The following is a 136,981-nucleotide window of genomic DNA, read 5'->3' as shown; positions in this document are numbered from 1 at the left end:
TTTGAGTGGGAGTTCTGTTGGAGGAGAAGGTATTTGTGTGTGTTTGGATTTGTATTGTCAGTATCTGTATGTGCAGGGGCTTTGTGAGGGAGAGAAGCTGAGCCCTGATTAGGGGGCGGGGCTTCACTGACTAGGGGTCCTATAAAGGTAGCAGCCAGTCAGGCAGCGGCACAGGAGCTAGCAAACAGAGCTGTAAACAGGGGAGTTTGAGTGAGAGTTCTGTTGGAGGAGAAGGTATTTGTGTGTGTTTGGTTTTGTATTGGTAGTATCTGTATGTGCAGAGGCTTGGAGGGGCTTTGTGCTGGGAGAGAAGCTGAGCCCTGATTAGGGGGCGGGGCTTCACTGACTAGGGGTCCTATAAAGGTAGCAGACAGTCAGGCAGCGGCACAGGAGCTAGCAAACAGAGCTGTAAACAGGGGAGTTTGAGTGAGAGTTCTGTTGGAGGAGAAGGTATTTGTGTGTGTTTGGTTTTGTATTGGTAGTATCTGTATGTGTAGAGGCTTGGAGGGGCTTTGTGCTGGGAGGGAAGCTGAGCCCTGATTAGGGGGCGGGGCTTCACTGACTAGGGGTCCTATAAAGGTAGCAGCCAGTCAGGCATCGGCACAGACAGCTGCAGCGGCACAGGAGCTAGCAAACAGAGCTGTAAACAGGGGAGTTTGAGTGGGAGTTCTGTTGGAGGAGAAGGTATTTGTGTGTGTTTGGTTTTGTATTGGTAATATCTGTATGTGTAGGGGCTTTGTGCTGGGAGAGAAGCTGAGCCCTGATTTGGGGGCGTGGCTTCACTGACTAGGGGTCCTATAAAGATAGCAGCCAGTCAGGCAGCGGAACAGACAGCTGCAGTGGCACAGGAGCTAGCAGACAGAGCTGTAAACAGGGGAGTTTGAGTGGGAGTTCTGTTGGAGGAGAAGGGATTTGTGTGTGTTTGGTTTTGTATTGGTAGTATCTGTATGTGCAGAGGTTTGGAGGGGCTTTGTGCTGGGAGAGAAGCTGAGCCCTGATTAGGGGGCGGGGCTTCACTGACTAGGGGTCCTATAAAGGTAGCAGCCAGTCAGGCAGCAGCACAGACAGCTGCAGCGGCACAGGAGCTAGCAAACAGAGCTGTAAACAGGGGAGTTTGAGTGGGATTTCTGTTGGAGGAGAAGGTATTTGTGTGTGTTTTTGTATTGGTAGTATCTGTATGTGTAGAGGTTTGAAGGGGCTTTGTGCTGGGAGAGAAGCTGAGCCCTGATTAGGGGGCGGGGCTTCACTGACTAGGGGTCCTATAAAGGTAGCAGCCAGTCAGGCAGCGGCACAGGAGCTAGCAAACAGAGCTGTAAACAGGGGAGTTTGAGTGGGATTTCTGTTGGAGGAGGAGGTATTTGTCTGTGTTTGGTTTTGTATTGGTCGTATCTGTATGTGTAGAGGCTTGGAGGGGCTTTGTGCTGGGAGAGAAGCTGAGCCCTGATTAGGGGGCGGGGCTTCACTGACTTGGGGTCCTATAAAGGTAGCAGCCAGTCAGGCAGCGGAACAGACAGCTGCAGTGGCACAGGAGCTATCAAACAGAGCTGTAAACAGGGGAATTTGAGTGGGAGTTCTGTTGGAGGAGAAGGTATTTGTGTGTGTTTGGATTTGTATTGTCAGTATCTGTATGTGCAGGGGCTTTGTGCTGGGAGAGAAGCTGAGCCCTGATTAGGGGGCGGGGCTTCCCTGACTAGGGGTCCTATAAAGGTAGCAGCCAGTCAGGCAGCGGCACAGGAGCTAGCAAAAAGAGCTGTAAACAGGGGAGTTTGAGTGGGAGTTCTGTTGGAGGAGAAGGTATCTGTGTGTGTTTGGTTTTGTATTGTCAGTATCTGTATGTGCAGGGGCTTTGTGCTGGGAGAGAAGCTGAGCCCTGATTAGGGGGCGGGGCTTCCCTGACTAGGGGTCCTATAAAGGTAGCAGCCAGTCAGGCAGCGGCACAGGAGCTAGCAAACAGAGCTGTAAACAGGGGAGTTTGAGTGGGAGTTCTGTTGGAGGAGAAGGTATTTGTGTGTGTGTGTTTTTGTATTGGTAGTATCTGTATGTGTAGAGGCTTGGAGGGGCTTTGTGCTGGGAGAGAAGCTGAGCCCTGATTAGGGGGCGGGGCTTCACTGTCTAGCGGTCCTATAAAGGTGGCAGCCAGTCAGGCAGTGGCACAGACAGCTGCAGCGGCACAGGAGCTTGCAAACAGAGCTCTAAACAGGGGAGTTTGAGTGGGAGTTCTGTTGGAGGAGAAGGTATTTGTGTGTGTTTGGTTTTGCATTGGTAGTATCTGTATGTGTAGAGGCTTGGAGGGGCTTTGTGCTGGGAGAGAAGCTGAGCCCTGATTAGGGGGCGGGGCTTCACTGACTAGGGGTCCTATAAAGGTAGCAGCCAGTCAGGCGGCGGCACAGACAGCTGCAGCGGCACAGGAGCTAGCAAACAGAGCTCTAAACAGGGGAGTTTGAGTGGGAGTTCTCTTGGAGGAGAAGGTATTTGTGTGTGTTTGGTTTTGTATTGGAAGTGTCTGTACGTGTAGAGGCTTGGAGGGGCTTTGTGCTGGGAGAGAAGCTGAGCCCTGATTAGGGGGCGGGGCTTCACTGAATAGGGGTCCTATAAAGGTACCAGCCAGTCAGGCAGCGGCACAGGAGCTAGCAAACAGAGCTGTAAACAGGGCAGTTTGAGTGGGAGTTCTGTTGGAGGAGAAGGTATTTGTGTGTGTTTTTGTATTGGTATTATCTGTATGTGTATAGGCTTGGAGGGGCTAGGTGCTGCGAGAGAAGCTGAGCCCTGATTAGGGGGCGGGGCTTCACTGACTAGGGGTCCTATAAAGGTAGCAGCCAGTCAGGCAGCGGCACAGACAGCTGCAGCGGCACAGGAGCTAGCAAACAGAGCTGTAAACAGGGGAGTTTGAGTGGGAGTTCTGTTGGAGGAGAAGGTATTTGTGTGTGTTTGGTTTTGTATTGGCAGTATCTGTATGTGTAGAGGCTTGGAGGGGCTAGGTGCTGCGAGAGAAGCTGAGCCCTGATTAGGGGGCGGGGCTTCCCTGACTAGGGGTCCTATAAAGGTAGCAGCCAGTCAGGCAGCGGCACAGGAGCTAGCAAACAGAGCTGTAAACAGGGGAGTTTGAGTGGGAGTTCTGTTGGAGGAGAAGGTATTTGTGTGTGTGTGTTTTTGTATTGGTAGTATCTGTATGTGTAGAGGCTTTGAGGGGCTTTGTGCTGGGAGAGAAGCTGAGCCCTGATTAGGGGGCGGGGCTTCACTGACTAGCAGTCCTATAAAGGTGGCAGCCAGTCAGGCAGCGGCACAGACAGCTGCAGCGGCACAGGAGCTAGCAAACAGAGCTCTAAACAGGGAGTTTGAGTGGGAGTTCTGTTTGAGGAGAAGGTATTTGTGTGTGTTTGGTTTTGTATTGGTAGTATCTGTATGTGTAGAGGCTTTGAGGGGCTTTGTGCTGGGAGAGAAGCTGAGCCCTGATTAGGGGGCGGGGCTTCCCTGACTAGGGGTCCTATAAAGGTGGCAGCCAGTCAGGCAGCGGCACAGACAGCTGCAGCGGCACAGGAGCTAGCAAACAGAGCTGTAAACAGGGGAGTTTGAGTGGGAGTTATGTTGGAGTAGAAGGTATTTGTGTGTGTTTGGTTTTGTATTAGTAGTATCTGTGTGTGTAGGGGCTTTGTGCTGGGAGAGAAGCTGAGCCCTGATTAGGGGGCGGGGCTTCACTGACTAGGGGTCCTATAAAGGTAGCAGCCAGTCAGGCAGCGGAACAGACAGCTGCAGTGGCACAGGAGCTATCAAACAGAGCTGTAAACAGGGGAATTTGAGTGGGAGTTCTGTTGGAGGAGAAGGTATTTGTGTGTGTTTGGATTTGTATTGGTAGTATCTGTATGTGCAGAGGCTTGGAGGGGCTTTGTGCTGGGAGAGAAGCTGAGCCCTGATTAGGGGGCGGGGCTTCACTGACTACGGGTCCTATAAATGTAGCAGCCAGTCAGGCAGCGGAACAGACAGCTGCAGTGGCACAGGAGCTATCAAACAGAGCTGTAAACAGGGGAATTTGAGTGGGAGTTCTGTTGGAGGAGAAGGTATTTGTGTGTGTTTGGATTTGTATTGGTAGTATCTGTATGTGCAGAGGCTTGGAGGGGCTTTGTGCTGGGAGAGAAGCTGAGCCCTGATTAGGGGGCGGGGCTTCACTGACTAGGGGTCCTATAAAGGTAGCAGCCAGTCAGGCAGCGGCACAGGAGCTAGCAAACAGAGCTGTGAACGGGGGAGTTTGAGTGGGAGTTCTGTTGGAGGAGAAGGTATTTGTCTGTGTTTTTGTATTGGTATTGTCCGTATGTGTAGAGGCTTGGAGGGGCTTTGTGCTGGGAGAGAAGCTGGGACCTGATCAGGGGGCGGGGCTTCACTGACTAGGGGTCCTATAAAGGTAGCAGCCAGTCAGGCAGCGGAACAGACAGCTGCAGCGGCAGACGAGCTAGGAAACAGAGCTGTAAACAGGGGAGTTTGAGTGGGAGTTCTGTTGGAGGAGAAGGTATTTGTCTGTGTTTGGTTTTGCTTTGGTAGTATCTGTATGTGTATTGGTTTGAAGGGGCTTTGTGCTTGGAGAGAAGCTGAGCCCTGATTAGGGGGCGGGGCTGCACTGACTAGGGTTCCTGTAAAGGTAGAAGCCAGTCAGGCAGCGGAACAGACAGCTGCAGTGGCACAGGAGCTAGCAAACAGAGCTGTAAACAGGGGAGTTTGAGTGAGAGTTCTGTTGGAGGAGAAGGTATTTGTGTGTGTTTGGTTTTGTATTGGTAGTATCTGTATGTGTAGAGGCTTGGAGGAGCTTTGTGCTGGGAGGGAAGCTGAGCCCTGATTAGGGGGCGGGGCTTCACTGACTAGGGGTCCTATAAAGGTAGCAGCCAGTCAGGCAGCAGCACAGACAGCTGCAGCGGCACAGGAGCTAGCAAACAGAGCTGTAAACAGGGGAGTTTGAGTGGGATTTCTGTTGGAGGAGAAGGTATTTGTGTGTGTTTTTGTATTGGTAGTATCTGTATGTGTAGAGGTTTGAAGGGGCTTTGTGCTGGGAGAGAAGCTGAGCCCTGATTAGGGGGCGGGGCTTCACTGACTAGGGGTCCTATAAAGGTAGCAGCCAGTCAGGCAGCGGCACAGGAGCTAGCAAACAGAGCTGTAAACAGGGGAGTTTGAGTGGGATTTCTGTTGGAGGAGGAGGTATTTGTCTGTGTTTGGTTTTGTATTGGTCGTATCTGTATGTGTAGAGGCTTGGAGGGGCTTTGTGCTGGGAGAGAAGCTGAGCCCTGATTAGGGGGCGGGGCTTCACTGACTAGGGGTCCTATAAAGGTAGCAGCCAGTCAGGCAGCGGCACAGGAGCTAGCAAACAGAGCTGTGAACGGGGGAGTTTGAGTGGGAGTTCTGTTGGAGGAGAAGGTATTTGTCTGTGTTTTTGTATTGGTATTGTCCGTATGTGTAGAGGCTTGGAGGGGCTTTGTGCTGGGAGAGAAGCTGGGACCTGATCAGGGGGCGGGGCTTCACTGACTAGGGGTCCTATAAAGGTAGCAGCCAGTCAGGCAGCGGAACAGACAGCTGCAGCGGCAGACGAGCTAGGAAACAGAGCTGTAAACAGGGGAGTTTGAGTGGGAGTTCTGTTGGAGGAGAAGGTATTTGTCTGTGTTTGGTTTTGCTTTGGTAGTATCTGTATGTGTATTGGTTTGAAGGGGCTTTGTGCTTGGAGAGAAGCTGAGCCCTGATTAGGGGGCGGGGCTGCACTGACTAGGGTTCCTGTAAAGGTAGAAGCCAGTCAGGCAGCGGAACAGACAGCTGCAGTGGCACAGGAGCTAGCAAACAGAGCTGTAAACAGGGGAGTTTGAGTGAGAGTTCTGTTGGAGGAGAAGGTATTTGTGTGTGTTTGGTTTTGTATTGGTAGTATCTGTATGTGTAGAGGCTTGGAGGAGCTTTGTGCTGGGAGGGAAGCTGAGCCCTGATTAGGGGGCGGGGCTTCACTGACTAGGGGTCCTATAAAGGTAGCAGCCAGTCAGGCAGCAGCACAGACAGCTGCAGCGGCACAGGAGCTAGCAAACAGAGCTGTAAACAGGGGAGTTTGAGTGGGATTTCTGTTGGAGGAGAAGGTATTTGTGTGTGTTTTTGTATTGGTAGTATCTGTATGTGTAGAGGTTTGAAGGGGCTTTGTGCTGGGAGAGAAGCTGAGCCCTGATTAGGGGGCGGGGCTTCACTGACTAGGGGTCCTATAAAGGTAGCAGCCAGTCAGGCAGCGGCACAGGAGCTAGCAAACAGAGCTGTAAACAGGGGAGTTTGAGTGGGATTTCTGTTGGAGGAGGAGGTATTTGTCTGTGTTTGGTTTTGTATTGGTCGTATCTGTATGTGTAGAGGCTTGGAGGGGCTTTGTGCTGGGAGAGAAGCTGAGCCCTGATTAGGGGGCGGGGCTTCACTGACTAGGGGTCCTATAAAGGTAGCAGCCAGTCAGGCAGCGGAACAGACAGCTGCAGTGGCACAGGAGCTATCAAACAGAGCTGTAAACAGGGGAATTTGAGTGGGAGTTCTGTTGGAGGAGAAGGTATTTGTGTGTGTTTGGATTTGTATTGTCAGTATCTGTATGTGCAGGGGCTTTGTGCTGGGAGAGAAGCTGAGCCCTGATTAGGGGGCGGGGCTTCCCTGACTAGGGGTCCTATAAAGGTAGCAGCCAGTCAGGCAGCGGCACAGGAGCTAGCAAAAAGAGCTGTAAACAGGGGAGTTTGAGTGGGAGTTCTGTTGGAGGAGAAGGTATCTGTGTGTGTTTGGTTTTGTATTGTCAGTATCTGTATGTGCAGGGGCTTTGTGCTGGGAGAGAAGCTGAGCCCTGATTAGGGGGCGGGGCTTCCCTGACTAGGGGTCCTATAAAGGTAGCAGCCAGTCAGGCAGCGGCACAGGAGCTAGCAAACAGAGCTGTAAACAGGGGAGTTTGAGTGGGAGTTCTCTTGGAGGAGAAGGTATTTGTGTGTGTGTGTTTTTGTATTGGTAGTATCTGTATGTGTAGAGGCTTGGAGGGGCTTTGTGTTGGGAGAGAAGCTGAGCCCTGATTAGGGGGCGGGGCTTCACTGTCTAGCGGTCCTATAAAGGTGGCAGCCAGTCAGGCAGTGGCACAGACAGCTGCAGCGGCACAGGAGCTTGCAAACAGAGCTCTAAACAGGGGAGTTTGAGTGGGAGTTCTGTTGGAGGAGAAGGTATTTGTGTGTGTTTGGTTTTGCATTGGTAGTATCTGTATGTGTAGAGGCTTGGAGGGGCTTTGTGCTGGGAGAGAAGCTGAGCCCTGATTAGGGGGCGGGGCTTCACTGACTAGGGGTCCTATAAAGGTAGCAGCCAGTCAGGCGGCGGCACAGACAGCTGCAGCGGCACAGGAGCTAGCAAACAGAGCTCTAAACAGGGGAGTTTGAGTGGGAGTTCTCTTGGAGGAGAAGGTATTTGTGTGTGTTTGGTTTTGTATTGGAAGTGTCTGTACGTGTAGAGGCTTGGAGGGGCTTTGTGCTGGGAGAGAAGCTGAGCCCTGATTAGGGGGCGGGGCTTCACTGAATAGGGGTCCTATAAAGGTACCAGCCAGTCAGGCAGCGGCACAGGAGCTAGCAAACAGAGCTGTAAACAGGGCAGTTTGAGTGGGAGTTCTGTTGGAGGAGAAGGTATTTGTGTGTGTTTTTGTATTGGTATTATCTGTATGTGTATAGGCTTGGAGGGGCTAGGTGCTGCGAGAGAAGCTGAGCCCTGATTAGGGGGCGGGGCTTCACTGACTAGGGGTCCTATAAAGGTAGCAGCCAGTCAGGCAGCGGCACAGACAGCTGCAGCGGCACAGGAGCTAGCAAACAGAGCTGTAAACAGGGGAGTTTGAGTGGGAGTTCTGTTGGAGGAGAAGGTATTTGTGTGTGTTTGGTTTTGTATTGGTAGTATCTGTATGTGTAGAGGCTTGGAGGGGCTAGGTGCTGCGAGAGAAGCTGAGCCCTGATTAGGGGGCGGGGCTTCCCTGACTAGGGGTCCTATAAAGGTAGCAGCCAGTCAGGCAGCGGCACAGGAGCTAGCAAACAGAGCTGTAAACAGGGGAGTTTGAGTGGGAGTTCTGTTGGAGGAGAAGGTATTTGTGTGTGTGTGTTTTTGTATTGGTAGTATCTGTATGTGTAGAGGCTTTGAGGGGCTTTGTGCTGGGAGAGAAGCTGAGCCCTGATTAGGGGGCGGGGCTTCACTGACTAGCAGTCCTATAAAGGTGGCAGCCAGTCAGGCAGCGGCACAGACAGCTGCAGCGGCACAGGAGCTAGCAAACAGAGCTCTAAACAGGGAGTTTGAGTGGGAGTTCTGTTTGAGGAGAAGGTATTTGTGTGTGTTTGGTTTTGTATTGGTAGTATCTGTATGTGTAGAGGCTTGGAGGGGCTTTGTGCTGGGAGAGAAGCTGAGCCCTGATTAGGGGGCGGGGCTTCCCTGACTAGGGGTCCTATAAAGGTGGCAGCCAGTCAGGCAGCGGCACAGACAGCTGCAGCGGCACAGGAGCTAGCAAACAGAGCTGTAAACAGGGGAATTTGAGTGGGAGTTCTGTTGGAGGAGAAGGTATTTGTGTGTGTTTGGATTTGTATTGGTAGTATCTGTATGTGCAGAGGCTTGGAGGGGCTTTGTGCTGGGAGAGAAGCTGAGCCCTGATTAGGGGGCGGGGCTTCACTGACTACGGGTCCTATAAATGTAGCAGCCAGTCAGGCAGCGGCACAGACAGCTGCAGCGGCACAGGAGCTAGCAAACAGAGCTGTAAACAGGGGAGTTTGTGTGGGAGTTCTGTTGGAGGAGAAGGTATTTGTGTGTGTTTGGTTTTGCATTGGTAGTATTTGTATGTGTAGAGGCTTGGAGGGGCTTTGTGCTGGGAGAGAAGCTGAGCCCTGATTAGGGGGCGGGGCTTCACTGACTAGGGGTCCTATAAAGGTAGCAGCCAGTCAGGCAGCGGCACAGGAGCTAGCAAACAGAGCTGTGAACGGGGGAGTTTGAGTGGGAGTTCTGTTGGAGGAGAAGGTATTTGTCTGTGTTTTTGTATTGGTATTGTCCGTATGTGTAGAGGCTTGGAGGGGCTTTGTGCTGGGAGAGAAGCTGGGACCTGATCAGGGGGCGGGGCTTCACTGACTAGGGGTCCTATAAAGGTAGCAGCCAGTCAGGCAGCGGAACAGACAGCTGCAGCGGCAGACGAGCTAGGAAACAGAGCTGTAAACAGGGGAGTTTGAGTGGGAGTTCTGTTGGAGGAGAAGGTATTTGTCTGTGTTTGGTTTTGCTTTGGTAGTATCTGTATGTGTATTGGTTTGAAGGGGCTTTGTGCTTGGAGAGAAGCTGAGCCCTGATTAGGGGGCGGGGCTGCACTGACTAGGGTTCCTGTAAAGGTAGAAGCCAGTCAGGCAGCGGAACAGACAGCTGCAGTGGCACAGGAGCTAGCAAACAGAGCTGTAAACAGGGGAGTTTGAGTGAGAGTTCTGTTGGAGGAGAAGGTATTTGTGTGTGTTTGGTTTTGTATTGGTAGTATCTGTATGTGTAGAGGCTTGGAGGAGCTTTGTGCTGGGAGGGAAGCTGAGCCCTGATTAGGGGGCGGGGCTTCACTGACTAGGGGTCCTATAAAGGTAGCAGCCAGTCAGGCATCGGCACAGACAGCTGCAGCGGCACAGGAGCTAGCAAACAGAGCTGTAAACAGGGGAGTTTGAGTGGGAGTTCAGTTGGAGGAGAAGGTATTTGTGTGTGTTTGGTTTTGTATTGGTAATATCTGTATTTGTAGGGGCTTTGTGCTGGGAGAGAAGCTGAGCCCTGATTTGGGGGCGGGGCTTCACTGACTAGGGGTCCTATAAAGGTAGCAGCCACTCAGACAGCGGCACAGGAGCTAGCAGACAGAGCTGTAAGCAGGGGAGTTTGAGTGGGAGTTCTGTTGGAGGAGGAGGTATTTGTCTGTGTTTGGTTTTGTATTGGTAGTATCTGTATGTGTAGAGGCTTGGAGGGGCTTTGTGCTGGGAGAGAAGCTGAGCCCTGATTAGGGGGCGGGGCTTCACTGACTTGGGGTCCTATAAAGGTAGCAGCCAGTCAGGCAGCGGCACAGGAGCGAGCAAACAGAGCTGTAAACAGGGGAGTTTGAGTGGGAGTTCTGTTGGAGGAGAAGGTATTTGTGTGTGTTTGGTTTTGTATTGGTAGTATCTGTATGTGTAGGGGCTTTGTGCTGGGAGAGAAGCTGAGCCCTGATTAGGGGTCGGGGCTTCACTGACTAGGGGTCCTATAAAGGTAGCAGCCAGTCAGGCATCGGCACAGACAGCAGCAGCGGCACAGGAGCTAGCAAACAGAGCTGTAAACAGGGGAGTTTGAGTGGGAGTTCAGTTGGAGGAGAAGGTATTTGTGTGTGTTTGGTTTTGTATTGGTAATATCTGTATTTGTAGGGGCTTTGTGCTTGGAGAGAAGCTGAGCCGTGATTAGGGGGCGGGGCTTCACTGACTAGGGTTCCTGTAAAGGTAGCAGCCAGTCAGGCAGCGGAACAGACAGCTGCAGTGGCACAGGAGCTATCAAACAGAGCTGTAAACAGGGGAATTTGAGTGGGAGTTCTGTTGGAGGAGGAGGTATTTGTGTTTGTTTGGTTTTGTATTGGTAGTATCCGTGTGTGTAGAGGCTTGGAGGGGCTAGGTGCTGCGAGAGAAGCTGAGCCCTGATTAGGGGGCGGGGCTTCACTGACTAGGGGTCCTATAAAGGTAGCAGCCAGTCAGGCAGTGGCACAGGAGCGAGCAAATAGAGCTGTAAACAGGGGACTTTGAGTGGGAGTTCTGTTGGAGGAGAAGGTATTTGTGTGTGTTTGTTTTTGTATTGGTAGTATCTGTATGTGTAGGGGCTTTGTGCTGGGAGAGAAGCTGAGCCCTGATTAGGGGGCGGGGCTTCACTGACTTGGTGTCCTATAAAGGTAGGAGCCAGTCAGACAGCGCCACAGGAGCTAGCAAACAGAGCTGTAAACAGGGGAGTTTGAGTGGGAGTTCTGTTGGAGGAGAAGGTATTTGTGTGTTTTTTTGTATTGGTAGTATCTGTATGTGTAGAGGCTTGCAGGGGCTTTGTGCTGGGAGAGAAGCTGAGCCCTGATTAGGGGGCGGGGCTTCACTGACTAGCGGTCCTATAAAGGTAGCAGCCAGTCAGGGAGCGGCACAGGAGCTAGCAAACAGAGCTGTAAACAGGGGAGTTTGAGTGGGAGTTCTGTTGGAGGAGAAGGTATTTGTGTGTTTTTTTGTATTGGTAGTATCTGTATGTGTAGAGGCTTGGAGGGGCTTTGTGCTGGAGAGAAGCTGAGCCCTGATTAGGGGGCGGGGCTTCACTGACTAGCGGTCCTATAAAGGTAGCAGCCAGTCAGGCAGCGGCACAGGAGCTAGCAAACAGAGCTGTGAACAGGGGAGTTTGAGTGGGAGTTCTGTTGGAGGAGAAGGTATTTGTGTGTGTTTGGTTTTGTATTGGTAGTATCTGTATGTGTAGAGGCTTGGAGGGGCTTTGTGCTGGGAGAGAAGCTGAGCCCTGATTAGGGGGCGGGGCTTCACTGACTAGGGGTCCTATAAAGGTAGCAGCCAGTCAGGCATCGGCACAGACAGCTGCAGTGGCACAGGAGCTAGCAAACAGAGCTGTAAACAGGGGAGTTTGAGTGGGAGTTCTGTTGGAGGAGAAGGTATTTGTGTGTGTTTGGTTTTGTATTGGTAGTATCTGTATGTGTAGGGGCTTTGTGCTGGGAGAGAAGCTGAGCCCTGATTAGGGGGCGGGGCTTCACTGACTAGGGGTCCTATAAAGGTAGCAGCCAGTCAGACAGCGGCACAGGAGCTAGCAAACAGAGCTGTCAGCAGGGGAGTTTGAGTGGGAGTTCTGTTGGAGGAGGAGGTATTTGTCTGTGTTTGGTTTTGTATTGGTAGTATCTGTATGTGTATTGGTTTGAAGGGGCTTTGTGCTTGGAGAGAAGCTGAGCCCTGATTAGGGGGCGGGGCTTCACTGACTAGGGTTCCTGTAAAGGTAGCAGCCAGTCAGGCAGCGGAACAGACAGCTGCAGCGGCAGACGAGCTAGGAAACAGAGCTGTAAACAGGGGAGTTTGAGTGGGAGTTCTGTTGGAGGAGAAGGTATTTGTCTGTGTTTGGTTTTGCTTTGGTAGTATCTGTATGTGTATTGGTTTGAAGGGGCTTTGTGCTTGGAGAGAAGCTGAGCCCTGATTAGGGGGCGGGGCTTCACTGACTAGGGTTCCTGTAAAGGTAGAAGCCAGTCAGGCAGCGGAACAGACAGCTGCAGTGGCACAGGAGCTAGCAAACAGAGCTGTAAACAGGGGAGTTTGAGTGAGAGTTCTGTTGGAGGAGAAGGTATTTGTGTGTGTTTGGTTTTGTATTGGTAGTATCTGTATGTGTAGAGGCTTGGAGGGGCTTTGTGCTGGGAGGGAAGCTGAGCCCTGATTAGGGGGCGGGGCTTCACTGACTAGGGGTCCTATAAAGGTAGCAGCCAGTCAGGCATCGGCACAGACAGCTGCAGCGGCACAGGAGCTAGCAAACAGAGCTGTAAACAGGGGAGTTTGAGTGGGAGTTCAGTTGGAGGAGAAGGTATTTGTGTGTGTTTGGTTTTGTATTGGTAATATCTGTATTTGTAGGGGCTTTGTGCTGGGAGAGAAGCTGAGCCCTGATTTGGGGGCGGGGCTTCACTGACTAGGGGTCCTATAAAGGTAGCAGCCAGTCAGACAGCGGCACAGGAGCTAGCAGACAGAGTTGTAAGCAGGGGAGTTTGAGTGGGAGTTCTGTTGGAGGAGGAGGTATTTGTCTGTGTTTGGTTTTGTATTGGTAGTATCTGTATGTGTAGAGGCTTGGAGGGGCTTTGTGCTGGGAGAGAAGGTGAGCCCTGATTAGGGGTCGGGGCTTCACTGACTAGGGGTCCTATAAAGGTAGCAGCCAGTCAGGCATCGGCACAGACAGCTGCAGCGGCACAGGAGCTAGCAAACAGAGCTGTAAACAGGGGAGTTTGAGTGGGAGTTCAGTTGGAGGAGAAGGTATTTGTGTGTGTTCGGTTTTGTATTGGTAATATCTGTATTTGTAGGGGCTTTGTGCTTGGAGAGAAGCTGAGCCGTGATTAGGGGGCGGGGCTTCACTGACTAGGGTTCCTGTAAAGGTAGCAGCCAGTCAGGCAGCGGAACAGACAGCTGCAGTGGCACAGGAGCTATCAAACAGAGCTGTAAACAGGGGAATTTGAGTGGGAGTTCTGTTGGAGGAGAAGGTATTTGTGTGTGTTTGGATTTGTATTGTCAGTATCTGTATGTGCAGGGGCTTTGTGCTGGGAGAGAAGCTGAGCCCTGATTAGGGGGCGGGGCTTCACTGACTAGGGGTCCTATAAAGGTTGCAGACAGTCAGGCAGCGGCACAGGAGCTAGCAAACAGAGCTGTAAAGAGGAAGGTTTGAGTGGGAGTTCTGTTGGAGGAGAAGGTATTTGTGTGTGTTTTTGTATTGGTATTATCTGTATGTGGAGAGGCTTGGAGGGGCTTTGTGATGGGAGGGAAGCTGAGCCCTGATTAGGGGGCGGGGCTTCACTGACTAGGGGTCCTATAAAGGGAGCAGCCAATCAGGCAGCGGCACAGACAGCTGCAGTGGCACAGGAGCTAGCAAACAGAGCTGTAAACAGGGGAGTTTGAGTGGGAGTTCTGTTGGAGGAGGAGGTATTTGTGTTTGTTTGGTTTTGTATTGGTAGTATCCGTGTGTGTAGAGGCTTGGAGGGGCTAGGTGCTGCGAGAGAAGCTGAGCCCTGATTAGGGGGCGGGGCTTCACTGACTTGGTGTCCTATAAAGGTAGGAGCCAGTCAGACAGCGCCACAGGAGCTAGCAAACAGAGCTGTAAACAGGGGAGTTTGAGTGGGAGTTCTGTTGGAGGAGAAGGTATTTGTGTGTTTTTTTGTATTGGTAGTATCTGTATGTGTAGAGGCTTGCAGGGGCTTTGTGCTGGGAGAGAAGCTGAGCCCTGATTAGGGGGCGGGGCTTCACTGACTAGCGGTCCTATAAAGGTAGCAGCCAGTCAGGGAGCGGCACAGGAGCTAGCAAACAGAGCTGTAAACAGGGGAGTTTGAGTGGGAGTTCTGTTGGAGGAGAAGGTATTTGTGTGTTTTTTTGTATTGGTAGTATCTGTATGTGTAGAGGCTTGGAGGGGCTTTGTGCTGGAGAGAAGCTGAGCCCTGATTAGGGGGCGGGGCTTCACTGACTAGCGGTCCTATAAAGGTAGCAGCCAGTCAGGGAGCGGCACAGGAGCTAGCAAACAGAGCTGTAAACAGGGGAGTTTGAGTAGGAGTTCTGTTGGAGGAGAAGGTATTTGTCTGTGTTTGGTTTTGCTTTGGTAGTACCTGTATGTGTAGAGGCTTGGAGGGGCTTTGTGCTGGGAGAGAAGTTGAGCCCTGATTAGGGGGCGGGGCTTCACTGACTAGGGGTCCTATAAAGGTAGCAGCCAGTCAGGCAGCGGCACAGGAGCTAGCAAACAGAGCTGTAAACAGGGGAGTTTGAGTGGGAGTTCTGTTGGAGGAGAAGGTATTTGTGTGTGTTTTTGTTTTGGTAGTATCTGTATGTGTAGAGGCTTGGAGGGGCTTTGTGCTGGGAGAGAAGCTGAGCCCTGATTAGGAGGCGGGGCTTCACTGACTAGGGGTCCTATAAAGGGAGCAGCCAGTCAGGCAATGGCACAGACAGCTGCAGTGGCACAGGAGCTAGCAAACAGAGCTGTAAACAGGGGAGTTTGAGTGGGAGTTCTGTTGGAGGAGAAGGTATTTGTGTGTGTTTTTGTATTGGTAGTATCTGTATGTGTAGAGGTTTGAAGGGGCTTTGTGCTGGGAGAGAAGCTGAGCCCTGATTAGGGGGCGGGGCTTCACTGACTAGGGGTCCTATAAAGGTAGCAGCCAGTCAGGCATCGGCACAGACAGCTGCAGTGGCACAGGAGCTAGCAAACAGAGCTGTAAACAGGGGAGTTTGAGTGGGAGTTCTGTTGGAGGAGAAGGTATTTGTGTGTGTTTGGTTTTGTATTGGTAGTATCTGTATGTGTAGGGGCTTTGTGCTGGGAGAGAAGCTGAGCCCTGATTTGGGGGCGGGGCTTCACTGACTAGGGGTCCTATAAAGGTAGCAGCCAGTCAGACAGCGGCACAGGAGCTAGCAAACAGAGCTGTCAGCAGGGGAGTTTGAGTGGGAGTTCTGTTGGAGGAGAAGGTATTTGTGTGTGTTTTTGTTTTGGTAGTATCTGTATGTGTAGAGGCTTGGAGGGGCTATGTGCTGCGAGAGAAGCTGAGCCCTGATTAGGGGGCGGGGCTTCCCTGACTAGGGGTCCTATAAAGGTAGCAGACAGTCAGGCAGCGGCAAAGGAGCTAGCAAACAGAGCTGTAAACAGGGGAGTTTGAGTAGGAGTTCTGTTGGAGGAGAAGGTATTTGTCTGTGTTTGGTTTTGCTTTGGTAGTACCTGTATGTGTAGAGGCTTGGAGGGGCTTTGTGCTGGGAGAGAAGTTGAGCCCTGATTAGGGGGCGGGGCTTCACTGACTAGGGGTCCTATAAAGGTAGCAGCCAGTCAGGCAGCGGCACAGGAGCTAGCAAACAGAGCTGTAAACAGGGGAGTTTGAGTGGGAGTTCTGTTGGAGGAGAAGGTATTTGTGTGTGTTTTTGTTTTGGTAGTATCTGTATGTGTAGAGGCTTGGAGGGGCTTTGTGCTGGGAGAGAAGCTGAGCCCTGATTAGGAGGCGGGGCTTCACTGACTAGGGGTCCTATAAAGGGAGCAGCCAGTCAGGCAATGGCACAGACAGCTGCAGTGGCACAGGAGCTAGCAAACAGAGCTGTAAACAGGGGAGTTTGAGTGGGAGTTCTGTTGGAGGAGAAGGTATTTGTGTGTGTTTTTGTATTGGTAGTATCTGTATGTGTAGAGGTTTGAAGGGGCTTTGTGCTGGGAGAGAAGCTGAGCCCTGATTAGGGGGCGGGGCTTCACTGACTAGGGGTCCTATAAAGGTAGCAGCCAGTCAGGCATCGGCACAGACAGCTGCAGTGGCACAGGAGCTAGCAAACAGAGCTGTAAACAGGGGAGTTTGAGTGGGAGTTCTGTTGGAGGAGAAGGTATTTGTGTGTGTTTTTGTTTTGGTAGTATCTGTATGTGTAGAGGCTTGGAGGGGCTTTGTGCTGGGAGAGAAGCTGAGCCCTGATTAGGAGGCGGGGCTTCACTGACTAGGGGTCCTATAAAGGGAGCAGCCAGTCAGGCAATGGCACAGACAGCTGCAGTGGCACAGGAGCTAGCAAACAGAGCTGTAAACAGGGGAGTTTGAGTGGGAGTTCTGTTGGAGGAGAAGGTATTTGTGTGTGTTTGGTTTTGTATTGGTAGTATCTGTATGTGTAGAGGCTTGCAGGGGCTTTGTGCTGGGAGGGAAGCTGAGCCCTGATTAGGGGGCGGGGCTTCACTGACTAGGGGTCCTATAAAGGTAGCAGCCAGTCAGGCATCGGCACAGACAGCTGCAGTGGCACAGGAGCTAGCAAACAGAGCTGTAAACAGGGGAGTTTGAGTGGGAGTTCTGTTGGAGGAGAAGGTATTTGTGTGTGTTTGGTTTTGTATTGGTAGTATCTGTATGTGTAGGGGCTTTGTGCTGGGAGAGAAGCTGAGCCCTGATTTGGGGGCGGGGCTTCACTGACTAGGGGTCCTATAAAGGTAGCAGCCAGTCAGACAGCGGCACAGGAGCTAGCAAACAGAGCTGTCAGCAGGGGAGTTTGAGTGGGAGTTCTGTTGGAGGAGAAGGTATTTGTGTGTGTTTTTGTTTTGGTAGTATCTGTATGTGTAGAGGCTTGGAGGGGCTTTGTGCTGGGAGAGAAGCTGAGCCCTGATTAGGAGGCGGGGCTTCACTGACTAGGGGTCCTATAAAGGGAGCAGCCAGTCAGGCAATGGCACAGACAGCTGCAGTGGCACAGGAGCTAGCAAACAGAGCTGTAAACAGGGGAGTTTGAGTGGGAGTTCTGTTGGAGGAGAAGGTATTTGTGTGTGTTTGGTTTTGTATTGGTAGTATCTGTATGTGTAGAGGCTTGCAGGGGCTTTGTGCTGGGAGGGAAGCTGAGCCCTGATTAGGGGGCGGGGCTTCACTGACTAGGGGTCCTATAAAGGTAGCAGCCAGTCAGGCATCGGCACAGACAGCTGCAGTGGCACAGGAGCTAGCAAACAGAGCTGTAAACAGGGGAGTTTGAGTGGGAGTTCTGTTGGAGGAAGAGGTATTTGTCTGTGTTTGGTTTTGTATTGGTAGTATCTGTATGTGTATTGGTTTGAAGGGGCTTTGTGCTTGGAGAGAAGCTGAGCCCTGATTAGGAGGCGGGGCTTCACTGACTAGGGTTCCTGTAAAGGTAGCAGCCAGTCAGGCAGCGGAACAGACAGCTGCAGCGGCAGACGAGCTAGGAAACAGAGCTGTAAACAGGGGAGTTTGAGTGGGAGTTCTGTTGGAGGAGAAGGTATTTGTCTGTGTTTGGTTTTGCTTTGGTAGTATCTGTATGTGTATTGGTTTGAAGGGGCTTTGTGCTTGGAGAGAAGCTGAGCCCTGATTAGGGGGCGGGGCTTCACTGACTAGGGTTCCTGTAAAGGTAGAAGCCAGTCAGGCAGCGGAACAGACAGCTGCAGTGGCACAGGAGCTAGCAAACAGAGCTGTAAACAGGGGAGTTTGAGTGGGAGTTCAGTTGGAGTAGAAGGTATTTGTGTGTGTTTGGTTTTGTATTGGTAATATCTGTATTTGTAGGGGCTTTGTGCTGGGAGAGAAGCTGAGCCCTGATTTGGGGGCGGGGCTTCACTGACTAGGGGTCCTATAAAGGTAGCAGCCAGTCAGACAGCGGCACAGGAGCTAGCAAACAGAGCTGTAAACAGGGGAGTTAGAGTGGGAGTTCTGTTGGAGGAGAAGGTATTTGTGTGTTTTTTTGTATTGGTAGTATCTGTATGTGTAGAGGCTTGCAGGGGCTTTGTGCTGGGAGAGAAGCTGAGCCCTGATTAGGGGGCGGGGCTTCACTGACTAGCGGTCCTATAAAGGTAGCAGACAGTCAGGGAGCGGCACAGGAGCTAGCAAACAGAGCTGTAAACAGGGGAGTTTGAGTGGGAGTTCTGTTGGAGCAGAAGGTATTTGTGTGTTTTTTTGTATTGGTAGTATCTGTATGTGTAGAGGCTTGGAGGGGCTTTGTGCTGGAGAGAAGCTGAGCCCTGATTAGGGGGCGGGGCTTCACTGACTAGCGGTCCTATAAAGGTAGCAGCCAGTCAGGCAGCGGCACAGGAGCTAGCAAACAGAGCTGTGAACAGGGGAGTTTGAGTGGGAGTTCTGTTGGAGGAGAAGGTATTTCTGTGTGTTTTTGTACTGGTAGTATCTGTATGTGTAGAGGCTTGGAGGGGCTAGGTGCTGCGAGAGAAGCTGAGCCCTGATTAGGGGGCGGGGCTTCACTGACTAGGGGTCCTATAAAGGTAGCAGCCAGTCAGGCAGTGGCACAGACAGCTGCAGTGGCACATGAGCTAGCAAACAGAGCTGTAAACAGGGGAGTTTGAGTAGGAGTTCTGTTGGAGGAGAAGGTATTTGTCTGTGTTTGGTTTTGCTTTGGTAGTATCTGTATGTGTAGAGGCTTGGGGGGCTTTGTGCTGGGAGAGAAGTTGAGCCCTGATTAGGGGGCGGGGCTTCACTGACTAGGGGTCCTATAAAGGTAGCAGCCAGTCAGGCAGCGGCACAGGAGCTAGCAAACAGAGCTGTAAACAGGGGAGTTTGAGTGGGAGTTCTGTTGGAGGAGAAGGTATTTGTGTGTGTTTTTGTTTTGGTAGTATCTGTATGTGTAGAGGCTTGGAGGGGCTTTGTGCTGGGAGAGAAGCTGAGCCCTGATTAGGAGGCGGGGCTTCACTGACTAGGGGTCCTATAAAGGGAGCAGCCAGTCAGGCAATGGCACAGACAGCTGCAGTGGCACAGGAGCTAGCAAACAGAGCTGTAAACAGGGGAGTTTGAGTGGGAGTTCTGTTGGAGGAGAAGGTATTTGTGTGTGTTTTTGTATTGGTAGTATCTGTATGTGTAGAGGTTTGAAGGGGCTTTGTGCTGGGAGAGAAGCTGAGCCCTGATTAGGGGGCGGGGCTTCACTGACGAGGGGTCCTATAAAGGTAGCAGCCAGTCAGGCAGCAGCACAGACAGCTGCAGCGGCACAGGAGCTAGCAAACAGAGCTGTAAACAGGGGAGTTTGAGTGGGAGTTCTGTTGGAGGAGAAGGTATTTGTGTGTGTTTGGTTTTGTATTGGTAGTATCTGTATGTGTAGAGGCTTGCAGGGGCTTTGTGCTGGGAGGGAAGCTGAGCCCTGATTAGGGGGCGGGGCTTCACTGACTAGGGGTCCTATAAAGGTAGCAGCCAGTCAGGCATCGGCACAGACAGCTGCAGTGGCACAGGAGCTAGCAAACAGAGCTGTAAACAGGGGAGTTCGAGTGGGAGTTCTGCTGGAGGAGAAGGTATTTGTGTGTGTTTGGTTTTGTATTGGTAGTAACTGTATGTGTAGGGGCTTTGTGCTGGGAGAGAAGCTGAGCCCTGATTTGGGGGCGGGGCTTCACTGACTAGGGGTCCTATAAAGGTAGCAGCCAGTCAGACAGCGGCACAGGAGCTAGCAAACAGAGCTGTCAGCAGGGGAGTTTGAGTGGGAGTTCTGTTGGAGGAGGAGGTATTTGTCTGTGTTTGGTTTTGTATTGGTAGTATCTGTATGTGTAGAGGCTTGGAGGGGCTTTGTGCTGGGAGAGAAGCTGAGCCCTGATTAGGGGGCGGGGCTTCACTGACTAGGGGTCCTATAAAGGTAGCAGCCAGTCAGGCAGCGGCACAGGAGCTAGCAAACAGAGCTGTAAACAGGGGAGTTTTGTGGGAGTTCTGTTGGAGGAGATGGTATTTGTGTGTGTTTGGTTTTGTATTGGTAGTATCTGTATGTGTATTGGTTTGAAGGGGCTTTGTGCTTGGAGAGAAGCTGAGCCCTGATTAGGGGGCGGGGCTTCACTGACTAGGGTTCCTGTAAAGGTAGCAGCCAGTCAGGCAGCGGAACAGACAGCTGCAGTGGCACAGGAGCTATCAAACAGAGCTGTAAACAGGGGAATTTGAGTCGGAGTTCTGTTGGAGAAGGTATTTGTGTGTGTTTGGTTTTGTATTGGTAGTATCTGTATGTGTAGGGGCTTTGTGCTGGGAGAGAAGCTGAGCCCTGATTAGGGGGCGGGGCTTCACTGACTAGGTGTCCTATAAAGGTAGGAGCCAGTCAGACAGCGCCACAGGAGCTAGCAAACAGAGCTGTAAGCAGGGGAGTTTGAGTGGGAGTTATGTTGGAGGAGAAGGTATTTGTGTGTGTTTGGATTTGTATTGTCAGTATCTGTATGTGCAGGGGCTTTGTGCTGGGAGAGAAGCTGAGCCCTGATTAGGGGGCGGGGCTTCACTGACTAGGGGTCCTATAAAGGTAGCAGCCAGTCAGACAGCGGCACAGGAGCCAGCAAACAGAGCTGTAAACAGGGGAGTTTGAGTGGGAGTTCTGTTGGAGGAGATGGTATTTGTGTGTCTTTGGTTTTGTATTGGTAGTATCTGTATGTGTATTGGTTTGAAATGGCTTTGTGCTTGGAGAGAAGCTGAGCCCTGATTAGGGGGCGGGGCTTCACCGACTAGGGTTCCTGTAAAGGTAGCAGCGAGTCAGGCAGCGGAACAGACAGCTGCAGTGGCACAGGAGCTATCAAACAGAGCTGTAAACAGGGGAATTTGAGTGGGAGTTCTGTTGGAGGAGAAGGTATTTGTGTGTGTTTGGATTTGTATTGTCAGTATCTGTATGTGCAGGGGCTTTGTGCTGGGAGAGAAGCTGAGCCCTGATTAGGGGGCGGGGCGTCACTGACTAGGGGTCCTATAAAGGTAGCAGCCAGTCAGACAGCGGCTCAGGAGCTAGCAAACAGAGCTGTGAACAGGGGAGTTTGAGTGGGAGTTCTGTTGGAGGAGAAGGTATTTGCGTGTGTTTTTGTTTTGGTATTATCTGTAAGTGTAGAGGCTTGGAGGGGCTAGGTGCTGCGAGAGAAGCTGAGCCCTGATTAGGGGGCGGGGCTTCACTGACTAGGGGTCCTATAAAGGGAGCAGCCAGTCAGGCAGCGGCACAGACAGCTGCAGTGGCACAGGAGCTAGCAAACAGAGCTGGAAACAGGGGAGTTTGAGTGGGAGTTCTGTTGGAGGAGATGGTATTTGTGTGTGTTTGGTTTTGTATTGGTAGTATCTGTATGTGTAGGGGTTTGGCGGGGCTTTGTGCTTGGAGAGAAGCTGAGCCCTGATTAGGGGTCGGGGCTTCACTGACTAGGGGTCCTATAAAGGTAGCAGACAGTCAGGCAGCGGAACAGACAGCTGCAGTGGCACGGGAGCTAGCAAACAGAGCTGTGAACAGGGGAGTTTGAGTGGGAGTTCTGTTGGAGGATTAGGTATTTGTGTGTGTGTTTTTGTATTGGTAGTATATGTATGTGTCGAGGCTTTGAGGGGCTTTGTGCTGGGAGAGAAGCTGAGCCCTGATTAGGGGGCGGGGCTTCACTGACTAGGGGTCCTATAAAGGTAGCAGCCAGTCAGGCATCGGCACAGACAGCTGCAGCGGCACAGGAGCTAGCAAACAGAGCTGTAAACAGGGGAGTTTGAGTGGGAGTTCTGTTGGAGGAGAAGGTATTTGTGTGTGTTTGGTTTTGTATTGGTAATATCTGTATGTGTAGGGGCTTTGTGCTGGGAGAGAAGCTGAGCCCTGATTTGGGGCGGGGCTTCACTGACTAGGGGTCCTATAAAGGTAGCAGTCAGTCAGACAGCGGCACAGGAGCTAGCAGACAGAGCTGTAAGCAGGGGAGTTTGAGTGGGAGTTCTGTTGGAGGAGGAGGTATTTGTCTGTTTGGTTTTGTATTTGTAGTATCTGTATGTGTAGAGGCTTGGAGGGGCTTTGTGCTGGGAGAGAAGCTGAGCCCTGATTAGGGGGCGGGGCTTCACTGACTTGGGGTCCTATAAAGGTAGCAGCCAGTCAGGCAGCGGCACAGGAGCTAGCAAACAGAGCTGTAAACAGGGGAGTTTGAGTGGGAGTTCTGTTGGAGGAGAAGGTATTTGTGTGTGTTTGGTTTTGTATTGGTAGTATCTGTATGTGTAGGGGCTTTGTGCTGGGAGAGAAGCTGAGCCCTGATTAGGGGGCGGGGCTTCACTGACTAGGGGTCCTATAAAGGTAGCAGCCAGTCAGGCAGCGGCACAGACAGCTGCAGCGGCACAGGAGCTAGCAAACAGAGCTGTGAACAGGGGAGTTGGAGTGGGAGTTCTGTTGGAGGAGAAGGTATTTGTGTGTGTGTGTTTTTGTATTGGTAGTATCTGTATGTGTAGAGGCTTTGAGGGGCTTTGCGCTGGGAGAGAAGCTGAGCCCTGATTAGGGGGCGGGGCTTCACTGACTAGGGGTCCTATAAAGGTAGCAGACAGTCAGGCAGCGGCACAGGAGCTAGCAAACAGAGCTGTAAAGAGGAGAGTTTGAGTGGGAGTTCTGTTGGAGGAGAAGGTATTTGTGTGTGTTTTTGTATTGGTATTATCTGTATGTGTAGAGGCTTGGAGGGGCTAGGTGCTGCGAGAGAAGCTGAGCCCTGATTAGGGGGCGGGGCTTGACTGACTAGGGGTCCTATAAAGGTAGCAGCCAGTCAGGCAGCGACTAAGACAGCTGCAGCGGCACAGGAGCTAGCAAACAGAGCTGTAAACAGGGGAGTTGGAGTTCTGTTGGAGGAGAAGGTATATGTGTGTGTTTGGATTTGTATTGTCAGTATCTGTATGTGTAGGGGCTTTGTGCTGGGAGAGAAGCTGAGCCCTGATTAGGGGGCGGGGCTTCTCTGACTAGGGGTCCTATAAAGGTAGCAGCCAGTCAGGCAGCGGCACAGGAGCTAGCAAACAGAGCTGTGAACAGGGGAGTTTGAGTGGGAGTTTTGTTGGAGGAGAAGGTATTTGTGTGTGTTTGGTTTTGTATTGGTAGTATCTGTATGTGTAGGGGCTTTGTGCTGGGAGAGAAGATGAGCCCTGATTAGGGGGCGGGGCTTCACTGACTAGGGGTCCTATAAAGGTAGCAGCCAGTCAGGCAGTGGCAGACAGCTGCAGCAGCACAGGAGCTAGCAAACAGAGCTGTAAACAGGGGAGTTTGTGTGGGAGTTCTGTTGGAGGAGAAGGTATTTGTGTGTGTTTGGTTTTGCATTGGTAGTATTTGTATGTGTAGAGGCTTGGAGGGGCTTTGTGCTGGGAGAGAAGCTGAGCCCTGATTAGGGGGCGGGGCTTCACTGACTAGGGGTCCTATAAAGGTAGCAGCCAGTCAGGCAGCGGCACAGGAGCTATCAAACAGAGCTGTGAACGGGGGAGTTTGAGTGAGAGTTCTGTTGGAGGAGAAGGTATTTGTCTGTGTTTTTGTATTGGTATTATCTGTATGTGTAGAGGCTTGGAGGGGCTTTGTGCTGGGAGAGAAGCAAAGCCCTGATTAGGGGGCGGGGCTTCACTGACTAGGGGTCCTATAAAGGTAGCAGCCAGTCAGGCAGCGGCACAGTAGCTAGCAAACAGAGCTGTGAACAGGGGAGTTTGAGTGGGAGTTCTGTTGGAGGAGAAGGTATTTGTGTGTGTTTGGTTTTGTATTGGTAGTATCTGTATGTGTAGGGGCTTTGTGTTGGGAGAGAAGCTGAGCCCTGATTTGGGGGCGGGGCTTCACTGACTAGGGGTCCTATAAAGGTAGCAGCCAGTCAGACAGCGGCACAGGAGCTAGCAAACAGAGCTGTCAGCAGGGGAGTTTGAGTGGGAGTTCTGTTGGAGGAGGAGGTATTTGTCTGTGTTTGGTTTTGTATTGGTAGTATCTGTATGTGTAGAGGCTTGGAGGGGCTTTGTGCTGGGAGAGAAGCTGAGCCCTGATTAGGGGGCGGGGCTTCACTGACTAGGGGTCCTATAAAGGTAGCAGCCAGTCAGGCAGCGGCACAGGAGCTAGCAAACAGAGCTGTAAACAGGGGAGTTTTGTGGGAGTTCTGTTGGAGGAGATGGTATTTGTGTGTGTTTGGTTTTGTATTGGTAGTATCTGTATGTGTATTGGTTTGAAGGGGCTTTGTGCTTGGAGAGAAGCTGAGCCCTGATTAGGGGGCGGGGCTTCACTGACTAGGGTTCCTGTAAAGGTAGCAGCCAGTCAGGCAGCGGAACAGACAGCTGCAGTGGCACAGGAGCTATCAAACAGAGCTGTAAACAGGGGAATTTGAGTCGGAGTTCTGTTGGAGAAGGTATTTGTGTGTGTTTGGTTTTGTATTGGTAGTATCTGTATGTGTAGGGGCTTTGTGCTGGGAGAGAAGCTGAGCCCTGATTAGGGGGCGGGGCTTCACTGACTAGGTGTCCTATAAAGGTAGGAGCCAGTCAGACAGCGCCACAGGAGCTAGCAAACAGAGCTGTAAGCAGGGGAGTTTGAGTGGGAGTTATGTTGGAGGAGAAGGTATTTGTGTGTGTTTGGATTTGTATTGTCAGTATCTGTATGTGCAGGGGCTTTGTGCTGGGAGAGAAGCTGAGCCCTGATTAGGGGGCGGGGCTTCACTGACTAGGGGTCCTATAAAGGTAGCAGCCAGTCAGACAGCGGCACAGGAGCCAGCAAACAGAGCTGTAAACAGGGGAGTTTGAGTGGGAGTTCTGTTGGAGGAGATGGTATTTGTGTGTCTTTGGTTTTGTATTGGTAGTATCTGTATGTGTATTGGTTTGAAATGGCTTTGTGCTTGGAGAGAAGCTGAGCCCTGATTAGGGGGCGGGGCTTCACCGACTAGGGTTCCTGTAAAGGTAGCAGCGAGTCAGGCAGCGGAACAGACAGCTGCAGTGGCACAGGAGCTATCAAACAGAGCTGTAAACAGGGGAATTTGAGTGGGAGTTCTGTTGGAGGAGAAGGTATTTGTGTGTGTTTGGATTTGTATTGTCAGTATCTGTATGTGCAGGGGCTTTGTGCTGGGAGAGAAGCTGAGCCCTGATTAGGGGGCGGGGCGTCACTGACTAGGGGTCCTATAAAGGTAGCAGCCAGTCAGACAGCGGCTCAGGAGCTAGCAAACAGAGCTGTGAACAGGGGAGTTTGAGTGGGAGTTCTGTTGGAGGAGAAGGTATTTGCGTGTGTTTTTGTTTTGGTATTATCTGTAAGTGTAGAGGCTTGGAGGGGCTAGGTGCTGCGAGAGAAGCTGAGCCCTGATTAGGGGGCGGGGCTTCACTGACTAGGGGTCCTATAAAGGGAGCAGCCAGTCAGGCAGCGGCACAGACAGCTGCAGTGGCACAGGAGCTAGCAAACAGAGCTGGAAACAGGGGAGTTTGAGTGGGAGTTCTGTTGGAGGAGATGGTATTTGTGTGTGTTTGGTTTTGTATTGGTAGTATCTGTATGTGTAGGGGTTTGGCGGGGCTTTGTGCTTGGAGAGAAGCTGAGCCCTGATTAGGGGGCGGGGCTTCACTGACTAGGGGTCCTATAAAGGTAGCAGACAGTCAGGCAGCGGAACAGACAGCTGCAGTGGCACAGGAGCTAGCAAACAGAGCTGTGAACAGGGGAGTTTGAGTGGGAGTTCTGTTGGAGGATTAGGTATTTGTGTGTGTGTTTTTGTATTGGTAGTATATGTATGTGTCGAGGCTTTGAGGGGCTTTGTGCTGGGAGAGAAGCTGAGCCCTGATTAGGGGGCGGGGCTTCACTGACTAGGGGTCCTATAAAGGTAGCAGCCAGTCAGGCATCGGCACAGACAGCTGCAGCGGCACAGGAGCTAGCAAACAGAGCTGTAAACAGGGGAGTTTGAGTGGGAGTTCTGTTGGAGGAGAAGGTATTTGTGTGTGTTTGGTTTTGTATTGGTAATATCTGTATGTGTAGGGGCTTTGTGCTGGGAGAGAAGCTGAGCCCTGATTTGGGGCGGGGCTTCACTGACTAGGGGTCCTATAAAGGTAGCAGTCAGTCAGACAGCGGCACAGGAGCTAGCAGACAGAGCTGTAAGCAGGGGAGTTTGAGTGGGAGTTCTGTTGGAGGAGGAGGTATTTGTCTGTGTTTGGTTTTGTATTTGTAGTATCTGTATGTGTAGAGGCTTGGAGGGGCTTTGTGCTGGGAGAGAAGCTGAGCCCTGATTAGGGGGCGGGGCTTCACTGACTTGGGGTCCTATAAAGGTAGCAGCCAGTCAGGCAGCGGCACAGGAGCTAGCAAACAGAGCTGTAAACAGGGGAGTTTGAGTGGGAGTTCTGTTGGAGGAGAAGGTATTTGTGTGTGTTTGGTTTTGTATTGGTAGTATCTGTATGTGTAGGGGCTTTGTGCTGGGAGAGAAGCTGAGCCCTGATTAGGGGGCGGGGCTTCACTGACTAGGGGTCCTATAAAGGTAGCAGCCAGTCAGGCAGCGGCACAGACAGCTGCAGCGGCACAGGAGCTAGCAAACAGAGCTGTGAACAGGGGAGTTGGAGTGGGAGTTCTGTTGGAGGAGAAGGTATTTGTGTGTGTGTGTTTTTGTATTGGTAGTATCTGTATGTGTAGAGGCTTTGAGGGGCTTTGTGCTGGGAGAGAAGCTGAGCCCTGATTAGGGGGCGGGGCTTCACTGACTAGGGGTCCTATAAAGGTAGCAGACAGTCAGGCAGCGGCACAGGAGCTAGCAAACAGAGCTGTAAAGAGGAGAGTTTGAGTGGGAGTTCTGTTGGAGGAGAAGGTATTTGTGTGTGTTTTTGTATTGGTATTATCTGTATGTGTAGAGGCTTGGAGGGGCTAGGTGCTGCGAGAGAAGCTGAGCCCTGATTAGGGGGCGGGGCTTGACTGACTAGGGGTCCTATAAAGGTAGCAGCCAGTCAGGCAGCGACTAAGACAGCTGCAGCGGCACAGGAGCTAGCAAACAGAGCTGTAAACAGGGGAGTTGGAGTTCTGTTGGAGGAGAAGGTATATGTGTGTGTTTGGATTTGTATTGTCAGTATCTGTATGTGTAGGGGCTTTGTGCTGGGAGAGAAGCTGAGCCCTGATTAGGGGGCGGGGCTTCTCTGACTAGGGGTCCTATAAAGGTAGCAGCCAGTCAGGCAGCGGCACAGGAGCTAGCAAACAGAGCTGTGAACAGGGGAGTTTGAGTGGGAGTTTTGTTGGAGGAGAAGGTATTTGTGTGTGTTTGGTTTTGTATTGGTAGTATCTGTATGTGTAGGGGCTTTGTGCTGGGAGAGAAGATGAGCCCTGATTAGGGGGCGGGGCTTCACTGACTAGGTGTCCTATAAAGGTTGGAGCCAGTCAGACAGCGGCACAGGAGCTATCAAACAGAGCTGTGAACGGGGGAGTTTGAGTGAGAGTTCTGTTGGAGGAGAAGGTATTTGTCTGTGTTTTTGTATTGGTATTATCTGTATGTGTAGAGGCTTGGAGGGGCTTTGTGCTGGGAGAGAAGCAAAGCCCTGATTAGGGGGCGGGGCTTCACTGACTAGGGGTCCTATAAAGGTAGCAGCCAGTCAGGCAGCGGCACAGGAGCTAGCAAACAGAGCTGTGAACAGGGGAGTTTGAGTGGGAGTTCTGTTGGAGGAGAAGGTATTTGTGTGTGTTTGGTTTTGTATTGGTAGTATCTGTATGTGTAGGGGCTTTGTGCTGGGAGAGAAGCTGAGCCCTGATTAGGGGGCGGGGCTTCACTGACTTGGGGTCTTTTAAAGGTAGCAGCCAGTCAGGCAGCGGCACAGGAGCTAGCAAACAGAGCTGTAACAGGGGAGTTTGAGTGGGAGTTCTGTTGGAGGAGATGGTATTTGTGTGTGTTTGGTTTTGTATTGGTAGTATCTGTATGTGTAGGGGCTTTGTGCTTGGAGAGAAGCTGAGCCCTGATTAGGGGGCGGGGCTTCACTGACTAGGTGTCCTATAAAGGTTGGAGCCAGTCAGACAGCGGCACAGGAGCTAGCAAAAAGAGCTGTAAGCAGGGGAGTTTGAGTGGGAGTTCTGTTGGAGGAGATGGTATTTGTGTGTGTTTGGTTTTGTATTGGTAGTATCTGTATGTGTAGGGGTTTGGCGGGGCTTTGTGCTTGGAGAGAAGCTGAGCCCTGATTAGGGGGCGGGGCTTCACTGACTAGGGGTCCTATAAAGGTAGCAGACAGTCAGGCAGCGGAACAGACAGCTGCAGTGGCACAGGAGCTAGCAAACAGAGCTGTAAACAGGGGAGTTTGAGTGAGAGTTCTGTTGGAGGAGAAGGTATTTGTGTGTGTTTGGTTTTGTATTGGTAATATCTGTATGTGTAGGGGCTTTGTGCTGGGAGAGAAGCTGAGCCCTGATTTGGGGGCGGGGCTTCACTGACTAGGGGTCCTATAAAGGTAGCAGCCAGTCAGACAGCGGTACAGAGCTAGCAGACAGAGCTGTAAGCAGGGGAGTTTGAGTGGGAGTTCTGTTGGAGGAGGAGGTATTTGTCTGTTTGGTTTTGTATTTGTAGTATCAGTATGTGTAGAGGCTTGGAGGGGCTTTGTGCTGGGAGAGAAGCTGAGCCCTGATTAGGGGGCGGGGCTTCACTGACTAGGGGTCCTATAAAGGTAGCAGCCAGTCAGGCAGCGGCACAGGAGCTAGCAAACAGAGCTGTAAACAGGGGAGTTTGAGTGGGAGTTCTGTTGGAGGAGAAGGTATTTGTGTGTGTTTGGTTTTGTATTGGTAGTATCTGTATGTGTAGGGGCTTTGTGCTGGGAGAGAAGCTGAGCCCTGATTAGGGGGCGGGGCTTCACTGACTAGGGGTCCTAGAAAGGTAGCAGACAGTCAGGCAGCGGCACAGGAGCTAGCAAACAGAGCTGTAAAGAGGAGAGTTTGAGTGGGAGTTCTGTTGGAGGAGAAGGTATTTGTGTGTGTTTTTGTATTGGTATTATCTGTATGTGTAGAGGCTTGGAGGGGCTAGGTGCTGCGAGAGAAGCTGAGCCCTGATTAGGGGGCGGGGCTTCACTGACTAGGGGTCCTAGAAAGGTAGCAGCCAGGCAGACAGCGGCACAGACAGCTGCAGCGGCACAGGAGCTAGCAAACAGAGCTGTAAACAGGGGAGTTGGAGTTCTGTTGGAGGAGAAGGTATTTGTGAGTGTTTGGTTTTGCATTGGTAGTATCTGTATGTGTAGAGGCTTGGAGGGGCTTTGTGCTGGGAGAGAAGCTGAGCCCTGATTAGGGGGCGGGGCTTGACTGACTAGGGGTCCTATAAAGGTAGCAGCCAGTCAGGCAGCGACTAAGACAGCTGCAGCGGCACAGGAGCTAGCAAACAGAGCTGTAAACAGGGGAGTTGGAGTTCTGTTGGAGGAGAAGGTATATGTGTGTGTTTGGATTTGTATTGTCAGTATCTGTATGTGTAGGGGCTTTGTGCTGGGAGAGAAGCTGAGCCCTGATTAGGGGGCGGGGCTTCTCTGACTAGGGGTCCTATAAAGGTAGCAGCCAGTCAGGCAGCGGCACAGGAGCTAGCAAACAGAGCTGTGAACAGGGGAGTTTGAGTGGGAGTTATGTTGGAGGAGAAGGTATTTGTGTGTGTTTTTGTATTGGTAGTATCTGTATGTGTAGAGGCATGGAGGGGCTTTGTGATGGGAGAGAAGCTGAGCCCTGATTAGGGGGCGGGGCTTCACTGACTAGGGGTCCTATAAAGGGAGCAGCCAGTCAGGCAGCGGCACAGACAGCTGCAGTGGCACAGGAGCTAGCAAACAGAGCTGTAAACAGGGGAGTTTGAGTGGGAGTTCTGTTGGAGGAGAAGGTATTTGTGTGTGTTTGGTTTTGTATTGGTAGTATCTGTATGTGTAGGGGCTTTGTGCTGGGAGAGAAGATGAGCCCTGATTAGGGGGCGGGGCTTCACTGACTAGGGGTCCTATAAAGGTAGCAGCCAGTCAGGCAGTGGCAGACAGCTGCAGCAGCACAGGAGCTAGCAAACAGAGCTGTAAACAGGGGAGTTTGTGTGGGAGTTCTGTTGGAGGAGAAGGTATTTGTGTGTGTTTGGTTTTACATTGGTAGTATTTGTATGTGTAGAGGCTTGGAGGGGCTTTGTGCTGGGAGAGAAGCTGAGCCCTGATTAGGGGGCGGGGCTTCACTGACTAGGGGTCCTATAAAGGTAGCAGCCAGTCAGGCAGCGGCACAGGAGCTATCAAACAGAGCTGTGAACGGGGGAGTTTGAGTGGGAGTTCTGTTGGAGGAGAAGGTATTTGTCTGTGTTTTTGTATTGGTATTATCTGTATGTGTAGAGGCTTGGAGGGGCTTTGTGCTGGGAGAGAAGCTGGGCCCTGATCAGGGGGCGGGGCTTCAGTGACTAGGGGTCCTATAAAGGTAGCAGCCAGTCAGGCATCGGCACAGACAGCTGCAGCGGCACAGGAGCTAGCAAACAGAGCTGTAAACAGGGGAGTTTGAGTGGGAGTTCTGTTGGAGGAGAAGGTATTTGTGTGTGTTTGGTTTTGTATTGGTAGTATCTGTATGTGTAGGGGCTTTGTGCTGGGAGAGAAGCAAAGCCCTGATTAGGGGGCGGGGCTTCACTGACTAGGGGTCCTATAAAGGTAGCAGCCAGTCAGACAGCGGCTCAGGAGCTAGCAAACAGAGCTGTAAGCAGGGGAGTTTGAGTGGGAGTTCTGTTGGAGGAGAAGGTATTTGTGTGTGTTTGGTTTTGTATTTGGTAGTATCTGTATGTGTAGAGGCTTGGAGGGGCTTTGTGCTGGGAGAGAAGCTGAGCCCTGATTAGGGGGCGGGGCTTCACTGACTAGGGGTCCTATAAAGGTAGCAGCCAGTCAGGCAGCGGCACAGGAGCTAGCAAACAGAGCTGTGAACAGGGGAGTTTGAGTGGGAGTTCTGTTGGAGGAGAAGGTATTTGTGTGTGTTTTTATTTTGGTAGTATCTGTATGTGTAGAGGCTTGGAGGGGCTAGGTGCTGCGAGAGAAGCTGAGCCCTGATTAGGGGGCGGGGCTTCACTGACTAGGGGTCCTATAAAGGTAGCAGCCAGTCAGGCATCGGCACAGACAGCTGCAGCGTCACAGGAGCTAGCAAACAGAGCTGTAAACAGGGGAGTTTGAGTGGGAGTTCTGTTGGAGGAGAAGGTATTTGTGTGTGTTTGGTTTTGTATTGGTAGTATCTGTATGTGTAGGGGCTTTGTGCTGGGAGAGAAGCTGAGCCCTGATTAGGGGGCGGGGCTTCACTGACTTGGGGTCTTATAAAGGTAGCAGCCAGTCAGGCAGCGGCACAGGAGCTAGCAAACAGAGCTGTAACAGGGGAGTTTGAGTGGGAGTTCTGTTGGAGGAGATGGTATTTGTGTGTGTTTGGTTTTGTATTGGTAGTATCTGTATGTGTAGGGGCTTTGTGCTTGGAGAGAAGCTGAGCCCTGATTAGGGGGCGGGGCTTCACTGACTAGGTGTCCTATAAAGTTTGGAGCCAGTCAGACAGCGGCACAGGAGCTAGCAAAAAGAGCTGTAAGCAGGGGAGCTTGAGTGGGAGTTATGTTGGAGGAGAAGGTATTTGTGTGTGTTTGGTTTTGTATTGGTAGTATCTGTATGTGTAGAGGCTTGGAGGGGCTTTGTGCTGGGAGAGAAGCTGAGCCCTGATTAGGGGGCGGGGCTTCACTGACTAGGGGTCCTATAAAGGGAGCAGCCAGTCAGGCAGCGGCACAGACAGCTGCAGCGGCACAGGAGCTAGCAAACAGAGCTGTAAACAGGGGAGTTTGAGTGGGAGTTCTGTTGGAGGAGATGGTATTTGTGTGTGTTTGGTTTTGTATTGGTAGTATCTGTATGTGTATTGGTTTGAAGGGGCTTTGTGCTTGGAGAGAAGCTGAGCCCTGATTAGGGGGCGGGGCTTCACTGACTAGGGTTCCTGTAAAGGTAGCAGCCAGTCAGGCAGCGGAACAGACAGCTGCAGTGGCACAGGAGCTATCAAACAGAGCTGTAAACAGGGGAATTTGAGTGGGAGTTCTGTTGGATTAGAAGGTATTTGTGTGTGTTTGGATTTGTATTGTCAGTATCTGTATGTGCAGGGGCTTTGTGAGGGAGAGAAGTTGAGCCCTGATTAGGGGGCGGGGCTTCACTGACTAGGGGTCCTATAAAGGTAGCAGCCAGTCAGACAGCGGCTCAGGAGCTAGCAAACAGAGCTGTGAACAGGGGAGTTTGAGTGGGAGTTCTGTTGGAGGAGATGGTATTTGTGTGTGTTTGGTTTTGTATTGGTAGTATCTGTATGTGTAGGGGTTGGGCGGGGCTTTGTGCTTGGAGAGAAGCTGAGCCCTGATTAGGGGGCGGGGCTTCACTGACTAGGTGTCCTATAAAGGTTGGAGCCAGTCAGACAGCGGCACAGGAGCTAGCAAACAGAGCTGTAAGCAGGGGAGTTTGAGTGGGAGTTATGTTGGAGGAGAAGGTATTTGTGTGTTTGGTTTTGTATTGGTAGTATCTGTATGTGTAGGGGCTTTGTGCTGGGAGAGAAGCTGAGCCCTGATTAGGGGGCGGGGCTTCACAGACTAGGGGTCCTATAAAGGTAGCAGCCAGTCAGGCAGCGGCACAGACAGCTGCAGTGGCACAGGAGCTAGCAAACAGAGCTGGAAACAGGGGAGTTTGAGTGGGAGTTCTGTTGGAGGAGATGGTATTTGTGTGTTTGGTTTTGTATTGGTAGTATCTGTATGTGTAGGGGTTTGGCGGGGCTTTGTGCTTGGAGAGAAGCTGAGCCCTGATTAGGGGGCGGGGCTTCACTGACTAGGGGTCCTATAAATGTAGCAGACAGTCAGGCAGCGGAACAGACAGCTGCAGTGGCACAGGAGCTAGCAAACAGAGCTGTGAACAGGGGAGTTTGAGTGGGAGTTCTGTTGGAGGATTAGGTATTTGTGTGTGTGTGTTTTTGTATTGGTAGTATCTGTATGTGTCGAGGCTTTGAGGGGCTTTGTGCTGGGAGAGAAGCTGAGCCCTGATTAGGGGGCGGGGCTTCACTGACTAGGGGTCCTATAAAGGTAGCAGCCAGTCAGGCATCGGCACAGGAGCTAGCAGACAGAGCTGTAAGCAGGGGAGTTTGAGTGGGAGTTCTGTTGGAGGAGGAGGTATTTGTCTGTGTTTGGTTTTGTATTTTTAGTATCTGTATGTGTAGAGGCTTGGAGGGGCTTTGTGCTGGGAGAGAAGCTGAGCCCTGATTAGGGGGCGGGGCTTCACTGACTTGGGGTCCTATAAAGGTAGCAGCCAGTCAGGCAGCGGCACAGGAGCTAGCAAACAGAGCTGTAAACAGGGGAGTTTGAGTGGGAGTTATGTTGGAGGAGAAGGTATTTGTGTGTGTTTGGTTTTGTATTGGTAGTATCTGTATGTGTAGGGGCTTTGTGCTGGGAGAGAAGGTGAGCCCTGATTAGGGGGCGGGGCTTCACTGACTAGGGGTCCTATAAAGGTAGCAGCCAGTCAGGCAGCGGCACAGACAGCTGCAGCGGCACAGGAGCTAGCAAACAGAGCTGTAAACAGGGGAATTTGAGTGGGAGTTCTGTTGGAGGAGAAGGTATTTGTGTGTGTTTGGATTTGTATTGTCAGTATCTGTATGTGCAGGGGCTTTGTGCTGGGAGAGAAGCTGAGCCCTGATTAGGGGGCGGGGCTTCACTGACTAGGGGTCCTATAAAGGTAGCAGCCAGTCAGGCAGCGGCACAGGAGCTAGCAAACAGAGCTGTAAACAGGGGAGTTTGAGTGGGAGTTCTGTTGGAGGAGAAGGTATTTGTGTGTGTGTGTTTTTGTATTGGTAGTATCTGTATGTGTAGAGGCTTTGAGGGGCTTTGTGCTGGGAGAGAGACTGAGCCCTGATTAGGGGGCGGGGCTTCACTGGCTAGGGGTCCTATAAAGGTAGCAGCCAGTCAGGCAGCGGCACAGGAGCTAGCAAACAGAGCTGTAAACAGCGGAGTTTGAGTGGGAGTTCTGTTGGAGGAGAAGGTATTTGTGTGTGTTTTTGTATTGGTATTATCTGTATGTGTAGAGGCTTGGAGGGGCTAGGTGCTGCGAGAGAAGCTGAGCCCTGATTAGGGGGCGGGGCTTCACTGACTAGGGGTCCTATAAAGGTAGCAGCCAGGCAGACAGCGGCACAGACAGCTGCAGCGGCACAGGAGCTAGCAAACAGAGCTGTAAACAGGGGAGTTTGAGTGGAGTCCTGTTGGAGGAGAAGGTATTTGTGAGTGTTTGGTTTTGCATTGGTAGTATCTGTATGTGTAGAGGCTTGGAGGGGCTTTGTGCTGGGAGAGAAGCTGAGCCCTGATTAGGGGGCGGGGCTTGACTGACTAGGGGTCCTATAAAGGTAGCAGCCAGTCAGGCAGCGACTAAGACAGCTGCAGCGGCACAGGAGCTAGCAAACAGAGCTGTAAACAGGGGAGTTGGAGTTCTGTTGGAGGAGAAGGTATATGTGTGTGTTTGGATTTGTATTGTCAGTATCTGTATGTGTAGGGGCTTTGTGCTGGGAGAGAAGCTGAGCCCTGATTAGGGGGCGGGGCTTCACTGACTAGGGGTCCTATAAAGGTAGCAGCCAGTCAGGCAGCGGCACAGGAGCTAGCAAACAGAGCTGTGAACAGGGGAGTTTGAGTGGGAGTTCTGTTGGAGGAGAAGGTATTTGTGTGTGTTTGGTTTTGTATTGGTAGTATCTGTATGTGTAGGGGCTTTGTGCTGGGAGAGAAGCTGAGCCCTGATTAGGGGGCGGGGCTTCACTGACTAGGGGTACAATAAAGGTAGCAGCCAGTCAGGCAGCGGCACAGGAGCTAGCAAACAGAGCTGTAAACAGGGGAGTTTGAGTGGGAGTTCTGTTGCAGGAGAAGGTATTTGTGTGTTTTTTTGTATTGGTAGTATCTGTATGTGTAGAGGCTTGGAGGGGCTTTGTGCTGGGAGAGAAGCTGAGCCCTGATTAGGGGGCGGGGCTTCACTGACTAGGGGTCCTATAAAGGTAGCAGCCAGTCAGGCAGCGGCACAGGAGCTATCAAACAGAGCTGTGAACGGGGGAGTTTGAGTGGGAGTTCTGTTGGAGGAGAAGGTATTTGTCTGTGTTTTTGTATTGGTATTATCTGTATGTGTAGAGGCTTGGAGGGGCTTTGTGCTGGGAGAGAAGCAAAGCCCTGATTAGGGGGCGGGGCTTCACTGACTAGGGGTCCTATAAAGGTAGCAGCCAGTCAGACAGCGGCTCAGGAGCTAGCAAAAAGAGCTGTAAGCAGGGGAGTTTGAGTGGGAGTTCTGTTGGAGGAGAAGGTATTTGTGTGTGTTTGGATTTGTATTGTCAGTATCTGTATGTGCAGGGGCTTTGTGAGGGAGAGAAGCTGAGCCCTGATTAGGGGGCGGGGCTTCACTGACTAGGGGTCCTATAAAGGGAGCAGCCAGTCAGGCAGCGGCACAGACAGCTGCAGCGGCACAGGAGCTAGCAAACAGAGCTGTAAACAGGGGAGTTTGAGTGGGAGTTCTGTTGGAGGAGATGGTATTTGTGTGTGTTTGGTTTTGTATTGGTAGTATCTGTATGTGTATTGGTTTGAAGGGGCTTTGTGCTTGGAGAGAAGCTGAGCCCTGATTAGGGGGCGGGGCTTCACTGACTAGGGTTCCTGTAAAGGTAGCAGCCAGTCAGGCAGCGGAACAGACAGCTGCAGTGGCACAGGAGCAATCAAACAGAGCTGTAAACAGGGGAATTTGAGTGGGAGTTCTGTTGGAGGAGAAGGTATTTGTGTGTGTTTGGATTTGTATTGTCAGTATCTGTATGTGCAGGGGCTTTGTGAGGGAGAGAAGCTGAGCCCTGATTAGGGGGCGGGGCTTCACTGACTAGGGGTCCTATAAAGGTAGCAGCCAGTCAGGCAGCGGCACAGGAGCTAGCAAACAGAGCTGTAAACAGGGGAGTTTGAGTGAGAGTTCTGTTGGAGGAGAAGGTATTTGTGTGTGTTTGGTTTTGTATTGGTAGTATCTGTATGTGCAGAGGCTTGGAGGGGCTTTGTGCTGGGAGAGAAGCTGAGCCCTGATTAGGGGGCGGGGCTTCACTGACTAGGGGTCCTATAAAGGTAGCAGACAGTCAGGCAGCGGCACAGGAGCTAGCAAACAGAGCTGTAAACAGGGGAGTTTGAGTGAGAGTTCTGTTGGAGGAGAAGGTATTTGTGTGTGTTTGGTTTTGTATTGGTAGTATCTGTATGTGTAGAGGCTTGGAGGGGCTTTGTGCTGGGAGGGAAGCTGAGCCCTGATTAGGGGGCGGGGCTTCACTGACTAGGGGTCCTATAAAGGTAGCAGCCAGTCAGGCATCGGCACAGACAGCTGCAGCGGCACAGGAGCTAGCAAACAGAGCTGTAAACAGGGGAGTTTGAGTGGGAGTTCTGTTGGAGGAGAAGGTATTTGTGTGTGTTTGGTTTTGTATTGGTAATATCTGTATGTGTAGGGGCTTTGTGCTGGGAGAGAAGCTGAGCCCTGATTTGGGGGCGTGGCTTCACTGACTAGGGGTCCTATAAAGATAGCAGCCAGTCAGGCAGCGGAACAGACAGCTGCAGTGGCACAGGAGCTAGCAGACAGAGCTGTAAACAGGGGAGTTTGAGTGGGAGTTCTGTTGGAGGAGAAGGTATTTGTGTGTGTTTGGTTTTGTATTGGTAGTATCTGTATGTGCAGAGGCTTGGAGGGGCTTTGTGCTGGGAGAGAAGCTGAGCCCTGATTAGGGGGCGGGGCTTCACTGACTAGGGGTCCTATAAAGGTAGCAGCCAGTCAGGCAGCGGAACAGACAGCTGCAGCGGCACAGGAGCTAGCAAACAGAGCTGTGAACAGGGGAGTTTGAGTGGGAGTTCTGTTGGAGGATTAGGTATTTGTGTGTGTGTGTTTTTGTATTGGTAGTATCTGTATGTGTAGAGGCTTTGAGGGGCTTTGTGCTGGGAGAGAAGCTGAGCCCTGATTAGGGGGCGGGGCTTCACTGACTAGGGGTCCTATAAAGGTAGCAGACAGTCAGGCAGCGGCACAGGAGCTAGCAAACAGAGCTGTAAACAGGGGAGTTTGAGTGGGAGTTCTGTTGGAGGAGAAGGTATTTGTGTGTGTTTGGTTTTGTATTGGTAGTATCTGTATGTGTCGGGGCTTTGTGCTGGGAGAGAAGCTGAGCCCTGATTAGGGGGCGGGGCTTCACTGACTAGGGGTCCTATAAAGGTAGCAGACAGTCAGGCAGCGGCACAGGAGCTAGCAAACAGAGCTATAAAGAGGGGAGTTTGAGTGGGAGTTATGTTGGAGGAGAAGGTATTTGTGTGTGTTTTTGTATTGGTATTATCTGTATGTGAAGAGGCTTGGAGGGGCTTTGTGATGGGAGGGAAGCTGAGCCCTGATTAGGGGGCGGGGCTTCACTGACTAGGGGTCCTATAAAGGGAGCAGCCAATCAGGCAGCGGCACAGACAGCTGCAGTGGCACAGGAGCTAGCAAACAGAGCTGTAAACAGGGGAGTTTGAGTGGGAGTTCTGTTGGAGGAGAAGGTATTTGTGTTTGTTTGGTTTTGTATTGGTAGTATCCGTATGTGTAGAGGCTTGGTGGGGCTAGGTGCTGCGAGAGAAGCTGAGCCCTGATTAGGGGGCGGGGCTTCACTGACTAGGGGTCCTATAAAGGTAGCAGCCAGTCAGGCAGCGGCACAGGAGCTAGCAAACAGAGCTGTGAACAGGCGAGTTTGAGTGGGAGTTCTGTTGGAGGAGAAGGTATTTGTGTGTGTGTGTTTTTGTATTGGTAGTATCTGTATGTGTGGAGGCTTTGAGGGGCTTTGTGCTGGGAGAGAAGCTGAGCCCTGATTAGGGGGCGGGGCTTCACTGACTAGGGGTCCTATAAAGGTAGCAGCCAGTCAGGCAGCGGCACAGGAGCTAGCAAACAGAGCTGTAACCAGGGGAGTTTGAGTGGGAGTTCTGTTGGAGGAGAAGGTATTTGTGTGTGTGTGTGTTTGTATTGGTAGTATCTGTATGTGTAGAGGCTTGGAGGGGCTTTGTGCTGGGAGAGAAGCTGAGCCCTGATTAGGGGGCGGGGCTTCACTGACTAGGGGTCCTATAAAGGTAGCAGCCAGTCAGGCATCGGCACAGACAGCTGCAGCGGCACAGGAGCTAGCAAACAGAGCTGTAAACAGGGGAGTTTGAGTGGGAGTTCTGTTGGAGGAGAAGGTATTTGTGTGTGTTTGGTTTTGTATTGGTAGTATCTGTATGTGTAGGGGCTTTGTGCTGGGAGAGAAGCAAAGCCCTGATTAGGGGGCGGGGCTTCACTGACTAGGGGTCCTATAAAGGTAGCAGCCAGTCAGACAGCGGCTCAGGAGCTAGCAAAAAGAGCTGTAAGCAGGGGAGTTTGAGTGGGAGTTCTGTTGGAGGAGAAGGTATTTGTGTGTGTTTGGATTTGTATTGTCAGTATCTGTATGTGCAGGGGCTTTGTGAGGGAGAGAAGCTGAGCCCTGATTAGGGGGCGGGGCTTCACTGACTAGGGGTCCTATAAAGGGAGCAGCCAGTCAGGCAGCGGCACAGACAGCTGCAGCGGCACAGGAGCTAGCAAACAGAGCTGTAAACAGGGGAGTTTGAGTGGGAGTTCTGTTGGAGGAGATGGTATTTGTGTGTGTTTGGTTTTGTATTGGTAGTATCTGTATGTGTATTGGTTTGAAGGGGCTTTGTGCTTGGAGAGAAGCTGAGCCCTGATTAGGGGGCGGGGCTTCACTGACTAGGGTTCCTGTAAAGGTAGCAGCCAGTCAGGCAGCGGAACAGACAGCTGCAGTGGCACAGGAGCAATCAAACAGAGCTGTAAACAGGGGAATTTGAGTGGGAGTTCTGTTGGAGGAGAAGGTATTTGTGTGTGTTTGGATTTGTATTGTCAGTATCTGTATGTGCAGGGGCTTTGTGAGGGAGAGAAGCTGAGCCCTGATTAGGGGGCGGGGCTTCACTGACTAGGGGTCCTATAAAGGTAGCAGCCAGTCAGGCAGCGGCACAGGAGCTAGCAAACAGAGCTGTAAACAGGGGAGTTTGAGTGAGAGTTCTGTTGGAGGAGAAGGTATTTGTGTGTGTTTGGTTTTGTATTGGTAGTATCTGTATGTGCAGAGGCTTGGAGGGGCTTTGTGCTGGGAGAGAAGCTGAGCCCTGATTAGGGGGCGGGGCTTCACTGACTAGGGGTCCTATAAAGGTAGCAGACAGTCAGGCAGCGGCACAGGAGCTAGCAAACAGAGCTGTAAACAGGGGAGTTTGAGTGAGAGTTCTGTTGGAGGAGAAGGTATTTGTGTGTGTTTGGTTTTGTATTGGTAGTATCTGTATGTGTAGAGGCTTGGAGGGGCTTTGTGCTGGGAGGGAAGCTGAGCCCTGATTAGGGGGCGGGGCTTCACTGACTAGGGGTCCTATAAAGGTAGCAGCCAGTCAGGCATCGGCACAGACAGCTGCAGCGGCACAGGAGCTAGCAAACAGAGCTGTAAACAGGGGAGTTTGAGTGGGAGTTCTGTTGGAGGAGAAGGTATTTGTGTGTGTTTGGTTTTGTATTGGTAATATCTGTATGTGTAGGGGCTTTGTGCTGGGAGAGAAGCTGAGCCCTGATTTGGGGGCGTGGCTTCACTGACTAGGGGTCCTATAAAGATAGCAGCCAGTCAGGCAGCGGAACAGACAGCTGCAGTGGCACAGGAGCTAGCAGACAGAGCTGTAAACAGGGGAGTTTGAGTGGGAGTTCTGTTGGAGGAGAAGGTATTTGTGTGTGTTTGGTTTTGTATTGGTAGTATCTGTATGTGCAGAGGCTTGGAGGGGCTTTGTGCTGGGAGAGAAGCTGAGCCCTGATTAGGGGGCGGGGCTTCACTGACTAGGGGTCCTATAAAGGTAGCAGCCAGTCAGGCAGCGGAACAGACAGCTGCAGCGGCACAGGAGCTAGCAAACAGAGCTGTGAACAGGGGAGTTTGAGTGGGAGTTCTGTTGGAGGATTAGGTATTTGTGTGTGTGTGTTTTTGTATTGGTAGTATCTGTATGTGTAGAGGCTTTGAGGGGCTTTGTGCTGGGAGAGAAGCTGAGCCCTGATTAGGGGGCGGGGCTTCACTGACTAGGGGTCCTATAAAGGTAGCAGACAGTCAGGCAGCGGCACAGGAGCTAGCAAACAGAGCTGTAAACAGGGGAGTTTGAGTGGGAGTTCTGTTGGAGGAGAAGGTATTTGTGTGTGTTTGGTTTTGTATTGGTAGTATCTGTATGTGTCGGGGCTTTGTGCTGGGAGAGAAGCTGAGCCCTGATTAGGGGGCGGGGCTTCACTGACTAGGGGTCCTATAAAGGTAGCAGACAGTCAGGCAGCGGCACAGGAGCTAGCAAACAGAGCTATAAAGAGGGGAGTTTGAGTGGGAGTTATGTTGGAGGAGAAGGTATTTGTGTGTGTTTTTGTATTGGTATTATCTGTATGTGCAGAGGCTTGGAGGGGCTTTGTGATGGGAGGGAAGCTGAGCCCTGATTAGGGGGCGGGGCTTCACTGACTAGGGGTCCTATAAAGGGAGCAGCCAATCAGGCAGCGGCACAGACAGCTGCAGTGGCACAGGAGCTAGCAAACAGAGCTGTAAACAGGGGAGTTTGAGTGGGAGTTCTGTTGGAGGAGAAGGTATTTGTGTTTGTTTGGTTTTGTATTGGTAGTATCCGTATGTGTAGAGGCTTGGTGGGGCTAGGTGCTGCGAGAGAAGCTGAGCCCTGATTAGGGGGCGGGGCTTCACTGACTAGGGGTCCTATAAAGGTAGCAGCCAGTCAGGCAGCGGCACAGGAGCTAGCAAACAGAGCTGTGAACAGGCGAGTTTGAGTGGGAGTTCTGTTGGAGGAGAAGGTATTTGTGTGTGTGTGTTTTTGTATTGGTAGTATCTGTATGTGTGGAGGCTTTGAGGGGCTTTGTGCTGGGAGAGAAGCTGAGCCCTGATTAGGGGGCGGGGCTTCACTGACTAGGGGTCCTATAAAGGTAGCAGCCAGTCAGGCAGCGGCACAGGAGCTAGCAAACAGAGCTGTAACCAGGGGAGTTTGAGTGGGAGTTCTGTTGGAGGAGAAGGTATTTGTGTGTGTGTGTGTTTGTATTGGTAGTATCTGTATGTGTAGAGGCTTGGAGGGGCTTTGTGCTGGGAGAGAAGCTGAGCCCTGATTAGGGGGCGGGGCTTCACTGACTAGGGGTCCTATAAAGGTAGCAGCCAGTCAGGCAGCGGCACAGACAGCTGCAGCGGCACAGGAGCTAGCAAACAGAGCTCTAAACAGGGGAGTTTGAGTGGGAGTTCTGTTGGAGGAGAAGGTATTTGTGTGTGTTTGCTTTTGTATTGGTAGTATCTGTATGTGCAGAGGCTTGGAGGGGCTTTGTGCTGGGAGAGAAGCTGAGCCCTGATTAGGGGGCGGGGCTTCACTGACTAGGGGTCCTATAAAGGTAGCAGCCAGTCAGGCAGCGGCACAGACAGCTGCAGCGGCACAGGAGCTAGCAAACAGAGCTGTGAACAGGGGAGTTTGAGTGGGAGTTCTGTTGGAGGAGAAGGTATTTGTGTGTGTTTGGTTTTGTATTGGTAGTATCTGTATGTGTCGGGGCTTTGTGCTGGGAGAGAAGCTGAGCCCTGATTAGGGGGCGGGGCTTCACTGACTAGGGGTCCTATAAAGGTAGCAGCCAGTCAGGTAGCGGCACAGACAGCTGCAGTGGCACAGGAGCTATCAAACAGAGCTGTAAACAGGGGAATTTGAGTGGGAGTTCTGTTGGAGGAGAAGGTATTTGTGTGTGTTTGGATTTGTATTGTCAGTGTCTGTATGTGCAGGGGCTTTGTGCTGGGAGAGAAGCTGAGCCCTGATTAGGGGGCGGGGCTTCCCTGACTAGGGGTCCTATAAAGGTAGCAGCCAGTCAGACAGCGGCTCAGGAGCTAGCAAACAGAGCTGTGAACAGGGGAGTTTGAGTGGGAGTTCTGTTGGAGGAGAAGGTATTTGTGTGTGGTTTTGTATTGGTAGTATCCGTATGTGTAGAGGCTTGGAGGGGCTAGGTGCTGCGAGAGAAGCTGAGCCCTGATTAGGGGGCGGGGCTTCACTGACTAGGGGTCCTATAAAGGTAGCAGCCAGTCAGGCAGCGGCACAGGAGCTAGCAAACAGAGCTGTGAACAGGCGAGTTTCAGTGGGAGTTCTGTTGGAGGAGAAGGTATTTGTGTGTGTTTGGTTTTGTATTGGTAGTATCTGTATGTGCAGAGGCTTAGAGGGGCTTTGTGCTGGGAGAGAAGCTGAGCCCTGATTAGGGGGCGGGGCTTCACTGACTAGGGGTCCTATAAAGGTAGCAGCCAGTCAGGTAGCGGCACAGACAGCTGCAGTGGCACAGGAGCTATCAAACAGAGCTGTAAACAGGGGAATTTGAGTGGGAGTTCTGTTGGAGGAGAAGGTATTTGTGTGTGTTTGGATTTGTATTGTCAGTGTCTGTATGTGCAGGGGCTTTGTGCTGGGAGAGAAGCTGAGCCCTGATTAGGGGGCGGGGCTTCCCTGACTAGGGGTCCTATAAAGGTAGCAGCCAGTCAGACAGCGGCTCAGGAGCTAGCAAACAGAGCTGTGAACAGGGGAGTTTGAGTGGGAGTTCTGTTGGAGGAGAAGGTATTTGTGTGTGTTTGGTTTTGTATTGGTAGTATCCGTATGTGTAGAGGCTTGGAGGGGCTAGGTGCTGCGAGAGAAGCTGAGCCCTGATTAGGGGGCGGGGCTTCACTGACTAGGGGTCCTATAAAGGTAGCAGCCAGTCAGGCAGCGGCACAGGAGCTAGCAAACAGAGCTGTGAACAGGCGAGTTTCAGTGGGAGTTCTGTTGGAGGAGAAGGTATTTGTGTGTGTTTGGTTTTGTATTGGTAGTATCTGTATGTGCAGAGGCTTGGAGGGGCTTTGTGCTGGGAGAGAAGCTGAGCCCTGATTAGGGGGCGGGGCTTCACTGACTAGGGGTCCTATAAAGGTAGCAGCCAGTCAGGCAGCGGCACAGACAGCTGCAGCGGCACAGGAGCTAGCAAACAGAGCTGTGAACAGGGGAGTTTGAGTGGGAGTTCTGTTGGAGGATTAGGTATTTGTGTGTGTGTGTTTTTGTATTGGTAGTATCTGTATGTGTAGAGGCTTTGAGGGGCTTTGTGCTGGGAGAGAAGCTGAGCCCTGATTAGGGGGCGGGGCTTCACTGACTAGGGGTCCTATAAAGGTAGCAGCCAGTCAGGCAGCGGCACAGGAGCTAGCAAACAGAGCTGTAAACAGGGGAGTTTGAGTGGGAGTTCTGTTGGAGGAGAAGGTATTTGTGTGTGTTTGGTTTTGTATTGGTAGTATCTGTATGTGTCGGGGCTTTGTGCTGGGAGAGAAGCTGAGCCCTGATTAGGGGGCGGGGCTTCACTGACTAGGGGTCCTATAAAGGTAGCAGACAGTCAGGCAGCGGCACAGGAGCTAGCAAACAGAGCTATAAAGAGGGGAGTTTGAGTGGGAGTTCTGTTGGAGGAGAAGGTATTTGTGTGTGTTTGGTTTTGTATTGGTAGTATCTGTATGTGTCGGGGCTTTGTGCTGGGAGAGAAGCTGAGCCCTGATTAGGGGGCGGGGCTTCACTGACTAGGGGTCCTATAAAGGTAGCAGACAGTCAGGCAGCGGCACAGGAGCTAGCAAACAGAGCTATAAAGAGGGGAGTTTGAGTGGGAGTTCTGTTGGAGGAGAAGGTATTTGTGTGTGTTTTTGTATTGGTATTATCTGCATGTGTAGAGGCTTGGAGGGGCTTTGTGATGGGAGGGAAGCTGAGCCCTGATTAGGGGGCGGGGCTTCACTGACTAGGGGTCCTATAAAGGGAGCAGCCAATCAGGCAGCGGCACAGACAGCTGCAGTGGCACAGGAGCTAGCAAACAGAGCTGTAAACAGGGGAGTTTGAGTGGGAGTTCTGTTGGAGGAGAAGGTATTTGTGTTTGTTTGGTTTTGTATTGGTAGTATCCGTATGTGTAGAGGCTTGGAGGGGCTAGGTGCTGCGAGAGAAGCTGAGCCCTGATTAGGGGGCGGGGCTTCACTGACTAGGGGTCCTATAAAGGTAGCAGCCAGTCAGGCAGCGGCACAGGAGCTAGCAAACAGAGCTGTGAACAGGCGAGTTTGAGTGGGAGTTCTGTTGGAGGAGAAGGTATTTGTGTGTGTTTGGTTTTGTATTGGTAGTATCTGTATGTGCAGAGGCTTAGAGGGGCTTTGTGCTGGGAGAGAAGCTGAGCCCTGATTAGGGGGCGGGGCTTCACTGACTAGGGGTCCTATAAAGGTAGCAGCCAGTCAGGTAGCGGCACAGACAGCTGCAGTGGCACAGGAGCTATCAAACAGAGCTGTAAACAGGGGAATTTGAGTGGGAGTTCTGTTGGAGGAGAAGGTATTTGTGTGTGTTTGGATTTGTATTGTCAGTATCTGTATGTGCAGGGGCTTTGTGCTGGGAGAGAAGCTGAGCCCTGATTAGGGGGCGAGGCTTCCCTGACTAGGGGTCCTATAAAGGTAGCAGCCAGTCAGACAGCGGCTCAGGAGCTAGCAAACAGAGCTGTGAACAGGGGAGTTTGAGTGGGAGTTCTGTTGGAGGAGAAGGTATTTGTGTGTGTTTGGTTTTGTATTGGTAGTATCTGTATGTGCAGAGGCTTGGAGGGGCTTTGTGCTGGGAGAGAAGCTGAGCCCTGATTAGGGGGCGGGGCTTCACTGACTAGGGGTCCTATAAAGGTAGCAGACAGTCAGGCAGCGGCACAGGAGCTAGCAAACAGAGCTATAAAGAGGGGAGTTTGAGTGGGAGTTATGTTGGAGGAGAAGGTATTTGTGTGTGTTTTTGTATTGGTATTATCTGTATGTGCAGAGGCTTGGAGGGGCTTTGTGATGGGAGGGAAGCTGAGCCCTGATTAGGGGGCGGGGCTTCACTGACTAGGGGTCCTATAAAGGTAGCAGCCAGTCAGGCAGCGGCACAGACAGCTGCAGTGGCACAGGAGCTAGCAAACAGAGCTGTAAACAGGGGAGTTTGAGTGGGAGTTCTGTTGGAGGAGAAGGTATTTGTGTTTGTTTGGTTTTGTATTGGTAGTATCCGTATGTGTAGAGGCTTGGTGGGGCTCGGTGCTGCGAGAGAAGCTGAGCCCTGATTAGGGGGCGGGGCTTCACTGACTAGGGGTCCTATAAAGGTAGCAGCCAGTCAGGCAGCGGCACAGGAGCTAGCAAACAGAGCTGTGAACAGGCGAGTTTGAGTGGGAGTTCTGTTGGAGGAGAAGGTATTTGTGTGTGTGTGTTTTTGTATTGGTAGTATCTGTATGTGTGGAGGCTTTGAGGGGCTTTGTGCTGGGAGAGAAGCTGAGCCCTGATTAGGGGGCGGGGCTTCACTGACTAGGGGTCCTATAAAGGTAGCAGCCAGTCAGGCAGCGGCACAGGAGCTAGCAAACAGAGCTGTAACCAGGGGAGTTTGAGTGGGAGTTCTGTTGGAGGAGAAGGTATTTGTGTGTGTGTGTGTTTGTATTGGTAGTATCTGTATGTGTAGAGGCTTGGAGGGGCTTTGTGCTGGGAGAGAAGCTGAGCCCTGATTAGGGGGCGGGGCTTCACTGACTAGGGGTCCTATAAAGGTAGCAGCCAGTCAGGCAGCGGCACAGACAGCTGCAGCGGCACAGGAGCTAGCAAACAGAGCTCTAAACAGGGGAGTTTGAGTGGGAGTTCTGTTGGAGGAGAAGGTATTTGTGTGTGTTTGCTTTTGTATTGGTAGTATCTGTATGTGCAGAGGCTTGGAGGGGCTTTGTGCTGGGAGAGAAGCTGAGCCCTGATTAGGGGGCGGGGCTTCACTGACTAGGGGTCCTATAAAGGTAGCAGCCAGTCAGGCAGCGGCACAGACAGCTGCAGCGGCACAGGAGCTAGCAAACAGAGCTGTGAACAGGGGAGTTTGAGTGGGAGTTCTGTTGGAGGATTAGGTATTTGTGTGTGTGTGTTTTTGTATTGGTAGTATCTGTATGTGTAGAGGCTTTGAGGGGCTTTGTGCTGGGAGAGAAGCTGAGCCCTGATTAGGGGGCGGGGCTTCACTGACTAGGGGTCCTATAAAGGTAGCAGCCAGTCAGGCAGCGGCACAGGAGCTAGCAAACAGAGCTGTAAACAGGGGAGTTTGAGTGGGAGTTCTGTTGGAGGAGAAGGTATTTGTGTGTGTTTGGTTTTGTATTGGTAGTATCTGTATGTGTCGGGGCTTTGTGCTGGGAGAGAAGCTGAGCCCTGATTAGGGGGCGGGGCTTCACTGACTAGGGGTCCTATAAAGGTAGCAGCCAGTCAGGCAGCGGCACAGGAGCTAGCAAACAGAGCTGTGAACAGGTGAGTTTCAGTGGGAGTTCTGTTGGAGGAGAAGGTATTTGTGTGAGTTTGGTTTTGTATTGGTAGTATCTGTATGTGCAGAGGCTTAGAGGGGCTTTGTGCTGGGAGAGAAGCTGAGCCCTGATTAGGGGGCGGGGCTTCACTGACTAGGGGTCCTATAAAGGTAGCAGCCAGTCAGGTAGCGGCACAGACAGCTGCAGTGGCACAGGAGCTATCAAACAGAGCTGTAAACAGGGGAATTTGAGTGGGAGTTCTGTTGGAGGAGAAGGTATTTGTGTGTGTTTGGATTTGTATTGTCAGTATCTGTATGTGCAGGGGCTTTGTGCTGGGAGAGAAGCTGAGCCCTGATTAGGGGGCGGGGCTTCCCTGACTAGGGGTCCTATAAAGGTAGCAGCCAGTCAGGCAGCGGCACAGGAGCTAGCAAACAGAGCTGTAACCAGGGGAGTTTGAGTGGGAGTTCTGTTGGAGGAGAAGGTATTTGTGTGTGTGTGTTTTTGTATTGGTAGTATCTGTATGTGTAGAGGCTTTGAGGGGCTTTGTGCTGGGAGAGAAGCTGAGCCCTGATTAGGGGGCGGGGCTTCACTGACTAGGGGTCCTATAAAGGTAGCAGCCAGTCAGGCAGCGGCACAGACAGCTGCAGCGGCACAGGAGCTAGCAAACAGAGCTCTAAACAGGGGAGTTTGAGTGGGAGTTCTGTTGGAGGAGAAGGTATTTGTGTGTGTTTGCTTTTGTATTGGTAGTATCTGTATGTGCAGAGGCTTGGAGGGGCTTTGTGCTGGGAGAGAAGCTGAGCCCTGATTAGGGGGCGGGGCTTCACTGACTAGGGGTCCTATAAAGGTAGCAGCCAGTCAGGCAGCGGCACAGACAGCTGCAGCGGCACAGGAGCTAGCAAACAGAGCTGTGAACAGGGGAGTTTGAGTGGGAGTTCTGTTGGAGTAGAAGGTATTTGTGTGTGTGTGTTTTTGTATTGGTAGTATCTGTATGTGTAGAGGCTTTGAGGGGCTTTGTGCTGGGAGAGAAGCTGAGCCCTGATTAGGGGGCGGGGCTTCACTGACTAGGGGTCCTATAAAGGTAGCAGCCAGTCAGGCAGCGGCACAGGAGCTAGCAAACAGAGCTGTAAACAGGGGAGTTTGAGTGGGAGTTCTGTTGGAGGAGAAGGTATTTGTGTGTGTTTGGTTTTGTATTGGTAGTATCTGTATGTGTCGGGGCTTTGTGCTGGGAGAGAAGCTGAGCCCTGATTAGGGGGCGGGGCTTCACTGACTAGGGGTCCTATAAAGGTAGCAGACAGTCAGGCAGCGGCACAGGAGCTAGCAAACAGAGCTATAAAGAGGGGAGTTTGAGTGGGAGTTCTGTTGGAGGAGAAGGTATTTGTGTGTGTTTTTGTATTGGTATTATCTGTATGTGTAGAGGCTTGGAGGGGCTTTGTGATGGGAGGGAAGCTGAGCCCTGATTAGGGGGCGGGGCTTCACTGACTAGGGGTCCTATAAAGGGAGCAGCCAATCAGGCAGCGGCACAGACAGCTGCAGTGGCACAGGAGCTAGCAAACAGAGCTGTAAACAGGGGAGTTTGAGTGGGAGTTCTGTTGGAGGAGAAGGTATTTGTGTTTGTTTGGTTTTGTATTGGTAGTATCCGTATGTGTAGAGGCTTGGAGGGGCTAGGTGCTGCGAGAGAAGCTGAGCCCTGATTAGGGGGCGGGGCTTCACTGACTAGGGGTCCTATAAAGGTAGCAGCCAGTCAGGCAGCGGCACAGGAGCTAGCAAACAGAGCTGTGAACAGGTGAGTTTCAGTGGGAGTTCTGTTGGAGGAGAAGGTATTTGTGTGAGTTTGGTTTTGTATTGGTAGTATCTGTATGTGCAGAGGCTTAGAGGGGCTTTGTGCTGGGAGAGAAGCTGAGCCCTGATTAGGGGGCGGGGCTTCACTGACTAGGGGTCCTATAAAGGTAGCAGCCAGTCAGGTAGCGGCACAGACAGCTGCAGTGGCACAGGAGCTATCAAACAGAGCTGTAAACAGGGGAATTTGAGTGGGAGTTCTGTTGGAGGAGAAGGTATTTGTGTGTGTTTGGATTTGTATTGTCAGTATCTGTATGTGCAGGGGCTTTGTGCTGGGAGAGAAGCTGAGCCCTGATTAGGGGGCGGGGCTTCCCTGACTAGGGGTCCTATAAAGGTAGCAGCCAGTCAGGCAGCGGCACAGGAGCTAGCAAACAGAGCTGTAACCAGGGGAGTTTGAGTGGGAGTTCTGTTGGAGGAGAAGGTATTTGTGTGTGTGTGTGTTTTTGTATTGGTAGTATCTGTATGTGTAGAGGCTTTGAGGGGCTTTGTGCTGGGAGAGAAGCTGAGCCCTGATTAGGGGGCGGGGCTTCACTGACTAGTGGTCCTATAAAGGTAGCAGCCAGTCAGGCAGCGGCACAGACAGCTGCAGTGGCACAGGAGCTAGCAAACAGAGCTGTAAACAGGGGAGTTTGAGTGGGAGTTCTGTTGGAGGAGATGGTATTTGTGTGTGTTTGGTTTTGTATTGGTAGTATCTGTATGTATATTGGTTTGAAGGGGCTTTGTGCTTGGAGAGAAGCTGAGCCATGATTAGGGGGCGGGGCTTCACTGACTAGGGGTCCTATAAAGGTAGCAGACAGTCAGGCAGCGGCACAGGAGCTAGCAAACAGAGCTGTAAACAGGGGAGTTTGAGTGGGAGTTCTGTTGGAGGAGAAGGTATTTGTGTGTGTTTGGTTTTGTATTGGTAATATCTGTATGTGTAGGGGCTTTGTGCTGGGAGAGAAGCTGAGCCCTGATTTGGGGGCGGGGCTTCACTGACTAGGGGTCCTATAAAGGTAGCAGCCAGTCAGACAGCGGCACAGGAGCTAGCAAACAGAGCTGTAAGCAGGGGAGTTTGAGTTGGAGTTCTGTTGGAGGAGAAGGTATTTGTGTGTGTTTGGATTTGTATTGGTAGTATCTGTATGTGCAGGGGCTTTGTGCTGGGAGAGAAGCTGAGCCCTGATTTGGGGGCGGGGCTTCACTGACTAGGGGTCCTATAAAGGTAGCAGCCAGTCAGACAGCGGCACAGGAGCTAGCAAACAGAGCTGTAAGCAGGGGAGTTTGAGTGGGATTTCTGTTGGAGGAGGAGGTATTTGTCTGTGTTTGGTTTTGTATTGGCAGTATCTGTATGTGTAGAGGCTTGGAGGGGCTTTGTGCTGGGAGAGAAGCTGAGCCCTGATTAGGGGGCGGGGCTTCACTGACTTGGGGTCCTATAAAGGTAGCAGCCAGTCAGGCAGCGGCACAGGAGCTAGCAAACAGAGCTGTAAACAGGGGAGTTTGAGTGGGAGTTCTGTTGGAGGAGATGGTATTTGTGTGTGTTTGGTTTTGTATTGGTAGTATCTGTATGTGTAGGGGCTTTGTGCTTGGAGAGAAGCTGAGCCCTGATTAGGGGGCGGGGCTTCACTGACTAGGTGTCCTATAAAGGTTGGAGCCAGTCAGACAGCGGCACAGGAGCTAGCAAAAAGAGCTGTAAGCAGGGGAGTTTGAGTGGGAGTTATGTTGGAGGAGAAGGTATTTGTGTGTGTTCGGTTTTGTATTGGTAGTATCTGTATGTGCAGAGGCTTGGAGGGGCTTTGTGCTGGGGGAGAAGCTGAGCCCTGATTAGGGGGCGGGGCTTCACTGACTAGGGGTCCTATAAAGGTAGCAGCCAGTCAGGCATCGGCACAGACAGCTGCAGCGGCACAGGAGCTAGCAAACAGAGCTGTGAACAGGGGAGTTTGAGTGGGAGTTCTGTTGGAGGATTAGGTATTTGTGTGTGTGTGTTTTTGTATTGGTAGTATCTGTATGTGTAGAGGCTTTGAGGGGCTTTGTGCTGGGAGAGAAGCTGAGCCCTGATTAGGGGGCGGGGCTTCACTGACTAGGGGTCCTATAAAGGTAGCAGACAGTCAGGCAGCGGCACAGGAGCTAGCAAACAGAGCTGTAAGCAGGGGAGTTTGAGTGGGAGTTCTGTTGGAGGAGGAGGTATTTGTCTGTGTTTGGTTTTGTATTGGTAGTATCTGTGTGTGTAGAGGCTTGGAGGGGCTTTGTGCTGGGAGAGAAGCTGAGCCCTGATTAGGGGGCGGGGCTTCACTGACTTGGGGTCCTATAAAGGTAGCAGCCAGTCAGGCAGCGGCACAGGAGCTAGCAAACAGAGCTGTAAACAGGGGAGTTTGAGTGGGAGTTCTGTTGGAGGAGAAGGTATTTGTGTGTGTTTGGTTTTGTATTGGTAGTATCTGTATGTGTCGGGGCTTTGTGCTGGGAGAGAAGCTGAGCCCTGATTAGGGGGCGGGGCTTCCCTGACTAGGGGTCCTATAAAGGTAGCAGCCAGTCAGACAGCGGCTCAGGAGCTAGCAAACAGAGCTGTGAACAGGGGAGTTTGAGTGGGAGTTCTGTTGGAGGAGAAGGTATTTGTGTGTGTGTGTTTTTGTATTGGTAGTATCTGTATGTGTAGAGGCTTTGAGGGGCTTTGTGCTGGGAGAGAAGCTGAGCCCTGATTAGGGGGCGGGGCTTCACTGACTAGGGGTCCTATAAAGGTAGCAGCCAGTCAGACAGCGGCTCAGGAGCGAGCAAACAGAGCTGTAAGCAGGGGAGTTTGAGTGGGAGTTCTGTTGGAGGAGAAGGTATTTGTGTGTGTTTGGTTTTGTATTTGGTAGTATCTGTATGTGTCGAGGCTTGGAGGGGCTTTGTGCTGGGAGAGAAGCTGAGCCCTGATTAGGGGGCGGGGCTTCACTGACTAGCGGTCCTATAAAGGTAGCAGCCAGTCAGGCAGCGGCACAGGGGCTAGCAAACAGAGCTGTAAACAGGGGAGTTTGAGTGGGAGTTCTGTTGGAGGAGAAGGTATTTGTGTGTTTTTTTTGTATTGGTAGTATCTGTATGTGTAGAGGCTTGGAGGGGCTTTGTGCTGGGAGAGAAGCTGAGCCCTGATTAGGGGGCGGGGCTTCACTGACTAGCGGTCCTATAAAGGTAGCAGCCAGTCAGGCAGTGGCAGACAGCTGCAGCAGCACAGGAGCTAGCAAACAGAGCTGTAAACAGGGGAGTTTGTGTGGGAGTTCTGTTGGAGGAGAAGGTATTTGTCTGTGTTTTTGAATTGGTATTATCTGTATGTGTAGAGGCTTGGAGGGGCTTTGTGCTGGGAGAGAAGCTGGGCCCTGATCAGGGGGCGGGACTTCACTGACTAGGGGTCCTATAAAGGTAGCAGCCAGTCAGGCATCAGCACAGACAGCTGCAGCGGCACAGGAGCTTGCAAACAGCTGTAAACAGGGGAGTTTGAGTGGGAGTTCTGTTGGAGGAAAAGGTATTTGTGTGTGTTTGGTTTTGTATTGGTAGTATCTGTATGTGTAGGGGCTTTGTGCTGGGAGAGAAGCAAAGCCCTGATTAGGGGGCGGGGCTTCACTGACTAGGGGTCCTATAAAGGTAGCAGCCAGTCAGACAGCGGCTCAGGAGCGAGCAAACAGAGCTGTAAGCAGGGGAGTTTGAGTGGGAGTTCTGTTGGAGGAGAAGGTATTTGTGTGTGTTTGGTTTTGTAATTGGTAGTATCTGTATGTGTCGAGGCTTGGAGGGGCTTTGTGCTGGGAGAGAAGCTGAGCCCTGATTAGGGGGCGGGGCTTCACTGACTAGGGGTCCTATAAAGGTAGCAGCCAGTCAGGCAGTGGCACAGGAGCTAGCAAACAGAGCTGTGAACATGGGAGTTTGAGTGGGAGTTCTGTTGGAGGAGAAGGTATGTGTGTGTGTTTTTATTTTGGTAATATCTGTATGTGTAGAGGCTTGGAGGGGCTAGGTGCTGCGAGAGAAGCTGAGCCCTGATTAGGGTGCGGGGCTTCACTGACTAGGGGTCCTATAAAGGTAGCAGCCAGTGAGGCAGTGGCACAGACAGCTGCAGTGGCACACGAGCTAGCAAACAGAGCTGTAAACAGGGGAGTTTGAGTAGGAGTTCTGTTGGAGGAGAAGATATTTGTCTGTGTTTGGTTTTGCTTTGGTAGTATCTGTATGTGTAGAGGCTTGGAGGGGCTTTGTGCTGGGAGAGAAGTTGAGCCCTGATTAGGGGGCGGGGCTTCACTGACTAGGGGTCCTATAAGGGTAGCAGCCAGTCAGGCAGCGGCACAGGAGCTAGCAAACAGAGCTGTGAACATGGGAGTTTGAGTGGGAGTTCTGTTGGAGGAGAAGGTATTTGTGTGTGTTTTTGTTTTGGTAGTATCTGTATGTGTAGAGGCTTGGAGGGGCTTTGTGCTGGGAGAGAAGCTGAGCCCTGATTAGGAGGCGGGGCTTCACTGACTAGGGGTCCTATAAAGGGAGCAGCCAGTCAGGCAACGGCACAGACAGCTGCAGTGGCACAGGAGCTAGCAAACAGAGCTGTAAACAGGGGAGTTTGAGTGGGAGTTCTGTTGGAGGAGAAGGTATTTGTGTGTGTTTTTGTATTGGTAGTATCTGTATGTGTAGAGGCTTGGAGGGGCTTTGTGCTGGGAGGGAAGCTGAGCCCTGATTAGGGGGCGGGGCTTCACTGACTAGGGGTCCTATAAAGGTAGCAGCCAGTCAGGCATCGGCACAGACAGCTGCAGCGGCACAGGAGCTAGCAAACAGAGCTGTAAACAGGGGAGTTTGAGTGGGAGTTCTGTTGGAGGAGAAGGTATTTGTGTGTGTTTGGTTTTGTATTGGTAGTATCTGTATGTGTAGGGGCTTTGTGCTGGGAGAGAAGCTGAGCCCTGATTTGGGGGCGGGGCTTCACTGACTAGGGGTCCTATAAAGGTAGCAGCCAGTCAGACAGCGGCGCAGGAGCTAGCAAACAGAGCTGTAAGCAGGGGAGTTTGAGTGGGAGTTCTGTTGGAGGAGGAGGTATTTGTCTGTGTTTGGTTTTGTATTGGTAGTATCTGTATGTGTAGAGGCTTGGAGGGGCTTTGTGCTGGGAGAGAAGCTGAGCCCTGATTAGGGGGCGGGGCTTCACTGACTTGGGGTCCTATAAAGGTAGCAGCCAGTCAGGCAGCGGCACAGGAGCTAGCAAACAGAGCTGTAAACAGGGGAGTTTGAGTGGGAGTTCTGTTGGAGGAGAAGGTATTTGTGTGTGTTTGGTTTTGTATTGGTAGTATCTGTATGTGTAGGGGCTTTGTGCTGGGAGAGAAGCTGAGCCCTGATTAGGGAGCGGGGCTTCACTGACTTGGGGTCCTATAAAGGTAGCAGCCAGTGAGGCAGCGGCACAGGAGCTAGCAAACAGAGCTGTAAACAGGGGAGTTTTGTGGGAGTTCTGTTGGAGGAGATGGTATTTGTGTGTGTTTGGTTTTGTATTGGTAGTATCTGTATGTGTATTGGTTTGAAGGGGCTTTGTGCTTGGAGAGAAGCTGAGCCCTGATTAGGGGGCGGGGCTTCACTGACTAGGGTTCCTGTAAAGGTAGCAGCCAGTCAGGCAGCGGAACAGACAGCTGCAGTGGCACAGGAGCTATCAAACAGAGCTGTAAACAGGGGAATTTGAGTGGGAGTTCTGTTGGAGAAGGTATTTGTGTGTGTTTGGTTTTGCATTGGTAGTATCTGTATGTGTAGGGGTTTGGCGGGGCTTTGTGCTTGGAGAGAAGCTGAGCCCTGATTAGTGGGCGGGGCTTCACTGACTAGGTGTCCTATAAAGGTTGGAGCCAGTCAGACAGCGGCACAGGAGCTAGCAAACAGAGCTGTAAGCAGGGGAGTTTGAGTGGGAGTTATGTTGGAGGAGAAGGTATTTGTGTGTGTTTGGTTTTGTATTGGTAGTATCTGTATGTGTAGGGGCTTTGTGCTGGGAGAGAAGCTGAGCCCTGATTAGGGGGCGGGGCTTCACTGACTTGGGGTCCTATAAAGGTAGGAGCCAGTCAGACAGCGCCACAGGAGCTAGCAAACAGAGCTGTAAGCAGGGGAGTTTGAGTGGGAGTTATGTTGGAGGAGATGATATTTGTGTGTGTTTGGTTTTGTATTGGTAGTATCTGTATGTGTATTGGTTTGAAATGGCTTTGTGCTTGGAGAGAAGCTGAGCCCTGATTAGGGGGCGGGGCTTCACTGACTAGGTGTCCTATAAAGGTTGGAGCCAGTCAGACAGCGGCACAGGAGCTAGCAAACAGAGCTGTGAACAGGGGAGTTTGAGTGGGAGTTCTGTTGGAGGAGAAGGTATTTGTGTGTGTTTGGTTTTGTATTGGTAGTATCTGTATGTGCAGAGGCTTTGAGGGGCTTTGTGCTGGGAGAGAAGCTGAGCCCTGATTAGGGGGCGGGGCTTCACTGACTAGCGGTCCTATAAAGGTAGCAGCCAGTCAGGCAGCGGCACAGGAGGTAGCAAACAGAGCTCTGAACAGGGGAGTTTGAGTGGCAGTTCTGTTGGAGGAGAAGGTATTTGTTTGTGTTTTTGTATTGGTAGTATCTGTATGTGTAGGGGTTTGGCGGGGCTTTGTGCTTGGAGAGAAGCTGAGCCCTGATTGGGGGCGGGGCTTCACTGATTAGGGGTCCTATAAAGGTAGCAGCCAGTCAGGCAGCGGAACAGACAGCTGCAGCGGCACAGCAGCTAGCAAACAGAGCTGTAAACAGGGGAGTTTGAGTGGGAGTTCTGCTGGAGGAGAAGGTATTTGTCTGTGTTCGGTTTTGTGTTGGTAGTATCTGTATGTGTACGGGCTTTGTGCTGGGAGAGAAGCTGAGCCCTGATTAGGGGGCGGGGCTTCACTGACTAGGGGTCCTATAAAGGTAGCAGCCAGTCAGGCAGCAGCACAGGAGCTAGCAAACAGCTGTGAACAGGGGAGTTTGAGTGGGAGTTCTGTTGGAGGAGAAGGTATTTGTCTGTGTTTTTGTATTGGTATTATCTGTATGTGTAGTGGCTTGGAGGGGCTTTGTGCTGGGAGAGAAGCTGAGCCCTGATTAGGGGGCGGGGCTTCACTGACTAGGGGTCCTATAAAGGTAGCAGCCAGTCAGGCAGCGGAACAGACAGCTGCAGTGGCACAGGAGCTAGGAAACAGAGCTGTAAACAGGGGAGTTTGAGTGGGAGTTCTGTTGGAGGAGAAGGTATTTGTGTGTGTTTGGTTTTGTATTGGTAGTATCTGTATGTGCAGAGCCTTGGAGGGGCTTTGTGCTGGGAGGGAAGCTGAGCCCTGATTAGGGGGCGGGGCTTCACTGACTAGGGGTCCTATAAAGGTAGCAGCCAGTCAGGCATCGGCACAGACAGCTGCAGCGGCACAGGAGCTAGCAAACAGAGCTGTAAACAGGGGAGTTTGAGTGGGAGTTCTGTTGGAGGAGAAGGTATTTGTCTGTGTTTGGTTTTGTATTGGTAGTATCTGTATGTGTAGAGGCTTGGAGGGGCTTTGTGCTGGGAGAGAAGCTGAGCCCTCATTAGGGGGCGGGGCTTCACTGACTAGGGGTCCTATAAAGGGAGCAGCAAGTCAGGCAGCGGCACAGGAACTAGCAAACAGAGCTGTAAACAGGGGAGTTTGAGTTGGAGTTCGGTTGGAGGAGAAGGTATTTGTGTGTGTTTGGTTTTGTATTGGTAGTATCTGTATGTGTAGGGGCTTTGTGCTGGGAGAGAAGCTGAGCCCTGATTAGGGGTGGGGCTTCACTGACTAGGGGTCCTATAAAGGTAGCAGCCAGTCAGGCAGCGGAACAGACAGCTGCAGTGGCACAGGAGCTATCAAACAGAGCTGTAAACAGAGGTATTTGAGTGGGAGTTCTGTTGGATTAGAAGGTATTTGTGTGTGTTTGGTTTTGTATTGGTAGTATCTGTATGTGCAGAGGCTTGGAGGGGCGAGCTGCTGCGAGAGAAGCTGAGCCCTGATTAGGGGGCGGGGCTTCACTGACTAGGGGTCCTGTAAAGTTAGCAGCCAGTCAGGCAGTGGCACAGACAGCTGCAGCGGCACAGGAGCTAGCAAACAGAGCTGTAAACAGGGGAGTTTGAGTGGGAGTTCTGTTGGAGGAGAAGGTATTTGTGTGTGTTTTTGTACTGGTAGTATCTGTATGTGTAGAGGTTTGAAGGGGCTTTGTGCTGGGAGAGAAGTTGAGCCCTGATTAGGGGGCGGGACTTCACTGACTAGGGGTCCTATAAAGGTAGCAGCCAGTCAGGCAGCGGAACAGACAGCTGCAGTGGCACAGGAGCTAGCAAACAGAGCTGTAAACAGGGGAGTTTGAGTGGGAGTTCTGTTGGAGGAGAAGGTATTTGTGTGTGTTTGGTTTTGTATTGGTAGTATCTGTATGTGCAGAGGCTTGGAGGGGCTTTGTGCTGGGAGGGAAGCTGAGCCCTGATTAGGGGGCGGGGCTTCACTGACTAGGGGTCCTATAAAGGTCGCAGCCAGTCAGGCATCGGCACAGACAGCTGCAGCGGCACAGGAGCTAGCAAACACAGCTGTAAACAGGGGAGTTTGAGTGGGAGTTCTGTTGGAGGAGAAGGTATTTGTGTGTGTTTGGTTTTGCCTTGGTAGAATCTGTATGTGGAGAGGCTTGGAGGGGCTTTGTGCTGGGAGGGAAGCTGAGCCCTGATTAGGGGGCGGGGCTTCACTGACTAGGGGTCCTATAAAGGTAGCAGCCAGTCAGGCATCGGCACAGACAGCTGCAGCGGCACAGGAGCTAGCAAACAGAGCTGTAAACAGGGGAGTTTGAGTGGGAGTTCTGTTGGAGGAGAAGGTATTTGTCTGTGTTTGGTTTTGTATTGGTAGTATCTGTATGTGTAGAGGCTTGGAGGGGCTTTGTGCTGGGAGAGAAGCTGAGCCCTCATTAGGGGGCGGGGCTTCACTGACTAGGGGTCCTATAAAGGGAGCAGCAAGTCAGGCAGCGGCACAGGAACTAGCAAACAGAGCTGTAAACAGGGGAGTTTGAGTTGGAGTTCGGTTGGAGGAGAAGGTATTTGTGTGTGTTTGGTTTTGTATTGGTAGTATCTGTATGTGTAGGGGCTTTGTGCTGGGAGAGAAGCTGAGCCCTGATTAGGGGTGGGGCTTCACTGACTAGGGGTCCTATAAAGGTAGCAGCCAGTCAGGCAGCGGAACAGACAGCTGCAGTGGCACAGTAGCTATCAAACAGAGCTGTAAACAGAGGTATTTGAGTGGGAGTTCTGTTGGATTAGAAGGTATTTGTGTGTGTTTCCTTTTGTATTGGTAGTATCTGTATGTGCAGAGGCTTGGAGGGGCGAGCTGCTGCGAGAGAAGCTGAGCCCTGATTAGGGGGCGGGGCTTCACTGACTAGGGGTCCTGTAAAGTTAGCAGCCAGTCAGGCAGCGGCACAGACAGCTGCAGCGGCACAGGAGCTAGCAAACAGAGCTGTAAACAGGGGAGTTTGAGTGGGAGTTCTGTTGGAGGAGAAGGTATTTGTGTGTGTTTTTGTACTGGTAGTATCTGTATGTGTAGAGGTTTGAAGGGGCTTTGTGCTGGGAGAGAAGCTGAGCCCTGATTAGGGGGCGGGACTTCACTGACTAGGGGTCCTATAAAGGTAGCAGCCAGTCAGGCAGCGGAACAGACAGCTGCAGTGGCACAGGAGCTAGCAAACAGAGCTGTAAACAGGGGAGTTTGAGTGGGAGTTCTGTTGGAGGAGAAGGTATTTGTGTGTGTTTGGTTTTGTATTGGTAGTATCTGTATGTGTAGGGGCTTTGTGCTGGGAGAGATGCTGAGCCCTGATTAGGGGGCGGGGTTCACTGACTAGGGGACCTATAAAGGTAGCAGCCAGTCGGGCAGCGGCACAGGAGCTAGCAAACAGAGCTGTAAGCAGGGGAGTTTGAGTGGGAGTTCTGTTGGAGGAGAAGGTATTTGTGTGTGTTTTTGTATTGGTATTATCTGTATGTGTATAGGCTTGGAGGGGCTAGGTGCTGCGAGAGAAGCTGAGCCCTGATTAGGGGGCGGGGCTTCACTGACTAGGGGTCCTATAAAGGAAGCAGCCAGTCAGGCAGCGGCACAGGAGCTAGCAAACAGAGCTGTAAGCAGGGGAGTTTGAGTGGAAGTTCTGTTGGAGGAGAAGGTATTTGTGTGTGTTTCGTTTTGTATTGTCAGTATCTGTATGTGCAGGGGCTTTGTGCTGGGAGAGAAGCTGAGCCCTGATTAGGGGGCGGGGCTTCCCTGACTAGGGGTCCTATAAAGGTAGCAGCCAGTCAGGCAGCGGCACAGGAGCTAGCAAACAGAGCTGTAAACAGGGGAGTTTGAGTGGGAGTTCTGTTGGAGGAGAAGGTATTTGTGTGTGTTTCGTTTTGTATTGTCAGTATCTGTATGTGCAGGGGCTTGGAGGGGCTTTGTGCTGGGAGAGAAGCTGAGCCCTGATTAGGGGGCGGGGCTTCACTGACTAGGGGTCCTATAAAGGTAGCAGCCAGTCAGGCAGCGGCACAGGAGCTAGGAAACAGAGCTGTGAACAAGGGAGTTTTAGTGGGAGTTCTGTTGGAGGAGAAGGTATTTGTGTGTTTGTGTTTTTGTATTGGTAGTATCTGTATGTGTAGGGGCTTTGTGCTGGGAGAGAAGCTGAGCCATGATTAGGGGGCGGGGCTTCACTGACTAGTGGTCCTATAAAGGTAGCAGCTAGTCAGGCAGCGGCACAGACAGCTGCAGCGGCACAGGAGCTAGCAAACAGAGCTGTAAACAGGGGAGTTTGAGTGGGAGTTCTGTTGGAGGAGAAGGTATTTGTGTGTGTTTGGTTTTGCTTTGGTAGTATCTGTATGTGTAGAGGCTTGGAGGGGCTTTGTGCTGGGAGAGAAGCTGAGCCCTTGTTAGGGGGCGGGGCTTCACTGACTAGGGGTCCTATAAAGGTAGCAGCCAGTCAGGCAGCGGCACAGGAGCTAGCAAACAGAGCTGTAAACAGGGGAGTTTGAGTGGGAGTTCTGTTGGAGGAGAAGGTATTTGTGTGTGTTTTTGTGTTGGTAGTATCTGTATGTGTAGAGGCTTGGAGGGGCTAGGTGCTGGGAGACAAGCTGAGCCCTGATTAGGGGGCGGGGCTTCACTGACTAGGGGTCCTATAAAGTTAGCAGCCAGTCAGACAGCGGCACAGGAGCTAGCAAACAGAGCTGTAAGCAGGGGAGTTTGAGTGGGAGTTCTGTTGGAGGAGATGGTATTTGTGTGTGTTTGGTTTTGTATTGGTAGTATCTGTATGTGTAGGAGTTTAGCGGGGCTTTGTGCTTGGAGAGAAGCTGAGCCCTGATTGGGGGCGGGGCTTCACTGACTAGGGGTCCTATAAAGGTAGCAGCCAGTCAGGCAGCGGAACAGACAGCTGCAGCGGCACAGGAGCTAGCAAACAGAGCTGTGAACAGGGGAGTTTGAGTCGGAGTCCTGTTGGAGGAGAAGGTATTTGTGTGTGTTCGGATTTGTATTGTGAGTATCTGTATGTGCAGGGGCTTTGTGCTGGGAGAGAAGCTGAGCCCTGATTAGGGGGCGGGGCTTCACTGACTAGGGGTCCTATAAAGGTAGCAGACAGTCAGGCAGCGGCACAGGAACTAGCAAACACAGCTGTAAACAGGGGAGTTTGAGTGGGAGTTCTGTTGGAGGAGAAGGTATTTGTGTGTTTTTTTGTATTGGTAGTATCTGTATGTGTAGAGGCTTGGAGGGGCTTTGTGCAGGGAGAGAAGCTGAGCCCTGATTAGGGGCGGGCCTTCACTGACTAGGGGTCCTATAAAGGTAGCAGCCAGTCAGGCAGCGGCAGACAGCTGCAGCGGCAGACGACCTAGCAAACAGAGCTGTAAACAGGGGAGTTTGTGTGGGAGTTCTGTTGGAGGAGAAGGTATTTGTGTGTGTTTGGTTTTGCATTGGTAGTATCTGTATGTGTAGAGGCTTGGAGGGGCTTTGTGCTGGGAGATAAGCTGAGCCCTGATTAGGGGGCGGGGCTTCACTGACTAGGGGTCCTATAAAGGTAGAAGCCAGTCAGGCAGCGGCACAGGAGCTAGCAAACAGAGCTGTGAACAGGGGAGTTTGAGTGGGAGTTCTGTTGGAGGAGAAGGTATTTGTCTGTGTTTTTGTATTGGTATTATCTGTATGTGTAGAGGCTTGGAGGGGCTTTGTGCTGGGAGAGAAGCTGGGCCCTGATCAGGGGGCGGGGCTCCACTGACTAGGGGTCCTATAAAGGTAGCAGCCAGTCAGGCATCGGCACAGACAGCTGCAGCGGCACAGGAGCTAGCAAACAGAGCTGTAAACAGGGGAGTTTGAGTGGGAGTTCTGTTGGAGGAGAAGGTATTTGTGTGTGTTTTTGTATTGGTAGTATCTGTATGTGTAGAGGCTTGGAGGGGCTAGGTGCTGCGAGAGAAGCTGAGCCCTGATTAGGGGGCGGGGCTTCACTGACTAGGGGTCCTATAAAGGTAGCAGCCAGGCAGACAGCGGCACAGACAGCTGCAGCGGCACAGGAGCTAGCAAACAGAGCTGTAAACAGGGGAGTTTGAGTGGGAGTTCTGTTGGAGGAGAAGGTATTTGTGTGTGTTTGGTTTTGTATCGTCAGTATCTGTACGTGCAGGGGCTTTGTGCAGGGAGAGAAGCTGAGCCCTGATCAGGGGACGGGGCTTCACTGACTTGGGGTCCTATAAAGGTAGCAGCCAGTCAGGCATCGGCACAGACAGCTGCAGTGGCACAGGAGCTAGCAAACAGAGCTGTAAACAGGGGAGTTTGAGTCGGAGTTCTGTTGGAGGAGAAGGTATTTGTGTGTGTTTTTATTTTGGTAGTATCTGTATGTGTAGAGGCTTGGAGGGGCTAGGTGCTGCGAGGGAAGCTGAGCCCTGATTAGGGGGCGGGGCTTCACTGACTAGGGGTCCTATAAAGGTAGCAGCCAGTCAGGCAGTGGCACAGACAGCTGCAGCAGCACAGGAGCTAGCAAACAGAGCTGTAAACAGGGGAGTTTGTGTGGGAGTTCCGTTGGAGGAGAAGGTATTTGTGTGTGTTTGGTTTTGCATTGGTAGTATTTGTATGTGTAGAGGCTTGGAGGGGCTTTGTGCTGGGAGAGAAGCTGGGCCCTGATCAGGGGACGGGGCTTCACTGACTTGGGGTCCTATAAAGGTAGCAGCCAGTCAGGCATCGGCACAGACAGCTGCAGCGGCACAGGAGCTAGCAAACAGAGCTGTAAACAGGGGAGTTTGAGTCGGAGTTCTGTTGGAGGAGAAGGTATTTGTGTGTGTTTTTATTTTGGTAGTATCTGTATGTGTAGAGGCATGGAGGGGCTTTGTGCTGGGAGAGAAGCTGAGCCCTGATTAGGGGGCGGGGCTTCACTGACTAGGGGTCCTATAAAGGGAGCAGCCAGTCAGGCAGCGCCACAGACAGCTGCAGTGGCACAGGAGCTAGCAAACAGAGCTGTGAACAGGGGAGTTTGAGTGGGAGTTCTGTTGGAGGAGAAGGTATGTGTGTGTGTTTTTATTTTGGTAGGATCTGTATGTGTAGAGGCTTGGAGGGGCTAGGTGCTGCGAGAGAAGCTGAGCCCTGATTAGGGGGCGGGGCTTCACTGACTAGGGGTCCTGTAAAGGTAGCAGCCAGTCAGGCAGCGGAACAGACAGCTGCAGTGGCACAGGAGCTATCAAACAGAGCTGTAAACAGGGGAGTTTGAGTGGGAGTTCTGTTGGAGGAGAAGGTATTTGTCTGTGTTTGGTTTTGTATTGGTAGTATCTGTATGTGTAGGGGCTTTGTGCTGGGAGAGAAGCTGAGCCCTGATTTGGGGGCGGGGCTTCACTGACTAGGGGTCCTATAAAGGTAGCAGCCAGTCAGACAGCGGCACAGGAGCTAGCAAACAGAGCTGTAAGCAGGGGAGTTTGAGTGGGAGTTCTGTTGGAGGAGGAGGTATTTGTCTGTGTTTGGTTTTGTATTGGTAGTATCTGTATGTGTAGAGGCTTGGAGGGGCTTTGTGCTGGGAGAGAAGCTGAGCCCTGATTAGGGGGCGGGGCTTCACTGACTTGGGGTCCTATAAAGGTAGCAGCCAGTCAGGCAGCGGCACAGGAGCTAGCAAACAGAGCTGTAAAGAGGGGAGTTTGAGTGGGAGTTCTGTTGGAGGAGATGGTATTTGTGTGTGTTTGGTTTTGTATTCGTAGTATCTGTATGTGTAGGGGCTTTGTGCTGGAGAGAAGCTGAGCCCTGATTAGGGGGCGGGGCTTCACTGACTAGGATTCCTGTAAAGGTAGCAGCCAGTCAGGCAGCGGAACAGACAGCTGCAGTGGCACAGGAGCTATCAAACAGAGCTGTAAACAGGGGAATTTGAGTGGGAGTTCTGTTGGAGAAGGTATTTGTGTGTGTTTGGTTTTGTATTGGTAATATCTGTATGTGTAGGGGTTTGGCGGGGCTTTGTGCTTGGAGAGAAGCTGAGCCCTGATTAGGGGGCGGGGCTTCACAAACTAGGTGTCCTATAAAGGTTGGAACCAGTCAGACAGGGGCACAGGAGCTAGCAAACAGAGCTGTAAGCAGGGGAGTTTGAGTGGGAGTTATGTTGGAGGAGAAGGTATTTGTGTGTGTTTGGTTTTGTATTGGTAGTATCTGTATGTGTAGGGGCTTTGTGCTGGGAGAGAAGCTGAGCCCTGATTAGGGGGCGGGGCTTCACTGACTAGGTGTCCTATAAAGGTAGGAGCCAGTCAGACAGCGGCACAGGAGCTAGCAAACAGAGCTGTAAGCAGGGGAGTTTGAGTGGGAGTTATGTTGGAGGAGAAGGTATTTGTGTGTTTTTTTGTATTGGTAGTATCTGTATGTGTAGAGGCTTGGAGGGGCTTTGTGCTGGGAGAGAAGCTGAGCCCTGATTAGGGGGCGGGGCTTCACTGACTAGGGGTCCTATAAAGGGAGCAGCCAGTCAGGCAGCGGCACAGACAGCTGCAGCGACACAGGAGCGAGCAAACAGAGCTGTAAACAGGGGAGTTTGAGTGGGAGTTCTGCTGGAGGAGATGGTATTTGTGTGTGTTTGGTTTTGTATTGGTAGTATCTGTATGTGTATTGGTTTGAAGGGGCTTTGTGCTTGGAGAGAAGCTGAGCCCTGATTAGGGGGCGGGGCTTCACTGACTAGGGTTCCTGTAAAGGTAGCAGCCAGTCAGGCAGCGGAACAGACAGCTGCAGTGGCACAGGAGCTATCAAACAGAGCTGTAAACAGGGGAATTTGAGTGGGAGTTCTGTTGGAGGAGAAGGTATTTGTGTGTGTTTGGATTTGTATTGTCAGTATCTGTATGTGCAGGGGCTTTGTGCTGGGAGAGAAGCTGAGCCCTGATTAGGGGGCGGGGCTTCACTGACTAGGGGTCCTATAAAGGTAGCAGCCAGTCAGACAGCGGCTCAGTAGCTAGCAAACAGAGCTGTGAACAGGGGAGTTTGAGTGGGAGTTCTGTTGGAGGAGAAGGTATTTGTGTGTGTTTGGTTTTGTATTGGTAGTATCTGTATGTGTAGAGGCTTGGAGGGGCTTTGTGCTGGGAGGGAAGCTGAGCCCTGATTAGGGGGCGGGGCTTCACTGACTAGGGGTCCTATAAAGGGAGCAGCCAGTCAGGCATCGGCACAGACAGCTGCAGCGGCACAGGAGCTAGCAAACAGAGCTGTAAACAGGGGAGTTTGAGTGGGAGTTCTGTTGGAGGAGAAGGTATTTGTGTGTGTTTGGTTTTGTATTGGTAGTATCTGTATGTGCAGAGGCTTGGAGGGGCTTTGTGCTGGGAGAGAAGCTGAGCCCTGATTAGGGGGCGGGGTTCACTGACTAGGGGTCCTATAAAGGTAGCAGCCAGTCAGGCAGCGGCACAGACAGGTGCAGCGGCACAGGAGCTAGCAAATAGAGCTGTGAACAGGGGAGTTTGAGTGGGAGTTCTGTTGGAGGAGAAGGTATTTGTGTGTGTTTTTGTATTGGTATTATCTGTATGTGTAGAGGCTTGGAGGGGCTTTGTGATGGGAGGGAAGCTGAGCCCTGATTAGGGGGCGGGGCTTCACTGACTAGGGGTCCTATAAAGGTAGCAGCCAGTCAGGCAGCGGCAGACAGCTGCAGCGGCACAGGAGCTAGCAAACAGAGCTGTGAACAGGGGAGTTTGAGTGGGAGTCCTGTTGGAGGAGTAGGTATTTGTGAGTGTTTGGTTTTGCATTGGTAGTATCTGTATGTGTAGAGGCTTGGAGGGGCTTTGTGCTGGGAGAAAAGCTGAGCCCTGATTAGGGGGCGGGGCTTGACTGACTAGGGGTCCTATAAAGGTAGCAGCCAGTCAGGCAGCGACTAAGACAGCTGCAGCGGCACAGGAGCTAGCAAACAGAGCTGTGAACGGGGGAGTTTGAGTGGGAGTTCTGTTGGAGGAGAAGGTATTTGTGTTTGTTTGGTTTTGTATTGGTAGTATCCGTATGTGTAGAGGCTTGGAGGGGCTAGGTGCTGCGAGAGAAGCTGAGCCCTGATTAGGGGGCGGGGCTTCACTGACTAGGGGTCCTATAAAGGTAGCAGCCAGGCAGACAGCGGCACAGACAGCTGCAGCGGCACAGGAGCTAGCAAACAGAGCTGTAAACAGGGGAGTTTGAGTGGGAGTTCTGTTGGAGGAGATCGTATTTGTGTGTGTTTGGTTTTGTATTGTCAGTATCTGTATGTGCAGGGGCTTTGTGCAGGGAGAGAAGCTGAGCCCTGATTAGGGGGAGGGGCTTCCCTGACTAGGGGTCCTATAAAGGAGCAGCCAGTCAGGCAGCGGCACAGGAGCTAGCACACAGAGCTGTAAGCAGGGGAGTTTGAGTGGGAGTTCTGTTGGAGGAGAAGGTATTTGTCTGTGTTTTTGTATTGGTATTATCTGTATGTGTAGAGGCTTGGAGGGGCTTTGTGCTGGGAGAGAAGCTGGGCCCTGATCAGGGGGCGGGGCTTCACTGACTAGGGGTCCTATAAAGGTAGCAGCCAGTCAGGCAGCGGAACAGACAGCTGCAGCGGCAGACGACCTAGCAAACAGAGCTGTAAACAGGGGGGTTTGAGTGGGAGTTCTGTTGGAGGAGAAGGTATTTGTCTGTGTTTGGTTTTGCTTTGGTAGTATCTGTATGTGTAGAGGCTTGGAGGGGCTTTGTGCTGGGAGAGAAGCTGAGCCCTGATTAGGGGGCGGGGCTTCACTGACTTGGGGTCCTATAAAGGTAGCAGCCAGTCAGGCAGCGGCACAGGAGCTAGCAAACAGAGCTGTAAACAGGGGAGTTTGAGTGGGAGTTCTGTTGGAGGAGAAGGTATTTGTGTGTGTTTGGTTTTGTATTGGTAGTATCTGTATGTGCAGAGGCTTGGAGGGGCTTTGTGCTGGGAGAGAAGCTGAGCCCTGATTAGGGGGCGGGGTTCACTGACTAGGGGTCCTATAAAGGTAGCAGCCAGTCAGGCAGCGGCACAGACAGGTGCAGCGGCACAGGAGCTAGCAAATAGAGCTGTGAACAGGGGAGTTTGAGTGGGAGTTCTGTTGGAGGAGAAGGTATTTGTGTGTGTTTTTGTATTGGTATTATCTGTATGTGTAGAGGCTTGGAGGGGCTTTGTGATGGGAGGGAAGCTGAGCCCTGATTAGGGGGCGGGGCTTCACTGACTAGGGGTCCTATAAAGGTAGCAGCCAATCAGGCAGCGGCACAGACAGCTGCAGTGGCACAGGAGCTAGCAAACAGAGCTGTAAACAGGGGAGTTTGAGTGGGAGTTCTGTTGGAGGATAAGGTATTTGTGTTTGTTTGGTTTTGTATTGGTAGTATCCGTATGTGTAGAGGCTTGGAGGGGCTAGGTGCTGCGAGAGAAGCTGAGCCCTGATTAGGGGGCGGGGCTTCACTGACTAGGGGTCCTATAAAGGTAGCAGCCAGGCAGACAGCGGCACAGACAGCTGCAGCGGCACAGGAGCTAGCAAACAGAGCTGTAAACAGGGGAGTTTGAGTGGGAGTTCTGTTGGAGGAGATCGTATTTGTGTGTGTTTGGTTTTGTATTGTCAGTATCTGTATGTGCAGGGGCTTTGTGCAGGGAGAGAAGCTGAGCCCTGATTAGGGGGCGGGGCTTCCCTGACTAGGGGTCTTATAAAGGAGCAGCCAGTCAGGCAGCGGCACAGGAGCAAGCAAACAGAGCTGTAAACAGGGGAGTTTGAGTGGGAGTTCTGTTGGAGGAGAAGGTTTTTGTGTGTTTTTTTATATTGGTAGTATCTGTATGTGTAGAGGCTTGCAGGGGCTTTGTGCTGGGAGAGAAGCTGAGCCCTGATTAGGGGGCGGGGCTTCACTGACTAGGGGTCCTATAAAGGTAGCAGCCAGTCAGGCAGCGGCAGACAGCTGCAGCGGCACAGGAGCTAGCAAACAGAGCTGTGAACAGGGGAGTTTGAGTGGGAGTCCTGTTGGAGGAGAAGGTATTTGTGAGTGTTTGGTTTTGCATTGGTAGTATCTGTATGTGTAGAGGCTTGGAGGGGCTTTGTGCTGGGAGAGAAGCTGAGCCCTGATTAGGGGGCGGGGCTTGACTGACTAGGGGTCCTATAAAGGTAGCAGCCAGTCAGGCAGCGACTAAGACAGCTGCAGCGGCACAGGAGCTAGCAAACAGAGCTGTGAACGGGGGAGTTTGAGTGGGAGTTCTGTTGGAGGAGAAGGTATTTGTGTTTGTTTGGTTTTGTATTGGTAGTATCCGTATGTGTAGAGGCTTGGAGGGGCTAGGTGCTGCGAGAGAAGCTGAGCCCTGATTAGGGGGCGGGGCTTCACTGACTAGGGGTCCTATAAAGGTAGCAGCCAGGCAGACAGCGGCACAGACAGCTGCAGCGGCACAGGAGCTAGCAAACAGAGCTGTAAACAGGGGAGTTTGAGTGGGAGTTCTGTTGGAGGAGATCGTATTTGTGTGTGTTTGGTTTTGTATTGTCAGTATCTGTATGTGCAGGGGCTTTGTGCAGGGAGAGAAGCTGAGCCCTGATTAGGGGGAGGGGCTTCCCTGACTAGGGGTCCTATAAAGGAGCAGCCAGTCAGGCAGCGGCACAGGAGCTAGCACACAGAGCTGTAAGCAGGGGAGTTTGAGTGGGAGTTCTGTTGGAGGAGAAGGTATTTGTCTGTGTTTTTGTATTGGTATTATCTGTATGTGTAGAGGCTTGGAGGGGCTTTGTGCTGGGAGAGAAGCTGGGCCCTGATCAGGGGGCGGGGCTTCACTGACTAGGGGTCCTATAAAGGTAGCAGCCAGTCAGGCAGCGGAACAGACAGCTGCAGCGGCAGACGACCTAGCAAACAGAGCTGTAAACAGGGGGGTTTGAGTGGGAGTTCTGTTGGAGGAGAAGGTATTTGTCTGTGTTTGGTTTTGCTTTGGTAGTATCTGTATGTGTAGAGGCTTGGAGGGGCTTGTGCTGGGAGAGAAGTTGACCCCTGATTAGGGGGCGGGGCTTCACTGACTAGGGGTCCTATAAAGGTAGCAGCCAGTCAGGCAGCGGCACAGGAGCTAGCAAAGAGAGCTGTGAACAGGGGAGTTTGAGTGGGAGTCCTGTTGGAGGAGAAGGTATTTGTGAGTGTTTGGTTTTGCATTGGTAGTATCTGTATGTGTAGAGGCTTGGAGGGGCTTTGTGCTGGGAGAGAAGCTGAGCCCTCATTAGGGGGCGGGGCTTGACTGACTAGGGGTCCTATAAAGGTAGCAGCCAGTCAGGCAGCGACTAAGACAGCTGCAGCGGCACAGGAGCTAGCAAACAGAGCTGTAAACAGGGGAGTTGGAGTTCTGTTGGAGGAGAAGGTATTTGTGTGTGTTTGGATTTGTATTGTCAGTATCTGTATGTGCAGGGGCTTTGTGCTGGGAGAGAAGCTGAGCCCTGATTAGGGGGCGGGGCTTCACTGACTAGGGGTCCTATAAAGGTAGCAGCCAGTCAGACAGCGGCTCAGGAGCTAGCAAACAGAGCTGTAAGCAGGGGAGTTTGAGTGGGAGTTCTGTTGGAGGAGAAGGTATTTGTGTGTGTTTGGTTTTGTATTTGGTAGTATCTGTATGTGTAGAGGCTTGGACGGGCTTTGTGCTGGGAGAGAAGCTGAGCCCTGATTAGGGGGCGGGGCTTCACTGACTAGGGGTCCTATAAAGGGAGCAGCCAGTCAGGCAGCGCCACAGACAGCTGCAGTGGCACAGGAGCTAGCAAACAGAGCTGTGAACAGGGGAGTTTGAGTGGGAGTTCTGTTGGAGGAGAAGGTATGTGTGTGTGTTTTTATTTTGGTAGGATCTGTATGTGTAGAGGCTTGGAGGGGCTAGGTGCTGCGAGAGAAGCTGAGCCCTGATTAGGGGGCGGGGCTTCACTGACTAGGGGTCCTGTAAAGGTAGCAGCCAGTCAGGCAGCGGAACAGACAGCTGCAGTGGCACAGGAGCTATCAAACAGAGCTGTAAACAGGGGAGTTTGAGTGGGAGTTCTGTTGGAGGAGAAGGTATTTGTGTGTGTTTGGTTTTGTATTGGTAGTATCTGTATGTGTAGGGGCTTTGTGCTGGGAGAGAAGCTGAGCCCTGATTTGGGGGCGGGGCTTCACTGACTAGGGGTCCTATAAAGGTAGCAGCCAGTCAGACAGCGGCACAGGAGCTAGCAAACAGAGCTGTAAGCAGGGGAGTTTGAGTGGGAGTTCTGTTGGAGGAGGAGGTATTCGTCTGTGTTTGGTTTTGTATTGGTAGTATCCGTATGTGTAGAGGCTTGGAGGGGCTAGGTGCTGCGAGAGAAGCTGAGCCCTGATTAGGGGGCGGGGCTTCACTGACTAGGGGTCCTATAAAGGTAGCAGCCAGGCAGACAGCGGCACAGACAGCTGCAGCGGCACAGGAGCTAGCAAACAGAGCTGTAAACAGGGGAGTTTGAGTGGGAGTTCTGTTGGAGGAGATCGTATTTGTGTGTGTTTGGTTTTGTATTGTCAGTATCTGTATGTGCAGGGGCTTTGTGCAGGGAGAGAAGCTGAGCCCTGATTAGGGGGAGGGGCTTCCCTGACTAGGGGTCCTATAAAGGAGCAGCCAGTCAGGCAGCGGCACAGGAGCTAGCACACAGAGCTGTAAGCAGGGGAGTTTGAGTGGGAGTTCTGTTGGAGGAGAAGGTATTTGTCTGTGTTTTTGTATTGGTATTATCTGTATGTGTAGAGGCTTGGAGGGGCTTTGTGCTGGGAGAGAAGCTGGGCCCTGATCAGGGGGCGGGGCTTCACTGACTAGGGGTCCTATAAAGGTAGCAGCCAGTCAGGCAGCGGAACAGACAGCTGCAGCGGCAGACGACCTAGCAAACAGAGCTGTAAACAGGGGGGTTTGAGTGGGAGTTCTGTTGGAGGAGAAGGTATTTGTCTGTGTTTGGTTTTGCTTTGGTAGTATCTGTATGTGTAGAGGCTTGGAGGGGCTTTGTGCTGGGAGAGAAGCTGAGCCCTGATTAGGGGGCGGGGCTTCACTGACTTGGGGTCCTATAAAGGTAGCAGCCAGTCAGGCAGCGGCACAGGAGCTAGCAAACAGAGCTGTAAACAGGGGAGTTTGAGTGGGAGTTCTGTTGGAGGATAAGGTATTTGTGTTTGTTTGGTTTTGTATTGGTAGTATCCGTATGTGTAGAGGCTTGGAGGGGCTAGGTGCTGCGAGAGAAGCTGAGCCCTGATTAGGGGGCGGGGCTTCACTGCCTAGGGGTCCTATAAAGGTAGCAGCCAGGCAGACAGCGGCACAGACAGCTGCAGCGGCACAGGAGCTAGCAAACAGAGCTGTAAACAGGGGAGTTTGAGTGGGAGTTCTGTTGGAGGAGATCGTATTTGTGTGTGTTTGGTTTTGTATTGTCAGTATCTGTATGTGCAGGGGCTTTGTGCAGGGAGAGAAGCTGAGCCCTGATTAGGGGGCGGGGCTTCCCTGACTAGGGGTCTTATAAAGGAGCAGCCAGTCAGGCAGCGGCACAGGAGCAAGCAAACAGAGCTGTAAACAGGGGAGTTTGAGTGGGAGTTCTGTTGGAGGAGAAGGTTTTTGTGTGTTTTTTTATATTGGTAGTATCTGTATGTGTAGAGGCTTGCAGGGGCTTTGTGCTGGGAGAGAAGCTGAGCCCTGATTAGGGGGCGGGGCTTCACTGACTAGGGGTCCTATAAAGGTAGCAGCCAGTCAGGCAGCGGCAGACAGCTGCAGCGGCACAGGAGCTAGCAAACAGAGCTGTGAACAGGGGAGTTTGAGTGGGAGTCCTGTTGGAGGAGAAGGTATTTGTGAGTGTTTGGTTTTGCATTGTTAGTATCTGTATGTGTAGAGGCTTGGAGGGGCTTTGTGCTGGGAGAGAAGCTGAGCCCTGATTAGGGGGCGGGGCTTGACTGACTAGGGGTCCTATAAAGGTAGCAGCCAGTCAGGCAGCGACTAAGACAGCTGCAGCGGCACAGGAGCTAGCAAACAGAGCTGTGAACGGGGGAGTTTGAGTGGGAGTTCTGTTGGAGGAGAAGGTATTTGTGTTTGTTTGGTTTTGTATTGGTAGTATCCGTATGTGTAGAGGCTTGGAGGGGCTAGGTGCTGCGAGAGAAGCTGAGCCCTGATTAGGGGGCGGGGCTTCACTGACTAGGGGTCCTATAAAGGTAGCAGCCAGGCAGACAGCGGCACAGACAGCTGCAGCGGCACAGGAGCTAGCAAACAGAGCTGTAAACAGGGGAGTTTGAGTGGGAGTTCTGTTGGAGGAGATCGTATTTGTGTGTGTTTGGTTTTGTATTGTCAATATCTGTATGTGCAGGGGCTTTGTGCAGGGAGAGAAGCTGAGCCCTGATTAGGGGGAGGGGCTTCCCTGACTAGGGGTCCTATAAAGGAGCAGCCAGTCAGGCAGCGGCACAGGAGCTAGCACACAGAGCTGTAAGCAGGGGAGTTTGAGTGGGAGTTCTGTTGGAGGAGAAGGTATTTGTCTGTGTTTTTGTATTGGTATTATCTGTATGTGTAGAGGCTTGGAGGGGCTTTGTGCTGGGAGAGAAGCTGGGCCCTGATCAGGGGGCGGGGCTTCACTGACTAGGGGTCCTATAAAGGTAGCAGCCAGTCAGGCAGCGGAACAGACAGCTGCAGCGGCAGACGACCTAGCAAACAGAGCTGTAAACAGGGGGGTTTGAGTGGGAGTTCTGTTGGAGGAGAAGGTATTTGTCTGTGTTTGGTTTTGCTTTGGTAGTATCTGTATGTGTAGAGGCTTGGAGGGGCTTGTGCTGGGAGAGAAGTTGACCCCTGATTAGGGGGCGGGGCTTCACTGACTAGGGGTCCTATAAAGGTAGCAGCCAGTCAGGCAGCGGCACAGGAGCTAGCAAACAGAGCTGTGAACAGGGGAGTTTGAGTGGGAGTCCTGTTGGAGGAGAAGGTATTTGTGAGTGTTTGGTTTTGCATTGGTAGTATCTGTATGTGTAGAGGCTTGGAGGGGCTTTGTGCTGGGAGAGAAGCTGAGCCCTCATTAGGGGGCGGGGCTTGACTGACTAGGGGTCCTATAAAGGTAGCAGCCAGTCAGGCAGCGACTAAGACAGCTGCAGCGGCACAGGAGCTAGCAAACAGAGCTGTAAACAGGGGAGTTGGAGTTCTGTTGGAGGAGAAGGTATTTGTGTGTGTTTGGATTTGTATTGTCAGTATCTGTATGTGCAGGGGCTTTGTGCTGGGAGAGAAGCTGAGCCCTGATTAGGGGGCGGGGCTTCACTGACTAGGGGTCCTATAAAGGTAGCAGCCAGTCAGACAGCGGCTCAGGAGCTAGCAAACAGAGCTGTAAGCAGGGGAGTTTGAGTGGGAGTTCTGTTGGAGGAGAAGGTATTTGTGTGTGTTTGGTTTTGTATTTGGTAGTATCTGTATGTGTAGAGGCTTGGACGGGCTTTGTGCTGGGAGAGAAGCTGAGCCCTGATTAGGGGGCGGGGCTTCACTGACTAGGGGTCCTATAAAGGGAGCAGCCAGTCAGGCAGCGCCACAGACAGCTGCAGTGGCACAGGAGCTAGCAAACAGAGCTGTGAACAGGGGAGTTTGAGTGGGAGTTCTGTTGGAGGAGAAGGTATGTGTGTGTGTTTTTATTTTGGTAGGATCTGTATGTGTAGAGGCTTGGAGGGGCTAGGTGCTGCGAGAGAAGCTGAGCCCTGATTAGGGGGCGGGGCTTCACTGACTAGGGGTCCTGTAAAGGTAGCAGCCAGTCAGGCAGCGGAACAGACAGCTGCAGTGGCACAGGAGCTATCAAACAGAGCTGTAAACAGGGGAGTTTGAGTGGGAGTTCTGTTGGAGGAGAAGGTATTTGTGTGTGTTTGGTTTTGTATTGGTAGTATCTGTATTTGTAGGGGCTTTGTGCTGGGAGAGAAGCTGAGCCCTGATTTGGGGGCGGGGCTTCACTGACTAGGGGTCCTATAAAGGTAGCAGCCAGTCAGACAGCGGCACAGGAGCTAGCAAACAGAGCTGTAAGCAGGGGAGTTTGAGTGGGAGTTCTGTTGGAGGAGGAGGTATTCGTCTGTGTTTGGTTTTGTATTGGTAGTATCTGTATGTGTAGAGGCTTGGAGGGGCTTTGTGCTGGGAGAGAAGCTGAGCCCTGATTAGGGGGCGGGGCTTCACTGACTTGGGGTCCTATAAAGGTAGCAGCCAGTCAGGCAGCGGCACAGGAGCTAGCAAACAGAGCTGTAAAGAGGGGAGTTTGAGTGGGAGTTCTGTTGGAGGAGAAGGTATTTGTGTGTGTTTGGTTTTGTATTCGTAGTATCTGTATGTGTAGGGGCTTTGTGCTGGAGAGAAGCTGAGCCCTGATTAGGGGGCGGGGCTTCACTGAGTAGGATTCCTGTAAAGGTAGCAGCCAGTCAGGCAGCGGAACAGACAGCTGCAGTGGCACAGGAGCTATCAAACAGAGCTGTAAACAGGGGAATTTGAGTGGGAGTTCTGTTGGAGAAGGTATTTGTGTGTGTTTGGTTTTGTATTGGTAATATCTGTATGTGTAGGGGTTTGGCGGGGCTTTGTGCTTGGAGAGAAGCTGAGCCCTGATTAGGGGGCGGGGCTTCACAAACTAGGTGTCCTATAAAGGTTGGAACCAGTCAGACAGGGGCACAGGAGCTAGGAAACAGAGCTGTAAGCAGGGGAGTTTGAGTGGGAGTTATGTTGGAGGAGAAGATATTTGTGTGTTTTTTTGTATTGGTACTATCTGTATGTGTAGAGGCTTGGAGGGGCTTTGTGCTGGGAGAGAAGCTGAGCCCTGATTAGGGGGCGGGGCTTCACTGACTAGGGGTCCTGTAAAGGTAGCAGCCAGTCAGGCAGCGGAACAGACAGCTGCAGTGGCACAGGAGCTATCAAACAGAGCTGTAAACAGGGGAGTTTGAGTGGGAGTTCTGTTGGAGGAGAAGGTATTTGTGTGTGTTTGGATTTGTATTGTCATTATCTGTATGTGCAGGGGCTTTGTGCTGGGAGAGAAGCTGAGCCCTGATTAGGGGGCGGGGCTTCACTGACTAGGGGTCCTATAAAGGTAGCAGCCAGTCAGACAGCGGCACAGGAGCTAGCAAACAGAGCTGTGAACAGGGGAGTTTGAGTGGGAGTTCTGTTGGAGGAGAAGGTATTTGTGTGTGTTTGGTTTTGTATTGGTAGTATCTGTATGTGTAGAGGCTTGGAGGGGCTTTGTGCTGGGAGGGAAGCTGAGCCCTGATTAGGGGGCGGGGCTTCACTGACTAGGGGTCCTATAAAGGTAGCAGCCAGTCAGACAGCGGCTCAGTAGCTAGCAAACAGAGCTGTGAACAGGGGAGTTTGAGTGGGAGTTCTGTTGGAGGAGGAGGTATTTGTCTGTGTTTGGTTTTGTATTGGTAGTATCTGTATGTGCAGAGGCTTGGAGGGGCTTTGTGCTGGGAGAGAAGCTGAGCCCTGATTAGGGGGCGGGGCTTGACTGACTAGGGGTCCTATAAAGGTAGCAGCCAGTCAGGCAGCTACTAAGACAGCTGCAGCGGCACAGGAGCTAGCAAACAGAGCTGTAAACAGGGGAGTTGGAGTTCTGTTGGAGGAGAAGGTATTTGTGTGTGTTTGGATTTGTATTGTCAGTATCTGTATGTGCAGGGGCTTTGTGCTGGGAGAGAAGCTGAGCCCTGATTAGGGGGCGGGGCTTCCCTGACTAGGGGTCCTATAAAGGTAGCAGCCAGTCAGGCAGCAGCACAGGAGCTAGCAAACAGAGCTGTGAACGGGGGAGTTTGAGTGGGAGTTCTGTTGGAGGAGAAGGTATTTGTGTTTGTTTGGTTTTGTATTGGTAGTATCCGTATGTGTAGAGGCTTGGAGGGGCTAGGTGCTGCGAGAGAAGCTGAGCCCTGATTAGGGGGCGGGGCTTCACTGACTAGGGGTCCTATAAAGGTAGCAGCCAGGCAGACAGCGGCACAGACAGCTGCAGCGGCACAGGAGCTAGCAAACAGAGCTGTAAACAGGGGAGTTTGAGTGGGAGTTCTGTTGGAGGAGATCGTATTTGTGTGTGTTTGGTTTTGTATTGTCAGTATCTGTATGTGCAGGGGCTTTGTGCAGGGAGAGAAGCTGAGCCCTGATTAGGGGGAGGGGCTTCCCTGACTAGGGGTCCTATAAAGGAGCAGCCAGTCAGGCAGCGGCACAGGAGCTAGCACACAGAGCTGTAAGCAGGGGAGTTTGAGTGGGAGTTCTGTTGGAGGAGAAGGTATTTGTCTGTGTTTTTGTATTGGTATTATCTGTATGTGTAGAGGCTTGGAGGGGCTTTGTGCTGGGAGAGAAGCTGGGCCCTGATCAGGGGGCGGGGCTTCACTGACTAGGGGTCCTATAAAGGTAGCAGCCAGTCAGGCAGCGGAACAGACAGCTGCAGCGGCAGACGACCTAGCAAACAGAGCTGTAAACAGGGGGGTTTGAGTGGGAGTTCTGTTGGAGGAGAAGGTATTTGTCTGTGTTTGGTTTTGCTTTGGTAGTATCTGTATGTGTACAGGCTTGGAGGGGCTTGTGCTGGGAGAGAAGGTGACCCCTGATTAGGGGGCGGGGCTTCACTGACTAGGGGTCCTATAAAGGTAGCAGCCAGTCAGGCAGCGGCACAGGAGCTAGCAAACAGAGCTGTGAACAGGGGAGTTTGAGTGGGAGTCCTGTTGGAGGAGAAGGTATTTGTGAGTGTTTGGTTTTGCATTGGTAGTATCTGTATGTGTAGAGGCTTGGAGGGGCTTTGTGCTGGGAGAGAAGCTGAGCCCTCATTAGGGGGCGGGGCTTGACTGACTAGGGGTCCTATAAAGGTAGCAGCCAGTCAGGCAGCGACTAAGACAGCTGCAGCGGCACAGGAGCTAGCAAACAGAGCTGTAAACAGGGGAGTTGGAGTTCTGTTGGAGGAGAAGGTATTTGTGTGTGTTTGGATTTGTATTGTCAGTATCTGTATGTGCAGGGGCTTTGTGCTGGGAGAGAAGCTGAGCCCTGATTAGGGGGCGGGGCTTCACTGACTAGGGGTCCTATAAAGGTAGCAGCCAGTCAGACAGCGGCTCAGGAGCTAGCAAACAGAGCTGTAAGCAGGGGAGTTTGAGTGGGAGTTCTGTTGGAGGAGAAGGTATTTGTGTGTGTTTGGTTTTGTATTTGGTAGTATCTGTATGTGTAGAGGCTTGGACGGGCTTTGTGCTGGGAGAGAAGCTGAACCCTGATTAGGGGGCGGGGCTTCACTGACTAGGGGTCCTATAAAGGTAGCAGCCAGTCAGGCAGCGGCACAGGAGCAAGCAAACAGAGCTGTAAGCAGGGGAGTTTGAGTGGGAGTTCTGTTGGAGGAGAAGGTATTTGTGTGTGTTTGGTTTTGTATTGGTAGTATCTGTATGTGTAGGGGTTTGGCGGGGCTTTGTGCTTGGAGGGAAGCTGAGCCCTGATTAGGGGGCGGGGCTTCACTGACTAGGGGTCCTATAAAGGTAGCAGCCAGTCAGGCAGTGGCAGACAGCTTCAGCAGCACAGGAGCTAGCAAACAGAGCTGTAAACAGGGGAGTTTGTGTGGGAGTTCTGTTGGAGGAGATGGTATTTCTCTGTGTTTTTGTATTGGTATTATCTGTATGTGTAGAGGCTTGGAGGGGCTTTGTGCTGGGAGAGAAGCTGGGCCCTGATCAGGGGGCGGGGCTTCACTGACTAGGGGTCCTATAAAGGTAGCAGCCAGTCAGGCATCGGCACAGACAGCTGCAGCGGCACAGGAGCTAGCAAACAGAGCTGTAAACAGGGGAGTTTGAGTGGGAGTTCTGTTGGAGGAGAAGGTATTTGTGTGTGTTTGGTTTTGTATTGGTAGTATCTGTATGTGTAGGGGCTTTGTGCTGGGAGAGAAGCAAAGCCCTGATTAGGGGGCGGGGCTTCACTGACTAGGGGTCCTATAAAGGTAGCAGCCAGTCAGACAGCGGCTCAGGAGCTAGCAAACAGAGCTGTAAGCAGGGGAGTTTGAGTGGGAGTTCTGTTGGAGGAGAAGGTATTTGTGTGTGTTTGGTTTTGTATTGGTAGTATCTGTATGTGCAGAGGCTTGGAGGGGCTTTGTGCTGGGAGAGAAGCTGAGCCCTGATTAGGGGGCGGGACTTCACTGACTAGGGGTCCTATAAAGGTAGCAGCCAGTCAGGCAGCGGCACAGACAGCTGCAGCGGCACAGGAGCTAGCAAACAGAGCTCTAAACAGGGGAGTTTGAGTGGGAGTTCTGTTGGAGGAGAAGGTATTTGTGTGTGTTTGGTTTTGTATTGGTAGTATCTGTATGTGTAGAGGCTTGGAGGGGCTTTGTGCTGGGAGAGAAGCTGAGCCCTGATTAGGGGGCGGGGCTTCACTGACTAGGGGTCCTATAAAGGTAGCAGCCAGTCAGGCAGCGGCACAGACAGCTGCAGCGGCACAGGAGCTTGCAAACAGAGCTCTAAACAGGGGAGTTTGAGTGGGAGTTCTGTTGGAGGAGAAGGTATTTGTGTGTGTGTGTTTTTGTATTGGTAGTATCTGTATGTGTAGAGGCTTTGAGGGGCTTTGTGCTGGGAGAGAAGCTGAGCCCTGATTAGGGGGCGGGGCTTCACTGACTAGGGGTCCTATAAAGGTAGCAGCCAGTCAGGCAGCGGCACAGACAGCTGCAGTGGCACAGGAGCTAGCAAACAGAGCTGTAAACAGGGGAGTTTGAGTGGGAGTTCTGTTGGAGAGAAGGTATTTGTGTGTGTTCGGTTTTGTATTGGTAGTATCTGTATGTGTAGGGGCTTTGTGGTGGGAGAGAAGCTGAGCCCTGATTAGGGGGCGGGGCTTCACTGACTAGGGGTCCTCTAAAGGTAGCAGCCAGTCAGGCAGCGGCACAGACAGCTGCAGCGGCACAGGAGCTAGCAAAGAGAGCTGTAAACAGGGGAATTTGAGTGGGAGTTCTGTTGGAGGAGATGGTATTTGTGTGTGTTTGGTTTTGTATTGGTAGTATCTGTATATGTATTGGTTTGAAGGGGCTTTGTGCTTGGAGAGAAGCTGAGCCCTGATTAGGGGGCGGGGCTTCACTGACTAGGGTTCCTATAAAGGTAGCAGCCAGTCAGGCAGCGGAACAGACAGCTGCAGTGGCACAGGAGCTATCAAACAGAGCTGTAAACAGGGGAATTTGAGTGGGAGTTCTGTTGGAGGAGAAGGTATTTGTGTGTGTTTGGATTTGTATTGTCAGTATCTGTATGTGCAGGGGCTTTGTGCTGGGAGAGAAGCTGAGCCCTGATTAGGGGGCGGGGCTTCATTGACTAGGGGTCCTATAAAGGTAGCAGACAGTCAGGCAGCGGCACAGGAGCTAGCAAACAGAGCTGTAAACAGGGGAGTTTGAGTGAGAGTTCTGTTGGAGGAGAAGGTATTTGTGTGTGTTTGGTTTTGTATTGGTAGTATCTGTATGTGCAGAGGCTTGGAGGGGCTTTGTGCTGGGAGGGAAGCTGAGCCCTGATTAGGGGGCGGGGCTTCACTGACTAGGGGTCCTATAAAGGTAGCAGCCAGTCAGGCATCGGCACAGACAGCTGCAGCGGCACAGGAGCTAGCAAACAGAGCTGTAAACAGGGGAGTTTGAGTGGGAGTTCTGTTGGAGGAGAAGGTATTTGTGTGTGTTTGGTTTTGTACTGGTAATATCTGTATGTGTAAGGGCTTTGTGCTGGGAGAGAAGCTGAGCCCTGATTTGGGGGCGGGGCTTCACTGACTAGGGGTCCTATAAAGGTAGCAGCCAGTCAGACAGCGGCACAGGAGCTAGCACACAGAGCTGTAAGCAGGGGAGTTTGAGTGGGAGTTCTGTTGGAGGAGAAGGTATTTGTCTGTGTTTTTGTATTGGTATTATCTGTATGTGTAGAGGCTTGGAGGGGCTTTGTGCTGGGAGAGAAGCTGGGCCCTGATGAGGGGGCGGGGCTTCACTGACTAGGGGTCCTATAAAGGTAGCAGCCAGTCAGGCATCGGCACAGACAGCTGCAGCGGCACAGGAGCTAGCAAACAGAGCTGTAAACAGGGGAGTTTGAGTGGGAGTCCTGTTGGAGGAGAAGGTATTTGTGAGTGTTTGGTTTTGCATTGGTAGCATCTGTATGTGTAGGGGTTTGGCGGGGCTTTGTGATTGGAGAGAAGCTGAGCCCTGATTAGGGGGCGGGGCTTCACTGACTAGGGGTCCTATAAAGGTAGCAGCCAGTCAGGCAGCGGAACAGACAGCTGCAGCGGCAGACGACCTAGCAAACAGAGCTGTAAACAGGGGGGTTTGAGTGGGAGTTCTGTTGGAGGAGAAGGTATTTGTCTGTGTTTGGTTTTGCTTTGGTAGTATCTGTATGTGTAGAGGCTTGGAGGGGCTTGTGCTGGGAGAGAAGTTGACCCCTGATTAGGGGGCGGGGCTTCACTGACTAGGGGTCCTATAAAGGTAGCAGCCAGTCAGGCAGCGGCACAGGAGCTAGCAAACAGAGCTGTGAACAGGGGAGTTTGAGTGGGAGTCCTGTTGGAGGAGAAGGTATTTGTGAGGGTTTGGTTTTGCATTGGTAGTATCTGTATGTGTAGAGGCTTGGAGGGGCTTTGTGCTGGGAGAGAAGCTGAGCCCTCATTAGGGGGCGGGGCTTGACTGACTAGGGGTCCTATAAAGGTAGCAGCCAGTCAGGCAGCGACTAAGACAGCTGCAGCGGCACAGGAGCTAGCAAACAGAGCTGTAAACAGGGGAGTTGGAGTTCTGTTGGAGGAGAAGGTATTTGTGTGTGTTTGGATTTGTATTGTCAGTATCTGTATGTGCAGGGGCTTTGTGCTGGGAGAGAAGCTGAGCCCTGATTAGGGGGCGGGGCTTCACTGACTAGGGGTCCTATAAAGGTAGCAGCCAGTCAGGCAGCGGCACAGGAGCTAGCAAACAGAGCTGTTAACAGGGGAGTTTGAGTGGGAGTTCTGTTGGAGGAGAAGGTATTTGTGTGTTTGGTTTTGTATTGGTAGTATCCGTATGTGTAGAGGCTTGGAGGGGCTAGGTGCTGCGAGAGAAGCTGAGCCCTGATTAGGGGGCGGGGCTTCACCGACTAGGGGTCCTATAAAGGTAGCAGCCAGTCAGGCAGTGGCACAGACAGCTGCAGTGGCACACGAGCTAGCAAACAGAGCTGTAAAGAGGGGAGTTTGAGTTGGAGTTCTGTTGGAGGAGAAGGTATTTGTCTGTGTTTGGTTTTGCTTTGGTAGTATCTGTATGTGTAGAGGCTTGGAGGGGCTTTGTGCTGGGTGAGAAGTTGAGCCCTGATTAGGGGGCGGGGCTTCACTGACTAGGGGTCCTATAAAGGTAGCAGCCAGTCAGGCAGCGGCACAGGAGCTAGCAAACAGAGCTGTGAACAGGGGAGTTTGAGTGGGAGTTCTGTTGGAGGAGAAGTTATTTGTGTGTGTTTTTGTTTTTGTAGTATCTGTATGTGTAGAGGCTTGGAGGGGCTTTGTGCTGGGAGAGAAGCTGAGCCCTGATTAGGGGGCGGGGCTTCACTGACTAGGGGTCCTATAAAGGGAGCAGCCAGTCAGGCAGCGGCAAGGACAGCTGCAGTGGCACAGGAGCTAGAAAACAGAGCTCTAAACAGGGGAGTTTGAGTGGGAGTTCTGTTGGAGGAGGAGGTATTTGTCTGTGTTTGGTTTTGTATTGGTAGTATCTGTATGTGTAGAGGCTTGGAGGGGCTTTGTGCTGGGAGAGAAGCTGAGCCCTGATTAGGGGGCGGGGCTTCACTGACTTGGGGTCCTATAAAGGTAGCAGCCAGTCAGGCAGCGGCACAGGAGCTAGCAAACAGAGCTGTAAACAGGGGAGTTTGAGTGGGAGTTCTGTTGGAAGAGAAGGTATTTGTGTGTGTGTGTTTTTGTATTGGTAGTATCTGTATGTGCAGAGGCTTGGAGGGGCTTTGTGCTGGGAGAGAAGCTGAGCCCTGATTAGGGGGCGGGGCTTCACTGACTAGGGGTCCTATAAAGGTAGCAGCCAGTAAGGCAGCGGCACAGACAGCTGCAGCGGCACAGGAGCTAGCAAACAGAGCTGTGAACAGGGGAGTTTGAGTGGGAGTTCTGTTGGAGGATTAGGTATTTGTGTGTGTGTGTTTTTGTATTGGTAATATCTGTATGTGTAGAGGCTTGGAGGGGCTTTGTGCTGGGAGAGAAGCTGAGCCCTGATTAGGGGGCGGGGCTTCACTGACTAGGGGTCCTATAAAGGTAGCAGCCAGTCAGGCAGCGGCACAGACAGCTGCAGTGGCACAGGAGCTAGCAAACAGAGCTGTAAACAGGGGAGTTTGAGTGGGAGTTCTGTTGGAGGAGAAGGTATTTGTGTGTGTTCGGTTTTGTATTGGTAGTATCTGTATGTGTAGGGGCTTTGTGGTGGGAGAGAAGCTGAGCCCTGATTAGGGGGCGGGGCTTCACTGACTAGGGGTCCTCTAAAGGTAGCAGCCAGTCAGGCAGCGGCACAGACAGCTGCAGCGGCACAGGAGCTAGCAAACAGAGCTGTAAACAGGGGAATTTGAGTGGGAGTTCTGTTGGAGGAGATGGTATTTGTGTGTGTTTGGTTTTGTATTGGTAGTATCTGTATATGTATTGGTTTGAAGGGGCTTTGTGCTTGGAGAGAAGCTGAGCCCTGATTAGGGGGCGGGGCTTCACTGACTAGGGTTCCTATAAAGGTAGCAGCCAGTCAGGCAGCGGAACAGACAGCTGCAGTGGCACAGGAGCTATCAAACAGAGCTGTAAACAGGGGAATTTGAGTGGGAGTTCTGTTGGAGGAGAAGGTATTTGTGTGTGTTTGGATTTGTATTGTCAGTATCTGTATGTGCAGGGGCTTTGTGCTGGGAGAGAAGCTGAGCCCTGATTAGGGGGCGGGGCTTCACTGACTAGGGGTCCTATAAAGGTAGCAGACAGTCAGGCAGCGGCACAGGAGCTAGCAAACAGAGCTGTAAACAGGGGAGTTTTGTGGGAGTTCTGTTGGAGGAGATGGTATTTGTGTGTGTTTGGTTTTGTATTGGTAGTATCTGTATGTGTATTGGTTTGAAGGGGCTTTGTGCTTGGAGAGAAGCTGAGCCCTGATTAGGGGGCGGGGCTTCACTGACTAGGGTTCCTGTAAAGGTAGCAGCCAGTCAGGCAGCGGAACAGACAGCTGCAGTGGCACAAGAGCTATCAAACAGAGCTGTAAACAGGGGAATTTGAGTGGGAGTTCTGTTGGAGAAGGTATTTGTGTGTGTTTGGTTTTGTATTGGTAGTATCTGTATGTGTAGGGGTTTGGCAGGGCTTTGTGCTTGGAGAGAAGCTGAGCCCTGATTAGGGGGCGGGGCTTCACTGACTAGGGGTCCTATAAAGGTAGCAGCCAGTCAGGCAGCGGAACAGACAGCTGCAGTGGCACAGGAGCTAGCAGACAGAGCTGTAAACAGGGGAGTTTGAGTGGGAGTTCTGTTGGAGGAGAAGGTATTTGTGTGTGCTTGGTTTTGTATTGGTAGTATCTGTATGTGCAGAGGCTTGGAGGGGCTTTGTGCTGGGAGAGAAGCTGAGCCCTGATTAGGGGGCGGGGCTTCACTGACTAGGGGTCCTATAAAGGTAGCAGCCAGTCAGGCAGTGGCACAGACAGCTGCAGTGGCACACGAGCTAGCAAACAGAGCTGTAAAGAGGGGAGTTTGAGTTGGAGTTCTGTTGGAGGAGAAGGTATTTGTCTGTGTTTGGTTTTGCTTTGGTAGTATCTGTATGTGTAGAGGCTTGGAGGGGCTTTGTGCTGGGTGAGAAGTTGAGCCCTGATTAGGGGGCGGGGCTTCACTGACTAGGGGTCCTATAAAGGTAGCAGCCAGTCAGGCAGCGGCACAGGAGCTAGCAAACAGAGCTGTGAACAGGGGAGTTTGAGTGGGAGTTCTGTTGGAGGAGAAGGTATTTGTGTGTGTTTTTGTTTTGGTAGTATCTGTATGTGTAGAGGCTTGGAGGGGCTTTGTGCTGGGAGAGAAGCTGAGCCCTGATTAGGGAGCGGGGTTTCACTGACAAGGGGTCCTATAAAGGGAGCAGCCAGTCAGGCAGCGGCAAGGACAGCTGCAGTGGCACAGGAGCTAGAAAACAGGGCTCTAAACAGGGGAGTTTGAGTGGGAGTTCTGTTGGAGGAGAAGGTATTTGTGTGTGTTTGGTTTTGTATTGGTAGTATCTGTATGTGTAGAGGCTTGGAGGGGCTTTGTGCTGGGAGGGAAGCTGAGCCCTGATTAGGGGGCGGGGCTTCACTGACTAGGGGTCCTATAAAGGTAGCAGCCAGTCAGACAGTGGCACAGGAGCTAGCAAACAGAGATGTAAGCAGGGGAGTTTGAGTGGGAGTTCTGTTGGAGGAGGAGGTATTTGTCTGTGTTTGGTTTTGTATTGGTAGTATCTGTATGTGTAGAGGCTTGGAGGGGCTTTGTGCTGGGAGAGAAGCTGAGCCCTGATTAGGGGGCGGGGCTTCACTGACTTGGGGTCCTATAAAGGTAGCAGCCAGTCAGGCAGCGGCACAGGAGCTAGCAAACAGAGCTGTAAACAGGGGAGTTTGAGTGGGAGTTCTGTTGGAAGAGAAGGTATTTGTGTGTGTTTGGTTTTGTATTGGTAGTATCTGTATGTGTAGGGGCTTTGTGCTGGGAGAGAAGCTGAGCCCTGATTAGGGGGCGGGGCTTCACTGACTTGGGGTCGTATAAAGGTAGCAGCCAGTGAGGCAGCGGCACAGGAGCTAGCAAACAGAGCTGTAAACAGGGGAGTTTTGTGGGAGTTCTGTTGGAGGAGATGGTATTTGTGTGTGTTTGGTTTTGTATTGGTAGTATCTGTATGTGTATTGGTTTGAAGGGGCTTTGTGCTTGGAGAGAAGCTGAGCCCTGATTAGGGGGCGGGGCTTCACTGACTAGGGTTCCTGTAAAGGTAGCAGCCAGTCAGGCAGCGGAACAGACAGGTGCAGTGGCACAGGAGCTATCAAACAGAGCTGTAAACAGGGGAATTTGAGTGGGAGTTCTGTTGGAGAAGGTATTTGTGTGTGTTTGGTTTTGTATTGGTAGTATCTGTATGTGTAGGGGTTTGGCAGGGCTTTGTGCTTGGAGAGAAGCTGAGCCCTGATTAGGGGGCGGGGCTTCACTGACTAGGGGTCCTATAAAGGTAGCAGCCAGTCAGGCAGCGGAACAGACAGCTGCAGTGGCACAGGAGCTAGCAGACAGAGCTGTAAACAGGGGAGTTTGAGTGGGAGTTCTGTTGGAGGAGAAGGTATTTGTGTGTGTGTGTTTTTGTATTGGTAGTACCTGTATGTGCAGAGGCTTGGAGGGGCTTTGTGCTGGGAGAGAAGCTGAGCCCTGATTAGGGGGCGGGGCTTCACTGACTAGGGGTCCTATAAAGGTAGCAGCCAGTAAGACAGCGGCACAGACAGCTGCAGCGGCACAGGAGCTAGCAAACAGAGCTGTGAACAGGGGAGTTTGAGTGGGAGTTCTGTTGGAGGATTAGGTATTTGTGTGTGTGTGTTTTTGTATTGGTAGTATCTGTATGTGTAGAGGCTTGGAGGGGCTTTGTGCTGGGAGAGAAGCTGAGCCCTGATTAGGGGGCGGGGCTTCACTGACTAGGGGTCCTATAAAGGTAGCAGCCAGTCAGACAGCGGCTCAGGAGCTAGCAAACAGAGCTGTGAACAGGGGAGTTTGAGTGAGAGTTCTGTTGGAGGAGAAGGTATTTGTGTGTGCTTGGTTTTGTATTGGTAGTATCTGTATGTGCAGAGGCTTGGAGGGGCTTTGTGCTGGGAGAGAAGCTGAGCCCTGATTAGGGGGCGGGACTTCACTGACTAGGGGTCCTATAAAGGTAGCAGCCAGTCAGGCAGCGGCACAGACAGCTGCAGCGGCACAGGAGCTAGCAAACAGAGCTCTAAACAGGGGAGTTTGAGTGGGAGTTCTGTTGGAGGAGAAGGTATTTGTGTGTGTTTGGTTTTGTATTGGTAGTATCTGTATGTGTAGAGGCTTGGAGGGGCTTTGTGCTGGGAGAGAAGCTGAGCCCTGATTAGGGGGCGGGGCTTCACTGACTAGGGGTCCTATAAAGGTAGCAGCCAGTCAGGCAGCGGCACAGACAGCTGCAGCGGCACAGGAGCTAGCAAACAGAGCTCTAAACAGGGGAGTTTGAGTGGGAGTTCTGTTGGAGGAGAAGGTATTTGTGTGTGTGTGTTTTTGTATTGGTAGTATCTGTATGTGTAGAGGCTTTGAGGGGCTTTGTGCTGGGAGAGAAGCTGAGCCCTGATTAGGGGGCGGGGCTTCACTGACTAGGGGTCCTATAAAGGTAGCAGCCAGTCAGGCAGCGGCACAGACAGCTGCAGTGGCACAGGAGCTAGCAAACAGAGCTGTAAACAGGGGAGTTTGAGTGGGAGTTCTGTTGGAGGAGAAGGTATTTGTGTGTGTTCGGTTTTGTATTGGTAGTATCTGTATGTGTAGGGGCTTTGTGGTGGGAGAGAAGCTGAGCCCTGATTAGGGGGCGGGGCTTCACTGACTAGGGGTCCTCTAAAGGTAGCAGCCAGTCAGGCAGCGGCACAGACAGCTGCAGCGGCACAGGAGCTAGCAAACAGAGCTGTAAACAGGGGAATTTGAGTGGGAGTTCTGTTGGAGGAGATGGTATTTGTGTGTGTTTGGTTTTGTATTGGTAGTATCTGTATATGTATTGGTTTGAAGGGGCTTTGTGCTTGGAGAGAAGCTGAGCCCTGATTAGGGGGCGGGGCTTCACTGACTAGGGTTCCTATAAAGGTAGCAGCCAGTCAGGCAGCGGAACAGACAGCTGCAGTGGCACAGGAGCTATCAAACAGAGCTGTAAACAGGGGAATTTGAGTGGGAGTTCTGTTGGAGGAGAAGGTATTTGTGTGTGTTTGGATTTGTATTGTCAGTATCTGTATGTGCAGGGGCTTTGTGCTGGGAGAGAAGCTGAGCCCTGATTAGGGGGCGGGGCTTCACTGACTAGGGGTCCTATGAAGGTAGCAGACAGTCAGGCAGCGGCACAGGAGCTAGCAAACAGAGCTGTAAACAGGGGAGTTTGAGTGGGAGTTCTGTTGGAGGAGAAGGTATTTGTGTGTGCTTGGTTTTGTATTGGTAGTATCTGTATGTGCAGAGGCTTGGAGGGGCTTTGTGCTGGGAGAGAAGCTGAGCCCTGATTAGGGGGCGGGGCTTCACTGACTAGGGGTCCTATAAAGGTAGCAGACAGTCAGGCAGCGGCACAGGAGCTAGCAGACAGTGCTGTGAACAGGGGAGTTTGAGTGGGAGTTCTGTTGGAGGAGAAGGTATTTGTGTGTGTTTTTATTTTGGTAGTATCTGAATGTGTAGAGGCTTGGAGGGGCTAGGTGCTGCGAGAGAAGCTGAGCCCTGATTAGGGGGCGGGGCTTCACTGACTAGGGGTCCTATAAAGGTAGCAGCCAGTCAGGCAGTGGCACAGACAGCTGCAGTGGCACACGAGCTAGCAAACAGAGCTGTAAAGAGGGGAGTTTGAGTTGGAGTTCTGTTGGAGGAGAAGGTATTTGTCTGTGTTTGGTTTTGCTTTGGTAGTATCTGTATGTGTAGAGGCTTGGAGGGGCTTTGTGCTGGGTGAGAAGTTGAGCCCTGATTAGGGGGCGGGGCTTCACTGACTAGGGGTCCTATAAAGGTAGCAGCCAGTCAGGCAGCGGCACAGGAGCTAGCAAACAGAGCTGTGAACAGGGGAGTTTGAGTGGGAGTTCTGTTGGAGGAGAAGGTATTTGTGTGTGTTTTTGTTTTGGTAGTATCTGTATGTGTAGAGGCTTGGAGGGGCTTTGTGCTGGGAGAGAAGCTGAGCCCTGATTAGGGGGCGGGGTTTCACTGACTAGGGGTCCTATAAAGGGAGCAGCCAGTCAGGCAGCGGCAAGGACAGCTGCAGTGGCACAGGAGCTAGAAAACAGAGCTCTAAACAGGGGAGTTTGAGTGGGAGTTCTGTTGGAGGAGAAGGTATTTGTGTGTGTTTGGTTTTGTATTGGTAGTATCTGTATGTGTAGAGGCTTGGAGGGGCTTTGTGCTGGGAGGGAAGCTGAGCCCTGATTAGGGGGCGGGGCTTCACTGACTAGGGGTCCTATAAAGGTAGCAGCCAGTCAGACAGCGGCACAGGAGCTATCAAACAGAGATGTAAGCAGGGGAGTTTGAGTGGGAGTTCTGTTGGAGGAGGAGGTATTTGTCTGTGTTTGGTTTTGTATTGGTAGTATCTGTATGTGTAGAGGCTTGGAGGGGCTTTGTGCTGGGAGAGAAGCTGAGCCCTGATTAGGGGGCGGGGCTTCACTGACTTGGGGTCCTATAAAGGTAGCAGCCAGTCAGGCAGCGGCACAGGAGCTAGCAAACAGAGCTGTAAACAGGGGAGTTTGAGTGGGAGTTCTGTTGGAAGAGAAGGTATTTGTGTGTGTTTGGTTTTGTATTGGTAGTATCTGTATGTGTAGGGGCTTTGTGCTGGGAGAGAAGCTGAGCCCTGATTAGGGGGCGGGGCTTCACTGACTTGGGGTCGTATAAAGGTAGCAGCCAGTGAGGCAGCGGCACAGGAGCTAGCAAACAGAGCTGTAAACAGGGGAGTTTTGTGGGAGTTCTGTTGGAGGAGATGGTATTTGTGTGTGTGTGTTTTTGTATTGGTAGTATATGTATGTGCAGAGGCTTGGAGCGGCTTTGTGCTGGGAGAGAAGCTGAGCCCTGATTAGGGGGCGGGGCTTCACTGACTAGGGGTCCTATAAAGGTAGCAGCCAGTAAGGCAGCGGCACAGACAGCTGCAGCGGCACAGGAGCTAGCAAACAGAGCTGTGAACAGGGGAGTTTGAGTGGGAGTTCTGTTGGAGGATTAGGTATGTGTGTGTGTGTGTTTTTGTATTGGTAGTATCTGTATGTGTAGAGGCTTGGAGGGGCTTTGTGCTGGGAGAGAAGCTGAGCCCTGATTAGGGGGCGGGGCTTCACTGACTAGGGGTCCTATAAAGGTAGCAGCCAGTCAGGCAGCGGCACAGACAGCTGCAGCGGCACAGGAGCTAGCAAACAGAGCTCTAAACAGGGGAGTTTGAGTGGGAGTTCTGTTGGAGGAGAAGGTATTTGTGTGTGTTCGGTTTTGTATTGGTAGTATCTGTATGTGTAGGGGCTTTGTGGTGGGAGAGAAGCTGAGCCCTGATTAGGGGGCGGGGCTTCACTGACTAGGGGTCCTCTAAAGGTAGCAGCCAGTCAGGCAGCGGCACAGACAGCTGCAGCGGCACAGGAGCTAGCAAACAGAGCTGTAAACAGGGGAATTTGAGTGGGAGTTCTGTTGGAGGAGATGGTATTTGTGTGTGTTTGGTTTTGTATTGGTAGTATCTGTATATGTATTGGTTTGAAGGGGCTTTGTGCTTGGAGAGAAGCTGAGCCCTGATTAGGGGGCGGGGCTTCACTGACTAGGGTTCCTATAAAGGTAGCAGCCAGTCAGGCAGCGGAACAGACAGCTGCAGTGGCACAGGAGCTATCAAACAGAGCTGTAAACAGGGGAATTTGAGTGGGAGTTCTGTTGGAGGAGAAGGTATTTGTGTGTGTTTGGATTTGTATTGTCAGTATCTGTATGTGCAGGGGCTTTGTGCTGGGAGAGAAGCTGAGCCCTGATTAGGGGGCGGGGCTTCACTGACTAGGGGTCCTATAAAGGTAGCAGACAGTCAGGCAGCGGCACAGGAGCTAGCAAACAGAGCTGTAAACAGGGGAGTTTGAGTGGGAGTTCTGTTGGAGGAGAAGGTATTTGTGTGTGTTTTTATTTTGGTAGTATCTGTATGTGCAGAGGCTTGGAGGGGCTTTGTGCTGGGAGAGAAGCTGAGCCCTGATTAGGGGGCGGGGCTTCACTGACTAGGGGTCCTATAAAGGTAGCAGCCAGTCAGGCAGTGGCACAGACAGCTGCAGTGGCACACGAGCTAGCAAACAGAGCTGTAAAGAGGGGAGTTTGAGTTGGAGTTCTGTTGGAGGAGAAGGTATTTGTCTGTGTTTGGTTTTGCTTTGGTAGTATCTGTATGTGTAGAGGCTTGGAGGGGCTTTGTGCTGGGTGAGAAGTTGAGCCCTGATTAAAGGGCGGGGCTTCACTGACTAGGGGTCCTATAAAGGTAGCAGCCAGTCAGGCAGCGGCACAGGAGCTAGCAAACAGAGCTGTGAACAGGGGAGTTTGAGTGGGAGTTCTGTTGGAGGAGAAGGTATTTGTGTGTGTTTTTGTTTTGGTAGTATCTGTATGTGTAGAGGCTTGGAGGGGCTTTGTGCTGGGAGAGAAGCTGAGCCCTGATTAGGGGGCGGGGTTTCACTGACTAGGGGTCCTATAAGGGAGCAGCCAGTCAGGCAGCGGCAAGGACAGCTGCAGTGGCACAGGAGCTAGAAAACAGAGCTCTAAACAGGGGAGTTTGAGTGGGAGTTCTGTTGGAGGAGAAGGTATTTGTGTGTGTTTGGTTTTGTATTGGTAGTATCTGTATGTGTAGAGGCTTGGAGGGGCTTTGTGCTGGGAGGGAAGCTGAGCCCTGATTAGGGGGCGGGGCTTCACTGACTAGGGGTCCTATAAAGGTAGCAGCCAGTCAGACAGCGGCACAGGAGCTATCAAACAGAGATGTAAGCAGGGGAGTTTGAGTGGGAGTTCTGTTGGAGGAGGAGGTATTTGTCTGTGTTTGGTTTTGTATTGGTAGTATCTGTATGTGTAGAGGCTTGGAGGGGCTTTGTGCTGGGAGAGAAGCTGAGCCCTGATTAGGGGGCGGGGCTTCACTGACTTGGGGTCCTATAAAGGTAGCAGCCAGTCAGGCAGCGGCACAGGAGCTAGCAAACAGAGCTGTAAACAGGGGAGTTTGAGTGGGAGTTCTGTTGGAAGAGAAGGTATTTGTGTGTGTTTGGTTTTGTATTGCTAGTATCTGTATGTGTAGGGGCTTTGTGCTGGGAGAGAAGCTGAGCCCTGATTAGGGGGCGGGGCTTCACTGACTAGGGGTCCTATAAAGGTAGCAGCCAGTCAGACAGCGGCTCAGGAGCTAGCAAACAGAGCTGTGAACAGGGGAGTTTGAGTGAGAGTTCTGTTGGAGGAGAAGGTATTTGTGTGTGTTTGGTTTTGTATTGGTAGTATCTGTATGTGCAGAGGCTTGGAGGGGCTTTGTGCTGGGAGAGAAGCTGAGCCCTGATTAGGGGGCGGGACTTCACTGACTAGGGGTCCTATAAAGGTAGCAGCCAGTCAGGCAGCGGCACAGACAGCTGCAGCGGCACAGGAGCTAGCAAACAGAGCTCTAAACAGGGGAGTTTGAGTGGGAGTTCTGTTGGAGGAGAAGGTATTTGTGTGTGTTTGGTTTTGTATTGGTAGTATCTGTATGTGTAGAGGCTTGGAGGGGCTTTGTGCTGGGAGAGAAGCTGAGCCCTGATTAGGGGGCGGGGCTTCACTGACTAGGGGTCCTATAAAGGTAGCAGCCAGTCAGGCAGCGGCACAGACAGCTGCAGCGGCACAGGAGCTAGCAAACAGAGCTCTAAACAGGGGAGTTTGAGTGGGAGTTCTGTTGGAGGAGAAGGTATTTGTGTGTGTGTGTTTTTGTATTGGTAGTATCTGTATGTGTAGAGGCTTTGAGGGGCTTTGTGCTGGGAGAGAAGCTGAGCCCTGATTAGGGGGCGGGGCTTCACTGACTAGGGGTCCTATAAAGGTAGCAGCCAGTCAGGCAGCGGCACAGACAGCTGCAGTGGCACAGGAGCTAGCAAACAGAGCTGTAAACAGGGGAGTTTGAGTGGGAGTTCTGTTGGAAGAGAAGGTATTTGTGTGTGTTCGGTTTTGTATTGGTAGTATCTGTATGTGTAGGGGCTTTGTGGTGGGAGAGAAGCTGAGCCCTGATTAGGGGGCGGGGCTTCACTGACTAGGGGTCCTCTAAAGGTAGCAGCCAGTCAGGCAGCGGCACAGACAGCTGCAGCGGCAGAGGAGCTAGCAAACAGAGCTGTAAACAGGGGAATTTGAGTGGGAGTTCTGTTGGAGGAGATGGTATTTGTGTGTGTTTGGATTTGTATTGGTAGGATCTGTATATGTATTGGTTTGAAGGGGCTTTGTGCTTGGAGAGAAGCTGAGCCCTGATTAGGGGGCGGGGCTTCACTGACTAGGGTTCCTATAAAGGTAGCAGCCAGTCAGGCAGCGGAACAGACAGCTGCAGTGGCACAGGAGCTATCAAACAGAGCTGTAAACAGGGGAATTTGAGTGGGAGTTCTGTTGGAGGAGAAGGTATTTGTGTGTGTTTGGATTTGTATTGTCAGTATCTGTATGTGCAGGGGCTTTGTGCTGGGAGAGAAGCTGAGCCCTGATTAGGGGGCGGGGCTTCACTGACTAGGGGTCCTATAAAGGTAGCAGACAGTCAGGCAGCGGCACAGGAGCTAGCAAACAGAGCTGTAAACAGGGGAGTTTGAGTGAGAGTTCTGTTGGAGGAGAAGGTATTTGTGTGTGTTTGGTTTTGTATTGGTAGTATCTGTATGTGCAGAGGCTTGGAGGGGCTTTGTGCTGGGAGGGAAGCTGAGCCCTGATTAGGGGGCGGGGCTTCACTGACTAGGGGTCCTATAAAGGTAGCAGCCAGTCAGGCATCGGCACAGACAGCTGCAGCGGCACAGGAGCTAGCAAACAGAGCTGTAAACAGGGGAGTTTGAGTGGGAGTTCTGTTGGAGGAGAAGGTATTTGTGTGTGTTTGGTTTTGTACTGGTAATATCTGTATGTGTAAGGGCTTTGTGCTGGGAGAGAAGCTGAGCCCTGATTTGGGGGCGAGGCTTCACTGACTAGGGGTCCTATAAAGGTAGCAGCCAGTCAGACAGCGGCACAGGAGCTAGCACACAGAGCTGTAAGCAGGGGAGTTTGAGTGGGAGTTCTGTTGGAGGAGATGGTATTTGTGTGTGTTTGGTTTTGTATTGGTAGTATCTGTATGTGTATTGGTTTGAAGGGGCTTTGTGCTTGGAGAGAAGCTGAGCCGTGATTAGGGGGCGGGGCTTCACTGACTAGGGTTCCTGTAAAGGTAGCAGCCAGTCAGGCAGCGGAACAGATAGCTGCAGTGGCACAGGAGCTATCAAACAGAGCTGTAAACAGGGGAGTTTGAGTGGGAGTTCTGTTGGAGGAAAAGGTATTTGTGTGTGTTTGGATTTGTATTGTCAGTATCTGTATGTGCAGGGGCTTTGTGCTGGGAGAGAAGCTGAGCCCTCATTAGGGGGCGGGGCTTCACTGACTAGGGGTCCTATAAAGGTAGCAGCCAGTCAGACAGCGGCTCAGGAGCTAGCAAACAGAGCTGTGAACAGGGGAGTTTGAGTGGGAGTTCTGTTGGAGGAGAAGGTATTTGTGTGTGTTTGGTTTTGTATTGGTAGTATCTGTATCTGCAGAGGCTTGGAGGGGCTTTGTGCTGGGAGAGAAGCTGAGCCCTGATTAGGGGGCGGGGCTTCACTGACTAGGGGTCCTATAAAGGTAGCAGCCAGTCAGGCAGCGGCACAGACAGCTGCAGCGGCACAGGAGCTAGCAAACAGAGCTCTAAACAGGGGAGTTTGAGTGGGAGTTCTGTTGGAGGAGAAGGTATTTGTGTGTGTTTGGTTTTGTATTGGTAGTATCTGTATGTGTAGAGGCTTGGAGGGGCTTTGTGCTGGGAGAGAAGCTGAGCCCTGATTAGGGGGCGGGGCTTCACTGACTAGGGGTCCTATAAAGGTAGCAGCCAGTCAGGCAGCGGCACAGACAGCTGCAGCGGCACAGGAGCTAGCAAACAGAGCTCTAAACAGGGGAGTTTGAGTGGGAGTTCTGTTGGAGGAGAAGGTATTTGTGTGTGTTTGGTTTTGTATTGGTAGTATCTGTATGTGCAGAGGCTTGGAGGGGCTTTGTGCTGGGAGAGAAGCTGAGCCCTGATTAGGGGGCGGGGCTTCACTGACTAGGGGTCCTCTAAAGGTAGCAGCCAGTCAGGCAGCGGCACAGACAGCTGCAGCGGCACAGGAGCTAGCAAACAGAGCTGTAAACAGGGGAATTTGAGTGGGAGTTCTGTTGGAGGAGATGGTATTTGTGTGTGTTCGGTTTTGCATTGGTAATATCTGTATGTGTAAGGGCTTTGTGCTGGGAGAGAAGCTGAGCCCTGATTTGGGGGCGGGGCTTCACTGACTAGGGGTCCTATAAAGGTAGCAGCCAGTCAGGCAGCGGCACAGGAGCTAGCAAACAGAGCTGTTAGCAGGGGAGTTTGAGTGGGAGTTCTGTTGGAGGAGATGGTATTTGTGTGTGTTTGGATTTGTATTGTCAGTATCTGTATGTGCAGGGGCTTTGTGCTGGGAGAGAAGCTGAGCCGTGATTAGGGGGCGGGGCTTCCCTGACTAGGGGTCCTTTAAAGGTAGCAGCCAGTCAGGCAGCAGCAAAGGAGCTAGCAAACAGAGCTGTAAACAGGGGAGTTTGAGTGGGAGTTCTGTTGGAGGAGAAGGTATTTGTGTGTGTTTGGTTTTGTATTGGTAGTATCTGTATGTGTAGGGGCTTTGTGCTGGGAGAGAAGCTGAGCCCTGATTAGGGGGCGGGGCTTCACTGACTAGGGGTCCTATAAAGGTAGCAGCCAGTCAGACAGCGGCTCAGGAGCTAGCAAACAGAGCTGTGAACAGGGGAGTTTGAGTGGGAGTTCTGTTGGAGGAGAAGGTATTTGTGTCTTTGGTTTTGTATTGGTAGTATCCGTATGTGTAGAGGCTTGGAGGGGCTAGGTGCTGCGAGAGAAGCTGAGCCCTGATTAGGGGGCGGGGCTTCACCGACTAGGGGTCCTATAAAGGTAGCAGCCAGTCAGGCAGTGGCACAGACAGCTGCAGTGGCACACGAGCTAGCAAACAGAGCTGTAAAGAGGGGAGTTTGAGTTGGAGTTCTGTTGGAGGAGAAGGTATTTGTCTGTGTTTGGTTTTGCTTTGGTAGTATCTGTATGTGTAGAGGCTTGGAGGGGCTTTGTGCTGGGTGAGAAGTTGAGCCCTGATTAGGGGGCGGGGCTTCACTGACTAGGGGTCCTATAAAGGTAGCAGCCAGTCAGGCAGCGGCACAGGAGCTAGCAAACAGAGCTGTAAACAGGGGAGTTTTGTGGGAGTTCTGTTGGAGGAGATGGTATTTGTGTGTGTTTGGTTTTGTATTGGTAGTATCTGTATGTGTATTGGTTTGAAGGGGCTTTGTGCTTGGAGAGAAGCTGAGCCCTGATTAGGGGGCGGGGCTTCACTGACTAGGGTTCCTGTAAAGGTAGCAGCCAGTCAGGCAGCGGAACAGACAGCTGCAGTGGCACAGGAGCTATCAAACAGAGCTGTAAACAGGGGAATTTGAGTGGGAGTTCTGTTGGAGAAGGTATTTGTGTGTGTTTGGTTTTGTATTGGTAGTATCTGTATGTGTAGGGGTTTGGCAGGGCTTTGTGCTTGGAGAGAAGCTGAGCCCTGATTAGGGGGCGGGGCTTCACTGACTAGGGGTCCTATAAAGGTAGCAGCCAGTCAGGCAGCGGAACAGACAGCTGCAGTGGCACAGGAGCTAGCAGACAGAGCTGTAAACAGGGGAGTTTGAGTGGGAGTTCTGGTGGAGGAGAAGGTATTTGTGTGTGCTTGGTTTTGTATTGGTAGTATCTGTATGTGCAGAGGCTTGGAGGGGCTTTGTGCTGGGAGAGAAGCTGAGCCCTGATTAGGGGGCGGGGCTTCACTGACTAGGGGTCCTATAAAGGTATCAGCCAGTAAGGCAGCGGCACAGACAGCTGCAGCGGCACAGGAGCTAGCAAACAGAGCTGTGAACAGGGGAGTTTGAGTGGGAGTTCTGTTGGAGGATTAGGTATTTGTGTGTGTTTGTTTTTGTATTGGTAGTATCTGTATGTGTAGAGGCTTTGAGGGGCTTTGTGCTGGGAGAGAAGCTGAGCCCTGATTAGGGGGCGGGGCTTCACTGACTAGGGGTCCTATAAAGGTAGCAGACAGTCAGGCAGCGGCACAGGAGCTAGCAAACAGTGCTGTGAACAGGGGAGTTTGAGTGGGAGTTCTGTTGGAGGATTAGGTATTTGTGTGTGTTTGTTTTTGTATTGGTAGTATCTGTATGTGTAGAGGCTTTGAGGGGCTTTGTGCTGGGAGAGAAGCTGAGCCCTGATTAGGGGGCGGGGCTTCACTGACTAGGGGTCCTATAAAGGTAGCAGCCAGTCAGGCAGCGGCACAGGAGCTAGCAAACAGAGCTGTGAACAGGGGAGTTTGAGTGGGAGTTCTGTTGGAGGAGAAGCTATTTGTGTGTGTTTTTATTTTGGTAGTATCTGAATGTGTAGAGGCTTGGAGGGGCTAGGTGCTGCGAGAGAAGCTGAGCCCTGATTAGGGGGCGGGGCTTCACTGACTAGGGGTCCTATAAAGGTAGCAGACAGTCAGGCAGCGGCACAGGAGCTAGCAAACAGAGCTGTAAACAGGGGAGTTTTGTGGGAGTTCTGTTGGAGGAGATGGTATTTGTGTGTGTTTGGTTTTGTATTGGTAGTATCTGTATGTGTATTGGTTTGAAGGGGCTTTGTGCTTGGAGAGAAGCTGAGCCCTGATTAGGGGGCGGGGCTTCACTGACTAGGGTTCCTGTAAAGGTAGCAGCCAGTCAGGCAGCGGAACAGACAGCTGCAGTGGCACAGGAGCTATCAAACAGAGCTGTAAACAGGGGAATTTGAGTGGGAGTTCTGTTGGAGAAGGTATTTGTGTGTGTTTGGTTTTGTATTGGTAGTATCTGTATGTGTAGGGGTTTGGCAGGGCTTTGTGCTTGGAGAGAAGCTGAGCCCTGATTAGGGGGCGGGGCTTCACTGACTAGGGGTCCTATAAAGGTAGCAGCCAGTCAGGCAGCGGAACAGACAGCTGCAGTGGCACAGGAGCTAGCAGACAGAGCTGTAAACAGGGGAGTTTGAGTGGGAGTTCTGTTGGAGGAGAAGGTATTGGTGTGCTTGGTTTTGTATTGGTAGTATCTGTATGTGCAGAGGCTTGGAGGGGCTTTGTGCTGGGAGAGAAGCTGAGCCCTGATTAGGGGGCGGGGCTTCACTGACTAGGGGTCCTATAAAGGTAGCAGCCAGTCAGGCAGTGGCACAGACAGCTGCAGTGGCACACGAGCTAGCAAACAGAGCTGTAAAGAGGGGAGTTTGAGTTGGAGTTCTGTTGGAGGAGAAGGTATTTGTCTGTGTTTGGTTTTGCTTTGGTAGTATCTGTATGTGTAGAGGCTTGGAGGGGCTTTGTGCTGGGTGAGAAGTTGAGCCCTGATTAGGGGGCGGGGCTTCACTGACTAGGGGTCCTATAAAGGTAGCAGCCAGTCAGGCAGCGGCACAGGAGCTAGCAAACAGAGCTGTGAACAGGGGAGTTTGAGTGGGAGTTCTGTTGGAGGAGAAGTTATTTGTGTGTGTTTTGTTTTGGTAGTATCTGTATGTGTAGAGGCTTGGAGGGGCTTTGTGCTGGGAGAGAAGCTGAGCCCTGATTAGGGGGCGGGGTTTCACTGACTAGGGGTCCTATAAAGGTAGCAGCCAGTAAGACAGCGGCACAGACAGCTGCAGCGGCACAGGAGCTAGCAAACAGAGCTGTGAACAGGGGAGTTTGAGTGGGAGTTCTGTTGGAGGATTATGTATTTGTGTGTGTGTGTTTTTGTATTGGTAGTATCTGTATGTGTAGAGGCTTGGAGGGGCTTTGTGCTGGGAGAGAAGCTGAGCCCTGATAAGGGGGCGGGGCTTCACTGACTAGGGGTCCGATAAAGGTAGCAGCCAGTCAGGCAGCGGCACAGACAGCTGCAGTGGCACAGGAGCTAGCAAACAGAGCTGTAAACAGGGGAGTTTGAGTGGGAGTTCTGTTGGAGGAGAAGGTATGTGTGTGTGTTCGGTTTTGTATTGGTAGTATCTGTATGTGTAGGGGCTTTGTGGTGGGAGAGAAGCTGAGCCCTGATTAGGGGGCGGGGCTTCACTGACTAGGGGTCCTCTAAAGGTAGCAGCCAGTCAGGCAGCGGCACAGACAGCTGCAGCGGCACAGGAGCTAGCAAACAGAGCTGTAAACAGGGGAATTTGAGTGGGAGTTCTGTTGGAGGAGATGGTATTTGTGTGTGTTTGGTTTTGTATTGGTAGTATCTGTATATGTATTGGTTTGAAGGGGCTTTGTGCTTGGAGAGAAGCTGAGCCCTGATTAGGGGGCGGGGCTTCACTGACTAGGGTTCCTATAAAGGTAGCAGCCAGTCAGGCAGCGGAACAGACAGCTGCAGTGGCACAGGAGCTATCAAACAGAGCTGTAAACAGGGGAATTTGAGTGGGAGTTCTGTTGGAGGAGAAGGTATTTGTGTGTGTTTGGATTTGTATTGTCAGTATCTGTATGTGCAGGGGCTTTGTGCTGGGAGAGAAGCTGAGCCCTGATTAGGGGGCGGGGCTTCACTGACTAGGGGTCCTATAAAGGTAGCAGACAGTCAGGCAGCGGCACAGGAGCTAGCAAACAGAGCTGTAAACAGGGGAGTTTGAGTGGGAGTTCTGTTGGAGGAGAAGGTATTTGTGTGTGCTTGGTTTTGTATTGGTAGTATCTGTATGTGCAGAGGCTTGGAGGGGCTTTGTGCTGGGAGAGAAGCTGAGCCCTGATTAGGGGGCGGGGCTTCACTGACTAGGGGTCCTATAAAGGTAGCAGACAGTCAGGCAGCGGCACAGGAGCTAGCAAACAGTGCTGTGAACAGGGGAGTTTGAGTGGGAGTTCTGTTGGAGGAGAAGGTATTTGTGTGTGTTTTTATTTTGGTAGTATCTGAATGTGTAGAGGCTTGGAGGGGCTAGGTGCTGCGAGAGAAGCTGAGCCCTGATTAGGGGGCGGGGCTTCACTGACTAGGGGTCCTATAAAGGTAGCAGCCAGTCAGGCAGTGGCACAGACAGCTGCAGTGGCACACGAGCTAGCAAACAGAGCTGTAAAGAGGGGAGTTTGAGTTGGAGTTCTGTTGGAGGAGAAGGTATTTGTCTGTGTTTGGTTTTGCTTTGGTAGTATCTGTATGTGTAGAGGCTTGGAGGGGCTTTGTGCTGGGAGAGAAGCTGAGCCCTGATTAGGGGGCGGGGCTTCACTGACTAGGGGTCCTATAAAGGTAGCAGACAGTCAGGCAGCGGCACAGGAGCTAGCAAACAGTGCTGTGAACAGGGGAGTTTGAGTGGGAGTTCTGTTGGAGGAGAAGGTATTTGTGTGTGTTTTTATTTTGGTAGTATCTGAATGTGTAGAGGCTTGGAGGGGCTAGGTGCTGCGAGAGAAGCTGAGCCCTGATTAGGGGGCGGGGCTTCACTGACTAGGGGTCCTATAAAGGTAGCAGCCAGTCAGGCAGTGGCACAGACAGCTGCAGTGGCACACGAGCTAGCAAACAGAGCTGTAAAGAGGGGAGTTTGAGTTGGAGTTCTGTTGGAGGAGAAGGTATTTGTCTGTGTTTGGTTTTGCTTTGGTAGTATCTGTATGTGTAGAGGCTTGGAGGGGCTTTGTGCTGGGAGAGAAGCTGAGCCCTGATTAGGGGGCGGGGTTTCACTGACTAGGGGTCCTATAAAGGGAGCAGCCAGTCAGGCAGCGGCAAGGACAGCTGCAGTGGCACAGGAGCTAGAAAACAGAGCTCTAAACAGGGGAGTTTGAGTGGGAGTTCTGTTGGAGGAGAAGGTATTTGTGTGTGTTTGGTTTTGTATTGGTAGTATCTGTATGTGTAGAGGCTTGGAGGGGCTTTGTGCTGGGAGGGAAGCTGAGCCCTGATTAGGGGGCGGGGCTTCACTGACTAGGGGTCCTATAAAGGTAGCAGCCAGTCAGACAGCGGCACAGGAGCTATCAAACAGAGATGTAAGCAGGGGAGTTTGAGTGGGAGTTCTGTTGGAGGAGGAGGTATTTGTCTGTGTTTGGTTTTGTATTGGTAGTATCTGTATGTGTAGAGGCTTGGAGGGGCTTTGTGCTGGGAGAGAAGCTGAGCCCTGATTAGGGGGCGGGGCTTCACTGACTTGGGGTCCTATAAAGGTAGCAGCCAGTCAGGCAGCGGCACAGGAGCTAGCAAACAGAGCTGTAAACAGGGGAGTTTGAGTGGGAGTTCTGTTGGAAGAGAAGGTATTTGTGTGTGTTCGGTTTTGTATTGGTAGTATCTGTATGTGTAGGGGCTTTGTGGTGGGAGAGAAGCTGAGCCCTGATTAGGGGGCGGGGCTTCACTGACTAGGGGTCCTCTAAAGGTAGCAGCCAGTCAGGCAGCGGAACAGACAGCTGCAGTGGCACAGGAGCTATCAAACAGAGCTGTAAACAGGGGAATTTGAGTGGGAGTTCTGTTGGAGGAGAAGGTATTTGTGTGTGTTTGGATTTGTATTGTCAGTATCTGTATGTGCAGGGGCTTTGTGCTGGGAGAGAAGCTGAGCCCTGATTAGGGGGCGGGGCTTCACTGACTAGGGGTCCTATAAAGGTAGCAGACAGTCAGGCAGCGGCACAGGAGCTAGCAAACAGAGCTGTAAACAGGGGAGTTTGAGTGGGAGTTCTGTTGGAGGAGAAGGTATTTGTGTGTGCTTGGTTTTGTATTGGTAGTATCTGTATGTGCAGAGGCTTGGAGGGGCTTTGTGCTGGGAGAGAAGCTGAGCCCTGATTAGGGGGCGGGGCTTCACTGACTAGGGGTCCTATAAAGGTAGCAGCCAGTAAGGCAGCGGCACAGACAGCTGCAGCGGCACAGGAGCTAGCAAACAGAGCTGTGAACAGGGGAGTTTGAGTGGGAGTTCTGTTGGAGGATTAGGTATTTGTGTGTGTGTGTTTTTGTATTGGTAGTATCTGTATGTGTAGAGGCTTTGAGGGGCTTTGTGCTGGGAGAGAAGCTGAGCCCTGATTAGGGGGCGGGGCTTCACTGACTAGGGGTCCTATAAAGGTAGCAGACAGTCAGGCAGCGGCACAGGAGCTAGCAAACAGTGCTGTGAACAGGGGAGTTTGAGTGGGAGTTCTGTTGGAGGAGAAGGTATTTGTGTGTGTTTTTATTTTGGTAGTATCTGAATGTGTAGAGGCTTGGAGGGGCTAGGTGCTGCGAGAGAAGCTGAGCCTTGATTAGGGGGCGGGGCTTCACTGACTAGGGGTCCTATAAAGGTAGCAGCCAGTCAGGCAGTGGCACAGACAGCTGCAGTGGCACAGGAGCTAGAAAACAGAGCTCTAAACAGGGGAGTTTGAGTGGGAGTTCTGTTGGAGGAGAAGGTATTTGTGTGTGTTTGGTTTTGTATTGGTAGTATCTGTATGTGTAGAGGCTTGGAGGGGCTTTGTGCTGGGAGGGAAGCTGAGCCCTGATTAGGGGGCGGGGCTTCACTGACTAGGGGTCCTATAAAGGTAGCAGCCAGTCAGACAGCGGCACAGGAGCTATCAAACAGAGATGTAAGCAGGGGAGTTTGAGTGGGAGTTCTGTTGGAGGAGGAGGTATTTGTCTGTGTTTGGTTTTGTATTGGTAGTATCTGTATGTGTAGAGGCTTGGAGGGGCTTTGTGCTGGGAGAGAAGCTGAGCCCTGATTAGGGGGCGGGGCTTCACTGACTTGGGGTCCTATAAAGGTAGCAGCCAGTCAGGCAGCGGCACAGGAGCTAGCAAACAGAGCTGTAAACAGGGGAGTTTGAGTGGGAGTTCTGTTGGAAGAGAAGGTATTTGTGTGTGTTTGGTTTTGTATTGCTAGTATCTGTATGTGTAGGGGCTTTGTGCTGGGAGAGAAGCTGAGCCCTGATTAGGGGGCGGGGCTTCACTGACTTGGGGTCGTATAAAGGTAGCAGCCAGTGAGGCAGCGGCACAGGAGCTAGCAAACAGAGCTGTAAACAGGGGAGTTTTGTGGGAGTTCTGTTGGAGGAGATGGTATTTGTGTGTGTGTGTTTTTGTATTGGTAGTATCTGTATGTGTAGAGGCTTTGAGGGGCTTTGTGCTGGGAGAGAAGCTGAGCCCTGATTAGGGGGCGGGGCTTCACTGACTAGGGGTCCTATAAAGGTAGCAGCCAGTCAGGCAGCGGCACAGACAGCTGCAGTGGCACAGGAGCTAGCAAACAGAGCTGTAAACAGGGGAGTTTGAGTGGGAGTTCTGTTGGAGGAGAAGGTATTTGTGTGTGTGTGTTTTTGTATTGGTAGTATCTGTATGTGTAGAGGCTTTGAGGGGCTTTGTGCAGGGAGAGAAGCTGAGCCCTGATTAGGGGGCGGGGCTTCACTGACTAGGGGTCCTATAAAGGTAGCAGCCAGTCAGGCAGCGGCACAGACAGCTGCAGTGGCACAGGAGCTAGCAAACAGAGCTGTAAACAGGGGAGTTTGAGTGGGAGTTCTGTTGGAAGAGAAGGTATTTGTGTGTGTTCGGTTTTGTATTGGTAGTATCTGTATGTGTAGGGGCTTTGTGGTGGGAGAGAAGCTGAGCCCTGATTAGGGGGCGGGGCTTCACTGACTAGGGGTCCTCTAAAGGTAGCAGCCAGTCAGGCAGCGGCACAGACAGCTGCAGCGGCACAGGAGCTAGCAAACAGAGCTGTAAACAGGGGAATTTGAGTGGGAGTTCTGTTGGAGGAGATGGTATTTGTGTGTGTTTGGTTTTGTATTGGTAGGATCTGTATATGTATTGGTTTGAAGGGGCTTTGTGCTTGGAGAGAAGCTGAGCCCTGATTAGGGGGCGGGGCTTCACTGACTAGGGTTCCTATAAAGGTAGCAGCCAGTCAGGCAGCGGAACAGACAGCTGCAGTGGCACAGGAGCTATCAAACAGAGCTGTAAACAGGGGAATTTGAGTGGGAGTTCTGTTGGAGGAGAAGGTATTTGTGTGTGTTTGGATTTGTATTGTCAGTATCTGTATGTGCAGGGGCTTTGTGCTGGGAGAGAAGCTGAGCCCTGATTAGGGGGCGGGGCTTCACTGACTAGGGGTCCTATAAAGGTAGCAGACAGTCAGGCAGCGGCACAGGAGCTAGCAAACAGAGCTGTAAACAGGGGAGTTTGAGTGAGAGTTCTGTTGGAGGAGAAGGTATTTGTGTGTGTTTGGTTTTGTATTGGTAGTATCTGTATGTGCAGAGGCTTGGAGCGGCTTTGTGCTGGGAGGGAAGCTGAGCCCTGATTAGGGGGCGGGGCTTCACTGACTAGGGGTCCTATAAAGGTAGCAGCCAGTCAGGCATCGGCACAGACAGCTGCAGCGGCACAGGAGCTAGCACACAGAGCTGTAAGCAGGGGAGTTTGAGTGGGAGTTCTGTTGGAGGAGATGGTATTTGTGTGTGTTTGGTTTTGTACTGGTAGTATCTGTATGTGTATTGGTTTGAAGGGGCTTTGTGCTTGGAGAGAAGCTGAGCCGTGATTAGGGGGCGGGGCTTCACTGACTAGGGTTCCTGTAAAGGTAGCAGCCAGTCAGGCAGCGGAACAGATAGCTGCAGTGGCACAGGAGCTATCAAACAGAGCTGTAAACAGGGGAGTTTGAGTGGGAGTTCTGTTGGAGGAGAAGGTATTTGTGTGTGTTTGGATTTGTATTGTCAGTATCTGTATGTGCAGGGGCTTTGTGCTGGGAGAGAAGCTGAGCCCTCATTAGGGGGCGGGGCTTCACTGACTAGGGGTCCTATAAAGGTAGCAGCCAGTCAGACAGCGGCTCAGGAGCTAGCAAACAGAGCTGTGAACAGGGGAGTTTGAGTGGGAGTTCTGTTGGAGGAGAAGGTATTTGTGTGTGTTTGGTTTTGTATTGGTAGTATCTGTATCTGCAGAGGCTTGGAGGGGCTTTGTGCTGGGAGAGAAGCTGAGCCCTGATTAGGGGGCGGGGCTTCACTGACTAGGGGTCCTATAAATGTAGCAGCCAGTCAGGCAGCGGCACAGACAGCTGCAGCGGCACAGGAGCTAGCAAACAGAGCTCTAAACAGGGGAGTTTGAGTGGGAGTTCTGTTGGAGGAGAAGGTATTTGTGTGTGTTTGGTTTTGTATTGGTAGTATCTGTATGTGTAGAGGCTTGGAGGGGCTTTGTGCTGGGAGAGAAGCTGAGCCCTGATTAGGGGGCGGGGCTTCACTGACTAGGGGTCCTATAAAGGTAGCAGCCAGTCAGGCAGCGGCAAAGGAGCTAGCAAACAGAGCTGTAAACAGGGGAGTTTGAGTGGGAGTTCTGTTGGAGGAGAAGGTATTTGTGTGTGTTTGGTTTTGTATTGGTAGTATCTGTATGTGTAGGGGCTTTGTGCTGGGAGAGAAGCTGAGCCCTGATTAGGGGGCGGGGCTTCACTGACTAGGGGTCCTATAAAGGTAGCAGCCAGTCAGACAGCGGCTCAGGAGCTAGCAAACAGAGCTTTGAACAGGGGAGTTTGAGTGGGAGTTCTGTTGGAGGAGAAGGTATTTGTGTGTGTTTGGTTTTGTATTGGTAGTATCTGTATCTGCAGAGGCTTGGAGGGGCTTTGTGCTGGGAGAGAAGCTGAGCCCTCATTAGGGGGCGGGGCTTCACTGACTAGGGGTCCTATAAAGGTAGCAGCCAGTCAGGCAGCGGCACAGGAGCTAGCAAACAGAGCTGTAAACAGGGGAGTTTTGTGGGAGTTCTGTTGGAGGAGATGGTATTTGTGTGTGTTTGGTTTTGTATTGGTAGTATCTGTATGTGTATTGGTTTGAAGGGGCTTTGTGCTTGGAGAGAAGCTGAGCCCTGATTAGGGGGCGGGGCTTCACTGACTAGGGTTCCTGTAAAGGTAGCAGCCAGTCAGGCAGCGGAACAGACAGCTGCAGTGGCACAGGAGCTATCAAACAGAGCTGTAAACAGGGGAATTTGAGTGGGAGTTCTGTTGGAGAAGGTATTTGTGTGTGTTTGGTTTTGTATTGGTAGTATCTGTATGTGTAGGGGTTTGGCAGGGCTTTGTGCTTGGAGAGAAGCTGAGCCCTGATTAGGGGGCGGGGCTTCACTGACTAGGGGTCCTATAAAGGTAGCAGCCAGTCAGGCAGCGGAACAGACAGCTGCAGTGGCACAGGAGCTAGCAGACAGAGCTGTAAACAGGGGAGTTTGAGTGGGAGTTCTGTTGGAGGAGAAGGTATTTGTGTGTGCTTGGTTTTGTATTGGTAGTATCTGTATGTGCAGAGGCTTGGAGGGGCTTTGTGCTGGGAGAGAAGCTGAGCCCTGATTAGGGGGCGGGGCTTCACTGACTAGGGGTCCTATAAAGGTATCAGCCAGTAAGGCAGCGGCACAGACAGCTGCAGCGGCACAGGAGCTAGCAAACAGAGCTGTGAACAGGGGAGTTTGAGTGGGAGTTCTGTTGGAGGATTAGGTATTTGTGTGTGTTTGTTTTTGTATTGGTAGTATCTGTATGTGTAGAGGCTTTGAGGGGCTTTGTGCTGGGAGAGAAGCTGAGCCCTGATTAGGGGGCGGGGCTTCACTGACTAGGGGTCCTATAAAGGTAGCAGACAGTCAGGCAGCGGCACAGGAGCTAGCAAACAGTGCTGTCAACAGGGGAGTTTGAGTGGGAGTTCTGTTGGAGGAGAAGGTATTTGTGTGTGTTTTTATTTTGGTAGTATCTGAATGTGTAGAGGCTTGGAGGGGCTAGGTGCTGCGAGAGAAGCTGAGCCCTGATTAGGGGGCGGGGCTTCACTGACTAGGGGTCCTATAAAGGTAGCAGCCAGTCAGGCAGTGGCACAGACAGCTGCAGTGGCACACGAGCTAGCAAACAGAGCTGTAAAGAGGGGAGTTTGAGTTGGAGTTCTGTTGGAGGAGAAGGTATTTGTCTGTGTTTGGTTTTCCTTTGGTAGTATCTGTATGTGTAGAGGCTTGGAGGGGCTTTGTGCTGGGTGAGAAGTTGAGCCCTGATTAGGGGGCGGGGCTTCACTGACTAGGGGTCCTATAAAGGTAGCAGCCAGTCAGGCAGCGGCACAGGAGCTAGCAAACAGAGCTGTGAACAGGGGAGTTTGAGTGGGAGTTCTGTTGGAGGAGAAGGTATTTGTGTGTGTTTTTGTTTTGGTAGTATCTGTATGTGTAGAGGCTTGGAGGGGCTTTGTGCTGGGAGAGAAGCTGAGCCCTGATTAGGGGGCGGGGCTTCACTGACTAGGGGTCCTATAAAGGGAGCAGCCAGTCAGGCAGCGGCAAGGACAGCTGCAGTGACACAGGAGCTAGAAAACAGAGCTCTAAACAGGGGAGTTTGAGTGGGAGTTCTGTTGGAGGAGAAGGTATTTGTGTGTGTTTGGTTTTGTATTGGTAGTATCTGTATGTGTAGAGGCTTGGAGGGGCTTTGTGCTGGGAGGGAAGCTGAGCCCTGATTAGGGGGCGGGGCTTCACTGACTAGGGGTCCTATAAAGGTAGCAGCCAGTCAGACAGCGGCACAGGAGCTAGCAAACAGAGATGTAAGCAGGGGAGTTTGAGTGGGAGTTCTGTTGGAGGAGGAGGTATTTGTCTGTGTTTGGTTTTGTATTGGTAGTATCTGTATGTGTAGAGGCTTGGAGGGGCTTTGTGCTGGGAGAGAAGCTGAGCCCTGATTAGGGGGCGGGGCTTCACTGACTAGGATTCCTGTAAAGGTAGCAGCCAGTCAGGCAGCGGAACAGACAGCTGCAGTGGCACAGGAGCTATCAAACAGAGCTGTAAACAGGGGAATTTGAGTGGGAGTTCTGTTGGAGAAGGTATTTGTGTGTGTTTGGTTTTGTATTGGTAGTATCTGTATGTGTAGGGGTTTGGCAGGGCTTTGTGCTTGGAGAGAAGCTGAGCCCTGATTAGGGGGCGGGGCTTCACTGACTAGGGGTCCTATAAAGGTAGCAGCCAGTCAGGCAGCGGAACAGACAGCTGCAGTGGCACAGGAGCTAGCAGACAGAGCTGTAAACAGGGGAGTTTGAGTGGGAGTTCTGTTGGAGGAGAAGGTATTTGTGTGTGTGTGTTTTTGTATTGGTAGTATCTGTATGTGCAGAGGCTTGGAGGGGCTTTGTGCTGGGAGAGAAGCTGAGCCCTGATTAGGGGGCGGGGCTTCACTGACTAGGGGTCCTATAAAGGTAGCAGCCAGTAAGGCAGCGGCACAGACAGCTGCAGCGGCACAGGAGCTAGCAAACAGAGCTGTGAACAGGGGAGTTTGAGTGGGAGTTCTGTTGGAGGATTAGGTATTTGTGTGTGTGTGTTTTTGTATTGGTAGTATCTGTATGTGTAGAGGCTTGGAGGGGCTTTGTGCTGGGGGAGAAGCTGAGCCCTGATTAGGGGGCGGGGCTTCACTGACTAGGGGTCCTATAAAGGTAGCAGCCAGTCAGGCAGCGGCACAGACAGCTGCAGTGGCACAGGAGCTAGCAAACAGAGCTGTAAACAGGGGAGTTTGAGTGGGAGTTCTGTTGGAGGAGAAGGTATTTGTGTGTGTGTGTTTTTGTATTGGTAGTATCTGTATGTGTAGGGTCTTTGTGGTGGGAGAGAAGCTGAGCCCTGATTAGGGGGCGGGGCTTCACTGACTAGGGGTCCTCTAAAGGTAGCAGCCAGTCAGGCAGCGGCACAGACAGCTGCAGCGGCACAGGAGCTAGCAAACAGAGCTGTAAACAGGGGAATTTGAGTGGGAGTTCTGTTGGAGGAGATGGTATTTGTGTGTGTTTGGTTTTGTATTGGTAGTATCTGTATATGTATTGGTTTGAAGGGGCTTTGTGCTTGGAGAGAAGCTGAGCCCTGATTAGGGGGCGGGGCTTCACTGACTAGGGTTCCTATAAAGGTAGCAGCCAGTCAGGCAGCGGAACAGACAGCTGCAGTGGCACAGGAGCTATCGAACAGAGCTGTAAACAGGGGAATTTGAGTGGGAGTTCTGTTGGAGGAGAAGGTATTTGTGTGTGTTTGGATTTGTATTGTCAGTATCTGTATGTGCAGGGGCTTTGTGCTGGGAGAGAAGCTGAGCCCTGATTAGGGGGCGGGGCTTCACTGACTAGGGGTCCTATGAAGGTAGCAGACAGTCAGGCAGCGGCACAGGAGCTAGCAAACAGAGCTGTAAACAGGGGAGTTAGAGTGAGAGTTCTGTTGGAGGAGAAGGTATTTGTGTGTGTTTGGTTTTGTATTGGTAGTATCTGTATGTGCAGAGGCTTGGAGGGGCTTTGTGCTGGGAGGGAAGCTGAGCCCTGATTAGGGGGCGGGGCTTCACTGACTTGGGGTCGTATAAAGGTAGCAGCCAGTGAGGCAGCGGCACAGGAGCTAGCAAACAGAGCTGTAAACAGGGGAGTTTTGTGGGAGTTCTGTTGGAGGAGATGGTATTTGTGTGTGTTTGGTTTTGTATTGGTAGTATCTGTATGTGTATTGGTTTGAAGGGGCTTTGTGCTTGGAGAGAAGCTGAGCCCTGATTAGGGGGCGGGGCTTCACTGACTAGGGGTCCTATAAAGGTAGCAGCCAGTCAGGCAGCGGAACAGACAGCTGCAGTGGCACAGGACCTAGCAGACAGAGCTGTAAACAGGGGAGTTTGAGTGGGAGTTCTGTTGGAGGAGAAGGTATTTGTGTGTGCTTGGTTTTGTATTGGTAGTATCTGTATGTGCAGAGGCTTGGAGGGGCTTTGTGCTGGGAGAGAAGCTGAGCCCTGATTAGGGGGCGGGGCTTCACTGACTAGGGGTCCTATAAAGGTAGCAGCCACTAAGGCAGCGGCACAGACAGCTGCAGCGGCACAGGAGCTAGCAAACAGAGCTGTGAACAGGGGAGTTTGAGTGGGAGTTCTGTTGGAGGATTAGGTATTTGTGTGTGTGTGTTTTTGTATTGGTAGTATCTGTATGTGTAGAGGCTTTGAGGGGCTTTGTGCTGGGAGAGAAGCTGAGCCCTGATTAGGGGGCGGGGCTTCACTGACTAGGGGTCCTATAAAGGTAGCAGCCAGTCAGGCAGCGGCACAGACAGCTGCAGTGGCACAGGAGCTAGCAAACAGAGCTGTAAACAGGGGAGTTTGAGTGGGAGTTCTGTTGGAAGAGAAGGTATTTGTGTGTGTTCGGTTTTGTATTGGTAGTATCTGTATGTGTAGGGGCTTTGTGGTGGGAGAGAAGCTGAGCCCTGATTAGGGGGCGGGGCTTCACTGACTAGGGGTCCTCTAAAGGTAGCAGCCAGTCAGGCAGCGGCACAGACAGCTGCAGCGGCACAGGAGCTAGCAAACAGAGCTGTAAACAGGGGAATTTGAGTGGGAGTTCTGTTGGAGGAGATGGTATTTGTGTGTGTTTGGTTTTGTATTGGTAGGATCTGTATATGTATTGGTTTGAAGGGGCTTTGTGCTTGGAGAGAAGCTGAGCCCTGATTAGGGTGCGGGGCTTCACTGACTAGGGTTCCTATAAAGGTAGCAGCCAGTCAGGCAGCGGAACAGACAGCTGCAGTGGCACAGGAGCTATCAAACAGAGCTGTAAACAGGGGAATTTGAGTGGGAGTTCTGTTGGAGGAGAAGGTATTTGTGTGTGTTTGGATTTGTATTGTCAGTATCTGTATGTGCAGGGGCTTTGTGCTGGGAGAGAAGCTGAGCCCTGATTAGGGGGCGGGGCTTCACTGACTAGGGGTCCTATAAAGGTAGCAGACAGTCAGGCAGCGGCACAGGAGCTAGCAAACAGAGCTGTAAACAGGGGAGTTTGAGTGAGAGTTCTGTTGGAGGAGAAGGTATTTGTGTGTGTTTGGTTTTGTATTGGTAGTATCTGTATGTGCAGAGGCTTGGAGGGGCTTTGTGCTGGGAGGGAAGCTGAGCCCTGATTAGGGGGCGGGGCTTCACTGACTAGGGGTCCTATAAAGGTAGCAGCCAGTCAGGCATCGGCACAGACAGCTGCAGCGGCACAGGAGCTAGCAAACAGAGCTGTAAACAGGGGAGTTTGAGTGGGAGTTCTGTTGGAGGAGAAGGTATTTGTGTGTGTTTGGTTTTGTACTGGTAATATCTGTATGTGTAAGGGCTTTGTGCTGGGAGAGAAGCTGAGCCCTGATTTGGGGGCGAGGCTTCACTGACTAGGGGTCCTATAAAGGTAGCAGCCAGTCAGACAGCGGCACAGGAGCTAGCACACAGAGCTGTAAGCAGGGGAGTTTGAGTGGGAGTTCTGTTGGAGGAGATGGTATTTGTGTGTGTTTGGTTTTGTATTGGTAGTATCTGTATGTGTATTGGTTTGAAGGGGCTTTGTGCTTGGAGAGAAGCTGAGCCGTGATTAGGGGGCGGGGCTTCACTGACTAGGGTTCCTGTAAAGGTAGCAGCCAGTCAGGCAGCGGAACAGATAGCTGCAGTGGCACAGGAGCTATCAAACAGAGCTGTAAACAGGGGAGTTTGAGTGGGAGTTCTGTTGGAGGAGAAGGTATTTGTGTGTGTTTGGATTTGTATTGTCAGTATCTGTATGTGCAGGGGCTTTGTGCTGGGAGAGAAGCTGAGCCCTCATTAGGGGGCGGGGCTTCACTGACTAGGGGTCCTATAAAGGTAGCAGCCAGTCAGACAGCGGCTCAGGAGCTAGCAAACAGAGCTGTGAACAGGGGAGTTTGAGTGGGAGTTCTGTTGGAGGAGAAGGTATTTGTGTGTGTTTGGTTTTGTATTGGTAGTATCTGTATCTGCAGAGGCTTGGAGGGGCTTTGTGCTGGGAGAGAAGCTGAGCCCTGATTAGGGGGCGGGGCTTCACTGACTAGGGGTCCTATAAATGTAGCAGCCAGTCAGGCAGCGGCACAGACAGCTGCAGCGGCACAGGAGCTAGCAAACAGAGCTGTAAACAGGGGAGTTTGAGTGGGAGTTCTGTTGGAGGAGAAGGTATTTGTGTGTGTTTGGTTTTGTATTGGTAGTATCTGTATGTGTAGAGGCTTGGAGGGGCTTTGTGCTGGGAGAGAAGCTGAGCCCTGATTAGGGGGCGGGGCTTCACTGACTAGGGGTCCTCTAAAGGTAGCAGCCAGTCAGGCAGCGGCACAGACAGCTGCAGCGGCACAGGAGCTAGCAAACAGAGCTGTAAACAGGGGAATTTGAGTGGGAGTTCTGTTGGAGGAGATGGTATTTGTGTGTGTTCGGTTTTGCATTGGTAATATCTGTATGTGTAAGGGCTTTGTGCTGGGAGAGAAGCTGAGCCCTGATTTGGGGGCGGGGCTTCACTGACTAGGGGTCCTATAAAGGTAGCAGCCAGTCAGGCAGCGGCACAGGAGCTAGCAAACAGAGCTGTTAGCAGGGGAGTTTGAGTGGGAGTTCTGTTGGAGGAGATGGTATTTGTGTGTGTTTGGATTTGTATTGTCAGTATCTGTATGTGCAGGGGCTTTGTGCTGGGAGAGAAGCTGAGCCGTGATTAGGGGGCGGGGCTTCCCTGACTAGGGGTCCTTTAAAGGTAGCAGCCAGTCAGGCAGCAGCAAAGGAGCTAGCAAACAGAGCTGTAAACAGGGGAGTTTGAGTGGGAGTTCTGTTGGAGGAGAAGGTATTTGTGTGTGTTTGGTTTTGTATTGGTAGTATCTGTATGTGTAGGGGCTTTGTGCTGGGAGAGAAGCTGAGCCCTGATTAGGGGGCGGGGCTTCACTGACTAGGGGTCCTATAAAGGTAGCAGCCAGTCAGACAGCGGCTCAGGAGCTAGCAAACAGAGCTGTGAACAGGGGAGTTTGAGTGGGAGTTCTGTTGGAGGAGAAGGTATTTGTGTCTTTGGTTTTGTATTGGTAGTATCCGTATGTGTAGAGGCTTGGAGGGGCTAGGTGCTGCGAGAGAAGCTGAGCCCTGATTAGGGGGCGGGGCTTCACCGACTAGGGGTCCTATAAAGGTAGCAGCCAGTCAGGCACTGGCACAGACAGCTGCAGTGGCACACGAGCTAGCAAACAGAGCTGTAAAGAGGGGAGTTTGAGTTGGAGTTCTGTTGGAGGAGAAGGTATTTGTCTGTGTTTGGTTTTGCTTTGGTAGTATCTGTATGTGTAGAGGCTTGGAGGGGCTTTGTGCTGGGTGAGAAGTTGAGCCCTGATTAGGGGGCGGGGCTTCACTGACTAGGGGTCCTATAAAGGTAGCAGCCAGTCAGGCAGCGGCACAGGAGCTAGCAAACAGAGCTGTAAACAGGGGAGTTTTGTGGGAGTTCTGTTGGAGGAGATGGTATTTGTGTGTGTTTGGTTTTGTATTGGTAGTATCTGTATGTGTATTGGTTTGAAGGGGCTTTGTGCTTGGAGAGAAGCTGAGCCCTGATTAGGGGGCGGGGCTTCACTGACTAGGGTTCCTGTAAAGGTAGCAGCCAGTCAGGCAGCGGAACAGACAGCTGCAGTGGCACAGGAGCTATCAAACAGAGCTGTAAACAGGGGAATTTGAGTGGGAGTTCTGTTGGAGAAGGTATTTGTGTGTGTTTGGTTTTGTATTGGTAGTATCTGTATGTGTAGGGGTTTGGCAGGGCTTTGTGCTTGGAGAGAAGCTGAGCCCTGATTAGGGGGCGGGGCTTCACTGACTAGGGGTCCTATAAAGGTAGCAGCCAGTCAGGCAGCGGAACAGACAGCTGCAGTGGCACAGGAGCTAGCAGACAGAGCTGTAAACAGGGGAGTTTGAGTGGGAGTTCTGGTGGAGGAGAAGGTATTTGTGTGTGCTTGGTTTTGTATTGGTAGTATCTGTATGTGCAGAGGCTTGGAGGGGCTTTGTGCTGGGAGAGAAGCTGAGCCCTGATTAGGGGGCGGGGCTTCACTGACTAGGGGTCCTATAAAGGTATCAGCCAGTAAGGCAGCGGCACAGACAGCTGCAGCGGCACAGGAGCTAGCAAACAGAGCTGTGAACAGGGGAGTTTGAGTGGGAGTTCTGTTGGAGGATTAGGTATTTGTGTGTGTTTGTTTTTGTATTGGTAGTATCTGTATGTGTAGAGGCTTTGAGGGGCTTTGTGCTGGGAGAGAAGCTGAGCCCTGATTAGGGGGCGGGGCTTCACTGACTAGGGGTCCTATAAAGGTAGCAGACAGTCAGGCAGCGGCACAGGAGCTAGCAAACAGTGCTGTGAACAGGGGAGTTTGAGTGGGAGTTCTGTTGGAGGAGAAGGTATTTGTGTGTGTTTTTATTTTGGTAGTATCTGAATGTGTAGAGGCTTGGAGGGGCTAGGTGCTGCGAGAGAAGCTGAGCCCTGATTAGGGGGCGGGGCTTCACTGACTAGGGGTCCTATAAAGGTAGCAGCCAGTCAGGCAGTGGCACAGACAGCTGCAGTGGCACACGAGCTAGCAAACAGAGCTGTAAAGAGGGGAGTTTGAGTTGGAGTTCTGTTGGAGGAGAAGGTATTTGTCTGTGTTTGGTTTTGCTTTGGTAGTATCTGTATGTGTAGAGGCTTGGAGGGGCTTTGTGCTGGGTGAGAAGTTGAGCCCTGATGAGGGGGCGGGGCTTCACTGACTAGGGGTCCTATAAAGGTAGCAGCCAGTCAGGCAGCGGCACAGGAGCTAGCAAACAGAGCTGTGAACAGGGGAGTTTGAGTGGGAGTTCTGTTGGAGGAGAAGCTATTTGTGTGTGTTTTTGTTTTGGTAGTATCTGTATGTGTAGAGGCTTGGAGGGGCTTTGTGCTGGGAGAGAAGCTGAGCCCTGATTAGGGGGCGGGGCTTCACTGACTAGGGGTCCTATAAAGGGAGCAGCCAGTCAGGCAGCGGCAAGGACAGCTGCAGTGACACAGGAGCTAGAAAACAGAGCTCTAAACAGGGGAGTTTGAGTGGGAGTTCTGTTGGAGGAGAAGGTATTTGTGTGTGTTTGGTTTTGTATTGGTAGTATCTGTATGTGTAGAGGCTTGGAGGGGCTTTGTGCTGGGAGGGAAGCTGAGCCCTGATTAGGGGGCGGGGCTTCACTGACTAGGGGTCCTATAAAGGTAGCAGCCAGTCAGACAGCGGCACAGGAGCTATCAAACAGAGATGTAAGCAGGGGAGTTTGAGTGGGAGTTCTGTTGGAGGAGGAGGTATTTGTCTGTGTTTGGTTTTGTATTGGTAGTATCTGTATGTGTAGAGGCTTGGAGGGGCTTTGTGCTGGGAGAGAAGCTGAGCCCTGATTAGGGGGCGGGGCTTCACTGACTTGGGGTCCTATAAAGGTAGCAGCCAGTCAGGCAGCGGCACAGGAGCTAGCAAACAGAGCTGTAAACAGGGGAGTTTGAGTGGGAGTTCTGTTGGAAGAGAAGGTATTTGTGTGTGTTTGGTTTTGTATTGGTAGTATCTGTATGTGTAGGGGCTTTGTGCTGGGAGAGAAGCTGAGCCCTGATTAGGGGGCGGGGCTTCACTGACTTGGGGTCGTATAAAGGTAGCAGCCAGTGAGGCAGCGGCACAGGAGCTAGCAAACAGAGCTGTAAACAGGGGAGTTTTGTGGGAGTTCTGTTGGAGGAGATGGTATTTGTGTGTGTTTGGTTTTGTATTGGTAGTATCTGTATGTGTATTGGTTTGAAGGGGCTTTGTGCTTGGAGAGAAGCTGAGCCCTGATTAGGGGGCGGGGCTTCACTGACTAGGATTCCTGTAAAGGTAGCAGCCAGTCAGGCAGCGGAACAGACAGCTGCAGTGGCACAGGAGCTATCAAACAGAGCTGTAAACAGGGGAATTTGAGTGGGAGTTCTGTTGGAGAAGGTATTTGTGTGTGTTTGGTTTTGTATTGGTAGTATCTGTATGTGTAGGGGTTTGGCAGGGCTTTGTGCTTGGAGAGAAGCTGAGCCCTGATTAGGGGGCGGGGCTTCACTGACTAGGGGTCCTATAAAGGTAGCAGCCAGTCAGGCAGCGGCACAGACAGCTGCAGCGGCACAGGAGCTAGCAAACAGAGCTGTGAACAGGGGAGTTTGAGTGGGAGTTCTGTTGGAGGATTAGGTATTTGTGTGTGTGTGTTTTTGTATTGGTAGTATCTGTATGTGTAGAGGCTTGGAGGGGCTTTGTGCTGGGAGAGAAGCTGAGCCCTGATTAGGGGGCGGGGCTTCACTGACTAGGGGTCCTATAAAGGTAGCAGCCAGTCAGGCAGCGGCACAGACAGCTGCAGTGGCACAGGAGCTAGCAAACAGAGCTGTAAACAGGGGAGTTTGAGTGGGAGTTCTGTTGGAAGAGAAGGTATTTGTGTGTGTTCGGTTTTGTATTGGTAGTATCTGTATGTGTAGGGGCTTTGTGGTGGGAGAGAAGCTGAGCCCTGATTAGGGGGCGGGGCTTCACTGACTAGGGGTCCTATAAAGGTAGCAGCCAGTCAGGCAGCGGCACAGACAGCTGCAGCGGCACAGGAGCTAGCAAACAGAGCTCTAAACAGGGGAGTTTGAGTGGGAGTTCTGTTGGAGGAGAAGGTATTTGTGTGTGTGTGTTTTTGTATTGGTAGTATCTGTATGTGTAGAGGCTTTGAGGGGCTTTGTGCTGGGAGAGAAGCTGAGCCCTGATTAGGGGGCGGGGCTTCACTGACTAGGGGTCCTATAAAGGTAGCAGCCAGTCAGGCAGCGGCACAGACAGCTGCAGTGGCACAGGAGCTATCAAACAGAGCTGTAAACAGGGGAATTTGAGTGGGAGTTCTGTTGGAGGAGAAGGTATTTGTGTGTGTTTGGATTTGTATTGTCAGTATCTGTATGTGCAGGGGCTTTGTGCTGGGAGAGAAGCTGAGCCCTGATTAGGGGGCGGGGCTTCACTGACTAGGGGTCCTATAAAGGTAGCAGACAGTCAGGCAGCGGCACAGGAGCTAGCAAACAGAGCTGTAAACAGGGGAGTTTGAGTGAGAGTTCTGTTGGAGGAGAAGGTATTTGTGTGTGTTTGGTTTTGTATTGGTAGTATCTGTATGTGCAGAGGCTTGGAGGGGCTTTGTGCTGGGAGGGAAGCTGAGCCCTGATTAGGGGGCGGGGCTTCACTGACTAGGGGTCCTATAAAGGTAGCAGCCAGTCAGGCATCGGCACAGACAGCTGCAGCGGCACAGGAGCTAGCAAACAGAGCTGTAAACAGGGGAGTTTGAGTGGGAGTTCTGTTGGAGGAGAAGGTATTTGTGTGTGTTTGGTTTTGTACTGGTAATATCTGTATGTGTAAGGGCTTTGTGCTGGGAGAGAAGCTGAGCCCTGATTTGGGGGCGAGGCTTCACTGACTAGGGGTCCTATAAAGGTAGCAGCCAGTCAGACAGCGGCACAGGAGCTAGCACACAGAGCTGTAAGCAGGGGAGTTTGAGTGGGAGTTCTGTTGGAGGAGATGGTATTTGTGTGTGTTTGGTTTTGTATTGGTAGTATCTGTATGTGTATTGGTTTGAAGGGGCTTTGTGCTTGGAGAGAAGCTGAGCCGTGATTAGGGGGCGGGGCTTCACTGACTAGGGTTCCTGTAAAGGTAGCAGCCAGTCAGGCAGCGGAACAGATAGCTGCAGTGGCACAGGAGCTATCAAACAGAGCTGTAAACAGGGGAGTTTGAGTGGGAGTTCTGTTGGAGGAGAAGGTATTTGTGTGTGTTTGGATTTGTATTGTCAGTATCTGTATGTGCAGGGGCTTTGTGCTGGGAGAGAAGCTGAGCCCTCATTAGGGGGCGGGGCTTCACTGACTAGGGGTCCTATAAAGGTAGCAGCCAGTCAGGCAGCGGCAAAGGAGCTAGCAAACAGAGCTGTAAACAGGGGAGTTTGAGTGGGAGTTCTGTTGGAGGAGAAGGTATTTGTGTGTGTTTGGTTTTGTATTGGTAGTATCTGTATGTGTAGGGGCTTTGTGCTGGGAGAGAAGCTGAGCCCTGATTAGGGGGCGGGGCTTCACTGACTAGGGGTCCTATAAAGGTAGCAGCCAGTCAGACAGCGGCTCAGGAGCTAGCAAACAGAGCTTTGAACAGGGGAGTTCGAGTGGGAGTTCTGTTGGAGGAGAAGGTATTTGTGTGTGTTTGGTTTTGTATTGGTAGTATCTGTATCTGCAGAGGCTTGGAGGGGCTTTGTGCTGGGAGAGAAGCTGAGCCCTGATTAGGGGGCGGGGCTTCACTGACTAGGGGTCCTATAAAGGTAGCAGCCAGTCAGGCAGCGGCACAGACAGCTGCAGCGGCACAGGAGCTAGCAAACAGAGCTCTAAACAGGGGAGTTTGAGTGGGAGTTCTGTTGGAGGAGAAGGTATTTGTGTGTGTTTGGTTTTGTATTGGTAGTATCTGTATGTGTAGAGGCTTGGAGGGGCTTTGTGCTGGGAGAGAAGCTGAGCCCTGATTAGGGGGCGGGGCTTCACTGACTAGGGGTCCTATAAAGGTAGCAGCCAGTCAGGCAGCGGCACAGACAGCTGCAGCGGCACAGGAGCTAGCAAACAGAGCTCTAAACAGGGGAGTTTGAGTGGGAGTTCTGTTGGAGGAGAAGGTATTTGTGTCTTTGGTTTTGTATTGGTAGTATCCGTATGTGTAGAGGCTTGGAGGGGCTAGGTGCTGCGAGAGAAGCTGAGCCCTGATTAGGGGGCGGGGCTTCACCGACTAGGGGTCCTATAAAGGTAGCAGCCAGTCAGGCAGTGGCACAGACAGCTGCAGTGGCACACGAGCTAGCAAACAGAGCTGTAAAGAGGGGAGTTTGAGTTGGAGTTCTGTTGGAGGAGAAGGTATTTGTCTGTGTTTGGTTTTGCTTTGGTAGTATCTGTATGTGTAGAGGCTTGGAGGGGCTTTGTGCTGGGTGAGAAGTTGAGCCCTGATTAGGGGGCGGGGCTTCACTGACTAGGGGTCCTATAAAGGTAGCAGCCAGTCAGGCAGCGGCACAGGAGCTAGCAAACAGAGCTGTAAACAGGGGAGTTTTGTGGGAGTTCTGTTGGAGGAGATGGTATTTGTGTGTGTTTGGTTTTGTATTGGTAGTATCTGTATGTGTATTGGTTTGAAGGGGCTTTGTGCTTGGAGAGAAGCTGAGCCCTGATTAGGGGGCGGGGCTTCACTGACTAGGGTTCCTGTAAAGGTAGCAGCCAGTCAGGCAGCGGAACAGACAGCTGCAGTGGCACAGGAGCTAGCAGACAGAGCTGTAAACAGGGGAGTTTGAGTGGGAGTTCTGTTGGAGGAGAAGGTATTTGTGTGTGCTTGGTTTTGTATTGGTAGTATCTGTATGTGCAGAGGCTTGGAGGGGCTTTGTGCTGGGAGAGAAGCTGAGCCCTGATTAGGGGGCGGGGCTTCACTGACTAGGGGTCCTATAAAGGTATCAGCCAGTAAGGCAGCGGCACAGACAGCTGCAGCGGCACAGGAGCTAGCAAACAGAGCTGTGAACAGGGGAGTTTGAGTGGGAGTTCTGTTGGAGGATTAGGTATTTGTGTGTGTTTGTTTTTGTATTGGTAGTATCTGTATGTGTAGAGGCTTTGAGGGGCTTTGTGCTGGGAGAGAAGCTGAGCCCTGATTAGGGGGCGGGGCTTCACTGACTAGGGGTCCTATAAAGGTAGCAGACAGTCAGGCAGCGGCACAGGAGCTAGCAAACAGTGCTGTCAACAGGGGAGTTTGAGTGGGAGTTCTGTTGGAGGAGAAGGTATTTGTGTGTGTTTTTATTTTGGTAGTATCTGAATGTGTAGAGGCTTGGAGGGGCTAGGTGCTGCGAGAGAAGCTGAGCCCTGATTAGGGGGCGGGGCTTCACTGACTAGGGGTCCTATAAAGGTAGCAGCCAGTCAGGCAGTGGCACAGACAGCTGCAGTGGCACACGAGCTAGCAAACAGAGCTGTAAAGAGGGGAGTTTGAGTTGGAGTTCTGTTGGAGGAGAAGGTATTTGTCTGTGTTTGGTTTTCCTTTGGTAGTATCTGTATGTGTAGAGGCTTGGAGGGGCTTTGTGCTGGGTGAGAAGTTGAGCCCTGATTAGGGGGCGGGGCTTCACTGACTAGGGGTCCTATAAAGGTAGCAGCCAGTCAGGCAGCGGCACAGGAGCTAGCAAACAGAGCTGTGAACAGGGGAGTTTGAGTGGGAGTTCTGTTGGAGGAGAAGGTATTTGTGTGTGTTTTTGTTTTGGTAGTATCTGTATGTGTAGAGGCTTGGAGGGGCTTTGTGCTGGGTGAGAAGCTGAGCCCTGATTAGGGGGCGGGGCTTCACTGACTAGGGGTCCTATAAAGGGAGCAGCCAGTCAGGCAGCGGCAAGGACAGCTGCAGTGACACAGGAGCTAGAAAACAGAGCTCTAAACAGGGGAGTTTGAGTGGGAGTTCTGTTGGAGGAGAAGGTATTTGTGTGTGTTTGGTTTTGTATTGGTAGTATCTGTATGTGTAGAGGCTTGGAGGGGCTTTGTGCTGGGAGGGAAGCTGAGCCCTGATTAGGGGGCGGGGCTTCACTGACTAGGGGTCCTATAAAGGTAGCAGCCAGTCAGACAGCGGCACAGGAGCTAGCAAACAGAGATGTAAGCAGGGGAGTTTGAGTGGGAGTTCTGTTGGAGGAGGAGGTATTTGTCTGTGTTTGGTTTTGTATTGGTAGTATCTGTATGTGTAGAGGCTTGGAGGGGCTTTGTGCTGGGAGAGAAGCTGAGCCCTGATTAGGGGGCGGGGCTTCACTGACTTGGGGTCCTATAAAGGTAGCAGCCAGTGAGGCAGCGGCACAGGAGCTAGCAAACAGAGCTGTAAACAGGGGAGTTTTGTGGGAGTTCTGTTGGAGGAGATGGTATTTGTGTGTGTTTGGTTTTGTATTGGTAGTATCTGTATGTGTATTGGTTTGAAGGGGCTTTGTGCTTGGAGAGAAGCTGAGCCCTGATTAGGGGGCGGGGCTTCACTGACTAGGATTCCTGTAAAGGTAGCAGCCAGTCAGGCAGCGGAACAGACAGCTGCAGTGGCACAGGAGCTATCAAACAGAGCTGTAAACAGGGGAATTTGAGTGGGAGTTCTGTTGGAGAAGGTATTTGTGTGTGTTTGGTTTTGTATTGGTAGTATCTGTATGTGTAGGGGTTTGGCAGGGCTTTGTGCTTGGAGAGAAGCTGAGCCCTGATTAGGGGGCGGGGCTTCACTGACTAGGGGTCCTATAAAGGTAGCAGCCAGTCAGGCAGCGGAACAGACAGCTGCAGTGGCACAGGAGCTAGCAGACAGAGCTGTAAACAGGGGAGTTTGAGTGGGAGTTCTGTTGGAGGAGAAGGTATTTGTGTGTGTGTGTTTTTGTATTGGTAGTATCTGTATGTGCAGAGGCTTGGAGGGGCTTTGTGCTGGGAGAGAAGCTGAGCCCTGATTAGGGGGCGGGGCTTCACTGACTAGGGGTCCTATAAAGGTAGCAGCCAGTAAGGCAGCGGCACAGACAGCTGCAGCGGCACAGGAGCTAGCAAACAGAGCTGTGAACAGGGGAGTTTGAGTGGGAGTTCTGTTGGAGGATTAGGTATTTGTGTGTGTGTGTTTTTGTATTGGTAGTATCAGTATGTGTAGAGGCTTGGAGGGGCTTTGTGCTGGGGGAGAAGCTGAGCCCTGATTAGGGGGCGGGGCTTCACTGACTAGGGGTCCTATAAAGGTAGCAGCCAGTCAGGCAGCGGCACAGACAGCTGCAGTGGCACAGGAGCTAGCAAACAGAGCTGTAAACAGGGGAGTTTGAGTGGGAGTTCTGTTGGAGGAGAAGGTATTTGTGTGTGTTCGGTTTTGTATTGGTAGTATCTGTATGTGTAGGGTCTTTGTGGTGGGAGAGAAGCTGAGCCCTGATTAGGGGGCGGGGCTTCACTGACTAGGGGTCCTCTAAAGGTAGCAGCCAGTCAGGCAGCGGCACAGACAGCTGCAGCGGCACAGGAGCTAGCAAACAGAGCTGTAAACAGGGGAATTTGAGTGGGAGTTCTGTTGGAGGAGATGGTATTTGTGTGTGTTTGGTTTTGTATTGGTAGTATCTGTATATGTATTGGTTTGAAGGGGCTTTGTGCTTGGAGAGAAGCTGAGCCCTGATTAGGGGGCGGGGCTTCACTGACTAGGGTTCCTATAAAGGTAGCAGCCAGTCAGGCAGCGGAACAGACAGCTGCAGTGGCACAGGAGCTATCGAACAGAGCTGTAAACAGGGGAATTTGAGTGGGAGTTCTGTTGGAGGAGAAGGTATTTGTGTGTGTTTGGATTTGTATTGTCAGTATCTGTATGTGCAGGGGCTTTGTGCTGGGAGAGAAGCTGAGCCCTGATTAGGGGGCGGGGCTTCACTGACTAGGGGTCCTATGAAGGTAGCAGACAGTCAGGCAGCGGCACAGGAGCTAGCAAACAGAGCTGTAAACAGGGGAGTTAGAGTGAGAGTTCTGTTGGAGGAGAAGGTATTTGTGTGTGTTTGGTTTTGTATTGGTAGTATCTGTATGTGCAGAGGCTTGGAGGGGCTTTGTGCTGGGAGGGAAGCTGAGCCCTGATTAGGGGGCGGGGCTTCACTGACTTGGGGTCGTATAAAGGTAGCAGCCAGTGAGGCAGCGGCACAGGAGCTAGCAAACAGAGCTGTAAACAGGGGAGTTTTGTGGGAGTTCTGTTGGAGGAGATGGTATTTGTGTGTGTTTGGTTTTGTATTGGTAGTATCTGTATGTGTATTGGTTTGAAGGGGCTTTGTGCTTGGAGAGAAGCTGAGCCCTGATTAGGGGGCGGGGCTTCACTGACTAGGGGTCCTATAAAGGTAGCAGCCAGTCAGGCAGCGGAACAGACAGCTGCAGTGGCACAGGACCTAGCAGACAGAGCTGTAAACAGGGGAGTTTGAGTGGGAGTTCTGTTGGAGGAGAAGGTATTTGTGTGTGCTTGGTTTTGTATTGGTAGTATCTGTATGTGCAGAGGCTTGGAGGGGCTTTGTGCTGGGAGAGAAGCTGAGCCCTGATTAGGGGGCGGGGCTTCACTGACTAGGGGTCCTATAAAGGTAGCAGCCAGTAAGGCAGCGGCACAGACAGCTGCAGCGGCACAGGAGCTAGCAAACAGAGCTGTGAACAGGGGAGTTTGAGTGGGAGTTCTGTTGGAGGATTAGGTATTTGTGTGTGTGTGTTTTTGTATTGGTAGTATCTGTATGTGTAGAGGCTTTGAGGGGCTTTGTGCTGGGAGAGAAGCTGAGCCCTGATTAGGGGGCGGGGCTTCACTGACTAGGGGTCCTATAAAGGTAGCAGACAGTCAGGCAGCGGCACAGGAGCTAGCAAACAGTGCTGTGAACAGGGGAGTTTGAGTGGGAGTTCTGTTGGAGGAGAAGGTATTTGTGTGTGTTTTTATTTTGGTAGTATCTGAATGTGTAGAGGCTTGGAGGGGCTAGGTGCTGCGAGAGAAGCTGAGCCCTGATTAGGGGGCGGGGCTTCACTGACTAGGGGTCCTATAAAGGTAGCAGCCAGTCAGGCAGTGGCACAGACAGCTGCAGTGGCACACGAGCTAGCAAACAGAGCTGTAAAGAGGGGAGTTTGAGTTGGAGTTCTGTTGGAGGAGAAGGTATTTGTCTGTGTTTGGTTTTGCTTTGGTAGTATCTGTATGTGTAGAGGCTTGGAGGGGCTTTGTGCTGGGTGAGAAGTTGAGCCCTGATTAGGGGGCGGGGCTTCACTGACTAGGGGTCCTATAAAGGTAGCAGCCAGTCAGGCAGCGGCACAGGAGCTAGCAAACAGAGCTGTGAACAGGGGAGTTTGAGTGGGAGTTCTGTTGGAGGAGAAGGTATTTGTGTGTGTTTTTGTTTTGGTAGTATCTGTATGTGTAGGGGTTTGGCAGGGCTTTGTGCTTGGACAGAAGCTGAGCCCTGATTAGGGGGCGGGGCTTCACTGACTAGGGGTCCTATAAAGGTAGCAGCCAGTCAGGCAGCGGAACAGACAGCTGCAGTGGCACAGGAGCTAGCAGACAGAGCTGTAAACAGGGGAGTTTGAGTGGGAGTTCTGTTGGAGGAGAAGGTATTTGTGTGTGTGTGTTTTTGTATTGGTAGTATCTGTATGTGCAGAGGCTTGGAGGGGCTTTGTGCTGGGAGAGAAGCTGAGCCCTGATTAGGGGGCGGGGCTTCACTGACTAGGGGTCCTATAAAGGTAGCAGCCAGTAAGGCAGCGGCTCAGGAGCTAGCAAACAGAGCTGTGAACAGGGGAGTTTGAGTGAGAGTTCTGTTGGAGGAGAAGGTATTTGTGTGTGCTTGGTTTTGTATTGGTAGTATCTGTATGTGCAGAGGCTTGGAGGGGCTTTGTGCTGGGAGAGAAGCTGAGCCCTGATTAGGGGGCGGGACTTCACTGACTAGGGGTCCTATAAAGGTAGCAGCCAGTCAGGCAGCGGCACAGACAGCTGCAGCGGCACAGGAGCTAGCAAACAGAGCTCTAAACAGGGGAGTTTGAGTGGGAGTTCTGTTGGAGGAGAAGGTATTTGTGTGTGTGTGTTTTTGTATTGGTAGTATCTGTATGTGTAGAGGCTTTGAGGGGCTTTGTGCTGGGAGAGAAGCTGAGCCCTGATTAGGGGGCGGGGCTTCACTGACTAGGGGTCCTATAAAGGTAGCAGCCAGTCAGGCAGCGGCACAGACAGCTGCAGTGGCACAGGAGCTAGCAAACAGAGCTGTAAACAGGGGAGTTTGAGTGGGAGTTCTGTTGGAGGAGAAGGTATTTGTGTGTGTTCGGTTTTGTATTGGTAGTATCTGTATGTGTAGGGGCTTTGTGGTGGGAGAGAAGCTGAGCCCTGATTAGGGGGCGGGGCTTCACTGACTAGGGGTCCTCTAAAGGTAGCAGCCAGTCAGGCAGCGGCACAGACATCTGCAGCGGCACAGGAGCTAGCAAACAGAGCTGTAAACAGGGGAATTTGAGTGGGAGTTCTGTTGGAGGAGATGGTATTTGTGTGTGCTTGGTTTTGTATTGGTAGTATCTGTATATGTATTGGTTTGAAGGGGCTTTGTGCTTGGAGAGAAGCTGAGCCCTGATTAGGGGGCGGGGCTTCACTGACTAGGGTTCCTATAAAGGTAGCAGCCAGTCAGGCAGCGGAACAGACAGCTGCAGTGGCACAGGAGCTATCAAACAGAGCTGTAAACAGGGGAATTTGAGTGGGAGTTCTGTTGGAGGAGAAGGTATTTGTGTGTGTTTGGATTTGTATTGTCAGTATCTGTATGTGCAGGGGCTTTGTGCTGGGAGAGAAGCTGAGCCTGATTAGGGGGCGGGGCTTCACTGACTAGGGGTCCTATAAAGGTAGCAGACAGTCAGGCAGCGGCACAGGAGCTAGCAAACAGAGCTGTAAACAGGGGAGTTTGAGTGGGAGTTCTGTTGGAGGAGAAGGTATTTGTGTGTGCTTGGTTTTGTATTGGTACTATCTGTATGTGCAGAGGCTTGGAGGGGCTTTGTGCTGGGAGAGAAGCTGAGCCCTGATTAGGGGGCGGGATTTCACTGACTAGGGGTCCTATAAAGGTAGCAGCCAGTAAGGCAGCGGCACAGACAGCTGCAGCGGCACAGGAGCTAGCAAACAGAGCTGTGAACAGGGGAGTTTGAGTGGGAGTTCTGTTGGAGGATTAGGTATTTGTGTGTGTGTGTTTTTGTATTGGTAGTATCTGTATGTGTAGAGGCTTTGAGGGGCTTTGTGCTGGGAGAGAAGCTGAGCCCTGATTAGGGGGCGGGGCTTCACTGACTAGGGGTCCTATAAAGGTAGCAGACAGTCAGGCAGCGGCACAGGAGCTAGCAAACAGTGCTGTGAACAGGGGAGTTTGAGTGGGAGTTCTGTTGGAGGAGAAGGTATTTGTGTGTGTTTTTATTTTGGTAGTATCTGAATGTGTAGAGGCTTGGAGGGGCTAGGTGCTGCGAGAGAAGCTGAGCCCTGATTAGGGGGCGGGGCTTCACTGACTAGGGGTCCTATAAAGGGAGCAGCCAGTCAGGCAGCGGCAAGGACAGCTGCAGTGGCACAGGAGCTAGAAAACAGAGCTCTAAACAGGGGAGTTTGAGTGGGAGTTCTGTTGGAGGAGAAGGTTTTTGTGTGTGTTTGGTTTTGTATTGGTAGTATCTGTATGTGTAGGGGCTTTGTGCTGGGAGAGAAGCTGAGCCCTGATTAGGGGGCGGGGCTTCACTGACTTGGGGTCGTATAAAGGTAGCAGCCAGTCAGACAGCGGCACAGGAGCTATCAAACAGAGATGTAAGCAGGGGAGTTTGAGTGGGAGTTCTGTTGGAGGAGGAGGTATTTGTGTGTGTTTGGTTTTGTATTGGTAGTATCTGTATGTGTAGAGGCTTGGAGGGGCTTTGTGCTGGGAGGGAAGCTGAGCCCTGATTAGGGGGCGGGGCTTCACTGACTAGGGGTCCTATAAAGGTAGCAGCCAGTCAGACAGCGGCACAGGAGCTATCAAACAGAGATGTAAGCAGGGGAGTTTGAGTGGGAGTTCTGTTGGAGGAGGAGGTATTTGTCTGTGTTTGGTTTTGTATTGGTAGTATCTGTATGTGTAGAGGCTTGGAGGGGCTTTGTGCTGGGAGAGAAGCTGAGCCCTGATTAGGGGGCGGGGCTTCACTGACTTGGGGTCCTATAAAGGTAGCAGCCAGTTAGGCAGCGGCACAGCAGCTAGCAAACAGAGCTGTAAACAGGGGAGTTTGAGTGGGAGTTCTGTTGGAAGAGAAGGTATTTGTGTGTGTTTGGTTTTGTATTGGTAGTATCTGTATGTGTAGGGGCTTTGTGCTGGGAGAGAAGCTGAGCCCTGATTAGGGGGCGGGGCTTCACTGACTTGGGGTCGTATAAAGGTAGCAGCCAGTGAGGCAGCGGCACAGGAGCTAGCAAACAGAGCTGTAAACAGGGGAGTTTTGTGGGAGTTCTGTTGGAGGAGATGGTATTTGTGTGTGTTTGGTTTTGTATTGGTAGTATCTGTATGTGTATTGGTTTGAAGGGGCTTTGTGCTTGGAGAGAAGCTGAGCCCTGATTAGGGGGCGGGGCTTCACTGACGAGGGGTCCTATAAAGGTAGCAGCCAGTCAGGCAGCGGAACAGACAGCTGCAGTGGCACAGGAGCTAGCAGACAGAGCTGTAAACAGGGGAGTTTGAGTGGGAGTTCTGTTGGAGGAGAAGGTATTTGTGTGTGTGTGTTTTTGAATTGGTAGTATCTGTATGTGCAGAGGCTTGGAGGGGCTTTGTGCTGGGAGAGAAGCTGAGCCCTGATTAGGGGGCGGGGCTTCACTGACTAGGGGTCCTATAAAGGTAGCAGCCAGTAAGGCAGCGGCACAGACAGCTGCAGCGGCACAGGAGCTAGCAAACAGAGCTGTGAACAGGGGAGTTTGAGTGGGAGTTCTGTTGGAGGATTAGGTATTTGTGTGTGTGTGTTTTTGTATTGGTAGTATCTGTATGTGTAGAGGCTTGGAGGGGCTTTGTGCTGGGAGAGAAGCTGAGCCCTGATTAGGGGGCGGGGCTTCACTGACTAGGGGTCCTATAAAGGTAGCAGCCAGTCAGACAGCGGCTCAGGAGCTAGCAAACAGAGCTGTGAACAGGGGAGTTTGAGTGAGAGTTCTGTTGGAGGAGAAGGTATTTGTTTGTGTTTGGTTTTGTATTGGTAGTATCAGTATGTGCAGAGGCTTGGAGGGGCTTTGTGCTGGGAGAGAAGCTGAGCCCTGATTAGGGGGCGGGACTTCACTGACTAGGGGTCCTATAAAGGTAGCAGCCAGTCAGGCAGCGGCACAGACAGCTGCAGCGGCACAGGAGCTAGCAAACAGAGCTCTAAACAGGGGAGTTTGAGTGGGAGTTCTGTTGGAGGAGAAGGTATTTGTGTGTGTGTGTTTTTGTATTGGTAGTATCTGTATGTGTAGAGGCTTTGAGGGGCTTTGTGCTGGGAGAGAAGCTGAGCCCTGATTAGGGGGCGGGGCTTCACTGACTAGGGGTCCTATAAAGGTAGCAGCCAGTCAGGCAGCGGCACAGACAGCTGCAGTGGCACAGGAGCTAGCAAACAGAGCTGTAAACAGGGGAGTTTGAGTGGGAGTTCTGTTGGAAGAGAAGGTATTTGTGTGTGTTCGGTTTTGTATTGGTAGTATCTGTATGTGTAGGGGCTTTGTGGTGGGAGAGAAGCTGAGCCCTGATTAGGGGGCGGGGCTTCACTGACTAGGGGTCCTCTAAAGGTAGCAGCCAGTCAGGCAGCGGCACAGACAGCTGCAGCGGCACAGGAGCTAGCAAACAGAGCTGTAAACAGGGGAGTTTGAGTGGGAGTTCTGTTGGAGGAGAAGGTATTTGTGTGTGTTTGGTTTTGTACTGGTAATATCTGTATGTGTAAGGGCTTTGTGCTGGGAGAGAAGCTGAGCCCTGATTTGGGGGCGAGGCTTCACTGACTAGGGGTCCTATAAAGGTAGCAGCCAGTCAGACAGCGGCACAGGAGCTAGCACACAGAGCTGTAAGCAGGGGAGTTTGAGTGGGAGTTCTGTTGGAGGAGATGGTATTTGTGTGTGTTTGGTTTTGTATTGGTAGTATCTGTATGTGTATTGGTTTGAAGGGGCTTTGTGCTTGGAGAGAAGCTGAGCCGTGATTAGGGGGCGGGGCTTCACTGACTAGGGTTCCTGTAAAGGTAGCAGCCAGTCAGGCAGCGGAACAGATAGCTGCAGTGGCACAGGAGCTATCAAACAGAGCTGTAAACAGGGGAGTTTGAGTGGGAGTTCTGTTGGAGGAGAAGGTATTTGTGTGTGTTTGGATTTGTATTGTCAGTATCTGTATGTGCAGGGGCTTTGTGCTGGGAGAGAAGCTGAGCCCTCATTAGGGGGCGGGGCTTCACTGACTAGGGGTCCTATAAAGGTAGCAGCCAGTCAGGCAGCGGCACAGGAGCTAGCAAACAGAGCTGTAAACAGGGGAGTTTGAGTGAGAGTTCTGTTGGAGGAGAAGGTATTTGTGTGTGTTTGGTTTTGTATTGGTAGTATCTGTATGTGCAGAGGTTTGGAGGGGCTTTGTGCTGGGAGGGAAGCTGAGCCCTGATTAGGGGGCTGGGCTTCACTGACTAGGGGTCCTATAAAGGTAGCAGCCAGTCAGGCATCGGCACAGACAGCTGCAGCGGCACAGGAGCTAGCAAACAGAGCTGTAAACAGGGGAGTTTGAGTGGGAGTTCTGTTGGAGGAGAAGGTATTTGTGTGTGTTTGGTTTTGTACTGGTAATATCTGTATGTGTAAGGGCTTTGTGCTGGGAGAGAAGCTGAGCCCTGATTTGGGGGCGAGGCTTCACTGACTAGGGGTCCTATAAAGGTAGCAGCCAGTCAGACAGCGGCACAGGAGCTAGCACACAGAGCTGTAAGCAGGGGAGTTTGAGTGGGAGTTCTGTTGGAGGAGATGGTATTTGTGTGTGTTTGGTTTTGTATTGGTAGTATCTGTATGTGTATTGGTTTGAAGGGGCTTTGTGCTTGGAGAGAAGCTGAGCCGTGATTAGGGGGCGGGGCTTCACTGACTAGGGGTCCTATAAAGGTAGCAGCCAGTCAGGCAGCGGCACAGACAGCTGCAGCGGCACAGGAGCTAGCAAACAGAGCTCTAAACAGGGGAGTTTGAGTGGGAGTTCTGTTGGAGGAGAAGGTATTTGTGTGTGTTTGGTTTTGTATTGGTAGTATCTGTATGTGCAGAGGCTTGGAGGGGCTTTGTGCTGGGAGAGAAGCTGAGCCCTGATTAGGGGGCGGGGCTTCACTGACTAGCGGTCCTATAAAGGTAGCAGCCAGTCAGGCAGCGGCACAGACAGCTGCAGCGGCACAGGAGCTAGCAAACAGAGCTGTGAACAGGGGAGTTTGAGTGGGAGTTCTGTTGGAGGAGAAGGTATTTGTGTGTGTGTGTTTTTGTATTGGTAGTATCTGTATGTGTAGAGGCTTTGAGGGGCTTTGTGCTGGGAGAGAAGCTGAGCCCTGATTAGGGGGCGGGGCTTCACTGACTAGGGGTCCTATAAAGGTAGCAGCCAGTCAGGCAGCGGCACAGACAGCTGCAGTGGCACAGGAGCTAGCAAACAGAGCTGTAAACAGGGGAGTTTGAGTGGGAGTTCTGTTGGAGGAGAAGGTATTTGTGTGTGTTCGGTTTTGTATTGGTAGTATCTGTATGTGTAGGGGCTTTGTGGTGGGAGAGAAGCTGAGCCCTGATTAGGGGGCGGGGCTTCACTGACTAGGGGTCCTCTAAAGGTAGCAGCCAGTCAGGCAGCGGCACAGACAGCTGCAGCGGCACAGGAGCTAGCAAACAGAGCTGTAAACAGGGGAATTTGAGTGGGAGTTCTGTTGGAGGAGATGGTATTTGTGTGTGTTCGGTTTTGCATTGGTAATATCTGTATGTGTAAGGGCTTTGTGCTGGGAGAGAAGCTGAGCCCTGATTTGGGGGCGGGGCTTCACTGACTAGGGGTCCTATAAAGGTAGCAGCCAGTCAGGCAGCGGCACAGGAGCTAGCAAACAGAGCTGTTAGCAGGGGAGTTTGAGTGGGAGTTCTGTTGGAGGAGATGGTATTTGTGTGTGTTTGGATTTGTATTGTCAGTATCTGTATGTGCAGGGGCTTTGTGCTGGGAGAGAAGCTGAGCCGTGATTAGGGGGCGGGGCTTCCCTGACTAGGGGTCCTATAAATGTAGCAGCCAGTCAGGCAGCGGCAAAGGAGCTAGCAAACAGAGCTGTAAACAGGGGAGTTTGAGTGGGAGTTCTGTTGGAGGAGAAGGTATTTGTGTGTCTTTGGTTTTGTATTGGTAGTATCCGTATGTGTAGAGGCTTGGAGGGGCTAGGTGCTGCGAGAGAAGCTGAGCCCTGATTAGGGGGCGGGGCTTCACCGACTAGGGGTCCTATAAAGGTAGCAGCCAGTCAGGCAGTGGCACAGACAGCTGCAGTGGCACACGAGCTAGCAAACAGAGCTGTAAAGAGGGGAGTTTGAGTTGGAGTTCTGTTGGAGGAGAAGGTATTTGTCTGTGTTTGGTTTTGCTTTGGTAGTATCTGTATGTGTAGAGGCTTGGAGGGGCTTTGTGCTGGGTGAGAAGTTGAGCCCTGATTAGGGGGCGGGGCTTCACTGACTAGGGGTCCTATAAAGGTAGCAGCCAGTCAGGCAGCGGCACAGGAGCTAGCAAACAGAGCTGTGAACAGGGGAGTTTGAGTGGGAGTTCTGTTGGAGGAGAAGGTATTTGTGTGTGTTTTTGTTTTGTAGTATCTGTATGTGTAGAGGCTTGGAGGGGCTTTGTGCTGGGAGAGAAGCTGAGCCCTGATTAGGGGGCGGGGCTTCACTGACTAGGGGTCCTATAAAGGTAGCAGCCAGTCAGACAGCGGCTCAGGAGCTAGCAAACAGAGCTGTGAACAGGGGAGTTTGAGTGAGAGTTCTGTTGGAGGAGAAGGTATTTGTTTGTGTTTGGTTTTGTATTGGTAGTATCTGTATGTGCAGAGGCTTGGAGGGGCTTTGTGCTGGGAGAGAAGCTGAGCCCTGATTAGGGGGCGGGACTTCACTGACTAGGGGTCCTATAAAGGTAGCAGCCAGTCAGGCAGCGGAACAGACAGCTGCAGTGGCACAGGACCTAGCAGACAGAGCTGTAAACAGGGGAGTTTGAGTGGGAGTTCTGTTGGAGGAGAAGGTATTTGTGTGTGCTTGGTTTTGTATTGGTAGTATCTGTATGTGCAGAGGCTTGGAGGGGCTTTGTGCTGGGAGAGAAGCTGAGCCCTGATTAGGGGGCGGGGCTTCACTGACTAGGGGTCCTATAAAGGTAGCAGCCAGTAAGGCAGCGGCACAGACAGCTGCAGCGGCACAGGAGCTAGCAAACAGAGCTGTGAACAGGGGAGTTTGAGTGGGAGTTCTGTTGGAGGATTAGGTATTTGTGTGTGTGTGTTTTTGTATTGGTAGTATCTGTATGTGTAGAGGCTTTGAGGGGCTTTGTGCTGGGAGAGAAGCTGAGCCCTGATTAGGGGGCGGGGCTTCACTGACTAGGGGTCCTATAAAGGTAGCAGACAGTCAGGCAGCGGCACAGGAGCTAGCAAACAGTGCTGTGAACAGGGGAGTTTGAGTGGGAGTTCTGTTGGAGGAGAAGGTATTTGTGTGTGTTTTTATTTTGGTAGTATCTGAATGTGTAGAGGCTTGGAGGGGCTAGGTGCTGCGAGAGAAGCTGAGCCCTGATTAGGGGGCGGGGCTTCACTGACTAGGGGTCCTATAAAGGTAGCAGCCAGTCAGGCAGTGGCACAGACAGCTGCAGTGGCACACGAGCTAGCAAACAGAGCTGTAAAGAGGGGAGTTTGAGTTGGAGTTCTGTTGGAGGAGAAGGTATTTGTCTGTGTTTGGTTTTGCTTTGGTAGTATCTGTATGTGTAGAGGCTTGGAGGGGCTTTGTGCTGGGTGAGAAGTTGAGCCCTGATTAGGGGGCGGGGCTTCACTGACTAGGGGTCCTATAAAGGTAGCAGCCAGTCAGGCAGCGGCACAGGAGCTAGCAAACAGAGCTGTGAACAGGGGAGTTTGAGTGGGAGTTCTGTTGGAGGAGAAGGTATTTGTGTGTGTTTTTGTTTTGGTAGTATCTGTATGTGTAGGGGTTTGGCAGGGCTTTGTGCTTGGACAGAAGCTGAGCCCTGATTAGGGGGCGGGGCTTCACTGACTAGGGGTCCTATAAAGGTAGCAGCCAGTCAGGCAGCGGCACAGACAGCTGCAGCGGCACAGGAGCTAGCAAACAGAGCTCTAAACAGGGGAGTTTGAGTGGGAGTTCTGTTGGAGGAGAAGGTATTTGTGTGTGTGTGTTTTTGTATTGGTAGTATCTGTATGTGTAGAGGCTTTGAGGGGCTTTGTGCTGGGAGAGAAGCTGAGCCCTGATTAGGGGGCGGGGCTTCACTGACTAGGGGTCCTATAAAGGTAGCAGCCAGTCAGGCAGCGGCACAGACAGCTGCAGTGGCACAGGAGCTAGCAAACAGAGCTGTAAACAGGGGAGTTTGAGTGGGAGTTCTGTTGGAGGAGAAGGTATTTGTGTGTGTTCGGTTTTGTATTGGTAGTATCTGTATGTGTAGGGGCTTTGTGGTGGGAGAGAAGCTGAGCCCTGATTAGGGGGCGGGGCTTCACTGACTAGGGGTCCTCTAAAGGTAGCAGCCAGTCAGGCAGCGGCACAGACATCTGCAGCGGCACAGGAGCTAGCAAACAGAGCTGTAAACAGGGGAATTTGAGTGGGAGTTCTGTTGGAGGAGATGGTATTTGTGTGTGCTTGGTTTTGTATTGGTAGTATCTGTATATGTATTGGTTTGAAGGGGCTTTGTGCTTGGAGAGAAGCTGAGCCCTGATTAGGGGGCGGGGCTTCACTGACTAGGGTTCCTATAAAGGTAGCAGCCAGTCAGGCAGCGGAACAGACAGCTGCAGTGGCACAGGAGCTATCAAACAGAGCTGTAAACAGGGGAATTTGAGTGGGAGTTCTGTTGGAGGAGAAGGTATTTGTGTGTGTTTGGATTTGTATTGTCAGTATCTGTATGTGCATTGGCTTTGTGCTGGGAGAGAAGCTGAGCCTGATTAGGGGGCGGGGCTTCACTGACTAGGGGTCCTATAAAGGTAGCAGACAGTCAGGCAGCGGCACAGGAGCTAGCAAACAGAGCTGTAAACAGGGGAGTTTGAGTGGGAGTTCTGTTGGAGGAGAAGGTATTTGTGTGTGCTTGGTTTTGTATTGGTACTATCTGTATGTGCAGAGGCTTGGAGGGGCTTTGTGCTGGGAGAGAAGCTGAGCCCTGATTAGGGGGCGGGATTTCACTGACTAGGGGTCCTATAAAGGTAGCAGCCAGTAAGGCAGCGGCACAGACAGCTGCAGCGGCACAGGAGCTAGCAAACAGAGCTGTGAACAGGGGAGTTTGAGTGGGAGTTCTGTTGGAGGATTAGGTATTTGTGTGTGTGTGTTTTTGTATTGGTAGTATCTGTATGTGTAGAGGCTTTGAGGGGCTTTGTGCTGGGAGAGAAGCTGAGCCCTGATTAGGGGGCGGGGCTTCACTGACTAGGGGTCCTATAAAGGTAGCAGACAGTCAGGCAGCGGCACAGGAGCTAGCAAACAGTGCTGTGAACAGGGGAGTTTGAGTGGGAGTTCTGTTGGAGGAGAAGGTATTTGTGTGTGTTTTTATTTTGGTAGTATCTGAATGTGTAGAGGCTTGGAGGGGCTAGGTGCTGCGAGAGAAGCTGAGCCCTGATTAGGGGGCGGGGCTTCACTGACTAGGGGTCCTATAAAGGGAGCAGCCAGTCAGGCAGCGGCAAGGACAGCTGCAGTGGCACAGGAGCTAGAAAACAGAGCTCTAAACAGGGGAGTTTGAGTGGGAGTTCTGTTGGAGGAGAAGGTTTTTGTGTGTGTTTGGTTTTGTATTGGTAGTATCTGTATGTGTAGGGGCTTTGTGCTGGGAGAGAAGCTGAGCCCTGATTAGGGGGCGGGGCTTCACTGACTTGGGGTCGTATAAAGGTAGCAGCCAGTCAGACAGCGGCACAGGAGCTATCAAACAGAGATGTAAGCAGGGGAGTTTGAGTGGGAGTTCTGTTGGAGGAGGAGGTATTTGTGTGTGTTTGGTTTTGTATTGGTAGTATCTGTATGTGTAGAGGCTTGGAGGGGCTTTGTGCTGGGAGGGAAGCTGAGCCCTGATTAGGGGGCGGGGCTTCACTGACTAGGGGTCCTATAAAGGTAGCAGCCAGTCAGACAGCGGCACAGGAGCTATCAAACAGAGATGTAAGCAGGGGAGTTTGAGTGGGAGTTCTGTTGGAGGAGGAGGTATTTGTCTGTGTTTGGTTTTGTATTGGTAGTATCTGTATGTGTAGAGGCTTGGAGGGGCTTTGTGCTGGGAGAGAAGCTGAGCCCTGATTAGGGGGCGGGGCTTCACTGACTTGGGGTCCTATAAAGGTAGCAGCCAGTCAGGCAGCGGCACAGCAGCTAGCAAACAGAGCTGTAAACAGGGGAGTTTGAGTGGGAGTTCTGTTGGAAGAGAAGGTATTTGTGTGTGTTTGGTTTTGTATTGGTAGTATCTGTATGTGTAGGGGCTTTGTGCTGGGAGAGAAGCTGAGCCCTGATTAGGGGGCGGGGCTTCACTGACTTGGGGTCGTATAAAGGTAGCAGCCAGTGAGGCAGCGGCACAGGAGCTAGCAAACAGAGCTGTAAACAGGGGAGTTTTGTGGGAGTTCTGTTGGAGGAGATGGTATTTGTGTGTGTTTGGTTTTGTATTGGTAGTATCTGTATGTGTATTGGTTTGAAGGGGCTTTGTGCTTGGAGAGAAGCTGAGCCCTGATTAGGGGGCGGGGCTTCACTGACGAGGGGTCCTATAAAGGTAGCAGCCAGTCAGGCAGCGGAACAGACAGCTGCAGTGGCACAGGAGCTAGCAGACAGAGCTGTAAACAGGGGAGTTTGAGTGGGAGTTCTGTTGGAGGAGAAGGTATTTGTGTGTGTGTGTTTTTGAATTGGTAGTATCTGTATGTGCAGAGGCTTGGAGGGGCTTTGTGCTGGGAGAGAAGCTGAGCCCTGATTAGGGGGCGGGGCTTCACTGACTAGGGGTCCTATAAAGGTAGCAGCCAGTAAGGCAGCGGCACAGACAGCTGCAGCGGCACAGGAGCTAGCAAACAGAGCTGTGAACAGGGGAGTTTGAGTGGGAGTTCTGTTGGAGGATTAGGTATTTGTGTGTGTGTGTTTTTGTATTGGTAGTATCTGTATGTGTAGAGGCTTGGAGGGGCTTTGTGCTGGGAGAGAAGCTGAGCCCTGATTAGGGGGCGGGGCTTCACTGACTAGGGGTCCTATAAAGGTAGCAGCCAGTCAGACAGCGGCTCAGGAGCTAGCAAACAGAGCTGTGAACAGGGGAGTTTGAGTGAGAGTTCTGTTGGAGGAGAAGGTATTTGTTTGTGTTTGGTTTTGTATTGGTAGTATCAGTATGTGCAGAGGCTTGGAGGGGCTTTGTGCTGGGAGAGAAGCTGAGCCCTGATTAGGGGGCGGGACTTCACTGACTAGGGGTCCTATAAAGGTAGCAGCCAGTCAGGCAGCGGCACAGACAGCTGCAGCGGCACAGGAGCTAGCAAACAGAGCTCTAAACAGGGGAGTTTGAGTGGGAGTTCTGTTGGAGGAGAAGGTATTTGTGTGTGTGTGTTTTTGTATTGGTAGTATCTGTATGTGTAGAGGCTTTGAGGGGCTTTGTGCTGGGAGAGAAGCTGAGCCCTGATTAGGGGGCGGGGCTTCACTGACTAGGGGTCCTATAAAGGTAGCAGCCAGTCAGGCAGCGGCACAGACAGCTGCAGTGGCACAGGAGCTAGCAAACAGAGCTGTAAACAGGGGAGTTTGAGTGGGAGTTCTGTTGGAAGAGAAGGTATTTGTGTGTGTTCGGTTTTGTATTGGTAGTATCTGTATGTGTAGGGGCTTTGTGGTGGGAGAGAAGCTGAGCCCTGATTAGGGGGCGGGGCTTCACTGACTAGGGGTCCTCTAAAGGTAGCAGCCAGTCAGGCAGCGGCACAGACAGCTGCAGCGGCACAGGAGCTAGCAAACAGAGCTGTAAACAGGGGAGTTTGAGTGGGAGTTCTGTTGGAGGAGAAGGTATTTGTGTGTGTTTGGTTTTGTACTGGTAATATCTGTATGTGTAAGGGCTTTGTGCTGGGAGAGAAGCTGAGCCCTGATTTGGGGGCGAGGCTTCACTGACTAGGGGTCCTATAAAGGTAGCAGCCAGTCAGACAGCGGCACAGGAGCTAGCACACAGAGCTGTAAGCAGGGGAGTTTGAGTGGGAGTTCTGTTGGAGGAGATGGTATTTGTGTGTGTTTGGTTTTGTATTGGTAGTATCTGTATGTGTATTGGTTTGAAGGGGCTTTGTGCTTGGAGAGAAGCTGAGCCGTGATTAGGGGGCGGGGCTTCACTGACTAGGGTTCCTGTAAAGGTAGCAGCCAGTCAGGCAGCGGAACAGATAGCTGCAGTGGCACAGGAGCTATCAAACAGAGCTGTAAACAGGGGAGTTTGAGTGGGAGTTCTGTTGGAGGAGAAGGTATTTGTGTGTGTTTGGATTTGTATTGTCAGTATCTGTATGTGCAGGGGCTTTGTGCTGGGAGAGAAGCTGAGCCCTCATTAGGGGGCGGGGCTTCACTGACTAGGGGTCCTATAAAGGTAGCAGCCAGTCAGGCAGCGGCACAGGAGCTAGCAAACAGAGCTGTAAACAGGGGAGTTTGAGTGAGAGTTCTGTTGGAGGAGAAGGTATTTGTGTGTGTTTGGTTTTGTATTGGTAGTATCTGTATGTGCAGAGGCTTGGAGGGGCTTTGTGCTGGGAGGGAAGCTGAGCCCTGATTAGGGGGCTGGGCTTCACTGACTAGGGGTCCTATAAAGGTAGCAGCCAGTCAGGCATCGGCACAGACAGCTGCAGCGGCACAGGAGCTAGCAAACAGAGCTGTAAACAGGGGAGTTTGAGTGGGAGTTCTGTTGGAGGAGAAGGTATTTGTGTGTGTTTGGTTTTGTACTGGTAATATCTGTATGTGTAAGGGCTTTGTGCTGGGAGAGAAGCTGAGCCCTGATTTGGGGGCGAGGCTTCACTGACTAGGGGTCCTATAAAGGTAGCAGCCAGTCAGACAGCGGCACAGGAGCTAGCACACAGAGCTGTAAGCAGGGGAGTTTGAGTGGGAGTTCTGTTGGAGGAGATGGTATTTGTGTGTGTTTGGTTTTGTATTGGTAGTATCTGTATGTGTATTGGTTTGAAGGGGCTTTGTGCTTGGAGAGAAGCTGAGCCGTGATTAGGGGGCGGGGCTTCACTGACTAGGGGTCCTATAAAGGTAGCAGCCAGTCAGGCAGCGGCACAGACAGCTGCAGCGGCACAGGAGCTAGCAAACAGAGCTCTAAACAGGGGAGTTTGAGTGGGAGTTCTGTTGGAGGAGAAGGTATTTGTGTGTGTTTGGTTTTGTATTGGTAGTATCTGTATGTGCAGAGGCTTGGAGGGGCTTTGTGCTGGGAGAGAAGCTGAGCCCTGATTAGGGGGCGGGGCTTCACTGACTAGCGGTCCTATAAAGGTAGCAGCCAGTCAGGCAGCGGCACAGACAGCTGCAGCGGCACAGGAGCTAGCAAACAGAGCTGTGAACAGGGGAGTTTGAGTGGGAGTTCTGTTGGAGGAGAAGGTATTTGTGTGTGTGTGTTTTTGTATTGGTAGTATCTGTATGTGTAGAGGCTTTGAGGGGCTTTGTGCTGGGAGAGAAGCTGAGCCCTGATTAGGGGGCGGGGCTTCACTGACTAGGGGTCCTATAAAGGTAGCAGCCAGTCAGGCAGCGGCACAGACAGCTGCAGTGGCACAGGAGCTAGCAAACAGAGCTGTAAACAGGGGAGTTTGAGTGGGAGTTCTGTTGGAGGAGAAGGTATTTGTGTGTGTTCGGTTTTGTATTGGTAGTATCTGTATGTGTAGGGGCTTTGTGGTGGGAGAGAAGCTGAGCCCTGATTAGGGGGCGGGGCTTCACTGACTAGGGGTCCTCTAAAGGTAGCAGCCAGTCAGGCAGCGGCACAGACAGCTGCAGCGGCACAGGAGCTAGCAAACAGAGCTGTAAACAGGGGAATTTGAGTGGGAGTTCTGTTGGAGGAGATGGTATTTGTGTGTGTTCGGTTTTGCATTGGTAATATCTGTATGTGTAAGGGCTTTGTGCTGGGAGAGAAGCTGAGCCCTGATTTGGGGGCGGGGCTTCACTGACTAGGGGTCCTATAAAGGTAGCAGCCAGTCAGGCAGCGGCACAGGAGCTAGCAAACAGAGCTGTTAGCAGGGGAGTTTGAGTGGGAGTTCTGTTGGAGGAGATGGTATTTGTGTGTGTTTGGATTTGTATTGTCAGTATCTGTATGTGCAGGGGCTTTGTGCTGGGAGAGAAGCTGAGCCGTGATTAGGGGGCGGGGCTTCCCTGACTAGGGGTCCTATAAATGTAGCAGCCAGTCAGGCAGCGGCAAAGGAGCTAGCAAACAGAGCTGTAAACAGGGGAGTTTGAGTGGGAGTTCTGTTGGAGGAGAAGGTATTTGTGTGTCTTTGGTTTTGTATTGGTAGTATCCGTATGTGTAGAGGCTTGGAGGGGCTAGGTGCTGCGAGAGAAGCTGAGCCCTGATTAGGGGGCGGGGCTTCACCGACTAGGGGTCCTATAAAGGTAGCAGCCAGTCAGGCAGTGGCACAGACAGCTGCAGTGGCACACGAGCTAGCAAACAGAGCTGTAAAGAGGGGAGTTTGAGTTGGAGTTCTGTTGGAGGAGAAGGTATTTGTCTGTGTTTGGTTTTGCTTTGGTAGTATCTGTATGTGTAGAGGCTTGGAGGGGCTTTGTGCTGGGTGAGAAGTTGAGCCCTGATTAGGGGGCGGGGCTTCACTGACTAGGGGTCCTATAAAGGTAGCAGCCAGTCAGGCAGCGGCACAGGAGCTAGCAAACAGAGCTGTGAACAGGGGAGTTTGAGTGGGAGTTCTGTTGGAGGAGAAGGTATTTGTGTGTGTTTTTGTTTTGTAGTATCTGTATGTGTAGAGGCTTGGAGGGGCTTTGTGCTGGGAGAGAAGCTGAGCCCTGATTAGGGGGCGGGGCTTCACTGACTAGGGGTCCTATAAAGGTAGCAGCCAGTCAGACAGCGGCTCAGGAGCTAGCAAACAGAGCTGTGAACAGGGGAGTTTGAGTGAGAGTTCTGTTGGAGGAGAAGGTATTTGTTTGTGTTTGGTTTTGTATTGGTAGTATCTGTATGTGCAGAGGCTTGGAGGGGCTTTGTGCTGGGAGAGAAGCTGAGCCCTGATTAGGGGGCGGGACTTCACTGACTAGGGGTCCTATAAAGGTAGCAGCCAGTCAGGCAGCGGCACAGACAGCTGCAGCGGCACAGGAGCTAGCAAACAGAGCTCTAAACAGGGGAGTTTGAGTGGGAGTTCTGTTGGAGGAGAAGGTATTTGTGTGTGTTTGGTTTTGCATTGGTAGTATCTGTATGTGTAGAGGCTTGGAGGGGCTTTGTGCTGGGAGAGAAGCTGAGCCCTGATTAGGGGGCGGGGCTTCACTGACTAGGGGTCCTATAAAGGTAGCAGCCAGTCAGGCAGCGGCACAGACAGCTGCAGCGGCACAGGAGCTAGCAAACAGAGCTCTAAACAGGGGAGTTTGAGTGGGAGTTCTGTTGGAGGAGAAGGTATTTGTGTGTGTGTGTTTTTGTATTGGTAGTATCTGTATGTGTAGAGGCTTGGAGGGGCTTTGTGCGGGGAGGGAAGCTGAGCCCTGATTAGGGGGCGGGGCTTCACTGACTTGGGGTCCTATAAAGGTAGCAGCCAGTCAGGCAGCGGCACAGGAGCTAGCAAACAGAGCTGTAAACAGGGGAGTTTGAGTGGGAGTTCTGTTGGAAGAGAAGGTATTTGTGTGTGTTTGGTTTTGTATTGGTAGTATCTGTATGTGTAGGGGCTTTGTGCTGGGAGAGAAGCTGAGCCCTGATTAGGGGGCGGGGCTTCACTGACTTGGGGTCGTATAAAGGTAGCAGCCAGTGAGGCAGCGGCACAGGAGCTAGCAAACAGAGCTGTAAACAGGGGAGTTTTGTGGGAGTTGTGTTGGAGGAGATGGTATTTGTGTGTGTTTGGTT

This window comes from Lepidochelys olivacea (genome assembly GCF_965140295.1).
Source record: "Lepidochelys olivacea isolate rLepOli2 genome assembly, chromosome: 22".
NCBI lineage: Eukaryota > Metazoa > Chordata > Testudines > Cheloniidae > Lepidochelys > Lepidochelys olivacea.
The sequence above is the reverse complement of the archived record's forward strand: the minus strand, read 5'-3'. Positions refer to the sequence as shown.